At 35.6% G+C, this 144,179-nt stretch overlaps 3 protein-coding genes across 4 annotated transcripts in view; 2 read left to right on the top strand and 1 right to left on the bottom strand.

The window, feature by feature from the left end:
- The window catches only part of LOC115216284 (SHC-transforming protein 1), a 73,774-nt gene extending 70,774 nt beyond the window's left edge, over positions 1-3,000 (top strand). Inside the window, exon 9 of the mRNA XM_036506978.1 lies at positions 1,241-3,000. Within this exon, the coding sequence (XP_036362871.1) occupies positions 1,241-1,369 (129 nt within the window). The 3' untranslated portion in view covers positions 1,370-3,000. The remainder of the gene's footprint in view (positions 1-1,240) is intronic.
- A 4,816-nt stretch (positions 3,001-7,816) lies between these two features.
- Positions 7,817-25,283, bottom strand: LOC115216785 (aurora kinase A-interacting protein). 2 transcript variants are annotated; one of them, XM_029786356.2, is made up of 3 exons: positions 24,838-25,283; positions 8,657-8,737; positions 7,817-8,494 (listed from the first exon to the last, which is right to left on the bottom strand). In XM_029786356.2, exons 1-3 carry the CDS (start codon positions 24,866-24,868, stop codon positions 7,875-7,877), a joined length of 732 nt encoding a protein of 243 aa, XP_029642216.1. In that variant the 5' UTR covers positions 24,869-25,283; the 3' UTR covers positions 7,817-7,874. The 2 variants fall into 2 exon arrangements, with proteins under 2 accessions (XP_029642216.1, XP_029642217.1); XM_029786357.2 differs by lacking the exon at positions 24,838-25,283 and adding an exon at positions 17,195-17,348.
- A 26,063-nt stretch (positions 25,284-51,346) lies between these two features.
- LOC115216321 (F-actin-capping protein subunit beta) lies at positions 51,347-135,724 on the top strand. The gene is made up of 8 exons (XM_029785532.2): positions 51,347-51,557; positions 111,841-111,930; positions 115,521-115,642; positions 117,201-117,314; positions 123,152-123,293; positions 127,777-127,893; positions 130,860-130,925; positions 134,519-135,724. The coding sequence occupies exons 1-8, from the start codon at positions 51,555-51,557 to the stop codon at positions 134,684-134,686; spliced, it is 822 nt and encodes a 273-aa protein (XP_029641392.1). The 5' UTR covers positions 51,347-51,554; the 3' UTR covers positions 134,687-135,724.
- Positions 135,725-144,179: the final 8,455 nt, after the last annotated feature.

Genomic DNA, 144,179 nt, shown 5'->3' with positions numbered 1-144,179 from the left:
GTTGAACCGTCCAACCCATGCTAGCATGGAAAGCGGATGCTAAACGATGATGATGATGATACAATTGTTTTTCGATTCTTACCCATAATTAAATTATAAAAATCCGTTGTTTGTAGGTAAGAATCTCTTCAGTGTAATTTTTGATATTTGAGGATTCACAGATCATAAAAAAGACTGAATTTAAATATATTTACATTTTCAAGCATGAGTGTTAATAATCAAAAATCAAAAATAAAATATGTATATATCGGGTCATCCCATGAATAATGCAGTTTTTTCAACTGCATTAACTAAGAGTCGAAGGGGGACAGGATATATACCTGCATCAACTTGATAAAGAAGCAGGTAGTAATTTTACCTTGTATTTATTCTCAGTGTAAGTTCTGAAGATTTTAAGTTATTTTTTCAAAGCTACAATGGAAGTGACAAAGGAGCATATTCAGCATATTTTGCTTTATGAGTTCAATAAAGGCAACAAGCATAAGCCAGTGTCAACGGTGGTTCCAGAAATTCAGAGCTAGAAACTACAGCCTGGAAGATGAGCCTCATCCAGGAAGATCTATAGAGCTCGATGAAATGTCCTGCAAACCCTGGTTTGGCATTAAACAAAACACAATCAGTTCCTATGGCTTACAGATTCAATTTTTTTTTGGGGGGGGGGGTTTATCCCCAACTTCTATAAATTAGATAAGGAATTTTTCTCAATTAATTTAAAACTTTCCTTGTGAATTTCAAAAGAATTTTGTATTTTATAATTTTCACATAATATAAATTAAATGTATTGTTAAATTTGGGGATGGTCATTTCTTTTTTCTTTTGCCAATTAACCACATGCACTATATTGTTCTTCACTTCAGTGACTCTCCATTCCACCTGTCCCCTTCTGTTTAGTCCATTCTGTCTCTCAGTCAGAAAGGACTAAATAGCCACCAAAGAAGTCACAGAATGTGATGAAGGATTTGAGATAATGGACACTAAAATAAGAATAATAATAATAATAATGCTGAAGTGAAGAACAAATATATAGTGTGTGATTAATTGGTAAAAAAGAAAAAAATTACCATCCCCAAATATATCTGTTTCAACTCATGGTCTCACATCAAGAATCTTCTAAAACAAATACATAAATTTAATAAATTAAATATCTCTATTAATTCTTTTTATTTTTATTCAAATGTTGTCATATTTGGTGATGAAATTTATCCCAGTTTTACCTGAACTCTTCTTTATTCTCTTCCAGGTCCGAACAAAGGATTGTAAATTTGACAGTATTAGCCATCTTGTAAATTATCACAAGGATAATCATTTTCCAATTTTAACACAAGGCACGGAACTTCATCTTTTAGAACCAGTTGTTTGTAATAAATGACAAAAACAGTTTGAAAATAGTTACAGAACGATGTCAGGATTTCATCCACTCAGATCTGTGCAAGTTTCCTGAACTCTGCACCCAGAGGATAAATATTGTTTGCTCTCTGAAGTGCAGGCATAATGTGATAAAACAAGGGATAGACAAATAGTTGTTCACACCTTTCAGCACAACCTACAAACAATCTGTGGTCAATATTACCAACTAATTAGGCCACTCTCCAATCAAACTCCATACCAAAGGGCTATGAAAAATTTGGGAAAGATATATAATTTTGTTTTATTTTATTTTCCTTCATATAAATTTGGCCAAGTAATTAGTTTGATAAAATTCACACTTTGTTACAGGTATTTTGGCCTGAGATGTGCTTAAATATTTCCTTGATGACAGGGACTTCAATCTTTAAAATACTCATAAAATGGGTGAGTGGGTTTTGTGTGTGTACAAATATGTGTGACTCTATGTGCATGAATGGCAAGTAAAATTTAACAAGTATGGTTGGATTTGTAAATTTTGTATAGAGTGTTTATTTTGCAAGCCATATATGTATATATTATTATATATACATAAATATTTCTTATAAATCAAAAGTATTTGTGTAGTTTGTTTTTGCTATACAAATAGGTTACTGTAAGCATATTATTGTTATAATGTTTTTTCAAATCATTCTAATTTCAAACATTCATATATCTTGGTTATATTAATCAAGTCATTTTTGTTTGTTTTGTTTTGGGTTGTTTTTTTTTGCATTGAGTGGCACTGCTTCAGTCCATTCCTCTCCACAGAACTATTACCATTAACATCATCATTCTTATTTTTTTAAATGTTCCATGTGTTTAAACAGAGCTTTTTAAAGTAATGCTTTTACTAGTGATTGAATACCCTTTCTAAAGCTAATTATTTTTGCAGAAAGCACTCGTTTAATTTTTAACTGAAAGATAACCATCTCCTCCCAAGGAACAGAGGTCAGTTGTGTATCATTTTACATGGCTCATTCACTTCACCATTCACAGACAGAGACATTAATTTTGGTGACATCAATATTTCCTATTTGGACAGAAATACTCAGCTTCAGTAGAAGTAATGTGCAGTTTATTGATTATTGATATTGTTTTCTTAGTAATTTTCCTTTATGAAGCTGGAAATTCACAAAGGAGTACAATCACACTACTCAGAGATGAGTACATGAGAAAATATCCTAGCTTCAGTCTGTCTGAGCAATTTTCATTCCCTTCTCCCCCATAAGCTGTATAGTAATACAGATATTAAAGACTGTGACGCTGTCAGATGTATAGTAATAGATATTAAAGACTGTGGCCTTGTAACTGTATAGTAATACAGATATTAAACACTGTGACCCTGTCAACTGTATAGTAATACAAAATATTAAATTCTGTGGCTACTTGTGATAGACTTTGCTCGAAATAAAATGTGTTATTAATTTTTTTAATATTTAAATATTTTTTTAAACCTATGAATCCTGCATCAGATTTTTAAACCTGAATTTAGCATATACACACGATGTCCGTACATACCTCCATAATGAAATTATAAATTATGGCAGCATACACCCCTTCAATGAAATTAGTCCATTAATTAATGGTCAATAAAATATCACAATGTTCATTTTACAAATTATTTTTATCTTCTTTTTACAAGACCATATCATGAATGCTCTATTTGCTACCTCACATGCACACACAACAGTTTTACTCTGTCAGTTATTAACCCTTCACCTCTATCATCATCATTTAATATCTGTTTTCTATCCTAGCATTAGTTGGATAGTTTGACAGGAAGACTGTATCAAGCAATTTGGGATTTTGCAGAGGGTCAAAATTGGTAACACAAACAGGACAGTGAAAACAAATAGGAAGGACTGCAAAGCCTAAATGAGGTTGTGGTGGCGAACGCGTAAATCAAGCTTGGACAGGAGACAGACAAGAACACGTCTTCCTTGATCTGCAAGACTGCATCAAGCTCCATCAGCTTTGGCATGGTTTCTATAGCTGGATGCTCTTCCTAATACTACTTTACAGTGTGTTATGGGTGATTTTTTTTGTTTGTTGTTGTTGGTTTTTTTTTGTGACACCAGCACTAATGAGGTCACCTTGCAAGACAAGAATAGAAACAGCCTCCTTAACTGACTCAAAATGTATTTGAGAAAGAAAGAGGTGATTTTATACTAGATGTTGAGAGGCTAAAGTATCACAGATGTCTTGCCATAGAGGAGATATATGGCTACCCTGCATTATCTGAGGGTTGACGTGAGTAGCTAGAAAAAGGATAAAGATGGTGGTGATGAGTTGACAAAGCATACTCTCAAGATATAAGAGAGAATAAGGACAAGGGATTGGAGGGGGAAAGAGGGTGGGTAATTCCATTAGAGTATGAGGGAAAGTGACAGAGATGGGGGTAAGGTTAAATATTGTGAGTGATGAACAAGGGGTGGCAGTATGGCTGATGATAAACATCAATATATAGAGAAGGGAAAGGTGAAAGAGATAGAAGTGATGCAGGAAATGGGAGCTGAGAAGTTATAGCACAGGACGGGAGGAGAGAAACTGTCATAAACTTGTAGATGCATCAGAAAGTAGGGTCATGATGTGCAGAGCATAAGTGTGGTGGGGAGGAAGATGTACAGTGACAGAGATGGACAACAGAGGTACATTGGGGTGACAACAGTGAAGAGAAGAGACATCAATGGCAATGAAGTTTGCATCTATTCGAGGATACAATTATGGATCCTAAGTTAGATGTTTTGAAAACACCTGTCCATTCCATGTAGATCTCTCAAGCATTTTTGGTAGGATTTTGAAGAGCTTCAAATCCAAGCTGTTGCAGTATCTGGTCCTGTATCATGATGGCAATGTTGAGATTTTTGGCACTATGCTGTGGTGCCCCATTCTGATATTCGTGTAACTTTCAATGCCAAAGTTTAGTACAAGTTCTAGGATTCTCCAAATGTCTTTCACTGTATATCTTTCCCATCTTTGTTCTAGGGAGTAGTTTTAATTTTTTCAGTCTCTCCCAGTAGCTGACATGTCATACTGAGATGAGCTTCACTGGATTGCTTCGAGCTCCATTGTTAATTTTACACTGTGTAGTGACCACAGTTGGGAGCAATAGTCTAAACAGCTGAGGACAAATATCCCCCAGAGGACTATCATGGTTTCCTGTTCTCTCATTCTGAAAGTATGCGTCCAACCATCGGCATTATTGCCAACTTAGTAATATGCATCATTATTCATATCAATTTCCAGGCAACACACCAATTTTCATTCAAGGATTGCAGTCCCTCCTAGGCCAGTGTATCCTGTCTACTTTTCATTCAGCTTCATGTGTTAGTAACACAGGGCTTGGAATTTTCCAGCATGTTACTATTCTCAGCTCCTCTGTGTATTGCATCCAATACCTATTGCATTTGTGCAATATATAGTTCTATATCCTCTGAAAGACTTGTGTATCATCTACACAGCTAACAAGTATGGCTCTCTAAGAAGCTGAGGGCATGTCTGAGAGGGCTACACAAGACAGCACCCTATGGAACACCAGTCATTATTTGCATTTCTTTGGAGGTAGCCCAGTTGACCACCACTACATGACTCTTTTAGAGTCATGTAGCCACTCTCCAAGTTTTCTGACTCTGCTGAGATTACATAGCATGTGACATATCATACCATGGTCAACTTTATCAAAAGGGTTTAAATTGTTACTTAGACTTATGACAGCTTTAACTGACCAGACGTATCATAGAATGGCAATCCAACCAGGATCATCCCTTTGTTTTACAGACATAATATATCTAAGACAACACTGTGCTGTGTTGTTCGTTTTGAAGGATGTAATTTTAAGTGATGTTTGGTCATCTAAAGTTTACTCCATTGGTCTAAAAATGGAGTGATTTTAAAGTTAACTCCATTACCATGATAACAAAGTGATTTAAAAATTTTATTCTATTAGTATTCTTTTTTGTTCAAGTATTTAACTGCGGTCATGCTGGAGCACTGCCTTGAAAGGTTTTGGTTGAACAAAACACCCCAGGAGTTTTTTTTTTAAGCCTAGTACATATACTATCAGTCTCTTTTGCTGAAACACTAAGTTATGGGGATGTAAACACACCAACAGAGACACAAAGGCACACACACAAATATATACAACAGGTTTCTTCAGTTTCTGCCTAATAAATCCACTCACAAAGTTTCAGTCAGCCTGAGGTTACAGTAGAAGACACTTGCCCAAGGTGCCATGCAGTGGGACTGAACCTGGAACCATGTGTTTGGGAAGCAAGCTTCTTACCACATGGAGTAATTTTTAATTTTATTCCATTAGTGTGTTAATGGAGTAATTTTAAATTTTACTTTCTTAGTTTGATACCAAACCACCTAAGACCGCACCTCGCTTCTATGATGCAAACCTCTTGTTTTACAGTGCTTTCCACCAAAATTTCATGTTAATTGGTTTCAAACATCAGCTTAATATTATGAAAATTATTTTACTAAATTCGTTATTTTCAAAATTAATTAAAAATAAAGTTGGTGTATTTCAGCAGAAATATGGCAACATAAGGGCTGATGCAGCAATTTTAATTTATTTCTTTCATGTGTTAATGGAGTAAGTTCAAAGTTTAAGTTTACTCCATTAGTTAATAAATGGAGTAACATTATGTGAACAGGATAGATTTCTGTAGAGTAAGGTTGAAGTTTGGCAAAAAAAAAAAAAAAAAAAAGGCGACAAGCTGGCAAAAACGTTAGCACGCCAGGCGAAATGCTTAGCGGTGTTTCGTCTGTCTTATGTTCTGAGTTCAAATTCCGCCGAGGTCGACTTTGCCTTTCATCCTTTCAGGGTCAATAAATTAAGAACCAGTTACACACTGGGGGTCGATGTAATTGACTTAATCCCTTTGTCTGTCCTTGTTTGTCCCCTCTATGTTTAGCCCCTTGTGGGCAATAAAGAAATAAGATAGGGACTTGCTTAGTGCATTGAAGGAAGGATATTGTCAGGACCAATGGTCTTGTTGATTAGAAGCAACTGGAGGTTGCTTTGCACTGTGTGTGTGTAAGAGAGAAGTTAAGATTGGTGGAATTTTTGCCAAGTGAGGGCAACATAGAACTGAATGAAAATGAAGAAACTTTCTACCTGGAAATACAGCTTAGAGCCATCGTGGTTAAAAAGTAGTGGATGTGAGATTTCTACGAAGTCAGTAGAGAACTTTTCAGTAAGGGATCAAACTTGTAAGACTGCAATTCAGGGTGGGGCAGGAGAGTTTGCAGGCTGTGAAAATACATAAAGACACTTAGACATTTCAGATGGTAGTATTGCAGGAAATGAAGCGGTGGGTAAAAGCCACCTAGTTGGTGAGGATGGGTAACTTTGTTTCCAGGTTTTGTGAACAGTTTTCTTTATACCGCAGCAGTAGAGCTGTGTTTGAACCATTTGGGAGTTATGGTTTTGAGGAGATTCAGGTTGATGTTTATGAATGTCCCATAAAAAAAAGATGGAGATTTGTTCAGTGAATTTCACATTATTTTGCATTTTTGTCAGTGGCTGTGTATAGGCATAGGAGTGGCTGTGTGGTAAGTGGCTTGCTTACGAACCACATGGTTCTGGGTTCAGTCCCACTGCGTAGCACCTTGGGCAAGTGTCTTCTACTATAGCCTTGGGCCGACCAAAGCCTTGTGGGTGGATTTGATAGACAGAAACTGAAAGCCCGTCGTATATATGTATGACAACTGATGCTGGTGTGTTTACGTCCCTGTAACTTAGCAGTTTGGCAAAAGAGCCCGATAGAATAAGTACTAGGCCTACAAAGAATAAGTCCTGGGGTCAATTTGCTTGACTAAAGGTGGTGCTCCAGCATGGCCACAGTCAAAATGACTGAAACAAGTAAAAAAGAGAATAGGTTTTGTTGTAAGGAACGAAATAATTCACAAGTTGTCACTAACCACTACTTCAATCCTTGTATGTAGGCCGGCTGGATGTCAAATACTACACGTGAACTTCTTGAAATTCTGTCCTTGCAGGAATACCAATCATATACTAGAGAAAAGCAAGCTACAGAAGTGTGCACTTGGATAGCTTCCCTTAAGGTTATTCACAGAGCAAAGATCCTACCTTATTGGACAGCAGGTTATATTGTGAGACAACTGCCATCTGTCCCCTCTAACAGACACTGGCAAAATACATAGTGGTGCAAGACATGATTTCATTGGATTAGCAAAACTGTTAGTATGTTTAGACAAAATGACTTGCAGTATTTATCATATTTTATTGAATTCTGATCCTGCCAAAGTACAGGGGTTGATGTAATCAACTAACCCCACTCCTTTAAAAATTGCTGACCTTATCCCTAAATCAAAAACCAATATTTAAATTAATTAAGACACAAGATATAAAATAAAGATGTTTATCTCTCTGAAAAGACAATCAAAAAGTAAAACTTTTGAATAAGTTTTCATGACACGCTTTATTAAACATACGAGCAAACTAATTTCAGAAATAAGTTTCACCGACCAAATATATCAATTTTATAACCCCCCTTCCGAGCAAGGGCCAATTTATCTTGTACAAATTCTTCAGCATCAAAGTCTATTCCAGTTTGTATTTTAGCTTGAAGTTTCGCTTGAAAAAGCTTTTCTTTTTTCTTTCGACGTTTATGCAACTCCTTGCGCCGTACAAATCGCATTCTTTTACGCAGCTTTTTCAGTCGATGTCTGTTCATTTTTCTACGTCTAATTTTCAATATATTTTTGGCTTGTATTGCCAAAGGGGACTCAATAATCCACTCATTAAGAAAAGATAAAGGGTCTTCCTTGCTGATAATAGTCGGGGAATGAAATGGAAGTTGGAACACGTCTTTATTGGATTTCACAGGACATTCATAAAAAGGAAGTGGTGAAATAAGAGGGTCAATCACTGAACCTGTAGGCAAGGCAGGGCGAAGGTTGTGTCTCGTGAAATTTAAAGAAATTCCTGAGTGAGGTAAAGTAGACAACACTGCATAGCCATTTAATAGGTTGTCTGTTGAATGCTTTGGCATGCTGCTATATGTATGACTGGTGTGTGATACATCATACAATTTCATATGACCAGGTAAACACTTCTTCCATTCACTTTTACTAATGCCTATTAAAATAAAAAAATAAATATGTATGATAAATTAAGACAAAAACAACCTAGTTCTAATAACATGTTGGAGAATTATCTACTGTATGCATTTCAATCAAAATTTTACTAGTTAGAAAAGAATCTGAATTGCAAGATGCCAATTAAAATCATAAAACCTACCTGAAACCATAAGGTTTCTAAAGGCATGGCATATTCTTGTTAAAGCAGGTGTCATGTTAGAAACTCTGTTAGTTTCTGAACCTAAAAAAGATAGAAATATTATAGTAATATACACAAAAGATGTTTATAATATACACATAGTATTGTTGAGTCATTAACACAATAATAATCCTTTCTACTAAAGGCACAAAGACTGAAAACTAGAGGGGGGGTACTTAATTTATCAACCCTGAAAGGATGAAGGGCAAAGTCAACCTTAGCAAAATTTGAACTCAGAACATAAAGACAGACAAAATGCCGCTATTCATTTTACCCAGTGTGCTAACAATTCTTCTAATTCACCACCTTAATAATAATAATGGTACAGATATGGTGGTGTGGTTAAGCACACTTTGGAAAGTGACTGCTACAACAACCATGGGCCAACCAAAGCCACGTGAATAGATTTGATATACTGAAACTGAAAGAAGCTCATCATATATGTGTGTGTGTAAGTATGCATGCTTGTGTCTTCTTGTCTTGACATTGTATGATAATTGCAAATGGATGTTACTATAATAAAAACCGTGTCAGTAATTTTCAACATTCTGCAAGAATGTGTGTGGCCACGGGGAAATATTACCTTGCTTTGAAACCAGCAAGGGTTGGTGACAGGAAAAGCACCCAGCCAAAGAATTTCTGCCTCAAATTCCAGCCAACCCACACAAGCATGGAAAACTGGACATTAAGAGACTGATGATGACTGTTGTCATATAATACCATCTAATATAATAAATGCGAAAACTAATATCTGTGTGTCAGTGTGTCACACTTCGACCCCCTCTCACACTATTCATTGACACTCCTACTATTGCTCATATTGAGGTGAGAGTAATAGTAAGCATAGAGACGGTGAGGGTGGTGGTGAAGACAGAGAGAGATAAAAAGAGAGGAAGAGAAAGAGAGACAAAGAAATTTAGGGAGAGTTGATAATGTTTTTATTAAAAGTGGTAGTGTTGATGGTGGCAGTGGGAGTAATAATAAGAGAGGGAAAGAGTGGGTATGTGGGCAAAAGAGGGACTGACCACTGAACTAATATGTTCAAGTAACATACTGAACATTTAGCCTTTTTGTGATGGTAATGGAGTGATAGTAAAAGTATGAGCTGTAATTGTGATAGAGGCAGTGAGTGTAAGGGATATGAAAGACAGTGGTGATGGAGGGGAAGGCAGCGAAGTCAAAGGTATTGGTGGTGGTATCTGAATGGTGTGTATATGGCAGATGTGGTGGCACTGGTGGTGGTAATACTGTTATCATGCAATTTGCAATAAGTTCCATGTTGACAAAGTATATCATTGCTTTGATGAAAATTGTTCATTGCTTGAAAAATATAGTTGAAGTTTAATAAAATTTAATATGTACTCAATGCATGAAGTGTCATTGTTGGGCCCAAGGCCTAATGAAGAGCCCTCCACAAGAGCTAGCTTAAAAGCTGCCCTATCAAGTGGCTTTTAAGCCAGTATAACCATAAAAATACTTTCTTTTATCTATTGAGATACGGATTTTTTTTTATAGAATTCTAAACGATCCCCTTCTTCTCCAAAGAACCAAAATATGAGAGTCACTGAAAAGCATGCAATGAAAACTGAGCTCTATTTTCAAATAGTACTACAACAAATGATCTCCATCTAAATCTGTGGTTCTCAACCGGGGTCCATATGGCCCTTGGAGGTACACATAAGATTTTGATGTTACAATTTATATGCAATAAATTGGTTATACTTCCAGAGTAGGTGCTGGTGCCACATAAAAAGCACTTGTGCCAGTGCTACATAAAAGCACCCAGTACACTCTGTAAACTGGTTGGCATTAGGAAGGGCATCCAGCAGTAGAAACCATGCCAAAACAGACTGGGAGCCCAAACAGTCCTTCAGCTGTTCAGCTCCTATCAAACCATCCAACCCATGCCAGCATGGAAAAATGGACGTTAAATGATGATGACAAATACACCAACTGTTTTTCATGCAATTCCTAATATTTAATTCTAAAAATATAATAGGATATTTGAAACTTCAAATGGCTATTGTGGTCCATTTGAGTAAAAGAGGAATCAAAGTCACCCAGAAGTGTAACATATAAAAAAAAAAATCAAAATCCTCAATTCTCTATATCTCTCACAAAACTCATTAAGTCATGATCACAAAAGATATAATGATAAATCTGTGAAATGAATATTTGAATTTCAAAAGTTTTTTTTTTAAGACTGCTTGAGATTTTGCTGAGGAAGGATTATATCTAGTGTCCCTCTGAGAACAGAGGAGGAAGTTGAGATAAGCAACATGGAAACCTGTCTTTATAACAAGAGATTTACAGAATGTAATTCTGATGAAGAATGAAAACTTGGGCAATGTAATTCTGAGAACATAATTATTTCCAAGTGTTTGTATCAACAGCCAGGACCAATTAAACAAGTTTATTTTAATGACTTAATTGGAAGGATGTCTGAAACTAGTAAGAGTTACCAAGTTATTCAAAAACCTGATCTGAATGTGTGGCACTAACTCCTCCAAGTCACATCAAACTCCTAGACACACAAACCCTGAAGATCTCATATGTTTTTTTTTTATCTGTAACATGTTTCAGTCACTGGAATGTGGTCATGCTGGGGCACTGCCTTGAAGGGTTTAGCTGAACAAATTGACCCCAGTATTTATTTTTTAATTCTGGTATTCCTTCAACTGTTTTCTTTTGGCAAACTACTGGGCATAAACAAACCAAAACCAGTTGTCAAGAGATGTGAAGGGTCAAACACACACATAAAGAGCTTCAACACAGTGTTCATCTACTAAATTCACTCAAAGGATTGGTTGACCCAGGGCTATAGAAGACACTTCTCCAAGGTGCCATATAGGGGGACTGACCCTAAAATCATATAGTTTCAAAGCAAGCTTCTTAACCACACAGTCATGCCTGCACTTATTTGCAGCTCAAAGACTAGGTTTCTGCAACTCTGATCACTTGCATGTGTCTGCAGCAGTCCTCTTGTTTTCAATAAGACTGTTTTTCTTAATGGGTATATCAATTTTGGCAAACACTAGAATCTTGTGATTATCTCCCTTCCTCACTTGGAGAGGGTTTCATCTGCCACCAATTTTTACTGCGTTACTTTCTCTAGAAGAGAGTTGTTGTTCAAAAAATTATTTATCTTAGCTCATTTTTGTTTTAAAGCAGATTTTGTATAGCCAGATGTCCTTCCTGTTGCCAAATAATGTAATATTTTCCCATGACCAGACAAGTTTTTCCACAGAATATTGGAAATGAATGACATTGCTTATATGACAGACACTTATTTACAACTGTCATGTGACTGATATGACAAGGAGACACAAATGTGCACACATACTCATGAACACACACAAATATATATATATAACACAATTGGCATTTAAAATTTACAACAGCTGTTTTGGTAGAATTTTAGTTATTTAATGCAGTCATAGGTTACACTATAATATATAATCTACCACCATGAGGTAAAATTTTAAACACTGACCCAGACATAGCTAACATTAGCTGGACTAGTGACTTGTGTTGGTTATATCCAGGACAATGTTAAAATCTTACCTGCTTAAAATTTTACCTGATGAGGGTGGATTGTATATTATGACGTAATCTTCTATGATTGCATAAAATAAATGAAATTCTAACAAAACAGCTGTCAGCATTTACTTTTCATACGTACATCACACCAAGAACCTACCAACTGAGTTGGATCTATGGTTAAAATTGGATTTGGTACTACGGTATCCTACTAACACTCCATGTAGCTAAAGTTGTTTATTTCACTCTAAGCTCTGTTATCATACCAAGCCATTTCATAAGAACGCATATCAACTCATAGGATGCCAGAAATGGCTCAGTACAATAACACAGAGCTCACAGTGAAATAATCAACTTTGGATACTAATGTTAGTAGGATATCGCAGATAGACAAGTACCAAATCCAATTTGAACCAAATCTGACTCAGGAGTAGGTCCTTGATGTGGCATAGGCATAAAAAGTAAACACAGACAGTTGTTTCAGTATATATATATATATATATATATATATATATATATATATATATATGTATATATATATATATGTATATATAGATGTATGTATATATAGATGTGTGTATTTTTCCCTTCTTATATATATATATATATATATATATATATATATATATATATATATACATACACACAAACACACATACATATTGTCTAATAGACACAATACATGTTTTTATGTGCTACTAATAGTTATGTAAATTGAGAAATATGTCAAATATATTCATCAGGCACAATGAACAATTTAATTTAGAATGGTTGATTCTCTCAATCTCGATACCTTATGACAAAGGCAAGGAATTCTGTCTTCTCTGTAATTCTGAACTATTTTTCATTATTTTTTCTAAAAATCCTAGTAAACATGGTTATAGAGATTGCATACCGATGTAAACATTGGCAAAAACACACCTTTAGTTCATATAAGTAATCTCTATCATTATAATTTAAACATAAATTTTCTTTTTATATTTAACATTCACTAAAAAAATATATATTTTCCTAGTTTATCAGGTTTTATTTAATATACATATAGTCATATATTTCTTATTTATTTAACTTTTCCTTAATTTATCCCTCCTCTTTCTATAGGCTACTTCTGACGTTATATCATAAAACGTTTTTTCAAACAATATTAATAGCAGTCAGTAAATCACTATACATATCCATCATTTTCTGTTAAAATATCTTATTGACGAGTTTCATTTCTTCACTTCCCTGAAGAGAAGATTACATTGTTTTACACCATTTTATTCCTTTCAAATAATATTAGTGATATCTTCAAAACATGTGTCGGAAGTAACAGTATTTGAATTACACCTGCATTAAACTCCATTTATTTATTTATTTATATATATATATATATATATATATATATATATATATATACACACATATTATCTAATAGACACAATACATGTTTTTATGTGCTACTAATAGTTACATAAATTGAGAAATATGTCAAACATATTCATCAGGCACAAATCACATATCATAATAAACTAGGTTTCAGTAATCTACATGTGACTACAGCAGGCCTCTTGTCTTCAATCAGACTGTGTTTTTCTTTATGGTATATCAAACTTTTGAGTCATGTGATTATCTCCCTTTCTCATTTGGTTTCAGCTGCCACCAATTGACTGCCTTTCATTATATATGGTTTGTGCCTGATGATTATATGTTTGAGGTATTTCTCAACATATGAAACTATTAGTAGCACATAAAAACATGTATTGTGTCTATTAAATAATATTTATCTCCCACCAGATGGAGTATTATTTTTTTGTTGATCTTACCATCACAGAACAGATTATATATACATGGTGTGATGAGTAAATTATATTTTTAATTTCGCACATGCACATTGTTTTGATTTTGTCAACTACACAGTATAGTAGGGTCAGCTGGGCACTGTCTGTGAGAAAAACAGCACCATGATGCAATGATATGCTGTACTACTTCGCATTCACACCAGAAGCTCCAATATGAACATTTCAGAGTGTTTGAGTGTCAATCTGAGAACAATGCAGAGGATTTGAATGAGTCTAATAGTGATTACGAAGGTACAGTAGCTTGGAAAACTCACTTTGATCAGTCAGTCTGATAAGAAAAGAACTCCTTAATTTGTTGGTGAGATCCAGGTCATGATTGACAATGATCCCTCCAAGTCAATCAGATCCATCACTAGGGGCATGGGAGTGTCTGAGTTTCTTATAAGGCAGGTCGGGCATAAAGACATTTGGTATTCCTCATACAAGATGAGAAAGGGCCAATTTTTATCCCAAGCCATCAAGGACAAGAGGAAAGAGTGCACTACGAAGCTTTGGAAATAACTCAAGCATCCCTTCCAAGTGAACATTCTTAGGTTTTTCTTCGATGAGAAAAATTTCTGCCAGGATCAGATGGAGAACACAGAACAACCATTGGCTTGCCATGTCCCCAAAACATGTACCAAGAGTGATAAAAATCAAACGTCCAGTCAACATCATTGTGTTTGAAGCGATCACTCATGATGGTGACATTATGCATTCATTCATCTTCCACATGGCCTCACATTCAACACAGAAGCCTACATCAAGTGTCTGGAGGAGGTAGTGTTGTCCTGGGTCAAGAGGGTGGCTACTGGAAGACCTTATGTCTGGCAACAGGACTCTGCATCATGCTACATAAGCCACAGTTATGGCTGTCAGACAATTTCTGTGACCACATCACCTCTAACTCCCCAGACTGCAACTCCCTTGATTATTGTGTGGGGTGCAGTTGGGCGAGAGACCAACAAAATTCTTTGTAACACCAAAGATGAACTGAAGGCAAGAATTATGGCAGCATTCACCAACTTAAACAAGGAGACTGCCCAGAAGAGTTGAAAGAGATTCTGAAGTCGTCTGGAGGCCATGGTTGAAACCAATGGTGATTTTATTGAATAAATTTACTCTTTAGTATTTCAAGATATTTTTATGTAATTTTGGTAAATATGTTAAAATGAGATGTCAGTGTTTTCATTTTTGCATAATTTAGATGACAATTTATTCACCGCACCCTGTATATATCATTGTTTAACCTCCGCCTTCCATGCTGGCATGGATGGGATATATACTGACACACATACAATAGCTTTTGTCAGTTTCCATCTGCAAATCCACTCACAGGGCTTTGGTTCACCAAAGGAAATACCAGAAAACACTTGCTCAAGGTACAAATGTCTTAATCAAATATCTAAGCCTAAGCAAACTTTTCACAATTTTATCACAGAAAAAAAGAAAAACAAAAAGTTCATTAGTACTGAACCATGTAGCCCATTAAGAGTTATTAGTCCATGTTAATTAATTTCATTTGACACCAAAATCCAGTAAATATACAAAGCAGGGGTGGGGAACCATTTTCAGTACAAGGGACAAATTAAAAGCATCTAAGAATCTGTGGTCAAACCCAGGTTTGGGAATTCCAGGATTTTGAGGAGTGTGGAGCAACCGCTTAGTCACTATTGTTCCCAGGTATACTCTGACCTGGAGTAACAGCACCTGTCAGGGACCCAGCCTTGGGTTAAAGAGCATGCAACTATCCAAGCCAGGGTTATATTGAAACCATGGGATGCAGCATGATGGATATGAACTATTTCAGCAAATGAACTTATTGAATCTATGACAAATATCACAAGCTGCTAAGGGAGGAGTGGCTGTATGGTAAGTAGCTTGCTTACGAACCACACAGGTCCGGGTTCAGTCCCACTGCGTGGCACCTTGGGCAAGTGTCTTTTACTATAGTCCTGGGCCGACCAAAGCTTTGTGAGTGGATTTGGTAGACGGAAACTGAAATAAGCCCGTCGTATATATGTATGTGTGTATATATATATGTGTGTGTGTGTGTGTGTGTCTGTCAACGTCGCTGGACAATTGATGCTGGTGTGTTTACGTCCCTGTAACTTAGCAGTTCGGCAAAAGTGACCGATAGAATAAGTACTAGGCTTACAAAGAATAAGTCTTGGGGTCGATTTGCTCGACTAAAGGCGCTGCTCCTGCATGGCCACAGTCAAATGACTGAAATAAGTAAAAGAGACAACAAATTGTCAATGGTCGGGATCAAACAATTCTGTTAGCAAAACTACTACAACCATCTGTAGTCCCAGGATGCACAGATGTGATAATTCACCAAGTAAAAGAAGACCGATGAGACTAAAAACCAAGCCAGATGTTCATGCAGCATCACTCAATCAGGACATCTGGTATGTAAGAGTTGCACTCTCTGGACAAGTTACCCAACAGAATGATGAACTATCTGTATAGAGAGTCACAGATGTAGAGAAAAATAACGAAATGAATTTCTTCCACATTAAATTCCGATTATTGTCTGAGGTAAACTTTGCTTAAGCAAACAATGATGAAGGGAGTTTGCAACCATTCGTCTTTTTATTATCCAATGTGACTTTGCATTTTTTTTTCAAGAGGGTATGTGATTTGGCTACTTTTTCTAGCAGGACCCTCTCGATGACATGAGAGATGAAGGTCACTATAAGGTACTTTATTAATGTGTGTTTGGTTTAGTGAACTGTCCAAACTATCAGTCAAGAAATTGGTGTTTAAAATTCGGAATCCACAGAAGAGTATGACCAAGTAATGAGTTAGTGATATAAATTAGAGGAATACCCGTGTGAACATAAGTATCTCGTAGTTGTGAACATCCAATACGAAAAATATTCTAAACAAACTACATTTTTAAAAAAAACTATATAAAATTATAAAACCTGACATTAAACATTGAAAATCTTTTGGATTTCAATGAATAAAAATTTATATTTCACAACATACTTGGTAAACTGTTATGAAGTTAAAATGTCACAGCGATAAAAACGAGTTGTTAAGATAAATAAAAGAGTGTTTATGATGAAGATGTGACTAGCATTAATGGTCATGCCGCCCACAAACAGTTGTTGCACAACAACGTGCGACTTACCTCGCTAGGGTTTCACCTTCACAACGCCATCACGGTGTCACTTTCAATGGGTTTATGTAAAACTAAACTCGGAACACCAATGAAACGCGGAACAGTAAAACAAGGAATAGAAAAAGAAGACAATTTTCTAAGGCGAAACGAAATGTAACTGTGAGATTTCTGTTATTTATAAGAAACTTTAAGTTGGCAAGCAGGCAGAATCGTTAGCATTTCGTCTGTCTTTACGTTTCGAGTTCAAAATCTGCCGAGGTTGACTTTGCCTTTCATCCTCCCGGGATCGAAAAAAAATAAATACCAGTTTAAATACTGGCTTGATGTAATCAATGATCCTTCCTCCAAATTTCAGGCCTTAAGCCTATTATAGAAAGGATTATTTATAAGAAACTTTTCTGGCACGGTAGCGATTCTGCCAGCTTGCCTTATAATAACTAATAATAACATATCCGGGTGCATAGGATAAAATGATTCTTTGGATATTAAATATATAAGATTATGTATAAAAATCAGAAAAAAGAAGTTTTAATTGTTATCTGTAATTATAACCATGAGTATAGACCTTTGTATTAAATAGATCATTACGTGAAACTTAGAAAAACTTATGCGGATTTTCGGAAATAGCTGTCACGAATAAAATGGAATTTCCTTGGTGGGGGTTTGGGATTTTTCGACAATTAACAATGTCCCACAATTCATAAACACTTGTAAATCGCTTAACTTTTTTTTTTTTTTGTTCAAAATCCATTAGTTTCAAATGTCACCACACCTCGTCGTCGTATCTTCAGAATAGCTATCACTATTAACATTATTTTTGTCTTTTTTTTTTTCGTGATTTTATAAAAATTTGGCATTCTGAAACACTTGTAATTCGCATTTTTATTTTTTTTAATTTAACCCCCACCCAGCTATTTGTCATACATTTCATAACTAAAATGTTTTTGTTTTGTTTTTTTAGATTAATTGAAAAAAAAAACCTTGGCGATCTTTCGTCTCTAGTAGACCTTTCCGTCGATTTCCATACATAGATATATACACACACACATACATGCATACATACATATACACATACACCGAGTAAAAAATTTCAGTTATCTCTCTTTCACACATTACTCTGTCTCTTCACACACACACACGTACATCAATGCTCCCATGCACGGTAACTTCAAAAGAATCGCTTCATACAATCGCTTTCTCTTAGTGTCTTTCGCTCTCATTACTTCAAAAGTTCCCGCAAGCCCATATGTAAAAAAAAAAATTTTTTTACGGAAATCGACGGAAAGGTCTACTAGAGACGAAAGATCGCCAAAACCTTAATTAAATAGTCTTATTTATTTATTATTCCAGAGTAGAATTTCGGACAAAATTACTTTTTTCCGGCTCTTCTTACGCTTATATTAGAAGCATTGCGAGGTGGCAAAATCGTTAGAACACCAGATATACTCAACGATATTTGTTTCGTCTTTTCCACATTCAGAATTCAAATCATACAAAAGTCAACTTTGCTTTTCATCCCACAGGAAAAAATAAGTACGAGTTAAGTACTGAGGATCAATATTATCGACTAAACACCTCTACTCGAAACTGCTGGTCTGGTGACTAAATTAGAAAGCATTTATTTTAATGAATTTTCCAAAACAGGAAGTGGTTTTGAAGGAATGCAAGCACCACTTAATACAATTTACAATAAATAGGACAAAGGAGACGAGGAGTAGGTTGGAGCAAAATTCAATTGTTTTCTTGTTATAAAACACGATAAAATTATAACAATGGAACTAAATTAATTTCTTTTTAATGATTACTTTCGCTTCTCAGTTTGAGAAGAGCATCCTGATTTAAAAATAAGATAACTTCTAAAACAAGCCAACGAACAAGTTCCGCTAGGAATAGCAGCCAAATTTTCCCTCGTCATAACTGAGCATTTAAAATACAAGAAGTAACATTAACTAATGTAGTCCTAGATATACTAGTACAGTACAGCAATCACTGGCAAGCGCATGGGGTTTGATGACTTGTATGATGCTTTCGATAATTGCTTTAATAAGTAGGAGTAAACATCGTCTTGGTCCTCTCTCTCTGGACCAAACGGAGCATCCAGAATGTGACAGACAGATACTTACTCCTCTTCTTGAGCTGAGTAAAGTGGAGCACTATGAAATTAAGTGTGCTGCTTTGTCCAGGAATTGAACCAACCTTTATGATCATGACCCAACATTCTAACCTCTGGGCTATATACTTTCACTACGCTAAATATAAAAAAAAGAAACCGAATGGTCACAAATGGATGTTCTTTAATAACAGATCTACTCGACAAGGATTGACCTACAATAACCAATATATACAGCAAACCAATGTAATAGAAGACGTGCAAAGCTAGAGTAAAGATAGTGCAGTATTTAGTTACGTCCCCTTGGTTCTCAATACAAAAGTACTGGATCTAAAAAATGAGACTTGAAATTTCGGAAAAAATTGTGATGTGTGTCAGTATGTTGTGTGTATGCTCACTATTTTACTTTTCAATCAAATTCCGATACAATCGTAGTTTACACACTCGGAAAAGTATTTGTACAAAATTTCATTAAAAATTACTCATTTTTCTGAAAGTTATGAGTAAAGGAAACCGTTTTGTGTGAATTTTCCGAAACTCCTCACCAGAGCCTCAGAAAAAGTTTTTCAGCATATATTTCGATATAATGACAATCTACATCATCAGAAATATATTTGTAGAAAATTTCATCAAAAAAATATCCATTTTCTGAAAGTTATGAGGAAACAAAGTCATGGGGTACACATCTGTAGGGATGCCCAAAAATATATACATATATCAACATCATTTTACCATTCACTTTTCTATATTTGCATGAGTTAAACGGAATTTTGAAGCAGATTTGCTATGGCTAGATATCCTTCCTGTCACTGACTCTCACCTGCTTCCAAGTAAGGTGATAATTTTGCCATAAGCAGACATGTTTTTCACAGACTACAAACGAATGACATTGACACTTATAATTATCATGTAATGTTAGGACAAGGATACGCACACGTTTTATATATATAGGCACAGGAGTGGCTGTGTGGTAAGTAGCTTGCTTACCAACCACATGGCTCCGGGTTCAGTCCCACTGCGTGGCATCTTGGGCAAGTGTCTTCCACTATAGCCTTGGGCCAACCAAAGCCTTGTGAGCGGATTTGGTAGACGGAAATTCAAAGAAGCCCGTCATATATATGTATATATATATGTATGTGTGTGTGTCTGTCCCCCTAGCATTGCTTGACAAACGATGCTGGTGTGTTTATGTCCCCGTAACTTAGCGGTTCAGCTAAGAGACCGATAGAATAAGTACTGAGCTTACAAAGAATAAGTCCCTAAAGGCGGTGCTCCAGCATGGCTGCAGTCAAATGACTGAAACAAATAAAAGAGAAAAAGATATATACAGGGAGACCAAAAAGTAGGTTTACTGTTATCACGTAGGCACTTTAAATTTCTTTCTATCTTACAAACTGAAAAGGAAGCTTGACAAAATTAACTTAATTAGCATAGAATAATGGTTTCATATTTTTTTATAATTAAGATCTAAACTGTTAATGTGAAAGAGATAGTTGAATATATATATTATTCAAAACAGCTTGATTTGGATTCCATGCTACTTCGAGTTTTGAAAGCTCTTGGCTGTAATGGAGCCTTTCTCATCAGGCTGGTAATAATCCGTCAGAGATTATTACCAGCCTGATGAGAAAGGCTCCGTTTGGGCCCTCACAACTTGAAGTAGCATGGAATCTGATAATGAACTTCTTTCACTTTCCAACTACCAAAACCACTCAAAGGCATTGGTCAGCCTGGGCTATAGTAAAAGATACTTACCTAGGGTGCCATACTGTGGGACTGAACCTACATCAATGTTGTTGAGAAGCAATCTACTTAACCACACAGCCATACCATGACAATGTAACTCACATAAAACACATAATTAACCTTTGCACCACCTCTGTTTGCTAAATCTAATCTCCACACAAGGCAATAATCAACTCGAGACTATGGAAACCATAGGTCAAAGGTGCCATGCATTGGGAATGTGACTGGAACCACACAGTTGAAAAATTAAACTTTTTAACCACATATTCATACCTCCAACTCAAATAACAACAGCAACTTGATAGTGAAGATGTGATGGGGTGGGGTACACTCAGATTATAGTAAGAATTATATAAGTAATACCAAGGATGGGTAAGTTCATAAGAGTGTGAAGGGAAAACGGAAGGGAAGGAAAGTGTGAGTGGACAGAAATAGAGGGAGAGAATATTAGTGGGGTATATGAGAAAAAGATTTGACTGGAACACATTGTGTGCTGATTGGTTTGCGAGGGTGCAAAGGGAGACTGATGGGAGGAGATTACAGCAAGTGGTGAACCTAGGTGAAGGGATAGGGTAGGTGTCAGGCAGATGGGTTGTTGGAGGAGAGGTTTGATAAGGACAGACTGTGTGCAGGGAATGGACATAAATGAAATGCCTTTACAGTTTTGATTTTACCTAGTTAGACAGGTTCATTCAAGCACAGTAAATTGCCAATCATCTCAAGCAAGAAAGTAGACAAATTACTTATTCTTTTAGGGAAATGGCCCTGCATGCTATGTAGAAAAGGTGAAGGTAGAAATTCCATATGGTGTACCCAGTACAAGCTATGGACACTTAAAAGGAGCAGTGGAATCACCGGAACGTTAGCAGAGAAAGCAGTCTTTGTGGGTGACAGATGCACAGGAACAATTAACACTAACACAAGAAACTAATATTTTCAAATGCCCAGGGGTTTCTTAGAGATAGTAGATAGTTTCTGTTACCAAGGTGATGAAATCAGCAGTGGCGGAGGATGCTCTGAAAGCATAGTTACTAGAATTAGAACCAGCTGGGCAAAGTTCCGAGAGCCTTTACATTTGTTGGTAACAAATGGTCTCTGCATTAGACAGAAAGACAGATTGTAGGATGCTTGTGTACTAACAGCTATGTTACATAGTGAAATGTCGACTGTGAATGTAGATAACACATGGAGGTGTGAAAGAAATGAACCCAACAATATGCATTGGATGTGCAATGTATGACAATATGTTGAGAGAAAAATTGTGTATAAGAGGCATCAGATGTAGTGTGCAAGAGAAAAGACTGTGCTAGTATAGCCATTTGATGCATATGTAAAGAGACAGGTGCATAAAAAAATTCCAATTTTCCTGTGGAAGAGGAAAACCCAGATGTGGGATGAAGTGGTGAAAAATTATCTTCAGATGTTGAGCCTCGCAGAAGAGATGACTAAGGACCAAAATAGACATATATGCATGCATATACATACATACAATTCTTTTATTTGTTTCAATCATGATTGTGGTCATGCTGGAGCACCACCTTGAAGGGTTTTAGTCAAACAAATCAACCCCAGGACTTATTTGTTAAGCCTAGTACTTATTCTATCGATATCTTTTGCCAAACTGCTAAGTCACAGGGGTGTAAACATACCAACACCAGTTGTCAAGCAGTGATGGTGGGGGGCACAAACACATATATATATATTTGACAGGCCTCTTTCAGTTTCCATCTATCAAATCCACTCACAAGGCTTTGGTTGGCCCATGACTATAGCAGAAGACACTTGGCCAAGGAGCCATGCAGTGGGATTGAACCCAGAACCTTCTGGTTGGGAAGCAAGCTTCTTACCACACAATCACATGCCTATTACAATATGTAATATAATGATACAAACAACAAAATCTCTTAACTAACATCTTTTCAGCAATTTGTTTACAACTAATTCATCTAAAAATAATGGTCATAGTATCTCTAGATAGATGTTGCTGAGTGAGGCTGATTAATACGAAGTTCATCTCAAACATCTGTGAGCCAGCCGATAAGGATTATAGTGGATTCAAGAATAACAAGCATTTAATATGAGGATAAGAAGAATCAAATGGATTTGACACGAATAGTACAACTGGTTCAGAAGACGAGAAATTATTGTAATATCAGCCATAGAGAGAGAATTCCAGGGGTGAAATAATGGTTGTAGTATGTTTATGAATAAAGCCTTTGTTATTTAGACATTGGGTGGGGGACAGCTTTATCATCCTGGATAATGTAGATTAACACTCAGGCCAAAAGGATCTAGCTGTGAATCACAACATGTCATCACAGCACCTCTTCAAACATACTTATGATTGAAGGCATTCTAGCTGTGACCACTTTACTCTTTGTAGCAGAACCTAGGATTACCATATCCAGTGTACTCTTTATTTAAGAGTGCAGAATGTAACTGGAATGAGCTTTGGCTGCTGTAACAGGCAAACCAATCATGGTTCTATCATTGTCTCACAAATCAGTAATTGTTCTGTATGTTGGCAAAATATGGAAGTTGTGAGTTGTTTTACAGTTTGCCTATTGTTTCACTTCTTTTATTTATTTATTTTTATATGAAGGTGCAATCACAGGTGTGTAGTTAAGAACTTGTTTCCCAAACACATGGTTTTAGGTTCAGCTACACTGCATGACATCTTGGACAAGTGTCTTTTACCACAGATCTGAGCCTGTAGTTGATATGTGTGTTTAAGTTTGTTTCTCCATGTCTTGGTATTGCACGATAGTTGTAAACAAGGGTCACTGTTATAAAAGTGGTGTACTCCATTTCCTGTCTTTGGTGGGAACATGTCTGGCCATGGGAAAATATTACCTTTCTAGGAAACAAGTGAGGGTTGTAGAAAATTTGCTTCGGTGAACTCTATTCAACCCATGCAAGCATTGAAAAGTGGACATCAAATTGATGATGATAAGGAGATGACAAAGGGCTAAGATACTGTGTTAGATAAAACTACTCCAACCTTCTTCACCACATTTCACTTTTCGTGAGGAAACGAAGACCCGAAGATGGATACATCCAGAGATGTAGTATGCCTTTGTAAAGAAACACATTTTTCCTAGGCAAGATTTTACTTTGGAGAAAAGTATTTGTTCTCGATGGTAATGTCTTTCAATAAACTGCTTGTGAAAAATCATCGATCTCTTTACATTCTATAGATTAGTACCGTTTTAAGGCATGAGCACAACTGGATAGTTGCTGGGCAGGGACATGGATCTAAGAACCCATTGCTAATCTACGTATGCTGCAACATTCATGTAGGTTGTACATGCAGGGATCCAATATATTGCTTTGCATGGGATTTACAATACTGTTAACAAGGCCCGGCTTAGTGTAGGTGGGAGAGGCAAAACGGAAAAGCGCTGGAATTATTTGTAGAAGAAGGGTCAAATGAGATGAAACAAATAAAATGAGATTAGTTCTCAGAATGAGAATGGACATAACAAAATACTGCAATATAATTAATCTGGTGTCTCATCGATTCAATCGTAATTTCTTGACAAAATGAACATGCAATTCATACGACCAAATAACATAAGACATAAATGTTGTCCAAATCGAATCAAAATCATTTTGAATGTACTGATCGCCTATTGTCTTAAATTCATTACATTCTCGCATTATCTTTGCAATTAACAAGAAAAATGCACACGAACTTTAGCATGTGGGATCACACACACATAAACAAGATGACTCAACATTTATGAAAACGGTAAAACTATCCAAACATTTCATATCAAATAAAATGCATACGTACCAGAGATTTCATTTACTTTATGAGCAACCATAATGAACGATTTTTTCTCACATTTTCATCCCGATTTTTTTTTGTTCCTTTATTCAGATATAGTATTATTTCAATTAATTTTAAATGAAATATCCTTCTGGCACAGGATTATTCTAAATTGTAAACGAACACTAACAATATAAGGAACTAAATATTTTATTAATGTCTACATAGTTTATTTAAAAACCTATAGTTCTTCTGTTGCTCATTCTTGGACAATATCCTAAAGATATAAAGTGTTTTATATGTGTTCTTTAATTTGTTATTTGAAATAAAAACGGAACATAGAGAAATATTGAATTGAAACCAGTAAATCTGTAGCTTCTGGTGGTTGCTTCCCTTGAATATTTAATCAACTTTCAATACGAAACTTCTAGGTTATTGGTAGGTTTTTAGGCTGTCGGTTACGAAAAATAAATATTATAGAAGCTCCTGTAAGTTAATCATTTAAAATAAATCAAATGATTTTATTATGCATTTATAAATAATGTTTTGCGAACTACCTCAGAGAGAATGAGAAATATATAAAAATATGAATTACTTGAAATAACGAAACGAAACAAAAAATATTGTTTATTCGGTTTTCATTATTTTTTTCATTTTCCTTAGGATGGGAATACTTTCATTTTAAAAACACTTATGGAAATGGCTAACATAAAACAACAAAATAAACAGAAATAAAAAAAGCTCTAATGCAGAAATTGCGAATTGTCAACCGTTTTGATTGATGCAATAATTTCAGAAGTTAAAAAAGGTGGAAACTTTTCGAAATTTCTGCTGACTCTTATATACGATTACATCTTATAATTAATGAGGTTTTTCAACGTTGCATTTAATAAAAGTGAAAGATTGGCTAAAATACTTATAAATTAACTGAATTTTTTCTTAATTCATAAAACGTGTATTTTTAAAATCAAAAGATTTATCTCCTTAAAGTAAATTGTTTTCTTTAAATAGTGAACAGTTTGTTTTCGTTTCGGTATTTCGATTAAACCATGTTCTTATACAAATCTCATTTTGTCGGAGTTAATTACGGCACAACTCTTTTACTTAATTTTTATAGTCAGCATTAAAAAAACTCATTTTTACAAATACCTATTATTATTTTAGAACTGGAGCAGGTGTTTCATTTTTATCTTTCCAGTTTTTAACTATTATCCCGAAGACTAGCTGTACGATTAATAGCCAGCAATAACAGTTAATTTTTTATTTAACCTAACACAAATGAATTAACAGTTTTGTGACTTGGGTCGCCGATATAATTAGAAATTAGTTTATATCGAAAGCTCAATTTTGATGGTATTAAACAAGGGCATAGGAAATCGGAAGTGTTTCCTTTCACAAGGTTAATGTCGTTAGTAAGTGTTACGAAATGTCAAAAATGGCACCAGTGAATAGTAGGGGTCAGGAAAGACTATATCAGCGATTTCCAAATGCTAATGTACTGGGATTCTTTTTTTAACCCTTTTTACCTTTGTTTCAATTAATTTTGAAAATAGTAAAGAATTTAGTAAAATTTTGATAAAATGTTCTAATTAAGATCACTTTAAAACGGAATTTGTTTTGTAGAAATTGAGCCATAGCAATCTCTACTATGCTTGCATGGATTAGATGGACTTTGTTGAAGTAGAATTTCTATAGTTAGATGCACTTGCTGTCAACAACCTTCACCTGTTTTCAAGCAAAGTTATATTTCCCCACATCCAGATATGGTTTACCATAAAAGATTAGAAACAAACAATGTTGCTCGTATTGTGGTGATGCTTATTTACATCCATCATGTGATGTTAAAACAAGGATATACAGAAAAACACACCCATCCATATACATTTGCAACAGACTTCTTTCAATCTCTGTCTACTAGATCCACTTCCAAAGCTTTGATCAGGCCAGAGAATATTTGCCCAAAGTACCACACATGAGGTTGGACCTGAGACCACATGGTTGGAATGCAAGCTTCTTAATCATACCTGTCAGGTTTTCATAATTTTAAGTTTGCTCACACACACCAATCTTTACATACATGCACCTGTACACCCCAGTTCAGCTGGGTCACTGTTATTTCTCCTTCCAGCGGCCTCTTTCTTCCAGTCATCTCAATATGTGGTACTATTAATCCTGACACAATTTTTTCTCACCCAGTTGATTTTTTTCCTTTCTTCCCCTTCTGTCAAAGAGCATAGGTTCAAAGTGTCAAAGACTTTTCCGTTTTTCCTGAGCATCAAACTAATACACCTTCTTGTTGTTCTCTTACCTGTCTCTTTTTTTGTTTTCTGTAAATTTGAACCATATATATATACCCCACTCTGCAGGGTGGCTGGTGTTAGGAAGGGCATTCAGCCATAAAGACCATGCCAAAACAGGCACAGAAACCTGTTGTAGTCTTCTGCCTGGTCGGCTCCTGTCAAATCATCCAACCCATGCCAGCATAGAAGGTGGACATTAAATGTTGCTGCTGCTGCTGATGATGATGATGAGAATGATATATGATGGTAATGACACAGGGGTTTGCTGGAAAGTTCCTGGCTTTGGATAAAAGAAAATACTGGAGGATCAGTTAATTATGATTTTGTTCAACATATTTCCCTCTCAGATCCACACTCTTATTACAGCAGTCCTTCAGTTTTTCTAAGATCTGTAAAAGAACTTGGAAGATTTGGCCTCCAACCAGACCTTTTGCAATACTCTTAAAGCCAGGAACTTTTCAAAGTGCCAATGCACAAAACTCTCAGACCTTGAGTCATTTTGTTACTTCTGCTAAATATTAATAAAGATATACAGAGTCATAGTCTGGGTTCTGTTTCTCCTGTTTGCATCAACATACATCTGTGTGGTAAGTAGCTTGTTAACCAACCACATGGTTCCAGGTTCAGTCCCACTGCATGGCATCTTGGGCAAGTGTCTTCTGCTATAGCCCCGGGCCGACCAATGCCTTGTGAGTGGATTTGGTAGACGGAAACTGAAAGAAGCCTGTCGTATATATGTATATATATGTATGTATGTGTTTGTGCCCCCCTAGCATTGCTTGACAACTGATGCTGGTGTGTTTACGTCCCCGTCACTTAGCGGTTTGGCAAAAGAGACTGATAGAATAAGTACTGGGCTTACAAAGAATAAGTCCCGGGGTCGATTTGCTCGACTAAAGTTGGTGCTCCAGCATGGCCACAGTCAAAATGACTGAAACAAGTAAAAGAGTAAAGAGTAATATATATAAATAAAAAGGGCAAGCAACAGGCTGCTTAGCCACATAACGAAAAATTTGAAATAGCAGTCAAAGACTGCTTCTTTCTATTTTCTACAAATATAACTCCACATATAACATATACATGTAACTCACATATGTAAAACAGGATGAAAGATAACGAAAACAAAGTCTTCGGTTTGTTACAGATGCGTTTCTGGGTCAGAATTATAAACAAATCCATTCCCTTCTTCAGCGTAACATTCCTTTAGATAGATTTACAAATCTTAACTTACATACCTCTTGCTTTCTGACCTTGTGCCATCGGAGATAGCATGAGACAATTAACACGGGCTAAATCCATATAGACAAATGAATTCGTATTTTCCCTCCAAAATTTTACTTATATATATATAAAACCTTTTAAAAAGGTTCCTACCGATAATGGTTATATTTCCATACGGAAAAAATTGTTGATTTTGAAATTAATAATTATTTACCCTTATATTATAAATACATACATACATACATATATATATATATATATATATATATATATATATATATATATATATATATTGTTATATTTCGGAATGGTCATTTTGCCAGTTTAGCCAATAAAACACATGCACTATATATTTGGTGTTATTTTGCTTCAGTGATATTTATTTTTTACATTAATCTTAATCTTATTTCGGCCAAAGTTCTTTCATCACACTCCTGTGACCCACACACACACTAAATAAACATAGACGCACATAGAGATATAAGCATGCGCAAATGAAGACATACAATAGAAATTCAAAATGGCTGACGGTTAGTAAGGAGAGACACAAATAAGTGAGAAGAAAACAAAGGACCACTGATGTGGTCACAGGAGTGTGACGAAAGAACTTTGGCCAAAATAAGATTAAGATTAATGTAAAAAATAAATATCACTGAAGCAAAATAACACCAAATATATAGTGCGTGTGTTTTTATTGGCTAAACTGGCAATATGACCATTCCGAAATATAACAATATCTGTTTCAACACACGACTTCACATAAAAAATCTTGCACAACAAATATTTAAACGTATATATATATATATATATATATATTACACACATACACACACACATTTTTACTGTCTCATATTACTTTTTAATCCACATCTGCTTCCTCTGTCTGCTGTTCTAACTGATATTCATGATTGACCATGCCTCAATCCATGCCCACTCCTCACTGCACTCCCCTCAATCTCCTTCTCTATCCATCTGCAACTCTCCCTCCCTGTCCATACATCTCTTACGTTCAACTTTCTGTAACTTGAGGATATGCCCTCACACACCTTCACCACCATCTCCTTTCTTTCCCAAATGAGGTAACCATGAATTTCCCCCACATTGAGACACCTGTTCCTGTCCTTTTATCGTACTTTAACCTTGCACCACTTGGCATAAGACTACCTCCCTCAACACTACTCCCCACTCAGTTGAGGGGGCTTGTCTTGCAAGTTACTTGGTAACCCCACTGGTGCAAGTGTCGCAAAAAGGGCACCCAGAACATGCTGTAAAGTGGTTGATATTATATACCACCAGTCACAATGCTCATCTTTGCATTGTTGTAGCTTTCGAATGATGCAGTCAAAATCCTTTTGATACCAACCTGGCTGAAACCGCCTCTGGCTCTGTAGTACAAATGTCTTGTTTTCAAAAGTTCTAAATTAAAATCTTCCACCAAACCTTAATCACAATTTATGTTCCTAACACTAGCTTAATGATAAACTAAATTATTTTACTAATTTTTCGTTATATCTAAAATTAATTGAAAGAAACAAAGAGCATCTCAACAGAAATATGGTAACAAAAGGGTTAAATGGAACACCAGTCTATCACAAGGTTACCTATTTACAGCTGAGTGGACTGGAGCAACAGGAAATGGAGTGTTTTGTTCAAGAATACAATGCACTGCCAGTCTAGCTATTGAAACCATGATCTTGTGATTATGAGAGCAACACCCTAACCACAATGCCATCTACCTTCACACTTTTATTAATAAATGAAAAAGAAAGGTATCAGAAGGGCAGTGCACACCTTGCACGCAGATAATTTGTTTTTGCAAATTATAGTGTAGCTTACAATGCATTGCTTACCCATGCTTTTTAATTGAACTGAATTAATTTTATTTCTAAATATCAGCATTAGAGGCATTTATACTTTATAAATTAAGAAATCAACTCGTAAATAAATTATAAATTAAGAAACCAACTCATAAATAAACAAAACCCTCGAATCCATCACTGTACACGCGCACACACACACACACACATACACACACACACACACACAAAGTTGCATATCTATGTATGTATTTATGTATGTCTGAAAATAATCAGACCAAATTTTCATCATTTTGAGCCACTCTCCCAATGAGTATTTCTGCCAAATTTGGTGAAAATCCATTCAGCTGTTCCCCAGTAATTTTGCAAACACACAGACAAACAAACAAATATGAATGATTACAATACCCTGCTTTTGTTTACACGCGCAAGGTAAATATTGAAACCAAGAACAACACTTATATTTTAAGTATACTTTCAAAAATGCTATTTGTCAGGATTAAAACATAAATAGGACATTGTGTTATCAACAAGGAGAAACAAGAGTGATAATGAGCCAATGTCCAATATAATTGCATAATATAAGCCCTCACTTTTTCAGTATTTCCTACTAGAAATTAACATAGATAGACAGTAGTCTATGCAAATATCAAAGAACAGACACTTGCTGGGTGGGATAGTATAAGAAAATATGAATATGAAATCACTGTGTAAAATTAGCTTGTATGATTAAAATAATTTTCTTTTCTTTATTGCTTTTTATGAAAACATACATTAGAGGTGCTTGCTAAATGGTATTCTATAAAAGGGGGAACCAAGCAACAAAAGGTTGAGAATTTCTGATCTAGAAGTTAATTAAAAATAATTTATATAGTTAGGAAAAGACAACAACAACTCAGTGGCTAATATTTTAATAATTTTTGACAAGTAGAGGCACAAGCATAGCTGTGTGGTAAGAAGTTTGCTTCTCAGCAACATGGCTCTGGGTTCAGTCCCACAGCATGGTACCTTGGAAAAGCATCTTTTATTATAGATCTAGGTTGACCAGAGATTTGTGAATGGATTTGGTAGATGGAAACTAAAAAGCCCATTATATATACATGTGTGTCTGTCTGTTTGTCTCCTTGCCTTGGCATTGCACGATAATTGTAAAATGATTGTCACTATTAAGCAAACAGTGTCATTCATTTCTGATATTCTATAAGAACATGTCTGGGATTAAGAATATATTATCTTGCTTGTAAACAGGTGAAGTTTGGTGACAGGAAGGCCATATGGCCATAGAAAAGTTTCCTCAATAAACTCTGTCCAACCCATGCAAGAATGGAAAAGTGGATGTTAAAAGATAGGGGCACTTGACATCCTCAACAAAATATCATCACACTTGCTGAAGCATCATCATCATAATCATCGTTTAATGTCTGCTTTCCATGCTAACATGGGTTGGACGATTTGACTGAGGACTGGCGAGCCAGATGGCTGCACCAGACTTCAATCTGAATGACCTCGCTCAAATGTTTTTTCACATGCCACCAGCACAAGTGCCAGTAAGGCGAGGCTGGTAACGATCACGCTCGAATGGTGCTTTTTACATGCCACCAGCACGGAAGCCAGTTTGCTCAGATGGTGCTCTTAGCGCTCCACTAGCATGGATGTCAGTCATCGAATTTGATTTCGATTTCAATTTCACTTGCCTCAACAGATCTTCGCAAGCAGAGTTTAGTGTCCCATGCAGGAAAGGTACACATAAGTGGGTTGGTAACACCCCTGGCATAGGCCACGAGGTTATGGTCTCACTTGGCTTGCCAGGTCTTCTCAAGCACAGCATATTTCTAAAGGCTCCGGTCACTAGTCATTGCCTCGGTGAAGCCTAATGTTCGAAGGTCATGCTTCACCACCTCATCCCAGGTTTTCCTGGGTCTACTCTTCGACAGTTTCCCTCAACCGCTAGGGTGTGGCACTTTTTCAGACAGCTATCCTCATCCATTCTCACCACATGACCATATGAGCATAGGCATCTCTCTTGCACACCACATCTGATGCTTCTTAGGTTCAACTTTTCTCTCAACACTAACACTCTGTCGAGTATGCACACTGACATTACACTTCCATCGGAGCATGCTGGCTTCATTCCTTGCGGGCTTATGCATGTCCTCAGCAATCATGGCCCATGTTTCACTGCCATGTAGCATGGCTGTTCATACACATGCGTCATAGTCTGCCTTTTACTCTGAGTGAGAGGCCCTTTGTCACTAGCAGAGGTAAGAGCTCTCTGAACTTTGCCCAGGCTATTCTTATTCTAGCAGCTACACTTTCAGCGCCCCCCCCCCCCGCTACTGACTTGGTCACCTAGGTAACGGAAGCTATCAACTACTTCTAGTTTTTCTCCCTGGAACGTGTCGGAAATTGTTCTCTGCACATTTTCAGTGTTTATTGCTCCTGAGCATCTACCACATGCAAAAACTATCTTCCCTGTTAACCTTCCTTTGATATTGCTGCACCTCTTATGTGTCCATAGCTTACACTGGGTACATTTTATAGAGTTTCTACCTACACCTTTTCTACAGATCGAGCAGGCCCAACTACCTGAAGGGATTTGTGGTTTGCCTGCCTTCCTGCTTATTAGGACTTTGGTTTTAGCTAGGTTGACTCTAAGGCCCTTCAATTCTAATCCTTGTTTCCACACCTGAAACTTCTCCTCTAGTTCTGTAGAGCAAGGTCGTCAGCATAGAGGTGCTCCCAGGGGCATCCTGTCTTGAATTCCTCTGTTATTGTCTGGAGGACTATAATAAATAGAAGGGGGCTGAGGACTGAACCTTAGTGGACCCCTACCTCTACCCAGAATTCTTCACTGTACTCGCTGCCAACCCTCACCTTACTGTTAGTGTCCCTGTACATGGCTTGCATAACTCTCACTAATCATTCATCTATCTCTAGTTTCCTCATTGATTACCAGATAAGGGATTGGGGGACTCTGTCAAAGGCTTTCTCCATGTCAACAAAAGTCAGGTACAGAGGTTTATCTTTGGCTAGGTATTTCTCCTGCAGTTGTCTTACCAGAAATGTAGCATCAGTGGTGCTTTTCCCTGGCATGAACCCAAACTGCATCTCATCTAAACTGACTCTCTCCTTAATTAGTTGGGCTATAACCCTCTCTGTGACCTTCATTACCTGATCCAACAACTTGATACCTCTGTAATTATTTGTATCTAAAGCATTACCTTTACCTTTGTAGCAGCTGACTATAGTCATTGGGTATGACTCCTTCATGTATCACCTGGTTAGCTATACAGGTGACTAGGCTATAGCCGACACCACCAGATATTTTGAGCATCTCTGCAGTGATTTCTGATGGGCCAGGGGCTTTCCCTGTCTTCATACTCTTAATTGCTTTATCTAATAAGGTACTGTCAACTACGATAAGTGGTTCCTCTGTTGGGTTGACATTCGGCAGACTCTCTTTCTCCCATTCATTTTCTTTATTGAGCAACCTTTCATAGTGGCATCCCAAACCTCTCTCTTTGCAGCCTCGTTTAGTGCTAGTGAACCATCATCCATGCGGACACATTTCTCTCCTACAGCATCATGATTCTCTCTCACACACTGTCTTGCAACACGAAATACCTCAAGTCTTTGGTCTTCATGGTGCAGGACATCGGCAAATTTTTTCTTATCTGCTTCCCCTCTGACTAAATAAACCTGTCTCCTAGCTTCCCTTCTGGCAGTCTGATACAATTCCCTGCTACCACCATTCTTCCAGTCCTTCCAAACCTGTTTCTTTTCTCTAATAGCCCTGTCAACAACATTGTTCCACCACCACATTATTTTGGTTCGAGAGGGGACTTTGCACCATCCACAGATCTGGTCAGTGGCCCTCAGCAGGTTGTCTCGTAGAAACCTCCAGTTGTCTTCTACATCGTGTGAAGCTATATCCCCTTCTATTTTGTCAAAGGCTTCGAGTAATATGTCTCTAAACCTCTGTCCGTTCACGGATCTTTTAAGCTTCCATGCTGGTCATCTTCTGGGCAACCATTTAGCCCTGATCCTGAAGTCACTAACTACTAGTCTCTGTTGTGGAGTACATTCTCCACCTGGGAAGGTTTTGGCATTTATAAGCAGCCATCTTTCCCTTTTTCTGGCGAGGAAGTAGTCAATTTGGCTAGTGTGTTTGCCAGAACGGTAGGTGACTAGGTGACTGGCAGGTTTCCTGAAGTTAGTATTGCAAACCATAATATCATTTGCATGAGAAAATCACTGCATGACTGTACACACGTGACACTTAACAATTAGCATATTTAAAGAAATCAATCACTGAAGGGAGTTTCTCTGAGACACCCATATCCATGAAAAATAACAGTAAAGTCTTAATGTTAACATTTAATATAGTGAGCATCAAAAAGTTACTTAAAAAATAATTATTTGGGAAGGAAATACACACACACATCCGAAAAGACGCGCACTCTGACACATTAGAGCAGTAATCTTAGAATGTTGTTTCAGAGTCAATAAAATAAGCACCAGTTAAGTAGTGGGGTTGATATAATCAACGAAGCCCTCCCCAAATGTGAAGTCTTGTGCCTACATTAAAAATCAATATTTCAATTATGTGATTAAGTAATTATGAATATAACCACTTTTATATCTACTGAAATTGATTATATAAAGGAAATTAGTTATTATGTAAAAATATAAATCACCTATTGACTTTATTCATGTAACAGTGGATTGCGCAATCTTATTGATCCTATATTTTGTAGTGTACTTCATAAATTTGTAAAAGAAGTCAGTTATGGACCGATACTTTGAGATTTAATCTGTCAAACTTACAATTCATTGTCAGGGAATCTTGGCTCATTTTCAGATTGTTCTCTTTATCAACTTTCTATTTATATTGGAGACAGGAAACTTAGTTTAGCTTGACCTTTGGTGACATCTGTCTATGTAATTCATTTCCTAGCTTCAAATATCAGACATATGTAGAAACAGAATTCATTCAGACAGTTGGCAACCCACTTTGCACTTACCCTTTTGTGCTGAGTAACTCACTGCCTCCACCACCACTATAACAGCATGATGGATATGGCTTTCTTCACCTTTACTATCACCACTTTGACATCACAATTACTATTTAATTCAGCCACCTGCTTGTCACAAACACAGCACACATATTCATCCAAATACAAGAATTTTCACAATGATACATATTTGTACATATTGGCTAACCACATACTTGGATTGGTAGTGATTCAATGTAAATAACTGTAGAGTGCTGTGTGTATATAATACTACACATCTGTATATTTTTATACATAGCTACAAATATCTAGGTGCTGCCATGGCTGTGTGGTTAAAAAGTTCAGTTTGCAACCATACAGTTTTGAGTTCATTTCTACTGTATGGCACCTCACCCAAGGTCCTCAACTATAGCTTCAGGCCAATCAAAGAATTTGGCTAAATGTTCAACAATCAGATACCAGTAAATGTAAGTAGAATACATATCCCAGGTAAATTCAGCTATCCTTTTGCAGAATTTAAGCAAATTCCTTTAATACTGGGTGCTTTACTGATATCTGCCAGGATTTTTAAATCTAATTTTTTCTTCTAATTACATACTCTATCATTCTCTTTGTTTGGAGTGCTTATGGTGGATTATCCTTGATATGGAGAAAATTTTTGTCAACACATTTATAAAGGATATACCTTTACCGCCTACAAAAGAATATATGAAGAATTGAATTAGTAAGACTAATTCACTTATTTATCATAAGAGGTGGCATGCATACTACTTCAATAATAATAGTAATAGTGATGATCTTTTTGATACAGATCTTAATGATATCAAACAAATTTTTACACCCCAAAAGATTCCACCTTATAATCCATTATTGGCTGAACAATTGTTGGATTTATACGATGAGATCTAAAATAAAGATATGATTTTCTTTATATGTATTTTTTGTTATATGTATATATAATATATATAAAACAAAGTAAGATAGGGGTTATGGGTGTAACCCAGTATGGGATAGCATTTATCCAATATACTGTTGGTAAAGTACCCAGATTCTTAATACATAAATGTTTTTAATTGCAATGCAATTAACTCATTTATTGTATTAAATGGGTGAAGGTAAAGAAATATTTTTACCGTAAATTTATAATACAAATAAGAAAATGGAGAAACAAATTTAGTTTGTTCATCAACTTTCGGATATTATAATGTTGGATTATTTATTCATTTAACGATGTTCTCATTTTGTTGATGAACAAACTAAATTTGTTTCTAAATTATATATATATAACAAAAGATAAAAAATAAAAAATTCCAAATCTGAAACCATATAACTTATCGTTTATAAAATTATTTGTGAAAAAAGTACTTATTATTATTATTATTATTATCATTATTAAATTTAATAGTACTAATATTTTACAATTTACGTTCAGATATAATAATTATAAAATAATGATAATTAAATAAATGTACGTATCTAAATTATCATTAACAAATAAAAAAATTAGAAATTCATATTTATTAATCAATATTTATATAGAGTACATTATTATTTCTTAAATAAAAAAGTATACTTATCTCTCCAAAGGTGTATTATGAACTAAAAAATTTCAAAACGAAAAACATATTACTTAGCGTTTATAAATTTACTCGTGAAGATGTGGCTTAAAGAAATAGAACAAACAGATGGAAATATACATTTTATCAATGAAAATTACAAATACATTTTAGCTTTAACAAAAAGAGAATAAAATCTCTAAGAGAGAATAAAATCACTAAACAGTAGGATATTATTCACTAGAAACCTAAAAATTCTAAATTAACTATGATAAAATTCAAATATACTCAAATTACCACATAGTTAAATTAATTTATATAACAACAATTTACTGTATATTCTCTAATACTCTTATACAAATTTATTTGTTTCATTCATATAAATATGGTTATGCTGGAGCCCCGCCTTTATGCGAACAAATCAACCCCTGGACCCATTCTATATAAACTCAGTACTAATTTAAACAGTATCAATTTTATAACCACTAATTTAATATACTTAAGTTAATCTAAAAACTATAATGTAATTAATATTCATTAATAAATTATATACATACATGTATTTATGCCACCACTTGCTCCAATCTCTCTAAAATACATACCATTGACCGCCTTCTCCCTCCTGCTTTTTCCATCTTTTTCTCCTCTCTGTCACCCTCCCATGCTCACATGTTGCATTACATAATTCATTTAAATCATCTCTTTCATCAATTTCTTGCTAACACCAAACTTCGTAAACTCCACTCACTCCTCCATTCCATCACACCCCGATGCCACTACCCCAACTCCTCCACTACACTTCTCCCTCCCTGATACGCTCCCTCCACCCACGCCCAACCCCTGTCCCTCCAACTCCCCTCACGCATCTCCATCCCCTCCCTCCCAGCCTTCCACCAGCCCTACAACCCCTCCTATCTCTACCCCATCCACCTCTCCTACTTCTATTCCATCCATCCCTTCTCCACTTCAGTCTGTTGTTACCATTCCCCCAGATCTTCTTCTCTCTGCGGCAGAGCACTCCAATCTCAGTAGGGGGTCTGCGTTTCATCCCCCTCACTCCATCCTGCAACGAATTTCGGACTCATACTGATATCCACAGCTTTGTGTGCCGCGTTAGGTTGTGTGCGCTTTTCCGCGACACTCCACCCGCATCTAACGAGGGGGACTGCTTCACTGCCCTGGGCTGCCGACCATCCCAGTGGACGCCTGCTCCTGGCCAGTTCCAAGCAGTTGATCTTTTTGCAGGCACCTGCCAGCACGCTGTGGACCAGTTTAACTTTTCCAGGCGCCCCTGTTGTCTCAGCATTTTCCCAGCTGAACTCTCAGCCCTTCGATCCCTCCAACACTGCACTGACATCGTTATAAAACCAGCTAACAAGGGTGGAGCCATGGTGGTATGGCACATGAACCTCTATAAGGTCGAAGCTCTCCGCCAACTTCAAGACACTTCCTTCTACTGCCCTCTGACCCCACGCCCAGTTACCAACAGACTGTGTCCTCCACTATCCATGACCTCATCTCTTTCTCCCGTCTCCCTCACACTGCCTCCAACTTCATTGTCCACATTCCCGCACCCCCATCATTTACTTCCTCCCCAAAATCCACAAACCTAACAACCCTGGCTGCCCCATCGTCTCCACCTGTAACTGCTCCACTGAGCTTATCTCCAAATATCTTGACCGTGTTCTTGCCCCACCCCTAGTGGCTTCTCTCCCTTCTCACATCCATGACACCAACCACACGCTTCATTTATTCAACTCTTTCTCCTTCCTTCCTGGCCCCTCTAAACTTCTCCTCACTCTCGATTTCCAGAGCCTTTACACAGTGATCCCTCACCACGAGGGGCTGGGTGCACTCAAACATTTCCTTGACCTCCGACCCAACCCCCAACCCGACACCTCAACACTTATTTGTCTGGCTGAACTTGTCTTCTTACTCAACTGCTTCTTGTTCATGGACAATTTCTACCAGCAGATCTCGAGAGTGGCCATGGGAACGAGACTATGTGAACCTGTTTGTTGGCTATGTTGAGGACCAAATATTCTCAAGTTTCACTGGTCCCACTCCTGAACTATATGGCCGTTATATTGATGATTGTATTGGTGCAACCTCACTCTCCTGCGAACATCTAGACTCCTTCCTCTCTTTTGCTCAATCTTTCCATCCTTCCCTCCACTTCTCCTGCACTATCTCTGACACCTCTGTCTCCTTTCTTGACATTTCGGTCAGCATTCATCACTCCACTCTTACCACCTCCATCCACTACAAACACACAGACTCACACTTATACCTCAACTTCTCCTCCTCCCACCCTAAATACACCAAGCTTTCCATCCCCTATTCCCAATTCCTCCATCTACGCAGGCTCTGTAGTGATGACCATGATTTGAGACTTGCCACTTCATCCTATGAGGATATCCCCTTACCACTATCCACACCACCCTTGCCAGAGTACATCCCATGGACCGTGCATCTGCTCTCTCCCCCCAAACTCACCCTGCAGTCTCCTGCTTCTCGTTTCCCTTCACCTACCACCCCACCACTTTACCTCTCCAATGCACCATTCTCCGAGCTTTCCAGCATCTCCAGTTCGACCCCTCCACTTCACACATCTTCCCTAACTGACCGCTCCCCTCCTTCAAATGAGCCCACAACCTACGAGACCTCTTGGTTCACAGCTTCCTCCCCAACCCAACCTCCCAACCTGGCTTGTTCCCCTGCTCCCACCCATGCTGCCGCACTTGCCCTTACCTCTCCAACACCACCCTCCTCACTGGCACCCATCATCGACCCTATAACATCACCGACTCCTTCACCTGCCCTTCTACCAATATCATCTATTTCATCTCCTGCTCTCTCTGCCATTCTCTGTACATCGGACAAACGGGATGCCGCTTGGCTGACCGGTTTGCAGAAGACCTCCGAGACATCTGCCTCAGCAATGACACCCCGGTCTCATGCCATTTCCATACTACCAGTCACTCTTTGCAACACCTATCCATGTTCGGATTGTCCCTGCACAGAGGCAATCCGGACTCCTGTTTGTGCAGTGAACAGGGATTAATCTTCTCTCTTTGCTCTTTTGCACCACATGGGCTCAACTCTCCTTCCCTCTTCATCTAACCTCCTCCTCTTGCATCTCCCCCTACTTCCTCCCACCCACCTCTCCTCTCTTGCTCCAACTCCTTCTTCTCTTCACCCCTACTCTCTTCTCTCTTCTTTCTTACTCTCTTTCTCTCTTACTCTCTTCCTCTCTTCTCTCATGCCCACCTTCCCAGTCAAACTGGTCCACAGCACACTGGCAGACACCTAAAAAAAGATAGACTGCTTGGAACTGGCCAGGAGTTGGCATACACTGGGATAGTAGGCAGCCCAGGTTGGTGAAGCAGTCAGCCTCATTAGGTGCAGGTGGAGTGTCACGGAAAAGCTCACTCAACCTAACGCGGCGCACAAAGCTGTGGATATTGGCAGTCCGAAATTTGTTATATATGTATGTATCTACATGTGTGTGTGTGTCTGTGTTTGTGTGTGTGTGTTTGAGTCTATCCTTGTTTTGACATATGATGGTCATAAATGAATTTCACCATCATATAATAAATATCATTTATTTCTAGATTTCCAAGACAAACATGTCTGGCCAAGGAGAAATATTAGCTTGCTTGGAAACAGGTGAGGGTTGGCAACAGGAAGAGAATCCAGCCATAGAAAATCTACCTCAACAAATTCTGTCTGACTCATGCAAGCATGGCAAAGTGGGCATTAAAACAGTGATGATGATGGTGATGATGATGATGATAATAATAACCTGAAATACTGATTTTTTTTTAAAGGGAGATATTTTGTATCCAAGCTAATTTAAGTGTGGAATGGTAAATTATAAAATCAAGCAGGGGAAATTTTGAATATTTTAATATTTTTGTCAGGTTGTATATCTTTATATTTTTTATCTTTTACTTGTTTCAGTTATTAGACTGTGGCCATACTGGGACACTATCATGAAGAATCTAAGTCTGATGAATCAACCCCAGTACCGATGTTCTTTTTTTTAAAGCCTGGTTCTTATTGTATTGGTCTCTTTTGCCGAACCCTTCATCAGGCATTTGCCATATTCTGAATGCCTTACTTCCCTGGGCATGGATACATTGAAACTCCGACGACTGACAGCTGACTTGGCAGACACCCATAAAATTATTAACCATCTTACAAACAATAACTCTGAGCACCTTTTCAAACTCCACCTGTCTAACACCCGTGAACATGTTTACAAAGTCAGAAAACAGCACTTTCGGAAACATTTTTTCACGCTAAGAGTTGCTGAAGCATGGAACAAACTGCCGGCATCAGTTGTTAGTTGTCGGAGCACTGCATCCTTCAAAACTTCCATGCTTCCTGAGATTCGTCAACACTACACCTGATTTTCTCCCCTCCGTACACACACAAGCATGTATCTGACTCATACACTGTTCGCTTTCCAGACATATGTACATTACTGCATTTGCTTTATATGAACTTTTGACAAGCTGTGGTGCACCTGAGCACTGTACACAATAATTTCATTATTATTATTTTATTTTAAACACACCAACACCAGTTGTTAATTGATGGTGTGGGGCAAACACAAAGGTCCATATATATCTCCATACACACACACGTGCACAGGGGTGCGCACACACACACACACACACGCTTGGGGGAATGTACGCACACACACACACACAATGGGCTTCTTACATCAACCATATCTACTCACAAGGCTTTGGTTGACATGAGGCTATAGCAGAAAACACTTGCCCACAGTTCCAAGCAGTGGGACTCAATCCCAGAACCATGTGGCTGGGAAGCAAGTTTGTTACCACACAGCCACACCTGTGCCTTGTGGACTACATTATCCAATGTGTTCTTTCTGTTTTAATACAGGGTGTACTCTGAGGGAGATTTAATGGTGATTTCTAACAAGTTGAGTAGCCCAAGAAAATTCAGGTATATATACATGAAGAGGCAAGACAATGAGGAATGGATTGTCTGTATATACAGTGCCTAGAGTAACCATGGTATCAGCAGAAGAACACTTGCTCAAAGAAATATTGTTTAGCTTGATTTGTAAGAAAGTTGGTCATTTATGGAGGAAATGAGCAAAAATAGAAACACTTGTAATTAGACACAGTGATTAATGAAGAAAAAGAGGAGGGAGAAGAGAATGATGATGATGATGATGAAGAGGAGGACGATAGTGGTAGTTAGAATCATAATGGCAATGTCAATAATAGTGATGATGACGATGAGAAGGAGGAGAGGATGCTGATGACAATTGTGGTCATTGATGATGGTGATAGTGAAGATGATGGGGATAAGGAGATATTGATGACAAGGCAGTCATCATCATGATAATAATAATGATGATGAAGATGAGGAGACAAGAAGAAAGACTGGTGACAAGGGTGAGGTTGATTGTGATGATAGTGATGATGATGATGCTGATGATGATGATGAGGATGATGAGGATGATGATGATGAGGAGGAGGAGGAGGCGATACTGATGACAATGAGGATGAAGTTGATTGTGATGATGAAAATGATGACAGTGATGATGACAATGATGACGACGAATACGACAAGGATGAAGATGATGATGATAGGGCAGTGATGATGAAAATAATGAAAAAGTGGAGAATGCTCATGGCAATAACGATGATGATGATCATCATAATCATGTTCATTAATAGGCTAATGGTATTTCACCTTTCCCTCACTGCCTATGTAATCAGATACCAACCATGTAGGCTATTGGCGTTGATTACAGCAATAATTAATTTGGTAATTACGACATCACCATTATTATCTGGAACACTACCATCATCATCACCATTATCAACAACTTGCTTTTCCTCTTTGGTCATTGCCATCATCATTATTGTTATATGACTATCATCAGTATTCAATTCTTTCTCTTCTTTCTCATCACCATCATCATCACTGTCATCTTCACTCTCACCATCATCACCATCACCATTATCATCAGTATCTCTACTTCTTTATCATCATCATCATCATCATTATATTCCTCCTCCACCTCTTAGTCATCACCACCACCACCCTCGTCATCATCATCATCATCAGCAGCAGCAGTAGCCGCAGTAGCAGCAGCAACATCATTGTCAGCATTACCATTCTCCTCACCAACACTATCATCCTTATGTCCTTATTGTCCTCCTCTTCTTTCTCTCCTCTCTTCCTCATTCGTTCTTTCATTCAGTGTTTTTTGAATGAATGAATTCAGTCATGATACTCCCTAATTCCTCCTCATTCATACTCACCCTCTTACCTAATCTGCTATAATATACCTAGCAATCTATAAGCGGTAAGCAGTTTGCTTCTCAATGACATGGTTCTTGGTTCAACCCCACTATGTGTCATCATGGACAAGTGTCTTCTACATTAGCCCCGGGCCAACCAAAGCCTTGTGAGTGGATTTGGTGGGTGGAAACTGAGAGAAGCCTGTTATGTATATGGTTATTAAATGTGGAGAATAAACAGGAGAAAGAGAGCCTCCTCTATGTGAACCCATCAGAGAGACCAGCTACTCATGTTGACAGCAGCATAACAGATAAGGCAATGAAGGATATGAAAACAGGAAAAACCCTGGCCCATCAGGAGTCACTGCTGAGATGCATAAACTAAGTGGCAGAGTTGGATGCAACCTAGTCATCTGAATAGTTAATCAGGTTATTCAGGAAAGTGTCATCCCCAATGACTGGTGTAGCAGAATTACAAGAGTAAAGATGTCTTGGATAGAAGTAATTGCAGAGACATCAAGTTGCTGGACTAGGTCACGAAAATGACAGAAAGAGTTATAACCCAGTTAATTAGGAGCAGAATTAGCTTAGGTGAAATCAGTTTGGCTTTGTGCCAGGAAGAAGCACTACTGATGCTATCTTCATAGTCAGACAACTACAGGAGAGGTATTTGGCTAAGAACGAACCATTGTACTTGGCATTTGTTGATTTTGAGAAAGCTTTTGACAGAATACCCTGCTGTGTGATATGGTGGGCTCTGAGAAAGTTAGGGGTAGATGAGTAGCTTGTGAAAGCCATATAAGTCATGTATAGAGAAACTGTCAGTAAGGTGAGAATTAACTATGAGTACAGTGATGAATTTAGGGTAGAGGTAGGTGTTCATCAGGGTTTAGTTCTCAGCCCTCTCCTATTTAACATCATCCTCCTGGCCATAACAGAGGAATTTAAGACTGGCTGCCTCTGGGAACTGTTATATACTGATGCTCTTGTAGCAGATTCTGTGACAGAACTAGAAAAGAAATTCCAAGTGTGGCAGCAAAATCTGGAATCAAAGGGCCTTAAAATTAACTTAACAATGACTAATAAAACAGAACCCTTCCCCTATCAGGTAAATGGCTCTACTTGATATGTAGAAAAGGTGTGGACAGTAATTCCATACACTGTACCCAGTGCAGGCTATGGACACACAAGTGGTGCAGTGGAATAATGGGAGGGCTACCACAGAAGGTAATGTTTGTATGTGGAAGATGCATAGAAGCCATAAGTACTATTGATACTTGGGAAATCAATTTTCTCAAATGCCCTGGAGACTCTTTGGAGGTCATAGATAATTTCTGCTATCTAGGGGACCTAATTAGATGTGGGGAGGAGGCACAGAAAGTATAATTGCTAGAATAAAAATAGGATGGAGAAAATTCAGAGAGCTTTCATCCCTGTTGGCAAACAAAGCTCTCTTTCTCTCCCTGTGAAAGGAAGATTGTATGATGCATTTATATGAACAGCAATGCTACATGGCAGGGAGATGTGGGCACTGAATGCAGAAGACATGTAAAGGCAAAAGGGAAATGAAGTTAGTATGCTCTGCTGGATGTGCAATGTCAGCATACATGTGTGACAGTGCAATAGTGTTTTGAGGTAAAAGTGAGCATATGAGAAATTAGATGCAGTATGCAAGAGAGAGAAGACTGTGTTGGTTTGGTCATCTGATGCATATTGATGTTGACAGTTGCACACAGAAGTGCTGATCATTTAAAGTGGATGAAACTTGTGGAAAAGGGAGACCCAAGAAGACATGGGGTGAAATACTGGAGGCTGATCTCAAGACCCTAAAGCTCAAGAAGAAGATGACTAAGGATTGAGATTTCTGGCACCTTGCTGTACTCAAGAAGACCTGTCCACCACAGCAGAATTGATACCAGTGCTGGTGTCACATAAAAAGCATTCATGCTGGTTCTCCATTAAAAATACCCAGTACATTCTATGGTGTGGTGGGCATTAGGAAGGGCATCCAGAACAGAAAATGGAACCTGGTGTGGCTCCTGGCTGTACTAGCTCCAGTCAAACTGTCCAACTTATGCTAGCATGGAAAATAGACAGTAAATGATGATGATGGTGATGATGATGATGATGATGATGATGATAATATACATACATACAAGTAGCTTGCTAACCAACCACATGGTTCCGGGTTCAGTCCCACTGCGTGGCATCTTGGGCAAGTGTCTTCTGCTATAGCCCCGGGCCGACCAATGCCTTGTGAGTGGATTTGGTAGACGGAAACTGAAAGAAGCCTGTCGTATATATATATATATATATATATATATATATATAATATATATATATATATGTATGTGTGTGTATGTTTGTGTGTCTGTGTTTGTCCCCCTAGCATTGCTTGACAACCGATGCTGGTGTGTTTACGTCCCCGTCACTTAGCAGTTCGGCAAAAGAGACCGATAGAATAAGTACTGGGCTTACAAAGAATAAGTTCCGGGGTCGATTTGCTCGACTAAAGGCGGTGCTCCAGCATGGCCGCAGTCAAATGATTGAAACAAGTAAAAGAGTAAAAGAGAATACATACATACACACACATATATATATATATATATATATATATATATATATATATATATATATATACAAAATAAGAAAATTTTGCTCAAAATGAGACACCCATATCTGCATGGCCGAAACAGCTGTAAGATGTAGTTTATATTTATATTTATATTTTTATATTCTCTTATACATACTGTATTTATTGTACCATATTACTCCTTCATGTACACTGTTTTGTTCTATATTAATATGTTTGACCTTAATGTTCATATGTAGTGGTTTAATAAATTATGTGATTGGGTATTATCTGGTAGTTGATAATTGATTTAGATGTATTTCTCCATTTTCTTATTTTGTATTATTAATTTGTGGTAAAACATTTTACCTTTGCCCATATAATACAGTAAATGAATTAATTGCATCACAATTCTTAACATTTATATATTAACTTTGTTGGGTACTTCATTAGCAGTATATTGGATATATGTTATCCCATGGAGGGTTGCATTTACAACCCCTATCTTAATTTGTGTATATATATATATATATATATATACATATACACACATACACACACCCACATATATATGCTAATTGAGAAGCAAGCCAAAGAAAGCTGAGATCAAGCGGACTTAACTGATGAGGCAATGGAAATTGCAAAAACTGACGTCAATATTAAGAATTCACGATCAGCATTTTTCAGATGATTCAGGTCCTTGTTAGTGCATATATATTTTCATTCATGTATGTTAACTACAGCATTAGAGCATTTTAGCTTGTATTTCTAGCAATGTAGACGTTTCTTAACACTCTAGTCACATTTAGTGACAATTATAAGTCTCTTTTTTGGCGAAACATGGTAACCTGCTGTTTATATTAATTTTATGTATGCACATTGGCGAATCACTAAATCATCCATTAATTTGGATGATGAAAACATATATACTAGTATTCCACAGTGGTGCTCCAACATGACTGCAGCCACATGAAATGAGTAAAAGAGTGAAAGAGTAGTAGAGAAGCAAGCTGAAGAAAGCCAGGATCGAGTGGACTTAACTAATGCAGCAATGGACATTGCCAAAACTGATGTCAATATTAAGAATTCTCAATTGGCATTTTTCAGATGATTCAGGTCCTTATTAGTGTATATGTTTACATTTATGCACCTTGACTACAGCATTAGAGTATTTTAGCTTGCATTTCTAGCAATGTAGGTGTTTTTTAACACCCTGATAGAGTAAGTACTAGGCTTACAAAGAATAGGTCCTGGGGTTCATTTGCTCAACTAAAAACACCTTTAAGGCAATGATCCGGCATGGTTGCTGTCAAATGACTAAAACAAGTAAAAGAATAAGAGAATAAAAACTTATATATATAGATATAATATATATATATATAAATAATTGAGATTCAGTTGAATTAAGTACTTAAGTCAAAGCACCAAGTCAGTCTGGTATTATCTGCACAGCTCGAAGTAAAGTGAATAAAACCAAAATAAGCAGCAAGATATCAAGTAGTGATGCAATATGACTGTTTCAAGTGGCTCCATTTAAATGAACAATGCAATCATTACATCAATTTAAATGTAGTGCCATCTTTGCAGCCGAAGATGGCACTACATTTAAATTGATGTAATGACTGCATTGTTCAAGTAAATGGAACTGCTTGAAATGGTCATACTGCATCACTACTTGATATCCTGTTGCTTATTTTGATTATATATATATACTAGCAGTATTGCCCGGCTTTGTGTGACTATTAATCGCACTGAGGAAAATCGATTAATCTGCGAGTGCAAAATCAATACTTTCTTACACAATGTATGCACGTGCACTTGTGCATTCTATGCACGCGCGAATTAAGCTAAACTCGGATGAAGTTCAATCAAAATTCAATTATTTTGGTTTTAAAATCAAGCATTTAATGCCCTCTATTTTTGCGCTTATGTGTTCCATTTCCTCAATAGGAAGTACGTAGAAGCGATTCATAAATTTTTGTTGATCAAATAATTGCATTGTTGAATTATTCTTTTAGATCAGTATTTCTCAACGGGGATTTCAGGGGAGAGTTTCAGGGAGTCGCTGGCGATGTATCGTGATGATCAAAAATCCAGCCTGCTAAAATTTGGTTAAAGTGATTCAAACTGCAGACTCAGCGCAAAATGGTCACATTTAATTCAAAGCGTTAAAAATGTTACGAAAAAACCCTCCAGGCTACATCCTGAAAATTCATTTCTTTGCCGAATTTCTACAATGTTTACAGTGATTCGTTTTTATATCTTGATTTTCTATTTTTCATGCAATTTACGCATGCTTGCACGCGTGGTGAACACAGTTCACGTCAAACAGCTGATTGAGTAAAGTTCACTATTCAATGCATGGGATAAGGCCTAAACAAACACATTATCGATTTTTGCACTTGCGAGATGAATTTCAGAACAGAAATAGCGCAGTTCAATTTTCATTCACCTAAACTTTAAGTGACCCATTTTTTGGGGTTCTACGATTTGTTGGCTAGGAGGAGATGTGCCGGGAAGTTAAACACACAGACACACACACAGATACACACACAGACACACAAGTTGAGTTTTATATATATAGATATATATGTGTATGTGTGTGTGTTGGTTGACCATTGGGTTCCTAGATCACAGCTAAGGCTGGATCTATGGATCTGTGTTAGGGTTCCATCTGCCTTGGTTTTGATTTTTCCTCTAATATATATACTAGCAACTAAGTCTAGTTTCACCCGGTCTGTTTGGATGATGTGGCTGTGATCATTTTCGGTTAGGCATATGTGAATGAAAATTAAGTTCAGACCTGTACATGGTAGTTAAACCTGGTAGAAATAGCAGGCAAATTTCCCTCAAAATACCCTACTGTCATAATCCGACAATTCTGCCTATCATGTAGTTTGAATGAGAAACTGTAACTAAAGATTAAGATTATTAACTCCACAAAGAGGTGAAAGAAGAGAGTGAAAGTTTTGGCTGACTGTCATCCTGTACTTCCCTTGTGGCTAGCGAAATGGTATATGCCAACTGTGTGAGCAACTGGTTGTTTTAATAGCAGAACAAACGGGAATTCCATTAGAAAAGTTTTAATCTATTTTCTCGGTAAGTATGGGTGCTAGGAAAAAATACAAACCACATTCCAATCTATGCACCTGTCTCCATATGTGTGTCATTTTTCACACAAATCCACCCAGCCGTTTGGCTGTGAACCTCAAGACAAGAAAGAATACAACGATTGCCCATGTCCAATTTATATTGTAGATATATATATCCTAATATAATAAATGGTTAAGGGAGAGGAGAGAAAATAGTAGTTCAGTGAAGGAGAAGTAGTGAGAGTTATAGCCATGACAGAGAAGGAGTGAGAGAAATTAATAGTAATGTGAGAGCAGAAGTGGCAAAGAGAGCATCATGTATCTTATACTATAATAATACTCTTGTGTATTTCTCCGATACAACATATGAATGAGAAAAGAAGGGGTGATCCAACGATGGAAGTGGGATGGTGAAAAGTCAACAGTAAGACAAAAATCAAACAGCACTTCTTTGAACAGGGCCATAGGCTCAATTCAGATAGCTATCTGAAACTGCTGGAGACTGTGGTCAAACCCTGGCTGAGAGGTTGCCCCTGGAAAGCCATGCATTGCAGCAGGATTTTGCTCCTTGCTATACATCTGGAAAAAGCTAGAAGTGGTTGTTGGACATCACCAAATTCAATTTCTGGCCTCTGATCGGATTATCCCATGGATTACTATATGTGGGGCACAGTTGAGAAAGACACCTGCAACACTAATGCTGAGCTGGTGGCCAAAGTCAACGAGGAGACAGAGTGAAGAATGCATGTACCATGTTCCAGAGCCATTTTGAGGCTGTGGTGGAAACTGAAGGCAGCTACTGAGTGAGCTATTAATTCCCAGCTAGTTGATAATTTTTGTTTTTTAAAAAATACTTTTATTTTTGAATGGGATTTTGTATTTTCTTTTCATTTTATGCAAAGTGTCAAATGTAGCCCAAGCACCCTGTAGAACAGAAATGACAGAATTCTGACTGTTCAACTGACTTGAAGTGTCATAGAGTATGAAAGATGTGTAGTGCATATTGCCTATTATGTAAATGTTCGGTGGATAATTGAGAGGAGATAGTGACAAGATAATTTGATAGGAGCAGAGACAGCGAAGAGATTGTGTTGGGATGTGAGAAATAGACCCAAGGTGAGTGGAGTAGCTGTGTGTTGTGCAAAATAGGCGAGGAATGAAATTCGTTTTTCATTTATTTTTTATCAGCAGTTTCAGAGAGAGAGAGAGAGAGAGAGAGAGAGAGAGAGAGAGAGAGAGAGAGAGAGAGAGAGAGAGAAGAGAGAGAGAGAGAGAGAAGAAGAAGAAGAAGAAGAATAAGAATATTTGTGAATATGTAAATATTGAACTGACTGAGGTCGATGACTTCTGAGAGGTGGGAAGTGATGCGTGTGTCTGTCTGTGATGCAGAAAAAGTTATTGGAAGTTCGGAGAGCAGTAGAAGCTGCAGATGTATTTAGAGAATGTGAGAGGGAGACTTTAAAACAGAGAAACTGGAAAATCTAGACAAGAGAAGTGACTGGCGACGAGAGGAGGAGAATCCTACATAAGCGCAAAGTGAAGTTTTGAGTATATAGTGTAGTTTGGACAGCAGAGATGAAGAAGTGAGAGACTTGTGTGGTGCACTTGTTTAGAAGATATGTAGGGGGCCTAATTTGGATCGGAAAGAAGTGTGTGAAACACAGAAGAGGACAGTCGCACAGGTTTAGGTGTTATTTTTTGGCGAAGACATTGAAGGTGCAGGGGATCTTGGCGCACCGTCGGGTCAGGATAACCTCCAGTTGGGCGCTTTAACTGATGCTTTGTCATTGTCTCTTTTACGATTTGTAAATATACATGAGTATACGTCAACGTGTGTATGTTTATATGGAGTGCTACCTCTTGTTATAATTTACATTTATTTCACTCTCTTCTTTTCTCTACCTGCAGCTCTTCCTCTTCGTTCACCAATTCTTTCTTCTCCTGTCTCATTAGTACAAAACTTAAGATTCCTATATTCTTTCTCTTAATCTTTCTTAAATAAATATACCGCCTTCTTCTCCTCTGCCCAAAGTCACTTGATCTGTTAAAAATAGCAGTCAAATACCCTCAAATATTCTCCTAACCCTTCCTCTACCATCATCTGCTTCTTTATTGCGCTTTCAAGTCATCGTCACCATCCCTATTTTTAAAGACACGCTTTCATAAAACACCACCTTCCTCCCTGTTTTATCTTAGACTTTCTCTTTAATCACCACCACCTTCCTCCTTGTGTTTTAATTCTCCCTCCTATCATTGACACCACCTTCCTCCGTGTGTAAAATTACTCTCTCTCTCTCTCTTCTGCCGCCATCATCACCACCTACAGCATTAAGCCACCTTTCTCCGTCTATAACGTTACTCTCTCTCTCTCTCGCTGTTTTTAGCTACCACCATCGACATTGACACCACATTTCTCCCTGTATAAAATTACTCTTTCTTTCCCTCTCCAACCACCGCTATCAGTAACACCACCCTCCTTCCTGTAATAAATTTACTCTCCCTCCAACCACAATTATTTACTTTTTCCTTTCTTTTTAACAATTTAAAAAAAACACACACATCTGTGAGAGGGAGGGAGGAAGGGGAGGCCGGTTTGTTGCTAGCCGTCGTTCCATATATGGAAGTAAATAGTAACACAATTTTGGATTGGTTTAAACGAGACTGGGAATTCCTCAGGTCCCGGATGAAGAAGCCATCTTTAGTGGCAACAACGAGGAGGAGGACATCGTCGTATTTTACCTCTTCTTCGGCTTTCTCTGTTTCTTCTTTATTTTCTCTGGACATTAGTGTCGACTGTTAAAACAAATAGCACAACAGTCTTCGTCTCTATTAGATTTTTTTTTTTAAAAAAAAAGCTAATTCAGCTCCAGTCACAATGGTAAGTTGGCAATGTAGCATCTTTAATGGACTTTTTGGTTTTAATTTGATTTATTTATTCATTTATTTCCGTGAAAAATTTTCTCTTCTATTTATTTGATGATTTTTCTTGTGATTCAATTCCAGCATCTGTTTCTGTTCTCTTTGCTCTCATAAGATACGTGTCTATTAATAATCCTACGTATATACATGTCTATATGGGTGTGAGTGTGTATAATGTTCTATAACATGTTGTATAAAAAAATATATATGTAACATCTACGTGTGTATAGTGGGTTGCATATATATGTATGTACCTACATGTAATGCGTTGTATAATATATGTATGGGTGTTTGATGTGGGTTCTATTGTATATAAAATATGTCGATTACAACTTTTCAGATGTTTTCATTGCTTCCTTATTCTTCGCGGTCGGGTTTAGCTACTTCGCGATTTGCACACACGGACATAAATATATGTCTATAGGTATGGGTCTGTGTGTATATATGTAAATATACTTTTATGTTTGTGTTGCGAGTTTCTCTCGTGGCCAAGGATCGCTGCTTCTGCCAGACTTTTTTTTAATATTATTCTCATAATGGAGCAATATTTATTTTTAATAGATACACACCCTTCTGTACCAGTTCTATAAGCCTTGCAAACTACTCTGATCTTTCCCCTCTGCTACGTTTCTTTCGTGATGTGAACCAAAAGCAAGAATCTTAAATGTCCATCACAATAGTATTATCATTGTTATTGGCACAGCCCCTCCATATCTATGTTTTGTCTTGTTGATACATCGTAATTGACATGTCTTGCTTCTTTAATGGACAGAACTAGTCTGCCGTTGCTTTCTTGTAGTGTTCTACAATTGCAGAGATAAATAAGGAATCTTTGTCCTGTCTTTTACCACCAGTAGAAGATATATGCAACTATAAGGTTTTTTTTTATCATCTCCATATTTCTACAACTCATTGAACACTTACTCACTTGGAAATCAATAGTTATGTACCAGTCAAATATTGAGGCTCTCTAAAATCGATTAGGTCCACACACATACACAGAGGAAGGTGTCTCTATACACAACTATCTTGTGTCTTTAGAAACCATTGCTATTGCTACAACATGATGGATAGCGGAATCGGTAGAGCATCGGGCAAAAAAGTTATGCAGCATGTAGTCTTGTTTCTTTTTATTCTGAGTTTCGAATCCTACCGAGGTCAACTTTTATTTTCTTTGGCTTGTTAAAATAAAGTACCAATCAAATAAGGGAGTCGTGTACTCGTCTGTATCCCTTCACTAAAATATGTTTAATTTCTAGAACTAAAATCAGTTTCCTATATAAGTCGTGTTTGAAATGTCATAGTGTAATTTTATCATACTTGTGAGTCGAAGATATTTTTGCGAGGTCAGTTCACTCAAATTTATCTCTTAAAAACTACTTTTTTTAATATGGGGAAAATTATATATATGATGAACGTATATATGTCAACATATTAAAACTTATTAGACAAATTGATATATATATGTGCACACACACACAAACTCTCTCTCTCTCTTAACGACTTGCCTGTCACAACGCCCCTTTCAATTTCTTATCACTTATTAAAGCCTCTTGTTATTTTAGTGGGTGTATCAACTAGTAGTGAAAAACAGCTACTACTATTCTTTCTCTATATTTTTCTTCTTGATTAAGATAATGAAAAGTAGTCAAACTAATTTACACGAAACCACAACAAAATAGAACGGCGTCGCTGTTTGATATATTTATTTTGTTCTGCAAAAAGCGGAAAGAGCCAAGAATCTATTTTACCGGCTTTAAAGAGCTGGTTGTGATCACGTGTTTCCTCTTCTACACTCACACACCTTGCAGTCAAGGACAAATCTGTCGAAATTTTGATTTGGTGCAATATATAAATATATATATATATATATATAATGACTAGCCAATGAGGCAATATCCAAGTGGTCGCTCGACCGGCTAGAAATAGTAGCCATATCTCATTACATCTTACCATCTTAAAAAAGGTAGATAATGAGTGTAGTGCTTCATACTCTTCAAAAGATGGGATGGTCGCAACTGGAATGCATTTGAACTTATTAACATAACATTTTTCTTCCCCCCCCCGTTTAATTTTTTTTTTGCTCTGATATGTGTATTTTTATTTATTTCCGTCGGCTTAATTATATAAATAAACCTTAGATTTTTATTTCAATTCTTGCAAACGAATAAGGCAACCAGCCACTACGTGGTAATTAGATATTTTAGAAATAGCAGCCATATATCTCTTCAAGTTTAAAATAAAGAAAGGAGACAGTGTCTAATGCCTCATATTTTTTTATTTAAAGCATTTGGGATAAACAATAGACAACCGCCCCCCCCCAAGGATAGACATGAATCACAGTTGACCTGGGGTTAAACGAGATAACTTACTACTTTTAAAGTGAAATTATTGATGCTCAAATATTACATATCGATCATATGCAGTTGATTATGTATTTGAACTGTTCCAACTAGTTCAGCCTTTTTTCTTAGTGTAGCCATAGTCATTATGTTGAAAGTATTTCATCTCTTAACAACACAACTATAATTTTACTAATATTTATTAACACCAGAACTATATTTTTGTTACTTCTTTTCATTGGTGTGTATGTGTGTAAATTCAGTTCACAAAATTGACATCATAAACTTCATTGCTCGGAATACCGTGGTTTTAAGTTGCAACAGTCTTGCATTTATAAGACTAAATCACGATACGAACCTAAGAAGCCGCCGCTACATGATCTCTTGACATACTAGAAATAACAATCACATTACATCCTATCGTCTTAAATATGATGCGCGGAACAGTGTATTAGGTCCTGATATACTCGCAAACGAGAAATCTATGATTGGAATGCCTTTCATTATACTTTTGCTTAATCAGGAGCGACTTGCATCTGGACTGAATAACTCTAAATAACGTAATAACGGCTAATTGCATTTTAAAATCAATGATAAACAACCTTATGAAAATTTGGATCTAGATTACTGGCTGTTTTTGTTTTCGTTAGATTGTATATGAATGAACCAAGGGAGGTAACTCAAGTGGACCAATGACATCAATTTTACGTAGTTTAACCGTTAATGTACTGAATGATGTAAGCCAAAAGATTCAGTATTTAAAATTGCCTCTTATAGAAAGAAAATATAAACCTAGGGGTTACTTGTTAGCGAAAGGGGGTGATCATTTCAAAATCAAATCTGACTGGGGGCATTGTATTCCCATGATTACAGGATTTTGTAATCAGATACAAATTGGTGTGTCGTCATTTGAAAACTATAAAGCACTACTCTTGAATATGTCACAAGTTATAATTTGGTGGACAGGATGTACACACTGACATGAACACTTTATTGCAGTGAAATAATAAAATCCCAAGTAACCTGGTATGCTTTTTGTTTGTATGTCTTAATTATGGCTTGCTTATACGTGGAAGAGCAGTTACCCACGACTTTTGTAGGGTCTGAGTAACTTTGGAAGAGAGCACTTGTTAGAAACTCGGTTTGAATACATGCCACGAAAGATGACTATGGTAAAGACCAGTCATGCTATGTTCACATAGTACTTTTTACAAGGAGATGCAAACATACACATATATAAGGCTTTAGTTGGTCCAGTGTGATAGAAGACACCTGCCCATTGTGTGACGACACAAAACTGTGGTTGGGAAGTAAACTTTCACTCCACAAACAAGTCAACTACATCAAAACGGATAGAATCCACTGAATGTTTCTACAATTTGCCTCTATTCATTTTCACTTAGAAGCTTTAGCTCAACTGAAATCTGTGGTAAAAGGAACTTATTCAAAGTTCTGAAACAGTGGGTGAATTTCTTTGCTATATGGTCATGCATGAGCTTATAAATTTCTGGCTCTCTCTACTGAATGCTATGGAGAGTTCAGAGATGTCTTACAGCTTGCTTTTTTCAACCACATTGTTTGTGGGTTCAGTCCCATAGTGTGGTACCTTGGACAAATTTCTTCTACTGCAGCCCTGAGCCAACCAAAACTTTGTGGATTTGGTAGATGGAAATTGAAAGAAGCTTGTTTGTGTGTGTGTGTGCATCTCCCACTTGACAACCGGTGATGGTTTATATCTCAGTAACTTAATGGTTTGGCAGAAAGAGACATATAAAATATGCTCTAGGCCTAAAAAGTAAGTACTGGGGTTGATTTGACTAAACCATTTGAGGCAGTGCATCAGCATAGCCCTAGTCTAATGAATGAAAGAAATTAAAGAAAAAGGATGTAACTTGAAATTGACCAAAGCCACATTCAAATTGTGCCCATTGCTGTCATCCATGAGTGAGTGTGAATTGGTAGTATGTACCAATTTCATTAATTGCCTTAGGTGCCATATAAAGTTTCCCATTCTGGACCCAGGGGAACATTTGAGGATATTGTAGATGGAAGTAGGGTGGGGGTAGTTACACCAGAACTTGGCTATACTCCTTTTCAGCTGTGTAGACTGGAATATGGAATGAAAGCCACCTGGCCCAGAAATTGAACTTACAATCTCATGATAGTAATCACTTGGCCATGTACCTTAAAATACAATATTTTATTTCTTTCATAGGAAGTTATAGTTGTTTTGCTTGCTTATTCTGATGGTTGCAAAGGTTATTTTGAATAGTCTTTGAAGTTTTCTCATTCTTTTGTCAATTTTGGCTTGTTCTCCTCCTCCACTTTTTTACTGTATAACTTGCAGTGTCTGGTCATTATTCCAGTGTCAGGGACATCTTCATTCATATGGAAGGCTTTGTAATAACTTTTTCTCATTGCCTAGAAAACTCAATAGAAATAGTTGATAGCTTCCTAGACCTAGGTGACCTAATTTAGCAGTGGAGGTTTGTGTTGTAAAAACATAGTAGCTGGAGTAACAGTGGGAGTGTAAAAAAGATTTGGAGAGCTATTATTTATGTTTACAATAAAGAGCTTCTACATCTGAAAGGCGTACTAAATGTATGATGCTCATGTCATTTTGAAGCCCATTTTTGAATGAATTTTAAGTCAGATTTTTTATGACCAAATGACCTTCCTGATGCTAAGCCTTTATTTCCAAATAAGATATTTACCCATGTCAGACATGTTTTCAAAGAATATTGGAAATGATTGCCAGTCATTTACAAGTCACTGTCAAGATGAGACATATGCTGCATACACACAACAGACTTCTTTCAGTCTTTGACAACTAAATCCACTCACAAGGTTTTAGTTGGCCTCTTAGAGTAGAAGACACTTGCTCAAGGCACAATAGTGGGACTGAGTTCAAAAGCATGTAGTTGAGAAGTAAACTTATTAACCACACACCTACACTTGTGTCTATGCACAATGTGCAATATTGTCTGCTATCAAGGCATTGATGTTGAATGTGGAAAGTATATGAAGGCTGGAAATAAATTAGCTAAGTGGGCTCCAGTGGATGGGTGATGTCACCCTGCATGACCAATGCAACACATGAGCTAAGGGAAAAATAATTGCGAACTAGGTGCATTACCCTGTGCAGTACAGAATATAGTGTATGTATGGACATATTGAATATGAAAAAAATGATGGTTTGAGAGAAAAAGTGTCAATACAAATGGGAGGAGCTTGAAGATGCAGGTGATCTCAGGATGCTGGACCTTTTACAATGGATTACATGAAAGAGGGAAATGGTATGTTGAAACAAACCTTTCCAACCCATACTAGTTCAGAAAAGTAAATGTAAAAAAAATCATTAAAAAAAAATGTTGAAATGACATCTAGACCTAAGAGCGCTCAGTTACTGAAGGATAATTTAAATAGTAATGTAATTATTTGGGAAGTTAGTAAAAATAGGTTAGAAAGATGTTGACCTGAAGAGGAAATGTCGAAGGATTTTAGACTGAGACAATATTTTGTTGAAGGTTTATTTTTACCAGTGTACTAGTGTGATAAATTGTTGATTACTCAACTCTTCATAAGGATCCATTAGGCTTCATGTCAAGAAATTGGAATTGTGATATGTCTTGCCTAAAAATGTTGGTGGAAAAGTAAAATATCCATACTGGAAATTGAACTTGCGTTGAACATTTAGTTTTTATGCTATACTATAGTCTGTAGTTAAAAATGTATATTGACTTAAGATAGCGTCAATGTTTTAGTTTTAAGTCTGAATTGTTATAGGTCAGTATTTAATGAGAATGTGTGTGTTCCAGAGAGATTTAGTTTTAAAGAATAATATAGAACTGCATTGAAGTAAAATTCTTGATAAGAAGACAATGAGTATATAATATGTGTATTACCAGTTGCTATGTAAAATTACATCCTCATATCCCATTTGTCATTAACTACTTGTTTTCCTATCCTCACTCATTTTATCTTATCACTTATACAATCTTACTCCCTCCTTCCACTGGTCATGTGTTTCTACTTTACAATGAACTTCCTGTCTTTCCAAACCCACACAAACCAGCCTAATCATATAGGAATGCAGGGATAAAATGAAATACTGTACATTGGAAAATGAACTGTCCTTTATTATAATAATAATAATGATCTTGCAGAATAGTTAGCATGCTGGACACAATGCTTCATGACATTTCTGGCTTTATGTTCTGAGTTCAAATCTACCAAGATTGATTTTGTCTTTCATCCTTTTGTAATCAGTACAGTTGAGCACTGGGTTCAATGTAATTGATTAGCCCCTCCTCTGAAATTTCAGACCTTGTACCTATAGTAAAAGGACCATTATTATTAAAATGGCGAGTTGGCAGAATCATTAGCACACTGGACCAAATGCTTATTGGCATTTGGTTTGTATTTACATATGGGGTCCAAATTCTGCTGAAGTTGATTTTTGCCTTTCATTGTTTTGAGGTCAGTGAAATAAGTACCAGTTAAGTACTGAGGTGGATGTAATTAACTAGCCCCTTCTCCCAGATTTCAGCCCTTGTGCCTATTGTAGAAAGGATTATTATAAGGTGGTGGCAAGCTGGCAGAATCAATAGCTTGGACAAAATGCAGTGTTACTTTAGCATGTGGTCTTCCACAGTATCTGTAGTCTATATTGTGAAATGACCTGATCTGGGTTAGGTTAGGGTTTGGAATTTTAGACTTCATACTCAAAATGCTTAGTGGCATTTCTTCTCTTTCAGTTCTGAGGTCATCTTTGATTTCATCCTTTTAGGGTTGATATAATTGACCTATTTCTTCCTAAAATTGCAGTCCTTGTGTCAAAAATTAAAATTATTATTAGGTGGAAGAACAAAATTACAAGGGTAGGTTGAGCAGGTGATGTTTTCACTAATTTGTTACTTAAAAATGTATCAACGTAATTGTTTTCACATCATCATCATCATCATCGTTTAACGTCCGCTTTCCATGCTAGCATGGGTTGGACGAATGACTGAGGGCTGACGAACCAGATGGCTGCACCAGGCTTCAATCTTGATCTGGCAGAGTTTCTACAGCTGGATGCCCTTCCTAACACCAACCACTCCGAGAGTGTAGTGGGTGCTTTTACATGCCAGTCAGGTGGTACTGGCAACGCCCTTGCTCGAATCTTTTACACCTGCCACCGGCAAAGGTGCCAGTAGGTGATGCTGGTAACGATCACGCTTGAATGGTGTCATTTACGTGCCACTGGCATGGAGGCTAGATAGCCGCTCTGGCAACGATCATGCTCGGATGGTGCTCTTAATACTCTACTAGCACGGGACTCGAGGGCCAGTAAGGCGACGCTGGTAACGATCACGCTCGAATGGCACGGAAGCCGGTAAGCCGCTCTGTCAATGATCACACTCGTATGGTGCTCTTTGCACCCCGCTAGCACGGACGCCAGTCATCGAATTTGATTTTGATAAAGAAAATATTTTCTTTGAATTGTGATTAAGTTGATCCTGCCTTTGAAAGGCAATATCTCTTCAGCTATTGAAAGACATTAAAAGAAAATAATTTTATACTCAATTACAATGTAGATATGAGCAAGAATCTTAAGATAAGGGTTTAAAATTCAACCAGAAAGATTTTTAAATTTGTAATTTTAACTTGGATCACTGACATGGACACTGGACTTTTGTATGTTCTGGTGCAAACTCACTACAACAATGTGCAGATGTGCAAAAAGCATTGAAAAGTATTTCTGATATATCTCAGAACAGCCTGAATTACAGGTGCTTGCTTTTTAATTCTGACTGAAAATATATAGCCTGGTGATTAGTGTGTTGATCTTAAGATTGTGGCTATGATTTCTGAACTTGGTGGCATGTGTTTAAGTAACCCTAACTTCACTTTGTTTCAGTTTGCTAAGCTGAAAATACCAAATGACTGCTAGTGTAGCCCTCTCTCCGTCTAGCTGGCACATCCCTAGTGTTCCATTGGGTCAAAGATGAATGGGTTGAGAAACTCTCATCACGATTATATTGGAACATTTAAGCAATTAGCAAAAGCATAGTTACAAGCTACTAGGTCATATTTGTTTGTTAGTGATGCACAAGCTTTTAAGCACTGCCAATAAAGACTAACTAATGAGTTTTAAAAATACATTGCTGATTCTATTTGCTACCAGACACTCTGCTTATGCAACATACAGTTGCTGCGAGGAAAACATGTCTAGCTTTATTATGTGGTGGGTAGCAAGATGATAATATGTAGTTTTTAAATGTTCAGTTAGTACTCACTGACCTTGATATGTGAAAGATAGCAAGGTGCAAATGCAGAAATACAAGCTATAGAAACTTGTATCGATGAATATCTATTCTTGCTCTGCTCTTTATCACAGAGCCAATTTCCTGTCTCTTGAGACAGTACCACTGTGGTTTCTTGACCTGCTACAAATAACATGCTATAAGTCTTCACAGCTTATCTGTCTTTGTGTGTGTGTGTATAGAGCACATTAACTAGTCCTAAACATTCCCAAAAATGTTAGGATGGCCATGGATGGAATACCTTGGATGAGAGGTCTATTTAATATCACAACTTCTCATCATTTTTGGCATTTTCTTTAGTATATGGCACGTCAAAAGGAAGACTGAGTTTGAAGCAGGGGAATTATTGTAAGTTGAAAAAACATAGGGTGAGGTTTAGGGAGGGAGAGAAAAGACACATAGTTAATGAGAGGAGGAGATGATGGTGTCTTTTTATATTTTGTAATTAGTGAATAATAGCATCATTAACTATAGGTTCCCAATGGTTCCATCATTGGTTTGTTTATGATTGAAGAGTTGACAAAGGAATGTCACAGGATTTGGTGATGAATAAATATTCTAAGGGACATCATTGACAAAAAGTAACTTTATGCATTTCTCAGCAAACATCATTTGCTCACACCTATCAGTGAAAATTAAAAGCACACATACATAATTACAAGTGCACATGCATGTATGCATCCACATACACCTTGAGCTTCAGCATAGCTTCTCTGTACCAGATTCCATTTTCAAAGCTATAGTGCTATACAGTAGAATCAAATGCATTTGTAAAGCAAACTTCTCAAGCAAGTACCTTGCTTGTTTTTTTGGCTGGCAGAATTGGTAAAGTGATGGACTAAAATGCATTGCAGTATTTACTTTCATCCTTTTACAAATACAGCCTGTTAAATTGCTTTCATCCTTCCAGGCTTTGATTAATGTAACTGTCTATTCCCTCTTCCAGAATGTGTTCCCTTGTGTCTGAGTTAAAAATCTTTAATATGGCATTCTGGTTCATTGTTATTCTAAGACTAATGAATGCTGACTGGAGTTTGGAGACTAAGATCAATAATTTTAATAATGTATCAATTTAAAGCCATCGTTTTATTGTCGCCATACTCTCAACAATATTCATGTAGCTAGTGTAATGTTAAAATTTGAAGCATATTTAATTGAAAAAAAGCTTTATCTATCTTCCTCACATTAAAATTCTAATGTAGAATAAGAAAGTTCTTTTAAAAAATATCTGTAGGAAAGTGAAGATTGACAAAAGTAGTCAGTTACATTTCGCATCTGTCTCCTGAAGTGGATTTCAGTAGAGATATGACATTTAGGAATGATGCTGCCAATAGCTAAAATGCTGCAAGATTTTCCACTGAAAACCATATATTTAAACTTTTGAAAGAATTTCTGCTACTACATTTTTTTTAAATTTGCATATTATAGGAAATCAATTTTTTGGTGCTTTTATTTAAAGCAGAGGAAAAATTAAGTTGAAAACAAAAGCTTTGGTATCAATTTTAAATGTATAATGAAAATGGATTAAAAATATTAATACAGTTTAACATTTTGTTTAAATTTCATTTTTATATTTTGTAGATTTTTGTATAAATCTGCAAGTTTTGTAAACTATTTAGTTGCCTTCATGTCTGGATGCAAATATTTTCTCTTTCCTTTTACAAAGCCATCAGTTATTTCTTGTATAAATATTGTGATAAATGTGTCTTGGTAGGTTTCACTCATTAATTAACTGAAGATTGCTGTCATTTATTGGAGTTTCTTTTACTATCTTCTGCATAAATGAACTATTTACTGTTATTAAGCAAAAGAGGGAACCATCTACTGGTCACTCATTTACTAGAAATAGCAACCAAATCTTTCAACTTGCATCTTCTTAAAAAAGAATCCACTGTATAATGTAGTTCAAAATGAACTGTCAATATGAAATAGTTGTGAGTTGAATACATTTGACCATATACTATGGGATTAAACAGGTTTGCTATCTTTTCTGCTGCCCCATTTTTCCTCTTTGAAATCAATGATCTACATGCTGTCACTTCACCAATATCCTTGTTCAGGCAGATTATACTACTATCACACCTTCCTAACCTACACCCGAGCACCACCCATATGCAACCTAGATACCTCACACCTAACTTGCAATTGACTTCATGAAGCAACCCCAAAGACAGTCTCTAATTGGGTCATGCCAATCATGTTTCTTTCAACAACTATCATTGCACATAGCAAGGAAACATCTTATTCCTTTCCAGAGCCAGAAAATATTTCAGCAAATGTTTTACATACAAGTACTAACCCATTACAAACTTTAGGGAACTCCAAAATACTTCTCCCACATCTGGGATGCTGCTGCAACACATCCAAGGAAAGGCTTTCTAAATGACTGGCTAAGTTGCTCTCCAACAAGCTCTAATGTACAGACATGCTGTTTCCTCTCTTGTGACTACAGTGGCCTCTGCTCCTAACAGCTAGCTAGTCGCATGTGTCACACCTAACTTGTTTATCCTTCTCTTGTTACCCATAATGTATCCCTCTTCCTCAACCCTTCACCTCTCATCCCCACACACTCATCTGTACTAGAACATTGACTCTGGAATTGTCACCCAGTACAATTTTTTCTTTTCCTGTAGGCATCAGCTTGCAGCTGTTTAAGAAAAATGTGAGTCAATTACACTCATCTCAGAGGGACTGCAAAAGCTATAGACAATCCAGGTTAAATCCAGTAAAATTTTTTAAAATTCTGGATACTTTTCATAATTATTTTATATCTGTAGATAGCAAAGATTGTAGCACTCACAGTTTCCTTTTCATAGCTAGATTCTATTTCATCTTTAAGTAAGTTACACTATGTGAGGCACTACTTATAACTGCTGCATAACATAGCATTGTTTACACAACTGGAACTATGCATATTCTGTGCACATGTACAGTCTAGATGTCTTTAAAAAATGGCCACTTAGCAAACTTTTCTGCTTTCATTCTCGGATACATGTCCACTGCTGAGTTTTCTTTTCCTTTTTTACTTTTATTGTTGTAAGAATTGTCACTCAGATATGTACATACGTTTTTGTGTAGAACCAAGAGGCCTATTCAGTTTCACTGAAAACTCTACACAAGGTTGAGTTTCAGGTGTGGATAAATTGAATAGTGTATCATTAATGTATTAATATCTTTGTTAAAGTGAAACAATAAATAAGGCATTCAGCTGTTAAAAGTATTTTAGAAATATAAAAAGTAATGGAATGAAAATAATCTTTATTAGCCATCAAAAGGACTCTGTATCATGCATTGCTATTTTATGACAGTAACTGAGGGATAATTGATCAGTAATTAGTATATGAAAAGGAAATAATATATATGATATATAGGTGCAGATATGTCTGTGTGGTAAGCAGTTTGCTTCCGAACCACATGGTTCCAGGTTCAGTCCCACTGTGTAGCACCTTGGGCAAGTGTCTTCTACTGTAGCCTTGGGCTAACCATAGCCTTTCGAGTGGATGGATTTAGATGGAAACTGAAAGAAGCCCGTCGTGTGTGTTTGTCCCCCACCACCACTTGACAACTGCTGTTTTGTCTACATCCTCTGTAACTTAGCAGTCTGGCAAAAGATAGTTATAGAATAAGTATCCAGCTTAAAAAGATTAGTACTGGGATTGGTTTGTTCAATTAAAATTCTTCAAGGTAGTGCCCCAGCATGGCTGCAGTCTAATGACTGAAACAGTATTTATACCTACCTACTTATCTGTCTACCTACCAATCTATGTATCCCATGACAATATACAAGAAATTTGAGAGGTTGAATTGCCTGTTAATTAAGAGAGCTAAAAATGAGATCTGATTCTCAGCTGTAGCCGCATTCAAGTTTCCACCTATTAAATTATAAACATTTCAATTAGTGTTGCTTTAATTTTGGACTGATTAGAACATAACTTCTAGGTTTATTTTTATTCTAGATGTGTAGGTAAATTAATGAATTAATTTCTACAACATTGATGTTGATTAGTAAATATATAAACTAGCTTTTGTTATATGTATTATTTGATTGACTTCAATTTGTGTCATTAACTTTATTGTTTCAATGGGTAGTTAAAATGGATTACTATTGAAATGTAATTTAAAGTGATGCCTTGTAATAATTGTCTTGAAATCTTTCTAAGTAGCACTGAATAGGAATTGACCTACTTATTTTATTAAAGAGGTTTTGTTGATTTCTGAGTGAATTCTGAAGATATTGCTATATCTAATATCTTTCAAATTTTAGTTCTCTCTTCACTCATGTTTGTAACCACTAAAAACAACTTCCAGCAAAGGAGACAAACTGGATTGAATATATATTTCTAGTTGGTGTAAGACGTGTCAGAAGTCAAGCTGTGTTGTTTTAATCCTTAATGACATGAAAAGGAAATGATGTTCATTAATTTTAATCATAATCGTTTGTTCTCATCTTAGATATTATACATTTATACAAAAAACAATTTAGATGTTTTTGGTATTTAATGTTATACATTTTATATCTCCTACTTTATCAATCACTGAAACAATCTTATAATGCAGTCAAACTTCTCTTGTAAAACTTGTAACCTTTTTGATTCCAATCCACCTAAAACCACTCCTGGTTCTGTGATACAAACTTTTAAGTGATCTAAATTATAAAACCTAATAAAATTTTATGTTAATTTATGTTTCAAGTATCAGCATGATAAGGTCTGTTATTTTACAAAAGTCTTCATGATTTTCAAACTTAAATAAAGGCAGTGTATTTCAACAGAAATTTGGTAACAAAAGGGTTAAAACATTTTCTGTATTATCTACTGATATAGTTGCATTTTCTTATGTGTCGGAGATTTTAATTCTGGTTTTGCAAGAAGAGTACATATCATCAACTGATGTTGAAATCAGAAAATGTAAATTGTTTTTGGATGAAATAATTAATGAATTTCTATAAGTCTAATTTATATACTGTCACAACATAAGAGTGACATTTTTATTGAAGATAACTTATATCAGCTGACCAGCTTTATAATCGGAAATTTCTATGCTTTAAGTACATTCCAACTTCAACTGATTATATAAAGAAGGAAAGCCTATCCTTTATTTGACACAAACAATCCCAAAAACATATCTAGCTTGTTAAATGCAAGTTTATGTCTGAAGTTAGCAACATACATATTCTATTTCTCTGCTTTTATTAATTGTTTCAGGCATTTCACTAGCGATGTTTTAATTATTCTATTAATATGCTTGAATAATGATAGTGTTATCTTTTGCTTGTAGTTTTGTTATTGTGAGTAAACTCGATAAGTGTATACATGTCAAGCTGGCTTTTTCAGTCATTAAAACTATAGAAGAAAAATTCATTAGGAACCTTCCTAATTTTTTTTCTCTAAGGAGTGAAAACTACTAGATGAAATCTTGCCATCATCCCTGTAGTTAATGACATTATAACATTCTCTGCTACTATATGTGTGAGTCTCACTGTTGAAGTGTTTCTTTTGTCTAAAACAACTTTACTGTTTAGATTTTCATATATTACAACCATATCTCATTTGACATGGTTCTGCTTGAAAAATTCCAGATGATGATATTTAGAACCAGCTGTCAGACATTTCAGTAAGGCAGCTTCATAATCTATTTTCAAATTTAATTTCCAACTGCTTTCTCAATTATTGATTTGATTTTAAATCTTATTATTATTATACAACTTAGATTAGTTCTTGGAATTCACATAGCAATCAGAAATATATTTAAGGCTATACTGTAGTGTTTGTTATTATTGTATTTTAAGGCATGATTGATGCTGTATCATGGAAGATGCACCCTGATTTTGGAAATGTAATTGTAGGAAAAAATTTTTTTTTATAGTCACCAAAGCCCCATCATAAGATTGGACAATTCTTGGTGGGCACAGGCTATAAGTGCCTATCAGATAAAACTGGCAGGCAAACTAGCTGAGTGTTCATGCCAATTGTTGAGCAAAATCGCCAAGCAATGGTCACCTATGTTTTTTTTTTTTATACAAAAAGTTTCCATGCTGAAGAGCATGGTAGATTAAAATGTTTTTCTGTTATGTGCATAAAAACCTTAAGGCCTAGCTTATATACGAAAGAGTAAAGTTTGATCCCAACTTTGAAGTGAATGATATTTGTGTGCTGCTACCATCTGGCAAACCAAAATAAAAGCTATCGTGTTATTGCAAACTGAAATACAGACTTTTGAGGCAGATGTGCCAATTTCTGTTGAGAAACATTTATGAAAACTGGTGGTATTGATAGCAACTAATAGTTCTCTATACTATTGTTTACTATCATCAGATAAAAGTTTTTACTGAACACACAAGCTGTAAGAAGGGAAAGCAGCTATATTCTTATAGATATTTTGGTGTCTAACTTCATTTTTTAAAAAAATTACTTTTAGTACTTTTTATATATTTTTTTCACTTCAGACTTAAAATCAATGTAGAATATTTTTGTAATCTGAATCTTGCCAATAGGAATATTTCTATACCTTAGTTGGAATTCCTATATGGAATTCCAATAATATTTCTGATATGTTGATAGCTAGGTGCAAAAGAAATATAAAATCACCACTGTTGGTGTTCACAAAAGTGAACCATCAATTATCACTGTGAACAGTTATATTATAATTAAGTAGTGTGCAAGGTTAGACTTACTGCTTTTATGATAAATAGTAATTTTTGTACCAAAAGTACCTGCAGTCTTTGAAGTACTAACTATCTTGAACTATATGCAAGTTCTTAATGTGAAACAAAATATTTTTAGTGTGTGTGGTGTGGTTGGCTTGCTGCCTAGCAACTAGCTCTATTGATATATTGTCTCCAAATATATCGCTTTGCCTGCATAATAGTAATTGAAATAAACATGACTTGATACAGGAAGCTGTTGTCTGATCACATAACACTTGTTTTATACATGAAAGTATTAATAGTTAGTTTGGCAGTTATTACTGTTTATTAAACCATGTAAACATTCAAGAATGTTAATTTCTATTATGATTTCTTTATATCAAATAACACTCAGCATATGTCTGGAAGTGTTACTTAATGATAAAAAATCATATCAGTTACTCTTTTTTCTAATCCTGTTAAGTACTCATATACAAACCGAATAATGGATGTTTTTTTTTTTTTAAGAAAATTAAGCGTGCTCAATGAGCTTGAAATCTGATCAACAATGAACAGATTAAGTGACTGGGAGTTTCTTCAGATGAAATTTGATCAACAAACTATGAACAGATTACACATGCATACAAGTGCTAAGAAAGCATATATGAATAGTACACTATAAAGCCCATGTATGCATTTCACGTCACTTGGGAATTTTCATATTTTATATAGAAAATAACACTTCTCATTTTTTGCTATAAACAACTGAGAACTGAGACAGAGAAATGGTAGAACTGAGACAGAGAAATGCACACATACACATATTTATACAAATGCATATTTGTTATTGATAGATGGACAAATAAAACTATTTCATGTCCTTAGAGTTCAGGTGTAACTTGGAATGGATTACTCTTATATATATATATTTCAACTGAACACGCAATGAAGGATTTAGTTAACAAATAGGGCTCTGGAACAGATTATATACAGACCCCACTGTATAAATTATCTTAATTTCAGCATTACTTCAATTGTATTCCTGTGACATAAGTCTGTTCCACTTTCTCCTTTTATCACAAACCCCTGCCAGTTTTGCACCCCTGATGTATCATCTCTACACACCCACTATAACACTGTTATACATCAGCCATTTTTGAAAACTCATTGGTGCTTGGCATTTCTTTGCCAAGCCATTGAAAACTTCTCAAATATTTTTCATATTTTCATTTCTTAATCACCCATTTTAAATTATCAATCTAAAGGTTGCATTCTTCTCTTAAATTATCCTACATTGCAGAGAAAGTATTTATTAGGATTAATGCCTAGTAAAAAAAAATATTGGCTCCAACAATTTATGCAAATATCCAAATTTACATAATTTATCTGATTCATGCTACAAATTGAATATTGATATGCAAGATGTTAAATATTTGATATTGTTTTAGTACTAGGAAATTGTGGCTTGGATGTTGTTTAAATTTGAAGTTATTTCTGTGTTATTCACAGCGTTGACAACTATTAACCTTTTAGCATTCAGATTTCTTTGTCAAATGTATTGTTTATTTATTCACTTTGTTTTGAATCAATTGTGGATTATCTTGTAGCTTCAAGATTTCAAAGGTTTGTTTGTATATTTTTAGAATGATATTGTAGGGTAAGTGTGAGAGGTTGGATTTGGTCGGCTTTAACATAGAACAAGTAGAATATTTGGACTAGATATGGCTGGATTAAATGCTAAAGGATTAAAGATTCCATATCACTTGAAATTAGTGTCAAATGATAGGTAACTTTGGAAGTATATTTTTGTGACTAGGGGTGACATCAGGAAATATGCTTATTTACAATAATTATAACTTTTGTGCTTATACTAAACGATAAAATGAATACTACTTTTCAAAAGAATAAATGAAACAATATTAAAGAAAAATTAGAAGCAGAATTATTTGCCATGTTGATTTTATATTATGGTCACTCACTCTCTCTCTTTCTCTCTCTCTCTCTCTGCATTTCCTCATTTGCCACTAAGTCTAGAATGTGCACTTATCCTGCACCTCCTATGCTAACTATCTCTCTATATGATGTAAAACGTGAGTGAATAAATCATTCAACCAACATTTATAACAGTCATAATATAGAAATTATTTTAAAAGACCTCTTAGTGACATATTTGCATCTGTATATTACCTATACACATGCATTCTCATGTCTATGAATAATTAACTTGTAAATGAAAAGTCTGAAGTACAAAAGTATCTTGCAAATGGGGAAGCTTTTAAGATGTTTTATCATGGTCATTGTTTAAAGTTCAGTCAAACACTGATTTTAAAAAAAGGAAAATAAAAGTAACTGTTTTTAAATATGTCTTCTGTCTGCCTCTATTGAGCTAGTGTCTTCGATGAAAGTATTTTTTCATAAACTATTTAAACGGATGCTTGTTATTCGCCTACATTAAATGTTAACACCAACTACAACTAATCATCAAACTGTCCCAATAGAAATAATATAAAATATACAACAGAAATAATGTATATTTATACTGTATTGATCTGAATCATTATTTGGATGATATTTGTTATCTTGAGAGATGCTTTAATGTTTGACAGAGGAAAATGGTAAGGAATTGCCTTTAGTTTCACAACTTTTCATTTTGTATTATGAATGTTACTGAATAATGTATATCTTTTAAAACTGCACACAAGTAATTTATACCGTTGTAGTTTCATTGCTCAGCAAATGATAATGTTTGAACATATTGTGTAGTAAGATTGAAATTGTCATACATACATACATAGAGAGTGGGGAGAAATATATTTAGTGAGGTAATTGGTTATGGAGAACACTATTCGAGTGAATTGTCTCATTGACACTGATATTATAATCTTCGACTCTGTTATTTCATAGAGTATTTTAATTTTGTAGATGCTTCATTAAAACAAGTGGGACCTAAATTGAGAGGTCAGGGTGGTGGGAATCAGTCAGATGCTCCTGCAACATTTCTAAATGTAACTTTAGTAACTGCATGATATACAATTACTGATATAATTTCATGGGCCTTGATTATATAACTATGTGGTTTCACTTGATACTAAGACACTCCACCTAAACATCTCATTAATATGCATCAATAGGTACTGGTGGGGCCTGTGTGATTGAGAAATTTGCTTTTCAACCAACCACATAGTTTCGGGTTTGGCACTTTCGGCAACTTTCTTCTATGGCCCTGGGGTGAACTAAGCCTTGTGGATTTGGTAGATGGAAACTGAAAAAAAGCCTGTCGTGTGAATGTGTGTGTATGTATGTCTTCTTGACATTGTACAATAGTTGGAAACGAATGCCACTTGCATACAAAGCAATGTACTTAGAATATTCTGTGTTAATGTTCGACCATGAGAGAATATTACCTTGCTCAGAAACAGGTGTCAGTTGGTGACAGGAGGGAGATTTGTTTATAGAAAATCAGCATCAGTCTCATGAAAGTGGATGTTAAAATGATGACAAGCCAGGCCTACAAAAGAACAGGAAACAAGCTAAATATAGAGAAATCTATGATGACCTGTTTAATCTTACATTGCCTAGTGGAAAAGATGAAAAAAATATTTTTGTTCATAGCCTTTATATTGTTTCCTTTCATATACATTTTGTCTGTCAATTGTTCAAAAGCGAATTTACTTCTGTCAAACTATTCATTATATAATATTGTGATTGGTGAACAGTAGTCTTGTTTGTACAGACTACCAACAGGCCAATCACTTGTTCACTACATTTATGGTGAGAGTAACAAAGGATTGTTTAACTCAACAGAACAAATGTTACACACAGCATTATGCATACATAAAGGTGTGTATGTGTGTGTGCATAACTTTTTTATTTTTGAAAGTATTTAATTTTCAGCTGGTGTGGACATATATGTGTGGGTGTGAATGTGTGTGCGCGTTTGGATGCATGCACACGTTTGCATGTGAATGCACACGTGTGTGGATGTGCACATGTGCTGGGATGTGCATATGGATGTGTGTGCATACGTGGATATGCATGCTTTTGTGGGTGTGTGCACGTGTGTGGTTGTGTGCGCATGTGAATGCACATGCATGTGGATGTGCATGTGCTGGGATGTGTGCGTGGATGCGTGTGTGTATACGTGTGTGTGTGGGTGTTTATATGCGCACACCATATACATTCTGCATAGTTTCAATTTAGAAAGTAATGGTCAACTCAGGGTTGTAGTTGAAGACACCATGTGGTTGCAAAGCAATCATCTTAACCCACTCAGTTATCCCTGTATGTAGCATATTTTTGTTAGCTAAACCACATTTCTATTTTGTATTTTAAAAGCAAAGGAATTTTACTAAAGAATAAGTTAACTTTAAGACTTATCAGTTGTGTGTATGTGTGTATATATTGTGCATGTTTTTCTTTTCCATAATTTCATAAGTCATCCATTTTGCCATTCATTAATCAGAAGTTAAAGTGCAGGACTTATGAACCTGTAGTTAAATATATAAACTGTGTTTTGGAGGAAGGCTTTAACTGTTTTCTCTATTCTCCTGCTTAAATGAAAAAAAAAAAAGTTCCATTCCTTTTAGACAAAAGTTATTAAAAGGAAAAGCATCTATCTGACTGTAACAGTTGCTCCAACAAAAATAGTCATGCTATCATGACTATTTTTCAATGAGTCTAGAATTACTCTTTTACTAGTTTCAATTAGTAGCTCTGCTGGAATCCTCATCATCAAGATCCCTTAATCAATGTAGACAGTCACTGTGGTCAAGGGCGCAGGAACAGGGGATGCAGGTGGTGCACTTGCAACACCTAAAAGGTTTAGTGGGTGTAAAATCTAAATTTCCACCCCCTACATACTTAGCCAGGTTTAGAAACGTGTCTAAAAATTGATCTGTAAAATGTTGCTTGACTTTAGGTTTCTTCACAAAACAAGAACAAAGGACATAATAAATAAATTAAAAAAAAGTTCAAAATGTTAACAGATGAAGCTGATCATAAAATTGCCAAAGGAATTCTCTAGAAAGATATACAAGCATCGTCAACATCAAAATTAAAAGTATATAGCAGCAGCAGCAACAACTGCATGACCAGCAGTACGACCACTCTTCAAAACTAGCACAAAGAAAAGGCCTTCACTGTCCATTCTTCATTTTCTCTGAATACTGCAACTGACCCATCATAATTGCCATAATATTCTACTGCTACAACCATAACCACTACTACCATCACGCCTTTCTTCCCACCTCAGTCCACCTGAATTTCAATGTATACTTCACAACTCCTTGATAAATCAGCTAACTGTAAATTAAGTAAAATCTATAAATGCATGCTACCCCAAAATATACCAGTTTTCTCAATGCAAGAGACTATGCATATGCAGTAACTGCAATTTCACTTATTTACCTGAGACAAAACACAGTTCATACAACATGAGCCAATGCCTAAACACACATCTTATATTACTGCCACTGTAGCCACTGCCACCCTACCCCACCAATTTTTTTAGTCAGTTTGTCTGTTTCACTGTGTATGTGTACACAACACACACACACACACACACACATATATATATTAAAATTATAAATTAGGGTATCTACGTGATACCACCATGCTGAAGATAGCAGCTATGAACTGACTCTAAAACCCACCTTAATTGTCCATATATCAACACGGAGAGAAAACAAAGAGACAAGATGAAACTAGTAAAAAATTACTGGATAATTCTAGGTCCCGGATTTCTGACTTTGCATTTAGTAATGCTTTGCCTCGTCAGTAGAATACACACAGAAGAGAAACATAAAAACATATGCACGTATGCATCATGGCCAGTTCATGAAATATATAAATTTAAATATATATATGAAGCGTTCAAAATGCGACATATAGAATCACTTGTTGATGTGAGGTTCTTGCAACGGAGATACCAGTGAAGAACTTCAAAGAAGGACATTGAAAAGGAAGGAATATTATTCACATCTTTTATTTGCTTGGCAAGTGGTTAGTAGTTAGTAACAGTAGTAATTGTAGTTGATGATGACAAAAGTTCACTTGCTAGTTGGTAGTCGATGGCGTGGAAGCTGCATTCTGCAGGTAGAGATTGCACTGTGCTGACAATAGAGGAAGAAAAGATAAAGGTGGCATCGTCCATTCTTGATTTTGGCCGAAAGCTTCTCTTTGTATGGTGACTGAAGGATGAAGAGAAGTGGTGCTCCTGGTCATGGCTGACACAAAAGAGGACAAGAAGGGAAATAGTCTCTGGTATATATCTGTGGCCAGGAAAGCAGGTCAAATCCTAAACAAAGTACTGACCTTTCCATGACCAGTAAAGGTCCTTGGGGGTCAAGTGTTTCCAATTAATCATTTGGTGTGTAGATGCAAACACAAAGGATTTCTTGCTTGCTTGAAGCCAGTGAATGTGGTTTCAGATCTCAGGTAGGGCCAAACGAGGTCCTGCATACATATATGTGTGTGTGTGTGGTAAGTAGCTTTTTTCCCAACCACATGGTTACGGTCTTAGTCCGACTGCGTGGCACCTTCAGCAAGTGTCTTCTGCTATAGCCTTGTGGTGACCAATGTCTAGTGAGTGGATTTAATGGATGGAAACTGAAAGAAGCTGGTCTTATATACATATGTATATATTTGTGTGTGTCTGTCTTCATCTCCCCATCATCGCTTGACTGATGCTGCTGTATTTAGGTACCCTTAACCTAGCAGTTTGGCAAGAGACCAATAGGATAAATAAGTTTACAAAGAATAAGTCCTGGGATCGATTTCTTCGACTAAAACCCCTCAAGGCGGTGCTCCAGCATGGCCACAACCAGTTGGCTGAAGCAAATAAAAGAGTAAGAGTGAAAGAATATAATTAAATCAGGCAGCAATTTAGCAATGTATTACCAAAAAGGAAAACTATAATTGTCATTAAATATGATAGTGTGTTTTAGAACACCTACAATGCTAGGTGTTCTGTGTGTTTGTCAACTTTCTGTACAACATTTTATGGTTATTAATGAATGTAATGTCACACATCCCACTTATGCTCTCACTCACTGGTGGTACTCCACACAGTGTTCAATATTTGGTGCGACATTTTTCTCTTTTCTATCCATTTAAAAAAATTCTCGTGCACAAAACCTTACTCATCTATTTCTATCTGCCTTCCTACTTATCTGCTGCCTTTCTCTTTTTACTACATTCTATTTCTTCTATCTCTGTCAACTACCTACTGTCTATCTTTATTCCCTTTTTTTCTCTGCACTCGTTCTTTCTTTGTACTTGCTCTTCCCTTACTTTTTGGTACCAAAAGACCATCCAATTTTTTTATCACTCACCTTTTTTCTACTTGACCTGTGTATATGTAAGACATTTTGTTTTATCTCCTGCCTAGCATTCACTTCAGACCCTCAGTTTATTTTTTCACTTTTCTTTTCTTTCCTGCTATCTTTCCTTCAATCCCATCCTTCTATCCTTCCCCTGATCCTTCTCATCGTACCTTTGGACACAAGCACCACTATTTTCTTTTTTTGTTAGTTTTCATCATGTAGTGTCCCACATTTTGACATACTTGCAATTTGTATTTTTACTGCTTATCTTTACTTCGCTTGATATATTTCTAAAATTAAACATTTTAAAATACAAAATATACTTCACATTATTATATATACTATATGCTAGTCAATAAACAATATTTTTTGCATTATTTTCAAAATGAACACACTATCATTGGAAAATTCAATGCCATCTTGATAAGGCAGTTACGAAAGGCTATCAAGACCAAGTGCTCAGAAAAACTGATGAATGGGGTCTTGTTTCATTAGCATGGTTTCAATGGTTGTTGTGCATGACTGGCTTTGAACTGGTTGATCACCCTCCCTATGTTACTGATTTGGTTCCATCTGATTAACATCTGTTTCCCAATATGAAAAGACACTTGGCTCAGCAGAAATATTTTATTATTATGATGACATCTTATCTGCTGTTAATGACTATTTTGACCAATGGGATAGCTTCTTCACCTTTGCGATCCAAGCACTGCAACTACTGATAATAGTGTGTGGACATTAAGAGGAACCATGTTAAAAAATGAGCTTCATTTGGTCACATTCCATGTGAGTATCTTGCTCAGGTTATGAACATTTCAGCCAACCCTCATAAAAATTATTATACCTACATTTGTTTTTATGTTAACATTGAAAAAAATTCATTTTTTTGTAAAAAGAAAAAAAAAAATTTAGACCTGGGTTTTCACCCCCTAAGCAAATTTTGTCCCCAGGCCACTGGTTGGGTTGCCATTCTTGATGCTTTCATAATCATTACCTCTGTTCTGTCATGTGTAGCATGTTCACTGTGTTGTTACTGTCCAGTCCTTGATAGTACCAAGCCAGGCTTTTCTTTGTCTGTCTCTCTTTTGCTCTCACTCAATTGTCCTGAAGAATGGTTTTGGGCAGGGAGTTGTGACGGTGTATGTAACCATCCCAGGCAAACTTTTTACCTGTGCAAGATTCTTGCCTACCATCGTATTTGTTGACATACTGCCTGACAAAGCTGTTCATTTTGTGCTCTGTGTATGGGATGTGTAATCGCCTTCTGAAGCACTCATTTCAAATACCTGGATTCTTTGCTCAATGTCTGCTGTAAGAGTCCAGTTCTTGCACCCATACAGAAAGATTGAAGTCACCAGGGTCTTGTATACTCTGAGTCTTTGAAAGCTAACATAATGGCTTTTTCACATGTTGTTCAGCTTCATAATATTGACCTACTAGAAAGCAGTGAAGCAGAACTACACGAGCTCCTCCCCAAACTGGAAAAAGTATCAGGAGCATATGGAATGGCAATCAGCCTAGAAAAAGAGCATGATCCTGGTTAATAGTAACAACCAACATCATGCTAAATGGAGAGAGACCTGAGGAAGTGGACATCAAGTACCTAGGATCCATTTTGACCAAGGACAGTAGATCTCAAAAGGTGATAACAACTCTGCTGGAGTGCTTCCTGTATATTTTCTCATTTTATCAAGTTAGGCCAGATGTGTTGTTTTATGGACATAAATTGGTCAAGGTATTTATACCAATTGGCACTGGTAAATCCATACGTACACACATATATGCAAACAGGCTCCCATACAGTTTCTATCTATTAAATTATAGTCACATGTATGTATGTTTGTGTGTACCCTTGTCTTGACTTTACATGATAATTGTAAACGAACATCGTCATCATACAAATGATGTTCGTTTCCAACCTTCCATGTAAAATGTATTTGGCAATGGAGAAATATTATCTTACTTGGAAACATATGTAGTTGTAGATAATCTGCATCTGTAAATTGTTTGACTTGTGCAAGGATGGAAGAGAGGACAAAGATGATGATGAATTCAGCCAGTTAGTGGCTCTGGAGCTATAAAGAATATCAAAGTAAGATGCTTGCTGTGGTTTTTCTTTTATAATTATTGCTGGTGATAGTGCAGTATTAGAACATGATTAATTTTTGTGTAATGAGTGACTTTGCACTTGACCTTATAGTGTTTGAAGATAAAGCTTAACTAATTAGCTATAATCTCAACAGAGGTATTAACCTGGATTATGTAATAAGATTCTTATATATCAAGCAGCACTGATTGATATCTTGTGTAAATCTTAATATTTGTGTAAATGAGAAAGCTTTTCTTGGTTTTACTTTTATGAAATCTGAAGCATCACTTTCAAATTCAAATATAATTAATTAATGATGATTCATCTTCTTGAAATATTGTATTGGAAGTTGTCAATGAAATATATAAATTTCTTTTGAATAGGCCAGCCTTTAACCTAGTTAACCCTTTCGTTACTATATTTCTGACCAAAATACACCCCTTATGTGTTTCAATCAATTTCTAACATAATCATAAATTTAGTCTGGTTTCATTAAACAACTATAACTTTTTTATTTATCAATATATTAACGTGAATTTTGGAAGATAATTTAATGAAATGTTCTCAACCAATTCTATACTATAATTTTTGTCACAAAGTGACTCTAATAGCAGGTAGATACAGGTAAATTCAACAAAATATAAAATTATTAAAATTTTGTTCAAACATCGCTATAGAAAATGGGTTATTAGCTAATATTCAATTGGGTATACAACAAAATTTTACTATAGAATTTGTTATTCTGGGTAACTTTCTGATACCCATAATAATATTTATGGCAAAATAAGCCTTAATTTCATTTAAGGTTGTGGGAAACCACAAAGTATCCTTTCTTTCGTTTTGTTTACATTTAGCGTAACGGTTCGTTTCCGCCGTAATGATTTCAAATAGGCTCATTCGAAAAAGTAAAAAGAAATAGTCTAAGGCTTTACTCTTCTGGGAAAGTCTGTGGCTTGGTCCAGTTCCTTCAGAAAAATCACCGAAAGAAACAGTTTTTAAATTTTCACTCCATTCAGGTGCCAATTCATTTTCTTTATCACTGTCGGAGCTCTCGGATTCACTGTTTTCACTTTTGGAAAATGAAACATCAGATTCATTATCAAATACCACGTGCTTTTTTTTTTTCAGTCATAGAGTTAGATTTATGAAGGTCTTCACTAGAAAATCCTTCGAATTCTGACTCGCTGCTTGATATAATGAAATTCGTATCCATTTTTTGTCAGAATTACAAATTTTGAAAACACAATAGGAACAAATTTCAGAAAAAAATCTCCCAAAATTCACGGAATTAAAATTACACTTCGATTTTTGTACAAAACTGTAGTTGAACTGTTTATGAAGTATAATACATGTTTTCACGAATGTACTAAAGAGATTTGCTCTGATATTCTCATTTAAATATGAATAGGTAAATTCGGGCGGCTTTGGGCGGTTTGGTGACATTAACCAAAATTTTTTTCGGGCGGTTTGGTATCGAAAGGGTTAAGAGATAAATAGAATTCATCATTACTCTTGTTTTGTGTGTTGAAACATTTGATTTTCATTACAGGTGATTGTCATAATTTAGTTTTCAAACATACATACATACATACATACACACACACATATATATATATATATATATGGACGGATTTTTGGAGTCCAATAATACCCTGTACACCTATTTGATTATGAAGATTTACAAACATATTTTCTCAGTGATACTCAGTTTTCCTACCATTATAAATAATACCAAATGTTCTTTCTCAAACCTCTCATAATGTGATGCAAGTCTTTGGTGTAGCAATTGCATGTGGCTGAAGAGGGCTTTAAACTGTCTGTTATGTTGATTATACATTGATGTAAGAATAAGTTGTTTTATAAAACTCGAAACATGTGTACCGCAACATCCTTTGTGTTCTGTTTTTTATTTCATTTGATACATATATATAGATATAATATAGGTCTGGTGAGATTGTTGAGATGCTTGAATGGAAACGTAGATTTATGCTGAATCAAGAAGTAAGGCAGATAGGAAATTCTGCTAGGTTCCTCACAGGCAAAGAACATAGGTATAAGATTTTCTGGGCAGGGAACACTGATGGGGCGTGGGTATACCTCTTGTGGAGAAATGGGTTAAGGTAATTGAGGTAGTCAGTCTGTGATAAAATACTTAAGATTAGTGCTGCAACATGGGTTAGCAACCATTATCTCAGCCTATGTTCCTCAACCGGGGCTACTTGATGAACAGAAAGACTGATTTTATGACACCCTCTTGCAGACTACCTCATCGACAAATGACAGGGACTCTCTTTGTGGCTGGCAACTTCAATGAGCATGTTGATAGCTTCTGTTACCTAGGTGACCAAGTCAGTTGCGGGGGTGGATGATCTGAGAGTGTAGCTGCTAGAATAAGAATATCCTGGGCAGAGAGCTCATACCTCTGCTGGTAACAAAGGGCTTCTCGCTCAGAGTAAAAGGCAGACTGTATGATGCATGTGTGCGAACAGCCATGCTACATGACAGTGAAACATAGGCCATGACTGCTGAAAACATGCATAAACTTGCAAGAAATGAAGCTAGTATGCTCTGCTGGATGTGTAATGTTAGTGTGCATACACGACAGTGTAAGCACCCCGAGAGAAAAGTTGGACACAAGAAGTATCAGATGTGGTGTGCAAGAAAGATGACTGCGCTGGTATGGTCATATGCTGCATACAGATGAGGAGAGCTGTGTGAAAGTATCACTCCTGAAATCATTCAGGTGCAAAGCAAGTTTCTTAACCACACAACATGCCTGCACCTGTATGCAGAAGCTTTTTCTTTTTGCTTCAGTTATTGGACTGTGGTTCTTCTGGAGCACTGCCTCGAGGGGTTTCTTCAGTGGAAGGTTTCTTCCAGGAAGACTTGGGAATATATCAACCAGCTCCTAACTAATGGATTGAATAGTCATGTAGAAATTTTGTTATTTTGGCACCTTGCTGAGATACTAACTTTTGCTGGAAGTTAGTGCTACTTTCAAAACACTGGAAAAGACAGGAAATCTCAAGAGTTCTGGAAAAGAGGGTGGTTATCTTTGTACAGGAATGCTTCATTGCTATATTATAAAAGCAGAGAGCCAAGAGTGCATAACACATCATTGGAAGTATATTAAGTGTTGCTTTCAGCAAATTTGCTGCAAAGAGAGAGGTCTTATCTATCGCTGGAAAAGCCACACTTGAAAGACTGGTCCAATAAGTATAAGAAAGCCAAACATCACAGACTGTGGCACATTTCACATGGTCTGTTGACATTTTTTTTCAATACTAGAAGGCTGTTATTGATGTGCTTTAATAACTGACCCGCTTCAGTCTTTATAGGTCATTTTATCCAGCTATTTACAACTTGTGAGAAAATGGGCTTGGTTCTTGTTATCTAGAAAACTGAGGTTATCTTTCAGTAGTACATAGCATGACTCTCCTTAATTTACATATTTCGAGTTGTGTGCAACTGTGTGCGTGTATGTAATGAGCTTTTGCATACAGGTGCAGGCATGTTGTGTGGTTAAGAAGCTTGCTTTGCACCTGAATGATTTTGGATTCAGTCCTAGTGTGTAGCACCTTGGGCAAGTGTCTTCTACAGCCTAGGGCTGACTAATACTTCATGAGTATATTTGGTAGATAGAAACTGTGTGAAATCCTGTTATATGTATGTGTTCATGTATGTGCTTCCCACCACTGCTCGACAGCTAGTGTTCGTTTGTTTATATCCATGTAATTTAGTTGTTTTGGTTCTTAAGAGTTGTATAGAATAAGTACCAGACTTAAAATATATGCTTTGTCAATTTGACTAAACCCCTTCAGGCAGTTCCCCAGCATGTCCACAGTGTGTTACTCTGTGTGTGTGTGTGTGTGTCTCTGTGTAAGCGTGTTTCTATGTGAGCACGTGTGTTTCTCTGCGTGTGTGTTTCTCTGTGAGTGTGTGTATGAGTGTTTGTTTCTGTGTGTGTGCTTCTTTGCGAGTGCGTGCGTGTGTTTCTGTGAGTGTGAGTGTTTGTGTGTGTGTTTCTGTGTGTGCGTGTGTTTCTGTGTGTGTGTTTGTGTGTGTGTGTGTGTGTGTGTGTTTTTCTCTCTGTGTGTGTGTGTGTGTGTGTGTATATGCTTCTCTGTGAGTGTGAGTGTGTGTTTCTCTGAGTGTGTGTGTCTACACACGCACATATGCTTCTGTTATGTGTGTTTATATTTGTTTAATGTGTATATGTACAATATTTTTGTCTGTCTGTAGGTGTAACATGCACTCATTAACTGGCCTTCCCTGATACGCTAGTTATCTCTGTGACTAGAGCTTTATATTACAGTTATTTTGGTTTATGTTGCTATCTAATGTAGAGTGCTTCCATTTTTGTCCATGAGTCATTCCTAGCAGCTGAAGCAATTTTGTGACAGGCTAACATTTATCAGGACGTAGTCTTAGTTGTCCTCTCTTTGCACTTCTGCAAATGTTCTCATTGCTTTACAATTTTTGTTTCTCTCATACAAACATTATTTTTCTCAATTTCCTATGTCTTCCTGATTCTCATCAGTGTTGAATGCAAATTATTGAGGTGGATTTTTTAAAAGATATATTAAATTCTCTTCTGTTCAAATTAAAATCTCAAGGATGGTTTGTGCAACTGCTTATTTATTTCTTTTTTATATTTCATATAATTTTGATGATAATGAAATTTAGAAAAGGCATCTGCACACTGTGTGCGTGTGTATGTGGCTTAACCCAGTATGAACAAGTTCAATGTATTTTAACAAATTCAGCTGTACTTTTGACAATTTCTAATATCTAAAATAGGTTCTCTCAGCAAATTCATTTGAATATTACTTGGACAGAGGCATAGTCATGTAGTTAAGAAGTTTAGTTTGTACTGAAATTAGCCATTTGACAAAGATTGCTAAAATACATACCCAGCAAAATACTGGGGGTCCTTAAAAATGACGAAAAAATTCCTTGAAGGCAGTGTGTCCAAGCATGGCTGCAGTCCAGTAACTGAAATCAACAAAAGAATAAACGAACTGTACTTATGTTCTGTTTTCTCTCCTCTCCCTCTCTCTCTCTCTCTCTCTTATTTTCCTTTGCGTTCTTGTGGTGTGCAGTCTTGCCATAACCTTTCTATGATAATAATTTCTATCAGCTGTGTTTCCAAACTGTTTGAGGGAGGGTACATTTTCTTAGTACCAGTCAAACTTAGTAGTTTGACCTAATGCAACAACATTGATTTATTTCTTACTTTGTGGCTGCTACTAACAGCAGTGCACTGTACTATTTAATAGTAGTTATTTAGAATCGTTTCTCTCTCACACTCTCTCAATGTTTTAGCCACCAATAACAGAATACAAACTACAATATAGTCCTCCTCATTATATGTGTGAATTTACAAAACTGTTCTACTTCTATAATGAAAAATGACTGAAATGTTATATATATATATATATATATATATATATATATATATATATATATAGTTTTACTTCAATGTTATACTGCACTACAGAATGTGTATAGAGATCTTCTCAATCTGTCACATCACTTGTAGCCATTAACCTACTCCAGGCTGTGTAAGGTGACATTGCGCATGTCAACTCTGAGGCAGTGCATACCCTTGAGCCTCACATAAGTTTATGTACATATGTCATGCAGACCTAATCATCAGGTTTGTACATCCCCCACAGGATTATAGATAAAAAGCTCAGTGACTTGTTTGATATATGGTTAGCATAAGAGATGTTAAAGGCCTTGCACAGAAATTGAGTGTATGTTTTGTCTAGTGATTGCTATTGGGCCACTGTAAGAGACCAGCATTCAGAGCCATAGAGCAGAACAAATTCTACTGTAGCACAACGGGTGTAGCATTAGGCCATGTGACAGTTGCGCTTTCCAAAGTTTCCATACATTGTTGGGTGCTGACCATGTTATCACTTTACAAATGTTAATATATGTTGGTAGAGTGAATACAAGATCCCGGGTAGCAGAAATTGGCAGCTGACTTAATGGGTCCTTATTAAAGTGTAAGATCACCTACACCAGAATTTTCACCAACCATAGTCTTTTGAGAGATTAACTTCAATGGCTGACTCCAGATTTGTGAAGAGAGTTTGAGCATTTGTGAGATGAGTGCAATGTTATCTGCTGGATTATGTGAACCTTGGCAGGAATGGAGAGTTGTGCCTAGTTCAGATGCTATAGCATGATATAGTATATTGTTCAAGATTGTATAATGAAAAGGGAAGGCACTAAGGTACCTTTGGAGAATCCCTGTGTTGACTGTGAATGTATTATTTCTGTCAGGGTGCATACATAACTTCTGAAGTCTGCATAGAGCAAATAGTGTTTGCAACCTCATTTGGTTTAACATTGATTCCTGTGAAGTCAGCTTTCAGGAAATACACAAAGATGTATCTTTCTTTGCTGAGATGGTTTCAATGATTCAGCAAATATTTAAAATATGTACAAGGGTGAAATGGCCTTTGTGAAAGCTGTTTTGATTTGATCTGAGTATTTCAGTTATGTCTTGGATGTAATTCAGGATTCTGCAGAACATCTGCACCACACAATTTGCTGGGTTTGAACTGTTTAGTAGTAGTTGACACTTCAAAGGTAATTTTACCAGCTGGAATATTGGTGAGCAGTAGTGAGATTGGTATCACAATGAAATTGTCTGTGGGAATTGTTTCTGTTGAGCAGCTTTTCAATGGGATTCCAAACCAGCTGGTTGATCTTGTGGCTTATTTACTTTCACTTTTGAGGCTGGTTTAGATTTGTAACCAGTTTATGGCTTTCTCTTCTGTGGTAATTTGTCTGCTGTCATTTGCTTCATTTATACTGTTGATCTGCTCTTTGGTTTGCAGTGTACTGCTGAGCTAAGGTTAAGGATGTGGCTGCTACAGCATTGTGTTGCAACAGTCTTGTTCCACCAGTTTGCTTGTTACATAGCTGCCAGACTGTTTCAGGCTTCCTGAACTTTGGCATCTCTCCAAGGAGAAAGTTGCACAGTGGGGACATATTGCTCAGTAGCATATGCAACAGACTTTGAGAATATGGTGCATTCCTCTAACTGGTCAAACAGTTCCACATGGAGTTTAGCAAATCTATTCATGCATATTATAACAACTGATATGGCAGTATCTGGGTTTGATAGGGTTGACCAGATATATTGAGATAGGTTTTTTTCTCTTTGGAATTCAAGCAGATTGAGCTGTATCATGGTAGTCAGGATCTTATATACATTATTTTCATGGAGACATAAGTGGGATCAATCTGGTTAGCTTCAGTTCTGTGTTGGGATTTCAACAGTGACTCTGTACCCTTATTAAATATCCATTGTGATGCTGCTTATAAACCTCCTTTTATGAAGGGTATAAGAAAATCCAACTTATTCTAACACATTTTTGGCTATTAGCTAAACTAAGTTACTGATACAGTTTGTTTCAATATTGCAGAATGTCTTGTGAATTTCTGTAGAATGTAATTGTATTTTTATTTTCATAGAACTTTTAAAAAAAACTCTGAACAGAAAAATAGGAAGCTATTGGCATATATGCTATAAGAAAATAATTGAGTGTTTATTTGTAATTCTGATTTTAATGAGCCACTTGAAATGATATTGAGTTGAAAGTTATATTGTTTCTGTATAAAAAGTGAAATTAAAGAGCAGCAGCACAAGACCTTTGCTATTTGTGCAATGTTATTTAGTTCAGTTTATTCTAGTTTTGGCCTTTTATGCTTTTTCTTCATTCAAGGACTGTATAATTAGTGTCACTGGAAGTAAACTAGTTAAATGCCATATTAGTTTGATGTTTGTTCAAGAACTACCTTGTATGTGTTATCTGATATTTGTTCAAACAAATTTGAATTTTTAATTTTTCTTTAAACAATATATGCCTTAAATAAAAATTTAGGTAAACTAGATTTGCTTGCAACTTGTAATTTATGTTAATTATCACTTTGCCAAATGGTTATTTTGCTGCAAAATTAATTGAATTAACTTCCAGTCTTTTATTATTATAAAATAATGTAGGTTTGTTTTGAAACAAGCTTTTAAAATGTTCTTCCTTTTGAAAGTAGTATTTTTACTCATTGGTTGTATGGTAATGACAGATTCTATTGTCATATGAATTATCTTTCAAAATAAGATAGAAATATTTAGTTTTCCAACCAGTGAATGTTTTATTTTTGAAACTTCCTTATTGATTTAAGTAGGGTTTTGTTTGCTTACCATGGAGCTCTTAATTGGAAAATTCATATTCTTTTGATACCTACACACTGAGATTACCCTGGTCCCAAAATTGAAATCTCCAATAAAAACTCCAAACACCTGATTAACAAGGAGTTATTTTACTATTAGTTCATTATTTTCATAATTAACTAAAACAAAGCAGTGCATTTCAAAAGAAATATGGAAGCAAAAGGGTTAATTATTTAATGGACAGGTTGCTTTTGTTTTTGAATCTCTTGAAGTGTTCTGTTTCTGGAATGTCAGGATTTTCATATTAAAAGTAAAGAACATTACAAGATAATTATCTATTTTGTATTGATCTTGATAGATTTAAATGATAAAAGAAAAAAAAAAAAGACGGATAGGTGCTGGTATTGCTGTGTGGTTAAGGCATTTCCTACTTATATGGTTGCAGGTTCTGTGCTACTTTAGGCCAACTAAAGCCTTGGGATGGCATTTGATAGAAATTGAACCCCCCCCCCCGTGTGTGTGTGTGTAGGTAGGTAATGTGGGTATGTATGAACCATTTTCTTAACATTATGTGATGATTGTAAATGAGCCTCACCACCATAAAAGTGATGTTTGTTTCCAGTCTTCCATGAAATGCATAACTGGTCATGAGAAACATTACCTCTTTTGGACACACTTAAGGATTTGCAACAGGAAGAGCATCTGGCCATAGAAAATTTGCCACAATAAATTCAATCTGACCCTTGCAAGCGTGGAGAAGAGGATGTTAAATAATGGTTATGACAAATTGAAAATGTTTTTTCTATTGCTTTAATTTTTTAAAAAGTATTTACAAATAGTATGGTGACTAAAAGGAATCAATAATTTTACAGCTTTTGTTTGTCCTAGTATATGTCATAAGGAGTGGCTGCTCTTTGTTTTAAAATTGACCTACAAATTTAACATCATTTTTGTGTTAAATCTTATCCTGTACTTTGGCTTTTGATTATTATTTTTTTCAATATTAAACACAAAACAAGTAGCAAGGTTTTTGCTGTTTTAGAGTTGGTAATATAAAAAATGTGAGGGGTTCTCCCCCTCCCAAAAGAAATATTTAAAAAATAATTGCATATACTGTATTTAGAGGAATATTAAGACCACTTGTAAGTCTTAGACAAAAACAAAATGAAAATGTGCTTCAGGACATCTATACAAATATTAACCCTTTTGATACCAATTTGCGTGAAACTGTCCCTAGTTCTATGTTACACGCTCCCCGTTTTAAAGTGATATAAATTAAAACCTTTCAGTAGATTTTCATTTTATGTTCCCGAACACTAGCTTAATAATGACAGTTGTTCTATATTTTGTTTTCAAAATTGAAACAAAAGTAATATATTTCAAGCAAAGATAAGGACATTGTTAAGAGAATTTTTTATGCAGAGATGGGTATGTGGGATGGTTTGTAAAATGCAATACATTAATAATGCTGAATTTGTGTAACATAGATCGATTTGTTCTTGAAAGATTATTTCACCTCAATCTATTTGTGGTTTATAGTTATTTTAAAACATTACAAAATATTGATCAGTCTATGAAATTAGTAAAAGGTAGCTAGGTGAAGGCAGCTGTGTGGTTAAGAAGTTTGCTTCCCAACCGAATGGTTTTGAGTTCAGTCCAACTGCACAGAATCTTGGGTGTTTGTCTTCTACTTTAACTCTGAATTGACCAGAGCCTTGTGAATGGATTTGATAGACAGAAACTGAAAGAAGCCTGTTGTGTGTTTGTGTCACTTTGTTTTGATATTGTGTGATAAATATAAATGGGTGTCATTGTTCATTTCCAATATTCTGCAAAACTTGTCAGTCCATCAGGGAATATTTCCTTACTTGGAAATGGGTAAGGCTTGGCAACAGGAAGGGCATCCAGCTGTAGAAACTCTTTTAACTGTCTTACCCATGGAAGCATAGGAAAGTGAACGTTAGAATAATAGTGATGATATCTTTTTTCTTTAAATTGAACTCATTCATGTAATAGGAAAGGTTCCATAAATGTATATTATGTGTCCAAAAAGTTTTTCTTCTGACAGTACTGATGTAATGGTTTCTTAATCATAAATTTAGTTTTTCTGTGGAAATATTTTTACTTGAAGATAGCCTTTGATTTTTTTAAACATATTTTTGTCTATACTGATAGTTTTTAACAATGCAATCATGTTAGACAATTTTCTGATATGTTTTACATCAGAACCAAGCTGGGTCAGGCAAGATTATCCACAGATAAAAACTGTATAAAAATAAGTATGCAACCTAACAAACTATGTCACTCTGGCTGTATACCTTGGCATATAATTTGATTTTTAAAAGCTTTGTTGTAGCTCATTTTTATTAACTTCCATTTTATCAGAAATTCATGTTCTGACCTATGCGCCTTTTCATGACTTTGGTATTATCTTTCATTCCTTCTCGTCTCGCCCACACTGTTTTTCACCCATATCATTTGCTCTCCATTTAGTACACAATATTGTATTGTAGATTTTATTTTATGTTTTTGTAGATCCCATTGTTGCTCTAATTTAGATTGGTATAGGATAGGTTTTTTTTTTCTTTTTTTTTTTTTTACTGTTAATAATCAGTCATAAAAAAAAAATGAAATCACCTCTCCTATCCATGGATTGTTTGCTTGGCCTATCTTTCAAGTTCGGAATGTTTTATCTCTATAAAAATTATAATTAATTGTTCTGTATTTTTAATTTGGTGAAATAGGTTTCTATGGCATTATTTAGTTCCAAGAAATTAGAGAACATATTAGAAGCGTCACATTACTTTCTGCTTCACTTGCACTACACATCTCAGTAGTGCATTTGTCTGGCTTTGGTGAGCAAAGAAGTGACTCTGTATGATCTTCTAAAATTGTTTATTCTGGCCAAATGTAATATATTTACATATATTACAGGCATGGCTGTGTGGTAAGAAGTGTGTTTCTCAATCATATTGTCATGAGTTTAGTCTCAGTGTGCTGCACCTTGGGCAAGTGTCTTTCACTATTGCTCCAGTCTGACCAAATCCTTGAGTAGATTTTTTAGATGGAATATTGAAAGCTTATGTGTATATATATATATATATATATATATATATGTGTGTGTTTGTCCCCCTACCCTACTGCTTCGTAACTGGTGCTGGTTTGTTTACACCCTCATAACATAGCAGTTCCATAAAAAGAGACCAGTAAATACTAGGCTTAAAAATAAGTATTAGAGTCAATTTGTTTGACTAATTTCTTCAAGGCAATGCTCCAATATAATTGTAGTCGAATGATTGAAACAAGAAATAAAAGGTGTGTGTGTGTAATCATTAAAACAATAATGTATTGGAATATTTGGAATTCTGTTAGTTTTTCATTCTCAGATTTTTTCCTCTTTTCTATAATCTTTAAAACACTAGAATAGGCACCAACCTATTCTAGAATAGGCTGGTGCCTTTGATTCAGCAGATGTATAAAGGCAAGAATAATTCAGATCAATGTATAAGAAAATTGCTATAGGGAATTGCCAGAAACATTGGTATTGAACCAGTATTTCAATTAAGCTACGTACAAAATAGAGTATTAATGACCTATTTTTGAAGCTTAAACAACATCTCTAAAGTTTTCCTTGAAGTAATCAATGAATTAAAGAACTGTTTATGCTAGAGTGGATCTGAGATTTCAAAAATAATAATTGGAAGAAATTTAAAGAATATATTGAAAATATATTAACAAAAATTCTTTTGCTGTTTTGGATTAGATCTTATTCAATTCTGTTTCTGTGTTTAGTTCAGTTTGTTAATTTTAATCATAATGAGTTGTAGTGAGTAGTTGTATTTACAGTATTGCCAGTCAGGGCTGTGGAATTAGTATATAGAACTTCCAACTGTTCAATTTATGGTATTCGTATATTAATTGGAAAGAAAGTAAACCATATACATGGAATATGTGGATCACCTGGTTACATTTTATTACCTTGACCTGTTGAAGCTTCAGTTTAATGGCTATATATAGTTTTGCAGTTATGACTTTTTGTTTTAATATTAAGTATTAAAGAGGCTACAAACAATTAAGTATGAGACAATTTACAAAAAAAGAAGAAAAAAAATCTGCTTGATTTTCTCTTTCTCTCTCCATTTGCAGTCATGGACCTCTATGTCAGTCTGAAGAGTTATGATTTCTTTTAAATTTTTTTCCTTTTTTGAGGAAAATAAAGCAGTGGTTTTCCATTACTTTCTACCAGTTTATTTATAGTTTACTCTGCTAGTTTCCTGCTCTCCTTAATTTACTCATGAGGCACAGGACCTATGAAACCCTTAGACAGGAAGACTGGTTCACACATCATAGTATGTTGCTATACTGGTGAGCCTGTGTGACATGTCTAGGAGCTAGTCCTCTTCTGGGTCTATGTGCCTTAGCCTCAGGACTGTCTATTGCTATGCTACTCAAAACTGGGTCCCTTGACAGGTACTACCACCTGAGCCAGAACATGCCTGGGAGTAGTAGTGACTAAGGGGTAACTCCATATCCACCAAACTTCTGAAATTCTTAACTGGAGCCTCGCCACTGTATGCAGTTATGTCTTGCCCAGAGGCTTTACCAGCAAGTCAAAATTAAAACTAAAGGATTGAATGCCTAAAGCAACTTTGCTCTTCGACCATTCTGGAAAGATAAACTCAATTAGATAACTTTTCTTTTATTCAGATATAAAATTTATATAACATGAAAGATTACATTAAAGGAAATAAACACCATACTATAGAAGATTGAAAAATTTCTCTACAAAATTTATTAATCCTTTTAATTACAACCATGTCCAAGCCTGCCCTGGATCTATGATGCAAATTTCCTATTTTAAAGTGATCTAAGTTTAAACCTTCCATCAAAATTTCATGCTAATTATGTTCCAAACCAGTTTAATAAGTTATTTTACTAGTTACTGGAGATAAAGGTAATATACTTCTACAGGAACTTAGTGACAAAACAGCTAAAGACATTTATGGTTTAGGGCGTTAAATCAAAAATACAAATCCAAAATTTACCAATATTTTATTTTTAAAAACAGAATTACTTCTACCAAGTCCTCCTTTTACAGAAGCTCTTGTATCTGATTTGCTTATTTAACTATAGAAAAACCTTATTGATATCTGGGGAGATTATAAATTTTATTGCATTTTAATTTATATTTAGTATCAAAATCTGTAGACTTTTGCTGATTCCTCTAACTTGGCACTTGCTTCCACAAGTGATTCCACAACCCTGCTGCCAGTACCATCTGAAATTAAATTTTGAAGCCAACAAAGAAACCTATGCTATTGCTTGGCCAGCAAGAAAGAGTGGCAAAATCTCATATCATGAATAGTGTAGTCCAAAATACACTATCCAAATAAAGATGGAATTGTTCTAACTAGAATATCTATGATCATAGGTTTGGTGGCTCATAGTTCACCTAGGGCTAAAAGGCTGAATGTTGAATAGCCACTTGTACCAAAATATGTTTTGAGAGAACTCTATTGATAGTTTCTTTTAGTCTATAGTTTGTACAAAATTGACTGAGAGGTTTTATGAAATGTATGAAGCGTAAGAGTAACTGAAATATTTTATATCTTGATGCTACTCCAGATATTTTATTAACAAAAGCTTTACTGTTGGTCAGTGAAGAGCAATAGAAAATAGGTCAGGCTGTAAACAAGGATGTTGAAAAGATAATGTATGTGCAGGTAATATAAATATCTGCATGACTGACTTGTATGAATATTTTGTTGGGAAATGATTCCACTATTTACATCAACTGCTGTGTGTTGTGTGGCATCAGAATATAGACAAGAAGACCTAGAAAGAAATGTAGACATTGCCGAGTGTGCAGCACTGTGGAGCTGGAGACTGAACTATAGATGTCTATATATTAGTCATGCAACAGACAGTACCGTATTGGTTTCAACAAGTAAAATAGGATGCATAATGTGAATTTAAAGTGCTGGTTTACATGGAAGTAGGTCACACAAGACTAAAGAGAAATATACTTGTCTGATCCAAGAGGTTTTTGCTTATTTTTTACTGGTGAACTAAAAAAAAAAACAGAAACTACTGTGTAAATTTCTCTAACCATACATTAGCTTGCAATATGCTTGTTGATAATTATAATGTGTGTGGGAAGGAGAGGTAGGTAGAGAGAGCTGTGGTGTATAATTTATCACTTTCTACTTCAGATGCTTAAGCTTTGGACAAACTCAAGCTGATTGGTGAATGAAAATTTCACGATATGTAATTTGCAGTTTTATTTCATAAGGTTTATGGTACCTATTTTTGCTCCTCATAATTACCTCTAGAAGTTTATGCTGTTGGTATAAAAAAAAAAAATGAATGTCCTCCTCTACATTTGGTACATTGATGAATGAAAAATATCAGTTATCTGTGGAAGACAGTAATTTCTGAAAGAGCTACTAAATATGATGCAGGTCTCTCTCTCTTTCCTTCTCTCTCTGTCTATCTATCTATCTATCTATCTATCTATATATATACACACACACACACACACACACACACACATACATACATGCACGCACACACACACACAGTGCAGTGAATGAATTGTTGTCTAAAATTACTCAAAAACGAAAATAGCACTGCAATAAAATCGCCAATGCCTTCAACCACTGCCCCCAGACGACTTCAGAATCTCCTGCAACTCTTCTGGATGGTCTCTTTGTTGCTGAATGTTGTTATAATTCTTGCCTTTAGTTCATCTTTAGTGTTACAATGAGTTTTGTTGGTCTCTTGCTCAACTGTGCTTCACATATAATAATAAAAGGGGTTGCAGTCTGGGGAGTTAGGTGGCGAGATGTTGGGGGGTAATACGATCGCAGAAATTGTCTGACAGCCATGACTAGGTTCTCCTACTTGTGTGGCATGGTGCATAGACTTGTTACCAAACATAGGATCTTTCAGCAGCCACCCTCTTAACCCAGGACAGCACTACTTCCTCCAGGCACTTGATGTAGGTTTCTGTGTTGAGCCTGAAACTGTGTGGAAAGATGAATGGAGGCATAACATCACCATCACTAGTGAGATCAATCCAAACACCATGATGTTAACTGGATGTTTGATTTTATCACTCTCGGTACATGTTTTGGGGACACAGCAAGCCAATGATTGTTCTGTGTATTCATCATCTGATCCTGGCAGAAATTTTCTCATCTGAGAAAGACCATAGCATGTTTGCCTGGAGGAGATGCTTGAGTTTGTTTAAAAGCTTCGTAGTGCACTCTTTCCTCTTGTCCTTGATGGCTTGGGATAAAAATTGGCCCTTTCTCATCTTGTATGACGAATACTGAATGTCTTTATACACTATCTGCCTGATAAGAAACTCAGACACTCCCATGTCCCTGGTGATGTATCTAATTAACTTGGAGGGATCATTGTCAATCATATGCTGGATCTCGCTAACAAATTCAGGAGTTCTTTTCTTATCAGAACCATCAGTGTGTTTTTCAGAGCTGCTGTACCTTCGCAATCACCTTTAAACTCATCCAACTCTTTCCGAATCCTCTGCATTGTCCTCAGATTGACACCCAAACACACTGAAATGTTCATATTGTAGCTTCCAGTGTGAATACCAAGCAGTACAGCAGGTTGTTTCCAAATTTCTAGTCCCCAGCTGACCCTCCTACACTGTGTAGTCAACAAAATCAAAACAAACAATGCACATGCACAAAATTAAAAATAAAAACTGGCAACAATTTATCCTTCACACTCCCCATGTGACTGGTGTTTGGCCAAGCTTGACCTTTCTTGTTTTGACTACCATCTGTGCAACATCTATATTCCTCCCCATGCCTGTCATCTCTTATATCCCTGTCGTAAGGCTTCACTTCCACACACGTCAGCTTAATTTAATTCATCCTTAGTCAAAAGACACCTGTTGTTAATGTTCTGTTATTTGTATTTGTGTACCATTTCTCCGTTTTTTTTTTCCGTGCTTGTTTTCGTATACATTTGCTGCTTTATTCCAAGGAATCTAGTGCTCTTAGCTTAGTTTTTCCTTGGGGCTGGCCAAATTGGAGCAATCTCAAGTATAACCAGCTGAAATTGTAAAGATAATCTGGAACTCAACCGAGGAAAGAAAACTCCAAATGACTTGTCCTTGTTTTTTCTTGTCCCTTTTTTGTATCATCTGTCTGGATGTTTTGTGTCTTGTCCCATTTTTTGTTAGTTGATCTGCGCATTGTGCTGCAGTCTCTGAAGCTTGTGTAGCAGCAGTAGAGAAAGCATTTCTTGTTCGGCATGCTGAACGTTGCTCGTTGCGGCTTGTTGCACATCAATATGTGATAACCGATCACAACGCTGCTCTTCACTTTCCCTTCTTCGCGCTGAAGCCATTCCAAATGCATTGAGAGATTTCCTCCTGGCAGTGTCCATGGCAGATTCATTTGCCCACATACATTTACTTTGCAGCATTTGTTTGCCAACCTATATTGGATCTTTTGCATTGAGATATGGTGGAAAATTATTAGTTTACGCAATAGAAAAAGTCCTAAGGAAAAAGCAGTGAATGTGTAGCACTCATAAAATAGTAAAATGTAGATGGCAAAAATCTTAATCAAACTGACCGAATTAAGTAACTCGCAAAGGAATACTGCTGGCAGTACTGTGCAAGCAGTCGATAAGAGCTCACCACAGCTGACAAAGTATTAATTTTTATCCAGCTGGGTGTGTGTCATGTTTTTTCGCTGGTTCAAGCCAAATCCTAGGCGAATTGAGAGTAGTCTATTTATGTTGGAGGCGTGGAATTTTGAGGAAAAAATTATAAGAAAAAGCGTCCTAAGTCAAAGAGAGCACATGTCAAATTTGGTGAAATTCGATTGGAAATTGTTGGAGTAGAAGTGGTTCACACAACACACAGACAACTTGCCTTTTAATATATAAGATATAGCTCAGATATTTATGTACTCACCTACATATGTGTTTATACACACACATGGAGAGATGTGTGTGTATGCATGTTTACATATGCATTTATGTGTATTCATATATACACAAGTAAATGCATACACAAACGCCTGTATGTCTACATACCACATGTAGACACAAATGTGTGTGTGTGTATATGCATTAACATGTGCATGCTTGCTTGCACATGTAACAATAATCTGATAGTTGTCTGAACCTTCAAAGAGCAAGGATAGAATCTAATATGTGAATAAGGGCTTGTGCTTGAAGCAAGCATTTTTGTTTGGTGTTGCCCAAATAACTGCACCTTATTTCTTTGTCAATTTTGTAGAGATGTACAGTTACACTTAGTGAAAGTTTTGGAGTTTAAAAGTACACTCCACACACACATAATTTAAGATTCTGTTTACGATTCAACTGCCCCCCCCCTGCAGGCTTTAGTTGGCTTGAGATTATAGTAGAAGACACTTACCCAAGGAGCCAAAGATATTTTTTATGGTGCTTGTTGAATATATGATTAATTTAGTGAAGAACATATAGTAAAGTAAGGATAGTCACAGGCATAACTGTGTGTTCACAGCCATGTGGTTTCAGGTTTTATCTTACCATGCTCTGGGTTCACCAAAGCCATGTGAAGGAATATGGTATACTGAAACTGTCATGTATGTGTGTGTGTGTATACGTGTATGTTTATGTATTGTATATATGGATGTGCAGGTATGTTTATATTCCATGCTGTCACAACTTGAACAAAGCAGCATTGATGTTGATATACCTTGTTGACGTCATGACTGGTTGCTCTGCACGATGGAAGACCTTTGGAACAATCTAACCATGAAGCTTGAATTTCCACAAAATCATTTCAAATTCAGTCATGATCAGTGATGGGAAACAAAGCCTTAATTCCTGTTTTAGAGTTGTTAAATGCTCAGCTAAGTTGGGAGTCAGTTCTTTGATATATATGTTTTACTTTACTAAATGAAAGCATTCCAGAATTACCAATTAACTGTTTTTATCTAAAATTATCTTTTGAAATGTTAATCAGTTGGGTTTGAGCATATTTTCATATTTACCTTGCATACTTTTGATCGGGTTCTTTAGGTGCTGGAATATGCCAGTCAAGTATTCTAAGCTAAAAATCCTAAATTCACATAGATAATGATGATCATCATTTTAACATCTATTTTTCCATACTTGCATGGGTCTGATGAAATACATTGAGGTAGTTTTTTTTATGGTTAGATGCCATTCTTGTTTCCAAGTGAGGTACTATTTCCCTATAGTCAGGTATCTTTTTATGGAAGCTTGAAAACAGACACTGATTGTGACACTGACACTCCTTTACAACCATCACATGATATTAAAACAAGGAGACACTAACACACACACACACGTTTCGTCTTGACATTGCATGATAGCTGACAATGAGTGTCAGTCATATGAGCACTGTCATTTCCATTATTGTGAGAACATATCTGGGCGTAGGGAAATATTTATCTTGCTTGGAAACAAGTATGGGTTGGCAACAGGAAGGGGATTGATTGTAAAAATCTGATCATGCTCTGTCCTACCCATGTGAGCATAGAAAAGTGGATGTTAAAATGATGCTTATATATATATATATATATATATATATATATATATATATATATATATATATATATAGGTCTCACTGAGGAAATGACTAGAGACCGAGACCTCTGGAAGTATGCTGTGCGTGAGAAGACCCGGCAGGACAAGTGAGACCATAACCCGTGGCCTTCTACACGGGATGTAGCCAGTCCATTTATGCATACCTTCCCTTCTTGGGACACAAATCCCTACTTGTGAAGACCTGTTGAGGCAAGTGAGAATCAGAATCGAAATCAATCAATGGAAATTGCAGCTGAGATACCAGTGTCGGTGGCACGTAAGAGAACCATCCGAACGTGGCCGTTGCCAGCGCCGCCCCGACTGGCCTCGTGGCACGTAAAAAGCACCATCCGTTCGTGGCCGTTGTCAGCCTCGTCTGGCCCCTGTGCCGGTGGCACATAAAAAGCACCATCCAATCGTGGCCGTTTGCCAGACTCGTCTGGCACCTGTGCTGGTGGCATGGAAAAAGCACCCACTACACTCATGGAGTGATTGGCGTTAGGAAGGGCATCCAGCCATAGAAACATTGCCAGATTAGACTGGGCCTGGTGCAGCCTTCTGGCTTCCCAGACCCCAGTTGAACCGTCCAACCCATGCTAGCATGGAAAGTGGACGCTAAACGATGATGATGATGATGATATATATATATATATATATATATATATATATATATATATATATATATATATATATATATATATATATATAAAATGTGTGTGAGAGGTGGACAAAGAGGCACTTAACACATTTAGTAGAAGTTATATATATAGGCCCCATGCAACTTAGTTTCATAGACTCATTACAGGAGTCTTGCTCACCATGCTCAGGCACACTTCTTTCAGTTTCTGTCTACTAAATCAACTCACAATGGTTGCTCAATGGAACTGGGCCTAAAATCACTTCGTTGGGAAACAAGCTTCTTATCCACACAGCCATGCCTGTACTTAAGATGCTCACAATGGTTGCCTCAGTACATCAAATATATAAGATGTCAAACTACTTGTCAGAAGATGGTATCATGAAGTTAGTGTACATGTTTCATGTGAAGACACCTAAATGAATATGCAGTAGTTATGAATACTACATTTTTCAAGACACTCAAGCATTAATATAAATTTTCTAAGGCCTTTAATTATATTTCTAAAAGTCTTTTTACATCTCACTTAGGTACCTCCTGTGACACCATTTATGAAGTACTGACTTAAGTGTACAAAATCTCCAGCTCATTTCTTACTGTGATAATTAATAAAAAGTTTGGGAACAGTTGTTCCCAAACTTTTTTGAAAATAAGAACAAGCCCTTATAGTCATGTGACTTAGTCTAACCCGGTATGCATGAGTACTTCTATCCTGTATGCATTTTTCTGTTAACTTATGTAATGGTTGTTGCAAATCTGTACAGTTGTGCAATATTAGTGTTTTCACAACTGGATGCATTCTTTCAAAATACCAACAGCTCAGTTATGCAGACAAACAGTAATATAGCTTGCTCAAAACATTTGACAGAAAATTTTGAACTTTAGTGCTCAGAATCTTGTTTTTAAATTTTGTTTTCACTCTCTTCTGTTAAAGTGATGGATTATAAGTTAGGAACAGCTTGTCAGTTCTGCAGCTTACCATTAAGTAATCATGTTTTTTTTATATTCTTTATTGATTATATTTCTATTAAGATTTATTGAGTTGGTTGCTTCAGTAGGGTCAATCAATTAGTTCAGTGCATTAGGTATACACAGTTTGGAATCTCTCTGTTAGATAAGTGTTCTGTCTGTTGGATATATGATCCTCATTTGCGAGGGGTCACTTGGTTGCTACACTGAAAAGTTTTAGTATAGAAGTAGCAACTTAGCTTTTTTGGTCCGCTTAGGAACTGTGTTTAATCTGAGTTGAAGAGCTGTTTTGGCTCTGCTAGGAACTGTTTTCATTTTTGAAATGTTAACTTTTAAAAATGTTCTTGATAAGAATTGACATTTGAAATGTAGCAATAAGTTATTTTTGTTTTAAAACCAGTTTAATGAAAAGTACTATTAAATTACTTTATTGTGGATTAGTTTGGTTTTAACCCTTTCGTTACCAAACCGCCTGAAAAAAATTTTGGTTAATGTCACCAAACCGCCCAAAGCCGCCCGAATTTACCTATTCATATTTAAATGAGAATATCAGAGCAAATCTCTTTAGTACATTCGTGAAAATACGTATTATACTTCGTAAAGAGTTCAACTACAGTTTTGTACAAAAATCGAAGTTTAATTTTAATTCCGTGAATTTTGGGAGATTTTTTCCCGAAATTTGTTCCTATTGTGTTTTCAAAATTTGTAATTCTGACAAAAAATGGATACGAATTTCATTATATCAAGCAGCGTGTCAGAATTCAAAGGATTTTCTACTGCAGACCTTGATAAATCTAACTCTATGAGTGAAAAAAAAAAAAGCATGTGGTATTTGATAATGAATCTGATGTTTCATTTTCCGAAAGTGAAAACAGTGAATCCGAGAGCTCCAACAGCGATAAAGAAAATGAATTGGCACCTGAATGGAGTGAAAATTTAAAAACTGTTTCTTTCGGTGATTTTTCTGAAGAAACTGGACCAAGCCACAGACTTTCCCAGAAGAGTAAAGCCTTAGACTATTTCTTTTTACTTTTTCGAATGAGCCTATTTGAAATCATTACGGCGGAAACGAACTGTTACGCTAAATGTAAACAAAACGAAAGAAAGGATACTTTGTGGTTTCCCATAACCTTAAATGAAATTAAGACTATTTTGCCATAAATATTATTATGGGTATCAGAAAGTTACCTAGAACAAAAAATTCTATCGTAAAATTTTGTTGTATACCCAATTGAATATTAGCTAATAACCCATTTTCTATAGCGATGTTTGAACAAAATTTTAATAATTTTATATTTTGTTAAATTTACCTGTATCTACCTGCAATTAGAGTCACTTAGTGACAAAAATTATAGTATAGAATTGGTTGAGAACATTTCATTAAATTATCTTCCAAAATTCACGTTAATATATTGATAAATAAAAAAGTTATAGATGTTTAATGAAACCAGACGAAATTTATGATTATGTTAGAAATTAATTGAAACACATAAGGGGTGTATTTTGGTCAGAAATATAGTAACGAAAGGGTTAATGTTGGTTCTCTCTGTTGTGTATAGGAAACCAACAAGAGTATGGTTTGATTGGTTTGAAATAAAGGTTTGACTTTTGGTTTTATGAAATATGTCATTTTTTACTTTTTGGGTGCAATCATAAAATTTTCTGATAGCTTGTTAATCTACAGATCAGCACTTGTAACATAAAACATTGTTCTGTACCTACTATATTTTCTGGCATACAACTCTGCATAATGTATAGTGTAAACATTAAAACATTATCACTATCTTTTCAAATCCTACTGTATTCGACATGGAATTTTTGGTCCTCCAATGTCAAATTTTTTTTTTTTTGGGGTTGTAAATTTTGTCTAAAAAATTCAACATGCATGCCAGAAAATAACAGTATCCATTTTCCCCTACAAATTTAGACTGCTCTGCATGACAGCATCTTTCCGGAATATTTTAATGTTGTCATCAGTGTATGTATTATGTCAGGCTTAACTATTGTAGATCAAGTTAAAGTTATGCTTGAATTACTTATCTCAAATATATTATCCATTTGATTGAATGCCAATGACATTATAGTAGACTCTCTCACATCACTGAAATTACTTTCATACCTCGTTACTTCTCATTTCACTGGTGAGGTAACTGGTGTGCATTTCATAGACATTATTTAATTTCTCTTTTTAAATCTCCATCATACCTTCAAACTATCTTTATCCTCTGAGCATCTGCTCTTGCTTTTTTTGTTCCTTTCTAATATTTTTCTCTTTGTTAGCATTTTGTAACTTCCATGATTGTTGTCTCTGGCTGGTAATTCATTATTCCTTATCAGATATCAACACCATTTTCTAGAAAACATTTTTCTTCTATAGTAAATATATATGTCTGAAATATTAGTGCTATAGCACACCAGCATATCTTTTTGTTCTTAGTCCTTTTTGATTTATGCTAATACAAACCACCACCAGCACACTAATTCAAGTAACTCTATTTTTTGCAGATCATTTAACCATATTTTTACATACACCACATATTGTATCAAGTTGAAAGTGGTAGTACTTACATTTTCCATCTTCAACCCTATCACTAGCTACACACACCTTGTACTTGTTTCAGTAACATAAATTATGTACTACTTCTATTTCAACATCTGAGCAGTCTATAGTGTTCAGTTCATTGCTGTTAAATGATACTTCCCCACATCAACCTGCTAGCTATGCTGTTTTACATCTTGCTGTAAGCAGTGTTAAGCTTGTTTATGTATGTAGAGCAAAGCAACTTCTGATATTGATAAGCTTATATAAAACATAAATTTGACCATAGGACAAAATGTACACTAGAGTAGATTGTTTTATTCTATTGTAATAGTAGGATATGAAAACATTATTTACTATAAATTATGTTGTGACAAGCAGAAATTGTCCCTTATAAAAGGCATCAGTTTTGATATCAAGAAAATTATCCCAAAAATGTGAAATGAACAATGGTATACAGTTTTGTAATTGTGTGTGTGTGGTTCTCTTGCAAAATCTTGCAAGAGAGAACACAAAAGGATTTCAAGTTCAGTGTCATTTGAATAAAGTATGTGTGTGTAAAGCCAGACATGGCTGTGTAGTCAAGAAGTTTAATTCCTGACCATGTGGTTTAGAGTTCACTTGTAACTGGTTCTTTATTTGGTCTCATTGCATAGTGGGCATAGTCTTCTACTGTATTTGTGTTCATAAGTGAGTGTTTGAGTTGCTTTAGGCCAGTGTTGTTCAACAAATACATATTGATAAAATAAGTATTAAACTTAAAAAATAGATTACATGCCATTTAAGGTGGTGTCCCAGCATGACTGCAATGCAATTACTGGTAAAAGAAATGAATGAATAAAAGTATATACCATACTCAATTTTATTTATGGATTATAATCGCAACAATTATATTTCCAAATGTGTGTGTATACACATACGCACACATAACATGCATACATATCATACAGAAAATCTTATTTTTTCTGTTCTTGTGCAATAATACACCAATACAATTCAGAGTACTTCATACAAATGTTGAGAGGAGGAAATGAAATAACTAAAGATGCAGTGATGTCACAAACTTTGTTGTGTCCGGATACTCTTCCTTTCCCCACTTCCCTCTTTGTATTTAAATGTTCATATCACTTTCACCCTCTTTCTATTGTTCAACTTCCATTTTTACTCAACCTTTACCTTTTTTTAATTTTTTTTATTATGAATTCTGTCATACTTTCTGTATCTCAGTTACTCCCATTTTTTAATGGTCTGCAAAAGATGTATAAGAAAGTACTGTTGTCATATTTTATGGATAATTGTTAAATTCAGTTATTTTAAAGATAATTTAAGGTTAACAACAGAACATTTACTGATGAGGTACCTTGGTACTGAGAGTAGTCAAATTTATAGTAAAATTTGTGTTGATTGGAACTTCAGTTTTCACCTAATGGCCTATTCAGTCAGTTGAATAAGTTATTATGTGAAGCTTGACACCTCAGTCAAACTAACACAGAAATAGAATAGGACTTGGAAGTTCCCTTGCATTTTCCTTTGCTAGTTGTGTTAGCACAAATGACACATACATAGACTTGTGGGTGTTTTTATATATATATATATGTATATATATATATACACACACACATGTGCGTACACGCGTACAGTAACCCCTCGACTATTGCAGGTGTTAGATTCGACTCCCCCCACCTGGCGATAGGTGAAAATCTGTGAAGTATAAACAGTACTGTATTTCTTTTTTATTTTTATAATTTGTATATATTTTTGTTATAAATGCAAAACAACACCATGGAAGAATCAATGTAAGTTTAAATAATAAACCATGATAGGTGAACTGCAATATGGCGGGGGATTACTGTGTATATGAATTGTTCTTATTACTAAGCTGCTAAGTAAGTTAATATAGTTTGTTGAAGAAAATTCTGACTGAAAACTGCTGGCTGTTGGAAACTGTTGTCTGCTCTAGGGTTGTTCTTTTGTTAAGATGTAATTAAGGATATGTCAGCACTGAACTGCTCTGCTTTCATTCCGTTTGGCTGTGACTGTTCTGCATAGTGATAACTGATGCTGTATTACCACTTTGTAGCATTGACTCTTGGAGGTGCTGCTGTAATTACTGTTTAGCTGTCATGTTTGTATGTTTGATTAACTGAACATTTTTAGTTGATTGCATTTTCTACCACTATTTAACAATGAACCTATTCTCAATTAGCTGAAGGAAAATGAACAAAAGGGAGCTCAGTGACCCCTACTTGAATGCCAAATTCATTGCTGCATTCCTTGCATTTAAAGTTACCATCCCATAGAAAGTCCTTGCCCAAGGTGTCACAGTGAGATAGAACTTGAAACTGTGGTTATGTAGTGAACTCTCTTCATACAACTCACGTGTGTGTGTATAGAACAATTGTTGTAAAAAGGCTCAGGCACCCGGTGTTGTTTGTTTCCAGTTCTCTGCATTAAACATACCTGAGCTGTTTGCTGTTTGATAAACTGGGAGATTATTACCTCTCTTAAAACAAGTAGAGTGGCAATAAGAAAGGTATCTGACTAAAACACAAAATTCTGAAAAGTAAATGCTAACACAATGATGTTCATGATGATATATATCAGTTACATTTCAGTGTGATATGTCATTGTCGTTTAACGTCCGCTTTCCATGCTGACTAAGGACTAACAAGCCTGGAGTCTGCACCAGGCTCCAATCTGATTTGGCAAGGTTTCTACAGCTGAATGCGCTTCCTAATGCCAACCACTTCAAGAGTGTAGGGCATGATTTTTACATGCTACTGGCATGGGAGCCAGTCAGGTGACACTGGCATTGGCCATGACTATGATTTCACTCAGTTCAATAGATCTTCACAAGTACGGCATATTGAAGGGTGATTGAAGAGTGCTTTTAAATGGGCCAGTTATGTGACACTGGCATTGGACACGACTACAATCTCACTTGGCTTGCCGGGTCTTCTCCAGTGCAGCATATCTTCAAAGGTCTTGGTCAGTTGTCAGTGACACTGAGGCCCTACGTTCGTAGGTCATACTTCACCATCTCATCTCATGTCTTCCTGGGTTTACCTCTTCCACAGATTCCCTCCACTGTTAGGGTGTGACTCTTCTTCACACAGCTGTCCCCCATCCATATGCAACACATGACCATACCAGTGCAGTCATCTCTCTTGCATATCACATCTGAAACAAGCTATGAATATTTTAAATGAGGAAAATTTACAGTTTACAAGGAATAAAATTCACAATTTATAAGGAATAATATAGAAGAATAAAGAGTAAAAGTAAGAATAATGGTGGGAGAATGTTCACAACTCATGTTTTTCGAGAGGATGTTGGTTGGTTTTTCCATGAAGGTACTGGTTTTTAGTTAGAATTCCAGGTAAATCCATGCAGTATTTTGGCAGTATCCTGAATGATGTCTTCATATTCTAAACATAATATGAATACATCATTCAGAATACTGCCAAAATACTGCCTGGATTACTTGAGATTTTAACTAAAAACCAGTACCTTCATGGAAGTACCAACCAATATCTTCTGGAAAAAAATGAGTTGTGAATAGTATTCTCCTGCCAATATTCTTACTTTTACTTTTTATTTTTGAATTTTATTTCTTACAAATTGTGAATTTTATTCCTTGTAAACTGTAAGTTTTCCCCATTTAAAATATTCATACCTTGTCTCTGAAGATGGAATACTCAGTGCACAGACATACTAACCAACCAGAAACAGCTGTAAGATTTGAAATTCACCTTACCTTAATTAAATTATTCTAAATGACTTGAGATACTCGTTTGCCTTGATTTTGAGTTTTCCTCTAATATATACCTGCTATAACAGAACCCTAAAATGGATCTCTAGATCCAGCCTTTAACTGTGATCTTGGACCCTACAAGTCAGCCAACTATAGCACTTATCTAGCATACCTATTTGTTTAGATCACAAACTAAACCCCTCATATTCTATATATATATATATATATATATATATGTAAAATCAGTTTATTGTTAGTCATCATTTACTGCATGTTGTTTTCCAAAATTAATCTTATCAGTTTCATTTCGATATTTATTCCATGCTGTCATGGAAGAGCTGTAGTCCATGTTGTACTACCTTCTATAAGTATAATCAAACTTGTGTATTTTAACATTTAAGAATAAACGTATCTTTAGAAAGATATGTGGTGACTGAAAATAGAAATATTTTGTCAGAAAGCTTTGTAACAAAATCTAACCATTACGGATCTGTCACTATTAGTTGATAGGAGAGGGCTTGTTTTTGCTTTTATTTTTAATAGTAGATAACTTCAAGTAGCTATGGGTGTGACTAATATTAATGTTATATATATATATATATTTATAAAAGTAACATTGTAAGTCGTGACACTTTAAACAAACTGTGTGAGTGAGACAGACATTTGATAATTTTCCTTGAATTTCCAGCAATGCTGAAAGATTATCAGTAGCGTTAAAATTTCTTGCAGTACTGAATGTTTAGCTGAATTTTTGAGAACTGCCTTATACACTCACGTAATTTTTCCTAAATAGAACAAAGCTACACAAGAATATATCTTCTTCTCTATGATCTATCTCTCCGTCTATCTCGCTCTCTCTGTCTATCTCCGTCTCTCCCTCTCTCCCTGTCTATATCCTTCTCTCCCAGGTGTTTTAACACCCAGCATTATTGGGAAATCTCCCAAAATGCTATTCCGCCAATCTCGCTCTATCTCCGCCTATCTCACTCTATTCCTCTCCCAGGTGTTTTAACACCCAGCATTATTGGGAAATCTCCCAAAATGCTATTCCGCCAATCCCCGCCTATCTCACTCTATTTCACTCTCTCCCAGGTGTTTTAACACCCATCGTTATTGGGAAATCTCCCAAAATTCTATTCCGTCAATCTTCCTCTATCTCCGCCTATCTCACTCTATCTCCCTCTCTCCCAGGTGTTTTAACACCCAGCATTATTGGGAAATCTCCCAAAATGCTATTCCACATGAAATTCAGTGAATACATAAAACACATTGTATATGTACAATGGGTAATGTTTGCATTAGTTTTTATTCGTGATTCAATTTACTTGCACATGTACATGTACCTCATTAGTTTATTTTCACACTGTGTCTAGTCATAGACTGGGGATTCAGTTCAGTCCAAGTGTATGCTTGATCCAAGGCTAGTTGTCTCGCCTGGTCTATGATTTTCAGGTGTTTTAACACCTAGTATTATTAGGGAGTATCCCTAAATGCTATCCCTCAGGAAATTCAGTGAGTAAACGAAACACATTGTGTATATGCTATCAATAATGTTTACATTTTGTAGAGCTGCTTTTAATTTGTAATTTACGTGCACACACACAAACACTTAATGTTGTCATTTTATATGGGAGTAGGTCAGTGCCTGGTGAAAGTTTTTGTTAAATCATGCCTATACCTTCATAAATTGTTCAGTGTGAAAGTCTTTGTAGCTTGTCTATATGTTGAACGACACAGAAAAACAAACAACAACAACAAAAAAGGCTATATATATATATATATATATATATAAGAGAGATGCGGCATGGAATTTTGTCAGCAAACAGGTCACAGTCTCAATTTAAATGTTGAAGTGAATTTAATGTTTTTTGTGTTTTTATATGGCTTAGAAATGCCTTCCACATTGCAATTGTGTGTATGTATATATAAAACCTTTTCTTGAAGTCTGTGTTATTGTGTTGACAGATGTGCACTTAAAATTCCCTGGTGTTTTTTTTTAATCAAAACTTGTTAGTTGCTATGGTGGCAACACTACCTACCTACATACATACCTATCAACCCTCTGTCTTTCTCACTGTATTTCTCTCTCAACTTCTCCCCTTCTGAAAATACGTCGTTGTGATATATATTTTGATTCCTCCTTTTCTTTCCCTCCCTCTTATGTTGTGACAAATAGACAGATGGAGATCTGCTTCTCTTTTATAATATAAAACTGATAGAGCCAATTCAAGAGTTGCAGTACTTTATTTACTGAGATGGCTTGAATATGGACGAAGATTCTTTTAACAACCAAACTTCTCTCTTTTCTTTCAGTTATTGCTTCGAGTTGGATCAGTTTTCTATAATTTCTTCCTAATACTTTTTGTTTGTGTTAAGCATTTCATGCTCCATTTTTACAACATGCTTCATGTTGTACCTGTCTGTCTTGCCAGAGAAAAGTGCTCTTGCTGGGGAGGTTAGCTTCTGAAAAAAGCACTGTGTTGTGGATTCTGTTGAACTAAGTTTGAAGGTCTAATTGTAAATAGTACAAATTGATTCCTTGTGTTACCTTAGATACATAGTCTTAATCCCACATGAGAGGGTGAACAACAAGCCAAAAATTTTTTTACTAAGTACACCTTCATAATGCAATGACAATGTGGAAGACCCATATTAGCCATTCAAAAGCACACAGACTTAATCATTTATTGATGTCAAATTTTGTGTTGCAGTAGAACTGTCAGTGACCAGGTTGTAGTTAATGCAATGAAAATTTTGACACCAAATAATGATTATGTGAAGTTAAATTTTTGTTTTCTATGCTGTAATTCCTTTAGTTTCAACATGCACTCCGATCAAAAAACTGCTAGGCAAGTGTTTCTTTGACTTTCATAATGAAAGTGTTTTTTGTAATTCTTGCTTCAATAATTCCCAGAATGATTATATAAAATCCATTTTCATAAGAGTGTATAAAAATGTGTAAAACTATACATATCTTGATGTGTATTTTGCCATGATTGTTTGCTCTATTTAAAATTATTTTGTTACTAGTTTTCAATATTGGGCTGTAACCATGTTGGGTATTGCTTTCAAAGATTTTAGTTAATTATATTGACCTAGTACTTAGAGCAATTTAGCCACTGAATAAACAGGTCAATAAAATAACTGAGTAATACCCCTTTAAAGACTATCTTTTGTTGGCATAAATACAAAGTAGTGTATCTTCAGAGAGTGAGACCATGACTTGATATGTTAAGGATTAAATTTGACATAAATTATTGAAAGAAACGTATTTAACATTTACTTGCTGTCTAGGTTGAAAGAATTTTGATTTCTAGGTTCTTGGGCTTATTAGGTGCTTTAGTGATGCTTAGTATCTGTAATGTTGGTACTTTTCCCTACATTTGTCATGTAACTGTAGCATACCTTTAGGTTTTGCTGGTTAAGTCCTGTACTGCAGATATTTTGACCACATGAAACTGCAGTTCATTTGTTCTTGAGGTTCAAAAACTGGGACTAGGCACACTTGTGTGTGAGGAACAGTTTACCTCATCTAAAACTGTCTGCATTGTGTGTGTTTGTTTACTGTTCTATCAGATAAATTTCTCCTCTTTTTGTCTCTCTCCTTTTGGTTTGCAAACTAAATGGCAGTGAGTTAGAATTTTGTGATATTATTTATTAAGGATTCATTTATCATTTAATAATGATTTAATTAGGAAGCTGTTGGCCAGGAATTGGTATCTTGTAAATATGTGGAAACAATTGTGTGTAATCAACTAAAGGGCATGACTAGTAAAATTCAATAGATAAAAACCTTATAATGCACACCAACAATCATTATATTGTCTCTGCAAATTTTATCCAAATTCATGCAATAGTTATGCTTTATTTTTATTTATTTTTTTTATTACACTGGGCTGAATGCATTTTGTCAAATTCTCTAGCTTCTTACAGTATTGAGAGGTTTCAATAGAAAAAGCAGTCTAGGATTTTGTGTTAAACATAGTTTGGAATGTTTCTGACCTGTGGGTTGAATAAGTTCTTTACACTATTAGAGTTCACAATTAAGCTATATGGATGGTTGAGATGTGATTTACAGATTTTGGTTTCATTCATTGGCAGTGGCTTGAGTTTTGGGGTACACTTCATATTTTCTAAATTCAAGTGTTTAAAAATATATTTGAAGGAAATTCAACCTAATTGTTCCTATGTTGCACTATTTTCAATCTAGAATGACTTATAGAACTGACGCATTCTAAAATAGATTAAAATTCTTCAAATAATTTATGTTGGTAATCTTACTCAAATGATTTGTTTTTTGGTGTCAAAATGCCATACTATAAACAAAATATAACTGCCATTAAGTATAACTGCATTTAATAGCCACAATGGCCTGTAGGTTAATAGACTTGCCATAAATCAACTTGACATATTGGTATTTTCCCTCTGCAATCATCTGATATTCTTATGATCTAGTCCAACAGATATTGAAATAGATGTTTAACCCTTTTGTTACTAAATCTTTATTGAAATACACTGCCTTTATTTCTATTAATTTTGAAAATAATGAATTTAGCAGAACCCTTTTCTTACCAAATTTCTGTTGGAATACACTGCCTTTGTTTCAGTTAATTACTTTTTCTCTTTACTCTTTTACTTGTTTCAGTCATTTGACTGTGGCCATGCTGGAGCACCGCCTTTAGTTGAGCAAATCGACCCCACAACTTATTCTTTGTAAGCCTAGTACTTATTCTATCGGTCTCTTTTGCCGAACTGCTAAGTTACGGGGACGTAAACACCAGCATCGGTTGTCAAGTGATGTTGCGGGCGCAAACATAGACACACAAATGTATACACACACACACACACATATATATATATATATGACGGGCCTCTTTCAGTTTCTGTCTACCAAATCCACTCACAATTCTGAAAATAATGAAGTATTTAGTAAAAATATTGTCATTAAGTTGGTGTTTGGGATATAAAGATATTTTAATAGAAGGTAAAATTTAGATTATCTTAAAAAAGGTGATTTGAATCATAGAGGGCAAGGATGGTCCTATGTGGGTTGGTATAAAAAGGGTTGAAGTCGGTTGTTAGTCACAGTTGACTTGTTCAGAAAGTGTTACCAAGTTATAAAGCAATATACCTTATTTTAACTGGAAATGAACTGCATAAATAGCTAACATATTTGTAACTTTCAATCCTTTCTTATGAATGCTAACTATTTTGACAGTGGTACCCCAGTCATTCAATTACTATGATACCTTTCTACTCATGACACTTGATTGAAGTAGGTCTCCCTCACTTCTGATTCTGTCAGCTGAGTCATTGACTTGGAGTTTGTAAGTTGTGTTCTAGCTGTCTTTTCATATGAGTCAGTTGAATAACTGGTTGGCTGCTGTCATTGAATCTGCTTTCCCCTATAAAGCCAACCTTTTGGTGGTCAGTAACAATATTAACCTTTCATATCAATACTATTTGCTGTGGACAGTCTATTAAAGAAAAGATTTGATATACATCTTGTCACAGATTATTACTCTTATAAAATCTGGCTTTGAGCTAAAGAGGAATTAATGATTGTTAGATTGGTGGGGTAATTCTGGTGCAAATGGTAGAAAATATCTGTTCCCCAGTTAAATTTTTTTTTCAATTTTGTAATGAATACCAGTCAGATATTGAAGTTTATTCAGATAATATCAAAATTGGCTTTCTATTTTGTGGAGACAAATCATGTGACTTGATTGAATCTCTGTAGTCATAAGATCTTGAACTAAATTTGAACCAGTTAGTAGTCTGTTAGAACCCTTTCACTTTCATGACTAATACCTTAAGTATATGTAAAAACATTAGAACATATCAGCTGCTATTGCTTAATTTTTTTTTTCTCTAAAAGTCCAGAAATTATACTTTGTGTTGATATGTTTTCTATTTATATTTCAGTTGGTTGATCTGAAACTAAGACTGAGAAATTTTAATTTTTGTTTTCAAAATCATTGTGTATTGGTATGATACATAAGCACATGGTGATCTAGCAGCAGTTGGAACTAGATTTTCTGGAAAGGATGTGCTGGAGAAGATTTCTCCTTTTTTATTTGTTTTTATTGGTCTTTGAAAAGATTGGAGTTTAGCTGAATGAACTATGAAAAACTCATCAAGCCGATGTGAAGTCTCTGGTTGCTTGATGTGTTAGAAATAACTCAGATATTCCTAAGATCACACTGTTTGTTAGAAAAAAAAAAACCTGATAATGTAGTGGTAAATAAACTGTCTGGGGAAAAATATACGATGGTCATGGCTGAAATGCCTCTGATCATTGTTCTGTTCAGTTGGAGCAGACCTAGGGCTAAACGAAAGAAAAACAAAGAAGTCAGAATAAAATATATTTATTCAAAAACCTTACTGTCTACAGTGGTGAACTGTACCTCCTTATTGTACTTAGTTAAAAATGCATCTGTTTGAGATACTGCACAATGCTGGCATTTCTGCACATCAGTTATATTTCTTTGGAAAAGACTTATGTCATCAATATTTTTATTTATATATTGTTGGAACTAATACTTTTACCATTGCTAACCACTCAACTGTAAAATGAGAAGGTGTCTTTCAGATGAAAGCAAGGAAAATAAATATTTTATTCTGAATACAACAGGTTGCATATATCAATGTTTTATTTTCAGATCTTACCACTTACTGGTAAATTGAATGAAAAATATAGCATGCATTTATGCACATGTGTGTGTGGTTGTTTGGGTGATTTAATATATAACTAGTAGAGCAAGCATTTCATATTTTTACTTGCTAAATTTCTTAATTTCCCAGTAAAGCTTCTTATTTTATATATACTGCTTTTGATGTCTCATAATGTTTGAATATCCAAACTTATCTACATTTTGCTTTCTGTCACATTTTTTTTATCAGATTCTCTACTCTTGAGGATGACAAATAGTAGTTATTGAAAAAGTTTAGTCTGTACTGTATTTGGTTTCCAACTTTATTTTATTTCTTTGCATTTAGTAATATAGAACTGTTATTTGTAACAAAATTTGACTTATTGATTGATGCTTTTAGAAGTATGGGAATTAAGCTGACTTAGTCATTAACTCGGGGAGATTTGTCCATTCCAGGCTGTGGTAAAAATGGAGCAAATCATTTCTATTTGGATTTAAATGTTCCTGTCTTGTATGATAGAGCTGAATGAAACAATGGAATCACTTTTTCTCAAAATCATTGTCATTTAATGTCATTTTCCATACTGACATGGGTTGGATGGTTTGACAGGAGCTGGCCAGCTGAAGAGCTGCCTGGGCACCATGCCTGTTTTGGCATAATATATTTGAAAATGGAGTTGAAATATGTAGAATTTATATGATTAAAGAAAGCACCTGTCTTTTGTTTTGTAGACCTTTGGTATTCAGGTTCTGTCAAATGTAATGTTTATTTATTCACATTGTTTTTAATTATCTCATAGCTTCAATTTCAATGATGTGATTGCTTTTTTTTTTTGAAGGACATTGTAGAATAGGTAGGAGAGGCTTGATCTGGCTAGTTTGAACATAAAACAAGTTAAATATTTAGGCTGGACATGACCAGTTTTGAATGCTAATGAGTTACATTGGTGCTTTCTGTCAGGTTACACAAACATGGCTTGTGCTAATGTTTTCTCTGATCCACTTCATCAATTCTGTTATACCCGAAGGTTCAGTTGTCTCCTACACTCTTCCTTTTTATACATCAACTTCCTACCATCATACCCAGCAGTACCCCAGCTGATAAAATTCACTTTTATTCTTCCCTAACCTTCCATACCTAATATTTATTTCATGTGTAACCTGAAGATCTTGCATTAAATCTGTACTGACAGGTACAATCAGCAGCATGAAAACAGGATTTTTCTCATCCTCTCTCAATATGAACATCCCACAAATAGAACCGTTACAATCACTTCAAATGCTAGGCCTTACCATCAAGCAGAGGTCATTTGGGATGATAATGCATCGCCTCTCTCCTGGCAAACACACTTGCTCAACATAATAAAGACTGAACTTCTCCTTCAGAGCCAGAAGATACTTTTGCCCATAACTACTGAATCTCTTAAAAGTTGAGGTGAAACCCACAAGGTACAACTCCCATATCTAGGATGGTGAAGTCACTCACAAACACTGTCCATCCTCTTGCTTGTAGACTTGTCTCTTATCTACCTTTTCTACAAACTCTACAGTGATCTTTGATTCTCGGAACTTGCTGGTAACATGTCAGTACCCCTCAGGATACTGCTAGTACCTCTTTTTATCATCCACATTGTGTCTACTCTACTCCACCGGGCGCTTGACTAACCAGTATTCCCAGTCCTTCCTCCACTTTTGAACATTGGTCTTCTGGAATTCCCACCATATAAATATAGTGATTAGTGTTGACTGTTCCCGATGCTGATCATGTGAAGTTACATGCCATCTAAGAGTAACTTAGTTAAAGCATCACAAGATACTGACAAATTAGTTGCCTGTTATGGAGAAAAGAATGTGCTTTCTCTTTTATTGTTTATTTGTATAATTTTGGTGCTATTTATATTTTCTTTAAATTCTTTTTATTTTCAATATTAAAAAAAGATCCTCTTGTTATTGTAAAATTTTTCCAGTTTTTTAAATAACTTTGCATATAACTTTACATTTTTTTTTGCTAACACTTTGAAAGAATGCTTTCCATTTTAATTATCATTGTAATTAGCTTATCATTGTAATTAGATTAAAAACAGGTAAACAATCTCAGAAATTTTACTAAGTTTTAATGGGCTAATTACCCAATCTACCAAACTGATTTCTTTTAGATTCTGTGAAAATTTGAAAAACAGTATCTTAAATGTTGATTTTGACAGTTTTTTTCCTATTTTTTTGTTACAGACGGAACAACAGTTGGACTGCGCATTAGATTTGATGCGTAGACTGCCGCCACAACAAATAGAGGAAAATTTAAGTGCACTTATAGATATTGTAAGTAATGGATTTAATACTTTTATTACTTGTGTTGAGAATAAAGTGGTTTGATAACAGCTTCATGATACCTACTTTAGAATTTTGCTATTCTAAGATTTTTGTCTCAGAGTTGTTTAAAGTTGGTTATACACTAAACATTTTATATAATTAGCTTTAGGTGATTGGGTTTAAAACCATTACAACTTCCAAAATCCTGTATTGCCTTTGTTGTTTCTCTTAGACAAAGATATTTTAACATAGGAGTTAAGATATTCTTCTTTAAGAAACTTGTTTTTTCTATTAATATGTTTATTTGAAGTGGAACATCAGACTATATAAGGTTTTAGGTGAAAGTAAAGAATATGTACACCCAGTGACTTTTGTTACACCGAAAATGGGATGTGTATGTATTCTTTACCTCCACCAGCTTTTAAAAGTTTTCTTAGTTTGAGGGTTTGGAATAGCTTAATGAAATTAGTACAGATGAGGGAATTAAAAGAATTTTTAATGATAAAAATAATCTATAGTAATTTAAACAATAAACGTTGAATTATTGGTAAACAAATAAAACGTTTTCAAAGATCTTCATAAAAAATTGATATGACCGAAATCTTTGTTAATGAGTGTTAAAAATTGTTAGCATTGCAGTCCATAGACTCTACTGTTTGACATGGCTAGTGTAGATGATGATGATGAATGTGAATTGTTGGAAATTGAGTGAGGTGTGGAGGCTTATGCCTTTAAAATGAGATATGAGACAATTGCTAAAGTGAATAGGTTTAGCTTGGAACGATCAGTGTCAGGGTTGATATTGAGGAAGGGAGTGGTATGACAAGTGAGATAAAGGTTGGCAGTTGTGGACATCTGATACTCAGTTCCATAACTGATTCTCAACCAACTCAACTGTTAAAGTTCTAATTTTCTTTTACATCAGTTTATGTCATAATATTTTTAACTACAGGATTTATATATTTGAGAGGATAGCTTGTTGATCTTCACTTGGAAATAAAGGTTAGGGAGTTTCCTAAATGTTTTAGTAGCTGGGTGTTAATTTCATGAGGGTACATAAAATAGATATTGATTAATGTTATTTATAACCAATAGTACACTAATTAAAAGTTTGTGATGCTTACAAATGAGATGATGCTAGACTGAAATGCATGCAAGAAGGTATAGGCTTCACCAGCCAAACTCTGCTATGGAAAACCAATTCATAGCCTGTAGCTATGCATACTTATGAATGCACTCCACTATAAGGATATGGAGGCCTGAATATGATTCTTTCTTGTAGACTAACTGAACAAAGGTATTTATTAATAGCCTCTACCTGTTGAAAGAGTATGCCTGCTATTAGAAGAGCGCTGGACTATTTTTCACTATTTGTAACAAGGAAATCAAGGTATAAGTTACAGTGTGTGTGTGCATATATATAAAAATAATAATCTCTTCCCACATTTCTTCTTTGTCTGCATATTGATACTTTAACTCCACCATTTTAATAGCTTAATAAACTAAACCATGTTTCATATTTCAAAATAAGAATTAGAATATATTTGGGTGTCTTTATTTATATAAGTTTAATATTTTCAATACCACCCTATCTGGATCTATTCATATTACAGTATTATTTCAGTTAACAAGAATGATATGAAGTTTCATTTCGTCAACACTCACATAATATATAGTCAAAGTTGTTACTAAACCATTTCAAAATTTTGATTATATTAAAAATTTATTGAAGTACAGTGTGGTAATTAAAACTTTGTATGACATATTAAGGAAAACCATTAACAAATTAACAAATTTCTAAGTAGTTTGAAGAATCACCAATTTTAGTTTTACATTTTTATTTCACTTATTTTACCACAATAATGGTCTTGATGGCTTAAATATACAGATACTCTACAAGATGTCATTTTGCCTTGCGTTATTTTCTATCTGTCTGCTTCTGTGTCCATCTCTCAGGCTTACTGTTTCTGTTTTAGTCTGTCAAACTAGTTCGCTTGTCTTCCTTTGCTTCTGCCAATCTCTCTTCTGTGAACTGAGTTTTACTCATTGCATTAGCATTTACTCTGTCCAATTAAATTCCATAAAACTTACCAAATTACAATTTTACTCATTCTGATTTATCTGTTTATTACAAAAATCATTCATGAATTAGTTGTAATGTATCCATTATCATGTAGGATAGCTTAAAATTTACTTTGATATTTTGTAAATATAATTATAAGCCTTCACTATATATTGACTACAGGAAATAGTCTAATATTAGGCACTAGTGTTAGACTATTTTCTGTTGCCAATATACAACAAAAGCTTATAATTCTCTAGAAAATTTCAATCAGCAGCACTGTTTACTAATTCATGCAGGATTCACACATTTACTTTAGCTTTAAATGTGTAATGTTTATAACTGAAAGTTAGAAATATTTATTTACTTTCTAAAATTCTAAATATTTACTTCTTGCAAAGATGTATTACCACTTATTTTAAAACTTCCTTTTGGCTGTGTCTTTGGGTAGAGCATGCAACTTTCTTGCCTTTGGCAAGTACACTAATTATTAAGAAATTATACAATTATATGCTACCAACTTCAATGAAATCTGTCTTAACAATCAGGATATGTTGATTTCATTATTCATGTCCACAGCCACATGACACATGTAATATAAATAGTTATTTCTATGACCACATAACAAATGTGATTTAAAATATTAATTTCCATGGCTGAATAAATATTTCAATTTACATTGGAAAAAGGCCATTTGATAGATTAGCCTGTAGAATATAGAACAAGATAGCATGACAGCATGCTTTCTTGGTCTGTATTCTTCTGTTTCTTGACACAACAAGTGGTGTACCACATGTGTGTCTCCATCTAAGAAACTCTTCCTTTGCTAGAACTGTAACCTTTAAACTCACTCTTCACCAACACTTAATCTGAAGACATATTTTGTAAATACATATTGTAAAGACATATTTTGAATATACTCTCTAAAAATATGGGTAAATGTCTCAGACTGGATTTGAAATAGAAATTCCTCAATTCTAAACAAAATGATGGTTAGCTATGTGTATACAATCGAATCTGTATTAAATTAAAATTGCTATATGTATATCATACTATACAGATTGTTAGAATACTTGATATTGTGAAATTGTCTGAAGTAAAAATATCTTCATAGACTTGTGTTAAAAACTCTATTGGAGTGAGATGAACATTGATAAGTCTACAGTGTATACATTTAGTATGATACACAGAAAGCAGTTTTAAATGATGCTTTTATCTCAAATATTTAGATTTTTTAAAAGTTAATCATCAGTCTCATTGATTTCACCACTCGGGGAAGATTCTGTAAAGTCTGAGCATTTTCCCTATTTCTAAGACTAAGTATTAAAAAAAATATTAGCCTGTACCATTATTCTTTTTTTATTGATTATATTTATATGGCAGTGCCCTTCCATGGCCACAGTCTCTGGCTGAAATGCATAAAAATATATATTTTTGCTTATTTATGATTAAAATCAGATTTTCTTCTTTTATGTATTTTAATCTTTAATTGATGAGGATAGTAAATGTAATACACCTTTTCTTTTGTTTCTACTAGGCACCAGCTCTATGTGAAGATTTACTTTCTTCTGTTGATCAACCATTAAAAGTAGCTAGTGACAAGCTTACAGGACGTGATTATCTTCTATGTGACTACAATAGAGATGGCGATTCTTACAGGTAAATTTCATTTTTATTAGTTTTCTGTATTTATTTAGGGCTGAGTTTAACATTGAAGGGATCCCACTAGATAATCTTTTTGTGCCCCTATCCAATCAAATAAGAAATAAAATATAAAATTACATTCTGGGAGGATGGCCCTGCTCAGTATGTAAGAAGGGAGTTGGTAGAAACTCCATATGTTGTACCCAGTGCAAGCTTTGGATATGTAACAGGTGTAGTGGTATCACAGGAAGGTTAATGGAGAATATAGTCTTTGTGTGTGGCAGATGTGCAGGCACTAAAATATGCAAACAACGGGTTCCCTCTAATGTTCTAGTGAATCAGAAGTAGTTGATAGCTTCTGTTACCTAGGAGACCAAGTTAGCAGTTGTGGGGGAAGTTCTGAAAATGTAGTTGCTAGGAAAAGAACTGGCTGGACGAAGTTCAGAGAGCTTCTACCTTTGTTGGTAACTAAGAGTCTCTCAGAATGAAAGACAGGTTGTATGATGTCTGTGTACATACAGCTATGTTACATGGCAGTGAAACATGGACTTTGATTACAGAGGACTTGCAGAGGCTTGAAAGAAATAAAGCTAGCATGCTCTGCTGGATTTCCTTTTCAAACAACGAAGTAAATTTGACAGTAAGTAGATATAGATCCAAGCATTTGCACAAGTGTAGCTACCTACCTACCTACATATATATTTTTATATATCTTGCCAGGTTAGATTGGAGCCTGGTTTGTCAGTCCTCAGTCAAACTGTCCAACCCATGCCAACATGGAAAGTGACGTTAATTGATGATGATGAAATTTATAAGTTCAAAAATTGCAGAAAATTTGTTAATGGGCAGTTTCGCTTAATGGTAAAGAACTTGACTGGTATTCACAGATGTGTGTTAGTGTTTCATGGCTGACCACCTACAAATTTTTCTGCAATATAAGGATTATTTATCCTCTTCATGCTGTTCAGCATTATTCTGTATTTGAAAATAAAATATTTCCATATCTGTATATTTCAATACATCTCAAAGCTTGTTACAAAGCAAACTTGTTTGTTTACCTATATCGTAATTTGAATTTCACATACAGCATCTATATGAAGCTAAATTTATAAGTTCAAAAATTGCAGAAAAATTTGTCTGTGGGCAGTTTAGCTTAATGGTAAAGCACTTGACAGGTAATCACACATGGGATTTCATGTCTCATGGCTGGTTGCTGACAAATTTTCCTGCAATATAAGGATTATTTATCCTATTCATGCCGTTCAGCATTATTCTGCATTTGAGAATAAATTATTTCCATATCTAGCTGTATATATATATATCTATATATATATTTATGCCTAGTGTTACATACCTGTATAAAAATATAATTTCCATCTCTATTTTGCAACTCTTGTGCACTAGTTGCAAATAAAGTTTATCTTCTCTTTTAGCCTATAATTAATCCTACTATACTTCTATGTCTAGTATATTTGTTTAGAATTCCTGCCTATTATATATGTATTTGTATTATACATTATGTATGTATATGTATTATGTTATGAATGTAGTGATATGCTTGTGTAAATTGCAGGTCACCTTGGAGCAATATGTATGACCCACCATTGGATGATGGTACTTTACCATCAGATCGATTGAGAAAGCTAGAAATAAAAGCTAATGCTGCTTTTGATCAATATAGAGAAATGTAAGTTACTCACTTCCCTTCATTGGTTTCAGTTATGTAATAGATGCACAATAGTATTATAACTTTGTAAGGCTGTGAGCTAACAGAATCATTAGCATGTTGGACAAAATTGCTCAGCTGATTTTTGTTTGTCTTTACATTCTGAGTTCATATTTCACCGAGGTCAGCTTTGCTTTCTATTCTTTCGGGGTCAGTAAAATATGTACCAGTTGAGTACTGGGGTTGATGTAATCCATTAGGCCCCTCTCTGCAGACTTTAGGCCTTGCTCCTATAGTAGAAAGAATTATAACTTGTAACAACTAACAGTGCATGTAATTTATCAATTTTATTTTTTAAATTTCTTTTTGAAGCTTTGAAAATGCAACAACTGACTGGTTTGTTGTTATAGCCCCTATATCTCTTACTGCAGATTACGCTACTATAAGAAATTTTAGGTACATCTCTGCACAGTTAAGAACTACGTGAATTCATTGTTTCCTACACATAAATATAATCTTTTACTCTTTTTTATTGGTTTCAGTCATTGAGCTGCAATCATATTTATGAGCCACCTTAAGGCGTTGATCATATTGACTTCAGGACTTATTTTCAGGTGTAGCACTTATTTATCTGTCCTTTGCTGAACTGCTAAGGTACAGAATACTAGTTTGTAAACAATGTAAACACATACACATGCATACTATGGGATTCTATGCTGTTGCCATCTACCAAACTTTACTCCAAGGCTATAGCAGAAGACACTTTTCTAAGATACCTCTCAATGGGATTGAAACCAAAACCATGCACTTCCAAAGTGAACTTTTTAATCAGATAGCCATGCTCCCTTTTATGACAGTAATTTTGAAAGTTTTACTGCGAGTACATGAGCCAGCTGGGAACTGAAGCAGACTTTCTATGGCTGAATGCCCTTCCTGTTGCCAGCCTTCACCTGCTTCCAAGTGAAGTAGTATTTCCCCATGGTCATATATATTTTCATAGAAGATTGGAAATGGACACTGCTTCTATGATGTTGATGCTCATTTACAACTATTACACGGTGTCAAGATAATGAGACACAAGTGCATGCATACATACAATTAATGTAAATAGCTAGGCACAATGGAAAAGTTAATAAAAAGGAAATATAAACAGGAAAGGAAAAATTAATATAAACAGATAGGTGCAATCTGATACCAGTAATGACTATATATATGAAGGGTAATGACCATGGGATTGCACCTAGAAAATTACCACCTGAGGTACAAGTCAGGGCAAGGTTGTCTATGGAAGACCAGCTGTTGGCCATGCATAGTCAAAAGGTTACATTTTCATATGTGGGTATAAAGAAATTAAGTTTCCATATTTGGAAATAAAGGAATTAAATTTCATCTACAGTCTCCTAAATATTTTGGAACTATAGGATGGCGTTAGGAAGGGCATCAAGCCGTAGAAACACTGCCAGATTTGACTGGGCCTGATGAAGCCTTCTGGCTTCACAGACCCCAGTAGAACCGTCCAACCCATGCTAGCATGGAAAACGGACGCTAAACGACGATGATGATGACGATGAGGATAAATGGTAATTTATACTAAAGTTTAGTTTATTCAATATAGATGTTGCATTACTTTCTTCTATTTGAATCATTCCCATTAAGATCTTCAAGAATGATGTTCTGGTTAAAGTTTTGAATATGTCCTTAAATGTATATGAATATGTCCTTAAAGGCTAGGGCAGAAGTGGTGTGGCTTTATTTCAGGTTGACTAACAATGAACTTATATTGATGCGGCTGTAAGTGGGCCAAGCCTGTTCATTGTTGTTCACTTAGATGGGTAAAACAAGTGATATTAAGGTGAATTGGTTGTTTAAAGTTAGGTTCCCTATATAAGAGTAGACCTACCTGTTTGGAGTGTTTGTAACACTAATGAAATCTCCAAAGAAGTAAGCCACGAAGGGTTGAAATAGGATAGTTCGTTCAGATTATAGCTAATTAGCTCTCCCATACACATGAAACAGCAATGTATAAGAGCAGAGAAAGATGTGTTGTTCTGCAAACATATCCACTCCTTGCTCATATATATTGTAGTTGTTTATCTGGTTCTGATTTTTTCTGTCTTTTTGTTTCTTTCAAAGATTGATTCCGTTTATTTCTGTAAATTTTGTTTTACGGCTAACTTAGAGAAAGGTAGCGCATATAGCCTTTTGCAGGATGTTTAAGACAGGTCCTGATACTTATTCTATCAATTCCTTTTGCCAAACAGCTAAGTTATGGAGTGTAAAACACCAACACCAGTTGTCAAGTGGTGGTGGTGGACTAACAAAGAGACACGCACATTTTTTCAGTTTCTGTCTACCAAATCTACTCATAAGGCTTTGATTGGCCCAAGGCTATAGAAGACACTTGCCCAAGGTGTCACACAGTAGGACTGAACCCAGAACCATCTTGTTGGGAGATAAGCTTCTTCTCACACAGCCACACCTCCTTTACTTTTCCGATATTCCTCTATTGTCAGTTGGTGGAGATTTAGCTGTTTTTTTCTTTATTCTCAAGGAATTTTCTTCTAATCTTATCAGCATTACTTGACTCATTCACCATATTTTCTATCCATTGACATTTTCCTAATTCCCTTTGGAACAAATGATTCAGTCTCAGCTAAATGTAGTTTCAGTCTTCAACAGTATGTAATATGTCATCAGGTATGTTGAACATGTGTTCCTTTTTATCTAGTGCTTGGTCCTCTGGTTTCTGATAACATTATTTACATTTTAAAGATTAAACTCTTAAATATATTTACTGAATAATCTGTTTTTCTCCTCCTCCCTTTTTAAATTTATGAGAGAGCTTGCTAGCCCATTAGTGATTATATACATATACCGTCCTCATCATTTTAAAGTTCACTTATATCCATGTTTGTATGAGTCAGACAGAATTTGTTGAGGCAGATTTTCTCTGGCTGAATGCCTTTCCTGTTATCAACCGTCACTTGTTTCCAAGCAAAGAAATATTTCCCTACTGCCAGACATATTTTTTACAGAAGACTAGAAATGAACAAAGATAAGGGTATGCACAAACACACATATATGGGATAGACTACTTTCAGTTTCTGACTACCAAATCAACTGTGCAAGATCTGGTTGGCCTGAAGCTATACTGGAAGACAATTACCCAAGGTATTATGCTGTGGGACTGAACCTGAGACCACATGACTGGGAAGCAAGCTTCTTAACCAGACAGCCACTTCCATATCTATCCTGTGTATCTATATGTAAGTGCGACTGTGTGGTTGAATAGTTTGCGTTCCAACCACATGGTTTCAGTTTGAGGCCCACTTTGTGGTACCTTGGGCCAACCAAAAGCCTTGTAAATGGACTTGCCAGATGTAAACTGAACGAAGCTGTGTGTGTGTGTGTGTGTGTGTGTGTGTGTGGTGTGTGTGTGTGTGTGTGTGTGTTATTCATTCCCATGAAAGCATCTCTCAAAAACACCTTGGAAACATGAGAGTTGACAGAAATCCCATTTGACCCATGCAAATAGTGAAAACTGGACATTAAAGAGATGTGTACACACACACTTCCCGTTACCAACCCTCACTTGTTTCCAGGAAAGGCCATATGGTAATATTTCCCCATGGCCAGACACTTTTTTCATGGAAGAGTGGAAATGAACAACATTGCTTGTTGGTGATGCTCATATTCAATTTTCATGTGATGTCAAGGCAAAGGTGTGTGTGTACACACACACACACACACACTACTTCTAGTTTCTGTCTACCAAAACTACTCGCAAGGCTTTGGTTGGTCTATGGTTCTAGTTGAAGACACTTGCTCAGTGAGCCTGAACCACATAGTTGAGAAGCAAGCTTCTTAAGCACCTAGCCATGCATGCTTCTATGTGGTATTATAGAGTAAAATTAAGAGTTAATTAATGTCAGCTATATTTGGAAATACAATTGATTTTTCGAAATCCAGTTTTATTAACTTAGTAATTGACTTAATCATCTTTGATTAAAAAACAAATGAAAGTTTTTTTGTGATTTATTTTCAGAAAACCCCAATTTTTTTGATGTTTGTTCATTGGTTTGTAATTTTGTTTAACCCTTCAGCATTTAAACTCTCCAGATTTGTCTTCTCATACATACCCTACAATGTTATTGTAAAAAATAGTCACATCAAGATTTTGAAGCTACAAGATAATGCCTGATTAATTCAAAACAATATGAATAAACAAGCATTACATTTGAGAGAGTATTCTGAATGCTAAATGGTTCATTTTATTTTTTACATGCTGATTTCACAACAGAGTAAGATTTTATTCAATATATATAATTTGTTTGGTATAATTTTGAGAATGGAGAAGAGGAAGCTATTGAAAGATAAAGAAAAACACATTCTACTTCATTCTCGAATGTCTTGGCATTATTGTCTAAGTTTTTGGAAACACTATAAATAAAATTACTTCTTCTGTAGATGTGTACGTGAGAACATTGGATATCCAAGCCTAGAACTCAAATGTTTAACGAAAAGCTTCTTAACGTTTTTATATTTTTACTAAGACTTATTTAGGGACTAGTTGTATCTTGTAATTTACTGCCACATTCTTACTAACAATGAAGTCTATATTCTTGGACATTCTTACATTGGCAACACTGTTTCAGCATAAATCTTTCAACAGAGAAAGGCTTGGTGCATAGTTGACCTTGGCTTAGTTTCTTTTCCTGTTACTTCCTACAACAATTAATGTGGTGTAGAGTTAGTAATTGCATTTCAGTAGTTTCATCTGCCTAAACCAATGTGAAGGCGACTCTGTTGTAAACTCATCTACTAGAAATAACTGCCAATTCTTTAGATTTTGCTCTAACTTATGAAAGAAACGCATTCATTAAGATGGACCTAGTTAGTCTTAAAAATTTGAAATGGTCACAAATAGATTGCTCTTAATCATAAGTCTACTCAATCAGGGTTGACTGAAATAACAACTAGCTGAATCCTGAGAAAATATATTCAGATTGAAAGTGTTTAGAATTGATTTAAACTTATTTGGTTCTCAATCAATTGATAAAACAACAATGAGTCTTCAATATTTCTATATCTATCATGTCTTGTGTTTTCCTTCATATCTCTTGTAAGAATTTCAATTTTTAAAGTTCAAATTCTCTTATTTTGTGTCCTCTTTTCACCAGCCAAGTTATTTTCCTCTGACATGTTTATAAGGCTGCTGATTATTTCACTTATCTTATTGTTTTACTGGTTTAGAGAACAGCAACTGTACTGCAACTACTGTTTAGAAAGGTTTTCAATCAAGTAGTACTTATTTTACTGGCCTTGTAAGTGAGAAAGCAAAGTTGACTCGGATGTAGAGGAACATAACCAGGAAAAGTTATTTTGTTCATATCAACCCTTGCTTATAGGCAGAAATCATAATTGTTTCAACTTTCACTTTGTGTTTGCATGGATGAAGCATGTTTTCTCAGAAAATTGGAAATGAATGACACTGTTTGTGTGATAGTGGCATTCATTTACAGTTATTTTGCGATGACAATATAAGGAGACATGTGTACATACATACATGCGTGCACATGTGTGCACACACACAGTTACACATACATTTATATACACATGATGGGCTTCTTTCAGTTTCTGTTGATCAACTCTAGTCACAAGGTTTTGGTTAGCCTGGGGCTACAGTAGAAGATATCTTTCCAAGGTATAACGCAGTGGTGCTGAACCCAAAACCATAAGAAGCAAATTTTTTAACTACGCAGAAATGACTATACCTGTAATCTGCAAATACATTCAATAAAATTCCATTCACACCTCAGTATATACTTAAACATCTTTTCTTGATTATAATTTTATAGGTATTTTGAGGGTGGTGTTTCTTCCGTCTACCTCTGGGATTTGGATCATGGCTTTGCTGGTGTTGTTTTGATCAAGAAGGCTGGTGATGGCTCAAAGAAGATCAAAGGTTGCTGGGATTCAATACATGTGATGGAAGTTCAGGTATGTTCTAAATATTTACATTTTCTTTATGCCAGATTTTGATATAGACTATTATAAGCTTTAGTTCATTTATTAAATTATTTTTTGGTGTGAGTGTGTATATGTATCCTTGTTTTGTCCACTTTCCATGCTGGCATGGGTTGGATCAGTCATTATAGTCAGGGTCTGTATAAATAGATGGGTACTACTCTCTTTAACCCCTTCTTGATAGGGTTTCATTTCTTGTTTGGTTTCTACACTTTGATGCCCTCACACCAACCAATTCAGAGTGTATACCCCCCCTTTTTTTTTTTCCGTGACACCAGCAATAGCACATGTATATGATATAGCAATAATGGTTTCCTTCCAGCCTTTCCTAAAGGAAGGGTTAGAAAGAAAGGATTTGTAGGAATTTGTCAAGTTTTATGTAGAAGACATTCCAAGTGGTCAGTGTCGATTTTTCTATATTTTATTTGTTCAAATATTTCTTGATTGTGTTCTGAAATTATATCAGGAATTATCATGAAAATTAGTAAACCAGTACTAAAATAAACCAAAATACTATATTCTTAGAATATTTATTTAATACTTATAAAGCTTTTCTTGTTTGAATGTGTTTGAAAATAACTTAATATTCTATTGTGAACTTTTACATGTCATGAAAAAATGAACTGTAATCATGAGAGCTGATTTTGTGCTTTAATATATAAAGATTACAGAAACAATGTTTCTCTCTCTGACTTGTGGTTCTTCATACTTTTTGTTTTCTTTTTTTTTATATTCTTTGTTTTGGGGGCCTATTTGTAGTATAACTTTATATAATCAGTAGAGTTAGTATTGTCTGTATATTGATTGTATTTTTCTACCATCATATACAATCATTCCAGAGCCTCTTTTGTATCAGTGTTCCTTTGTGAAGTAAGAGGTTCAAATTCTTTTTTTAAAAAACCTATTTATTTTTCAGTTACTAGATTGACAGAATAAATTAGTATATTATGGAATTATGAGACTGTTGCAATTTTGTAGGTAATTTTTGAAACAGAAAGGTCATTATATGAGCAAAATAACATGTAAAATGTTTAGAAATTAAAACTTCAGTTATATTTAGCAACTCTGAACAGGCAGGCTGAATATATTCACAGTTGAGTTTTTTTACTGGGGAAATGTCTGTTTCTCAAGATATGCAATAGCATTATTATCATTAAAGTGGTGAGCTGGCAGAATTGTAAGCATGCACAGCAAAATGCTTAGTGACATCTCGTCTGTATGTCCTGAGTTCAAATTCCACTGAGGTCGACATTGTACCAGTTGAGCACTGGGGTTGATGTAATTGACTTACCCACTTCCTTGAATTGTTGGTTTTGTTTCAAAATTTGAAACCAATATGATTATTATTGTCATTATTATTCGGGTAGCAAACTGACAGAATCATTTTTATGTTGTATAAAATGTTAAGCAGCCTTTTTTTTTTGTCTGAAAGTAAAATACCAGTCAAGTACTGGAGTTGATATAATCAATTTCCCCACTTATAAAATTGCTGCTGGCCTTGTGCTAAAATTAGGAAGGCTTATTGGTGATTATGGATACTATTACTACATTACTATAGGTGGAGGCGTGGCTGTGTAGTGCCTTGGGCAAGTGTCTTCTACTATAGCCTCAGGCCAACCAAAGCCTTGTAAGTGGATTTAGTAGACAAAAACTGAAAGAAGTGTGTATGTATGTATGTATATATATATATATATATATATATATATATATATAACAATTGCAGCGTGGAAGGTGTTTATAAGCCATTTAAGAAACACACAAAAGCCGTTCGATTCACTTCAACATTTAAGTTTAATTTGTCAAAATATTTTCGTCGCTAAAATCCGCGACCTGTTCACTGACAAAGTCCGTGCTGCATCTAAGAAAGTAACAGTTAGTTCGTCATATATATGTACGTGTGTATGTGTGTATGTATGCATACATGTGTGTATGTATGTACATATGCATGTACGTACATACGCCTGTGTATGCATGTATGTATTTATGTATGTGTGTGTATATGCACGCACATACACTCTATAAAACATAAAGCTATAAACCTGTAGCGATGGATGGATGTAGAGTGACCACTCATCACAAAGCTATCAAATTTCAACTTCCTACAGCCGAAGCTAGAAAGTGATTTATGACACTTACTCCCAAAACTATACCCTAAAATCTATTATCAGATCTTTATCTCTATATCACAGAACTAATGTTTTACTATTGTGCGTATGTATGTATGTGCGTATGTATGTATGTGTGTGTGTATGTACATACGTACGCATGTGCGTATGTATGTATACGCGCTCGTATGCATGTGCCCATGTATGTGTGTGCGTACATGTACGTAGGTTTGTATTCATGTGCTACGTATGTATGTGAGTGTCTAGGAGAATGGGCAGACGTGTCAGTGTGTACATGTGTATGTGTATGTGAACGTATGTCCGTGTACTGGCATGTGTCCGTCCAAGTTGTGTACATGACTGTTACTTTGCTGAAGGTTGTATACATATTCACATATATGTTTGTATAGACGCACACACATATATATATATATATGTGTGGGTGTGTGTTTGTTCCTCTCATCATCGTCTAACCGTGAATGGATACAACGCCCAAGTGCAGCTGTACGTATCAAACAACGTCCGTTTATACCGTTGTATATAACTGCACATACGCACTGCAACCACAAAAGGGAGAGAGAGAGAGAGAGGGGTGGTTATAGAATAGTCCTTCTGAATGGGATCTGGATGTTACTCCATTCGGACTTTTGGTTGAGAGTAGGTTTGTATTCTTGTATACAAACAGGTCACAGAAGCTGTTTGGACACATGCCAGTACACGGACATACGCCAGTACACGGACATACGTTCACATACACATACACATGTACACACTGACACGTCTGCCCATTCTCCTAGACACTCACATACATACGTAGCACATGAATACAAACATACATACATACGTACATGTACGCACACACATACATGGGCCCATGCATACGAGCGCGTATACATACATACGCACATGCGTACGTATGTACATACACACATACATACATACATACGCACATACATACATACATACGCACAATAGTAAAACATTAGTTCTGTGATATAGAGATAAAGATCTGATAATAGATTTTAGGGTATAGTTTTGGGAGTAAGTGTCATAAATCACTTTCTAGCTTCGGCTGTAGGAAGTTGAAATTTGATAGCTTTGTGATGAGTGGTCACTCTACATCCATCCATCGCTACAGGTTTTAGCTTTATGTTTTATAGAGTGTATGTGCGTGCATATACACACACATACATAAATACATACATACATGCATACACAGGCGTATGTACGTACATGCATATGTACATACATACACACATGTATGCATACATACACACGTACATATATATGACGAACTAACTGTTACTTTCTTAGATGCAGCACGGACTTTGTCAGTGAACAGGTCGCGGATTTTAGCGACGAAAATATTTTGACAAATTAAACTTAAACTTAAATGTTGAAGTGAATCGAACGGCTTTTGTGTGTTTCTTAAATGGCTTATAAACACCTTCCACGCTGCAATTGTTTTCGTTTCAGCACACGATCTCAGATCAAATTACTTGCTATGCGAGTACATCTCCGTAATATATATATATATATATATATATATATATATATATATATATATAATGTGTGTGTGTGTCTGTGTCCTTCACTGCTTGACAACTGGTGCTAGTGTGGTTACATCCCTGTAACTTAGTGGTTCAGCAAAAGAGCCTGATAGAATAAGTACTAGGCTTTAAAAAAAAGTCTTGGGGTCAATTTTTCAAGGCAGTGCTCCAGCATGGCTGCAGTCAAATGACTGAAACAAGTAAAAGAATAAAAGAATTCCAGTAAACTTGCTAGATATTACAGACTGGAAACATTACTTCTCTCACCACTCTTTCACCATAACCATTTCTTTTTTTCACAATTCTACTCTGTGTGTGTGTGTGTGTGTGTGTGAGAGAGAGAGAGAGAGAGCGAATGAGTGAGAAATGACCTGCATACAACAACAGACATAAACCTCTGATCTTTGTACAGTCCTTGTGTTCCTGTGAGAAAGGAATGTAACTGCATCATCCAACATTCCTGATTAAAGAGAAAGCATGTTCTGTTCCTACTTTGATTCAATGGTTAAAACAGAACTAATTATTTCAATACCCTCTGTGTGTGTGTGTGGGGGGGGGGCAGATATTTCAAACTATTTAAATATCAGTTCCATATGCATATATCAATATTCATTGTAAAAGCAATTTTCTCACTTCAAATATTTTAAATAGACAGTGATACAGAATAATTTAGATATAATTGTAAAATATGAGCTAATGTCCGTTTTTGTCTTATTTTGCATTGTTTGTGCAATTTCATATGTTAACTTTGATTTGACAACTTATCTCTATTAATTTTCTTTTATTGCCATGATCTTGTAGGAAAAATCAAGTGGGAAGACAGCACATTATAAGTTAACTTCTACAGTGATGTTGTGGTTGTTGACTACAAAGGAAAGTTCTGGAACAATGAACTTAGGTGGCAGCCTTACAAGACAGGTAATGGTATTTCTTCTAATTAGTCTAAAATTTTTCAAGTTCCTCTGGAATGGAAGGGTGGGAGCAGAGATTAAGGATGAATGAGTGAGGCTAAGCAGTTACTTCTCAATTTGAATTGTTTTCAGTTTAGAAGTTGGATAGGAAACAGGCTGAATGATGTAGTTCCAGTGAAGGAGGAGAGATAGTTTAGTATAGTTATAACAACTGAAATAGTATGGAATCAGAAAAAAATGTTGGGTGGACCTATGATTAAAAGGCTGTTCATTCATGACTAAACCATTTTTTATGCACAGGGAATTCAGGGTCACATTATTCAGTGTGCCCATTTTTTTTTAGACAGCAATTTCATTGATTGGTTATGTCCTCATGACTGAAGATCATGGGCCTCAGACACAACCACCAAACCTTGCCACACACTGCTACCCCTTGTTGCAACTGTATACTTTGCCAGGGTCCTTCCAATCCAGTCCTTGATGTTATCACCCCATCTTTGTCATTTGCAAACTTGTTTTTCAGCCACTCAGCTCCTGAAGATGTGGGCACAGTTGTGCTGATAAAGCAGTGATTTGAGGGCTATTAGGTTGCTATTTTTTGGTGGTTGAGTGACCACATGGAAGTTCTTTGATTGACTTGGAAAAATTAATCCAAGAGGTGAAGGGGTTGTTATGGATGTTTGTTTTTATGTCCATTTTTCAATACAAGAATGGGTTTGACATATCGAGGCGTGATAGTGCAACTGAATGTCCATCCTGTTGCTGTCTTCAAGGGTGCAGTCAATGGATGGTTTGTTGACAGGAAAAATGACAACAATGTTTGTAGCTCTTGACCTTTGTAGAGTGCAAATGTAAACACACTCACTCACTCACACACTTGCTCACATGCACACACACTCACACTAAAACTCGAACACAACTCACACACTAAAACTCGAACACAACTCGCATACTCACTCAGGCACTCACATACCTGCACACACTCTAACACTCAAACATTTGCACACTCATGCACTAACACTTGCACACTAACATTCGCACACTCTTACACTTGTACATTCATGCATACTGACAAACTCTTTAGCACTCGCATGCTCACACATACTCCCGCACTCTCTAACATTCACACATACTCCCGCACTCTCTAACACTCACATATATGCACTCTCTAACACACTAACACTCACACATACTCGTGCACACTAACACTTGCACACTCTCACACATACTCTAGCACACACACACAGAATGAACTTATCAGATTGTGGTAAATATTTGAGTAGGCTTACAAGGCTTCTACACTTCTCTATCCTACTGGCTAACCCCTCACAATCTCAGTATGTGTCTCAGATTTGTTGCAGTCTCACATGAATACTAGGGAGCAGGACATTCCCAAGAACACTTAGAGATGCCTAAAGAAATCTTGCTGCCCTGTTCCATTCAGAGTAAAGACAGCCACTAGTCTGAAGGCCTGCTATTCATGATCAGCTCTTAATTTACCATCTAGGTCCAAGTTCCTCATCCATGCACTGAGATTCAAACTTTTCCAGTGTAATACTGCCACATTGCTGCTCATTCCGAGTCAACCACAAGATGCACATATCTCACAGCTGAAGATGGGGATGTATGCGTGTTTGTGTTTCCTGGAAATGCTAGTCTGGCTACCATATCTGTCTAGTGACCTGAGTTCACTGAACAAGTGTTTCAAAGCCAATCCCATTTTATGTACTTTCATACATCCTACTCTGAGTGTAGCCATGTTAGTTAGAAAATGGAAAGAGTAAGAAGTAATTTTACGGTTGGAGAATAAGAATTTAGTCTTCTTGAAAGGCCTCCTCCAAAAGTATTATTCATTGTCTTCATAAAGTTGAAGTTAATAAATGATGTTTTTTGTTTGGTTGTCATTCTTTTGGTGGTGTGGTTGTGGTTTAGCTGTTGTGGTGGTGTGTATCGTTCATTGAGATGATCTCTGCGGCTCTCTCTATCTGACTGTTAGCTTACAGTTTATGCTGGCCCTTTTGTATGAGGAGGAGTACTATTTTATTTTTCTTCATCTCAAGAAATACTTCTTGGAGCAAGTAATTTACCTTGTTGCATGATGTAGTCTCAGAATCAGAGATGTCTGGTGGGAAAGCATGAGGTATGATTTCTCATATGTGCATTTGAATTTTACTGGAAGACTATAGCTCTGATGGTAGGCTTTGTTGCTTTAAGAACGTCTGCTGCTTCTACTTTTCCTCTACAATCTCTTGCAGCTGTGTAGCCATGTTCAGAGCTGCAATACATGATTTGTTATCATTGGAAAGCTTCCTTGTTGTGAGATTCCTGTATGATCCATGACATGCTGTTGTCTTGTCTTGTGCTATGTTGGTGAAACCTATGTTCTTAGAATTACAGGCAGCTGGCATAGGAGTCACAATCACCATGCTGTTGATGGTAATGATGACAGTTGGTAGTAGTTAATGTGCCTTGGTAAGCAAAATTTTCAAGGCAGACAAAAGCTTTTGCATTACTGCCACCACTGACTACTGTCATGGGCTGTCTCCCACCACTCCTCCCACTTCAAACATTTAAACTTGCTGACCTTTTCAAGGGGAGGCAGTAAGTTGATTATATTGACTACAGTACTTAAATGGTGCTATATTATATCAAGAAAGAATGAAAGACCAAGTTGACCTCAGCAGGATTTGAGCTCAGGATGTAAAGAGCTGGAAGAAATGCTATTTGTCTGATGCATTGATGATTTTACCAGCTTGCTGCTATAATAATAGTAATGATGATAATAATTTCAAAGTTTGGCACAAGGTCAGCAGTTTCGGGGGGAAGGGTAAGCAGTTTACATTGTCACCTGTGCTTGACTGGTATCGACCCCAAAAGGATGAAAGGTAAAGTCGACTTCAGCAGCAGTAGCAATAATAATAATAATAACAACAACAACAACAACCTAAACCACTTTTGTTTCTTTACTTGCAGATAGAGTTGGATACTTCCGTTAGTGAATCTTCCCCACACATTGTCAATATAGGCAAAATGATTGAGGTTAGTATTGAAATGTTTCTTGTAATGTTAATATTTTCCTTAATCTGTGCTGAGGTGTCAATTGCATGACCTCTCTAATGAGAAACAAAGACATGTAATTATCAAATTCTGCATAAATTCCAAAAATACTACTGCAAAGATATTGGGAAAATTGTTAAACCTATTTCCGTGCTAACATGAAAATAATAATAATAATAATAATGAAATTATTGTGTACAGTGCTCAGGTGCACCACAACTTGTCAAAAGTACGTATAAAGCATATGCAGTAATGTACAAATGTCTGGAAAGCGAACAGTGTATGAGTCAGATACATGCTTGCGTGTGTATGGAGGGGAGAAAATCAGGTTTAGTGTTGGCGAATCTCAGGAAGCATGGAAGTTTTGAAGGATGCAGTGCTCCGTCAACTAACAACTGATGTCTGCAGTTTGTTCCATGCTTCAGCAGCTCTTAGCGTGAAAAAATGTTTCCGAAAGTCATGGAAGCTGTGCTGTTTTCTGACTTTGTAAACATGTCCACGGATGTTAGACAGGTGGAGTTTGAAAAGGTGCTCAGAGTTATTGTTTGTAAGATGGTTAATAATTTTATGGGTGTCTGCCAAGTCAGAAGTTAAATATTTTTACAGATCTGCTTCAGTTGTTGGATGTTATTAGTTTCACAGCTGAGTGCATTTGGTAACACAAAGTAGTTCAACTGTGAAGTGGAAAGTACCTTCTGTTTTCAGTCAGGTTGGTACATATCAGAGTTGGTGTATCTTGTTGACATCACTTCTAGAATACTTTATTTTACATCTTTAAGATTTTTTTTTATTTGATTTGTATGAACATAGTTTTAGTGGGTAATTTCAGCTCTGAGTTGTAAAAGTGCACTAGACAAGAGTCAACTTCACTTTTTCTATTTGTTATTAAAATACAACAAAGTACTAACTGTACAAAAAGTTTTAAACTTCAAACTATACTCAAAGAAATATTTTTGGCCTCCACAATAGCCTCTCATCCCTTTTAACACATCTATCACTCCCTTCTTATCACTCATGCTTCTAGCACCCATGCCTCCAGCACTCATGCTCTTATTGCTCATTTCTTTATCACTCTCCTCTTTTCACCCTCTTATACTGTGCTGCTAGTGTAACCAAAGATAGTACTGAATCTCTTTAGCTCGCCATACATTGCCTCCAGTATAACTAAAGATGTCACAGGACCTAACTGCCTCTCTCGTTTTTTGAGTACCGTCTCTCTCCCTCTGTTATTTTTATCGCCTAACTCTTATCACCATCATTGTTTTAATGCTTACTTTTCCATGCAAACATGGGTCAGATGGAATTTGTTGAAGCAGATTCTCTACTTATGCAAGGCAGCGAGCTGGCGAAATGCTTAGCGGTATTTCGTCTGTCTTTATGTTCTAAGTTCAAATTCTGCCGAGGTCGACTTTGTCTTTCATCCTTTCGGGGTCGATTAAATAAGTATCAGTTACGCACTGGTATCGATGTAATCGACTTAATCTGTTTGTCTCCTCTGTGTTTAGCCCCTTGCGGGTAGTAAAGAAATAGGTATTTCATTTATCTTTACGTTCTGAGTTAAAATTCCGCCGAGTTCAACTTTGCCTATCATCCTTTCAGGGTCGATAATTTAAGTACCAGTTGCGTACTGGGCCAATCTAATCAACTGCCCCACCTCCCCCCAAATTTTGGGCCTTGTACCTAGAGTAGAAAAGATTCTCTACGTATGTTCTCCACTGGGCATTTGGTATTATCATTCACCCTATTTATCCACCCCTGGTTATTTGTCTTAGAGCTTGTACCATGATAAAATGCACTCAGTACATTCAGTGGCTGATATTAGGAAGAGCATCTAGCTGTAAAAATCAGGCTAAAAATGAAACTTACCTAAGACATGGTTCCCTGACCTATCTAGAAAAGCAGAAATGATCTCTCCAATCCATGCCAGCATTAAAAGCAGATGTAAAATGATGATGAAGAATTTCAGTTCATCTGAAATGCTATGCTTGGCAAAGGTACAAACATCATAAATTTAATTTCCTTTCTCATTTAAATTTAAGGTCTTGTGTTTGCATTAACTTTGTTTATAAATTGAGCCCAGGACAGCCATCTCTGAGGAGACCTAGGATCAAATTGATTCCAGCTGAAACAGTCTCTTTTCAAACACTGCATATCAAGGAATATATTTTTCAATGTATTCTTTCTTTTTCAAGATAGTAGGGGGTGGTTTGAGTGAAAATTGACTGTTATTTCTAGTTTTTTGAGCAACCATCATGAAGCTTCCATGTTTGGTTCAGTTCTTATTATTAGGTCATAATTGTCAGTAGCTATCATCATTTAACATCCATCTACTATGTTGGTATGAGTTGAACAGTTTGACAGAATCCAATGAGCCTGTTGAGTTCCAATGTCTTGTTTTGGTATTTTTTCTATGGCTGGATACCCTTCTTAATGCCTCCACTTTATAGAGTGTCTGGTACTTCTTTAATTTTTTTTAAATGACAACAATGATGATGTTTCAATTCACAAGGCAAAGAAAAGGATCCCTGACTGAGTTGGGTTGAGAGGGAGATGTGCTTTTATGCTAAAGTATGATAATGGGAAAGGCACAGTCTTGATACAGTCTGAGATACATGGCTACCCTACATTATATGAGGGTGGGTGGGAGTAGCTGGAAAGTAGACTGATGATACAGAGAATGACTAATGATCAGGAAGGATGGGTCAATGAGTCCATTAGTGTAAGTGGGGAATGACAGGTGGATGTGTGTTTGGTGGTAAATATCAGCATGGAAGGGAAGGTGGAAGAAATAGGAGTGGGTCAAAGAAAGAGAAAGTGATAAATGGCAGTACAAGAGGGGAAGAGAGCCGCAATATAATAAATCTGCAGACAAGAAAATAAGGACAAATTGTGTGTTTGTGTACTGCAGTGATTAAGTCATTGGGTGTTTGCATGTACACATACTGAAATGTGCTTAGTTTTATGATACATTGACTTCATTAAATTGCCTGACACCACTCTTACAAAAAATGTTTCAAATATAAATTCAAATCTTAACTGAAATTGTATCACCTGACCTATAACATATTTCAGTGGGTAAATGGTCAAATTGAGTTCCAAATACCAGTTTAATCCTACTGTAGCTATTTTCTTTTGAACTGCACTGCTTTTGTCTCAATTTTGAAAATAGTGAAGAATTTAGTGAAATAACTTTATCATTAATTAGTAAGCTGGTGTTAGGAACAAATTAACAGGAAATTTTGATGGTTTTGATTTGGATAATTTTAAAAATATGAATTTTGCTTCAATGAACCATGGGCTGTTTTGGATCAAAAGGTTTAATATATATAGACAAATAAAGTTTGTTGATTTGTTCATAATTATTATTTAAAAAATTAAAGGATAAAGAACCATGTGTTTGTCTTAGAAATATATTAATAAAAAACTTTAACATTCTTTTTGCTTTTGTTGTTTTGCAAAATTATTAACTTAGTCTTAATGTAGATTAATTTTTATACTTTTCAAAAATTATTTGGTTTATAAATAAATAGTGAATTTCGTTATTAATTTACATTTTGAATTTCAATTATTTCTAGGATATGGAGAATAAAATTAGAAACACTCTTAATGAAATTTATTTTGGGAAAACGAAGGATATTGTGAATGGTCTTCGCTCTATTCAGACCTTGCAAGATCGCAAGCATGCAGAGGCACTACGCAACGACTTAGTGATGGCTCTACAAAAACGTCCACAAGCGCAATGATGTTGCAAGGGAGGCAACTAACATAATTCCGGCTTTCATTCGAACTCTGCAGAAGCTACCATATGGCCGGGTGGGATTATTACATAACACCTATAATGATATAATATTAATGATATTATCATTGTCTTCATTATCTTCTCTTACTGTTCCTCTTTTCCTCCTTTTTTTTAATTATATATATATATATATAAAAAGAAAGTTGATTGATGTAATTATACACACACACACACACACTTTTCTTTTGAATTTTATTTTTAAATTTAAATCCTTATTTCACTTTTTATTAGAATTAATGTTTATCTCTGAACATCAGTGCATCTTTCTCTTCTATAAGCCTCTTCATTCATTCCTTCTATGATTCTCTCTCTCTCTCTTTCTTTCTTCAATAAGAGTGCACTAGGCTTAAAACACTTACAGACAACATGAAACTAATTCCAGTTTCCCCGGCCACTCTGATTTGCCTGTGGCAGAATATGAGTGAAAGGTTGCAATAACTATGTATATTTGGTGACAAAAACTTCCAGCCAGACTCCTCCTAGCTTGATTAAAATGGACAGTGGTGAATGACCCATCTTCAGTATTTTGGTCTCACCATAAGTCTGGGCATGGCACCAGCTCTTGTTAGTTTAATGTGGGCAGTGCTCATTCATGCTGCCAGCAAATTTATTTTAAATTTTTCTTGCTGATATTTTTCTCAAAAAAATTGGATGATGGTAATAATAATAATAATAATTATGATAATTATAATAATAAAAGACACCAGAAAATAAAGAGTGAATAATTGAAAATTTAACGAATTTTGAAAATATATGAAAAGAAAGAGCGAAATGAATAAAAGATTGGATTCCATTAATTAAATGTCTACCACTGACCGATTTCTGATTCTAGAACTGCTTTTTTTAATGTATCAAGTATGGCCTTTTGGCTGTTGTCCCCTTTTTTTTTTTTTTTACTCTTCTAATTGTCACTAGTTTTTCCTGGTGTACAATTGCCAGCTTCATATAATGAATGCTCTCGTAATACAAGCATCATATCTACTTTTTCTGTTATTTTCATTCTTTATCAAACCTAACCAGTTATTTTAATATTTTATATATATGTATATTTCTATATATATATATATTGCTTATCTCATGAATTTTGAATCTTCTTCATTTTTATTTTTTTTCAAGGAAGGATATATGCCTTCATACAAGTAATTTCAATATTATTCAGAAAATGGCTATTTTTGTTTTATTGATTCCTCTTTGAGTTGTTTGCAGCTGAAATTTTATACAAATGATGCTGGTTTTAACATTTAATACATCAGAATAGTCTAAATACCAGGTTAGCAGTTGTTCTAACAACAATCTTGGTGTACATTTCCCATCCTTTATCTAACCATGTTAATATACCATTGAAATAAGTTTGCTAATGTTACTAAATACAATATCTTTTAATAATTTAGCTAAAGTTGGCTACTCAACCACAGCCAACACAGAATAGAATCAATCTTACGCATTAAATTATATTTTTTGTCTACAAGTTTGCCTCTCCAGACTTTACACCCTTGAAGGTTAAACTCAATTATTTTTGTAAAGCTGCATATTACATACTATTTGGAATGACAACACTTTTCTTTGAACAACATATTGTTCTTTAATGAAATACAAATTTACAGGAGCAGTCAAAAGATAGTTGTCTTTCCACTTTGTTAATGAATCTTAGCCTATCCTACTACATATTGGTATGTTAAGTACACTTAGTCTTGGTAGGATTTAAATTAGATACAAATTTGTTGTTTTATCTTTTCTCCATACTCAGTTATTGCCAATGAGAGGAGAGCTGTTGTGACAAATTAAAGTTTGTTTTATATTTATTCCTTATATATATTTAGAGATAAATATATTTGTCAATTCACAAATTAATATATTTGGTTGTCTGCAGTGTTGCCAAATCATCTTTTTATGGGACTTGTTACTTTCTTCTTTTGGACACAGTTGTTGACTACTGTTGAATGTTTTTCTCCATTATCACTGCAGTTAAATGAACATCTTACATTGTTCACCGTTTATATTAGCTAACACTGTCAAACTACACACCTACAATAATTTATAATTTTTTTCTTTTCTTCATCCAAAAATCTTACTGAAAATGAAATCTTTAGTAGTGTGAAGAATTAATTTCTAAAGGATCAGACGAAAGTTTTCTGCTAAAAAAACCCCCAGAAAAACACAAATTTAAAACCTTTGTCTTATAACACCAAGGAAATTTTACTCTAGTTATTTACATTTATCAAATCTTTCTATTGTAAATAAATACTTCAGAAATAGTATTTTGCTTCAGCATTTACTAGCCTTTCATTTGGTCAATGTTATATATAGACTTCAGCTTGTTTCTAATTTCTCTATCATCTTTTACTTTTTTGTCCTTCTCTCATTAGTTTGGTGATATCTTGGAGAATAAGGATCTGTTGCACAGTTCCTACTTGAAATATGCAGCTTGCTATTTTTATGTATAATGAGGGTAATAGTGTCACCAGCACATTTAATAAGTCTTAGAAATATTTGGTAATGGGAACAAACTTACCTGAATTTCAACTGCCTCTTATTCTATCCCTACAAAAAAAAAAAAATAAAACCTAAGCCAGCTGACATTCTTGTCCATAATTCCTTTGACATTTTTTCTGTCCGAGGAAAAAGATACAGCATTTTAGTGAGCTTTCACTGCAAATTTGCCCTCCTATTTACAGCTTGCTTATATCACTGCAAATATATTCTTTCCAATTTGCAGCTTGCTTGCCAATTCAGAAACTTGGACTTGAAAGATGAGCTTCTGGCTATTGTAATTGTTAAAAGTTAAAAAATTTTTCTTAAAATATTTGTATATTTGTAATGATCACATATATCCCATCAGATATGAGGTAGGTATAACCATTTTGGAAAATTGCCACGGGGAACTTACATTGATTTTTTTTTTTCTTTGCCAAGTCCAGTTTTTGAACATAGCTTATTGGTTGAAGTGAACCAGTATATTACAGGTATCAATCAGAAAGATAAAAAGCAAAAGTTAACCATATCAGGATTTGAGCTCTTCAGTGTAGAAGGATGAAAGATTGTTTTATCATTTCTGTCACTCCGCTGTCAATGATTTTGAATGTTTTTACCAAAGCCACAAGTTTTGTTTCAGTGTGCAGTTAGTCTATAGGTATGATCTGTAGGCAACCCCATGGTGTTAAGTATGCTTTGGCCAAAGTCCTATGTATGTTTGTGCACCTTTCTTTTTCTTCAGTCTTCTGGTAAAATATTATGAATATTATGGAGGATTTGTGAGTATGATTTGTTTCTGTTGAGTGTGAGAGTTGATTGTATTTGATATTGACTATTAGACGTGTTCCTTGTTCAGTCACGATTTTGGAGTACATGGCCTTGCCGCATGTTGAAACACCTAGCTTCATATGTAGATCACATCATACAACTTGCTTACCCCTTTTTCATACAAGAGTGTGCAACTAATCCAACCTACACCAGTCATCTTGAAATATGGCTCCAAAGTAACATCTACCAATTCCACTACTGTTAACTAATAAAAAAAAAATGCATGTAGGTAGGAATTTCTCAGCTCCAGTGGACTTTTCCCTCAACATCTTATAGTTTTGAAAAGAAGCACATTGATTAATGTCCTGGAGACACTGTCTGAAAGAAAGGTGGAAGGGAAGGTTAAAGCTTGAATGACTTTGATCATAAATTTGCTAAATCGTGACTGAACAAGGAACACGTCTAATAGTCAATATCAAATACAATCAACTCTCACACTCAACAGAAACAAATCATACTCACAAATCCTCCATAATATTCATAATATTTTACCAGAAGACTGAAGAAAAAGAAAGGTGCACAAACATACATAGGACTTTGGCCAAAGCATACTTAACACCATGGGGTTGCCTACAGATCATACCTATAGACTAACTGCACACTGAAACAAAACTTGTGGCTTTGGTAAAAACATTCAAAACACCATGTAGTGGTGGTATTGAACTCTGGACATTATGGTTGTGGAGCGAGCTGCTCATCTGCATCTGTCCTTTGTATTATTGAAATGAATTGTGCATTGCAATACTTCCATTGGCTTTTCAACTCTTGATCGAATCATAGGGACTCTGATGTGATTATATATATATATATATATATATATATATATATAGGGGGGGAGAGAGAAATTTTAAAACCTGGCCAAGACCATCTATGCTCAGATAGGTAAATCACAACCTAGAAGTGATCCAACTTAGGAACCTCTATAGGGCCTTGCTGGAAATAGAAGCAAAATATCTTTCAAATTACAGCCAGTTGTTTTAAGGAAAAGGAATGATGCATTGGACAATGTACAATGTTTAATAGTTAAAGTTCCATGTAAGTGTGTGTGTATATGGGCTGTATATTTGATGATAGATTTTGCTCAGCTGGGTGTTAATCCAAAAGTTGAACAGCTTGATTGTTGTAAGTGACATACCTTGGTATTTTGTCATTGGTATACAACTAGCAGAAACACTGCTCTCTCAGCAGTTTTCTGCTGGAATGTCATGTGGATTTAATCAATTTATATAACATTTTATAAACTTTGGAAGTGTCATATGTGGTTGGTATTTTATGGACAAGAAAGTAAATCTTGAACGTAGTAAAGCTGTAAGAAGAGTAGAGAAAGATTGAGTAAGACTTACAAGACTGATATAAGTTGCCAGATGTGGCTATGGGAGTTGAAACTGTACCCTTCAGATACTGGCTGATTGCTTTAACCATTAAGTTAATAATAGGTTAAATCCCCTCAAAATAAAAATGAAGTGAATTATCAGCTATTGACGTGTATATATATTTTGGGACATTTTATATATACACACACGTTTATTTGTGTTTACATTGCAGGCGGCAGTATGTAATAGCAATTTAACAGAGCCAATCGTTATTGCGGTTTTTACACACATGATAAAAGAATTGTGATTGGGGGAGAGAGAGGAGTATTGTAGAGCTTTCATAGGGAACTTTTGGGCAAAGAAATGAAAAGTGATAAATAGATGTAACTTCAAGAAAGTATTTTGTTAGAAAATTGTCGGGACAGATTTCAGGGGCGACAACTTTGCTTTGGCTAAAGTCCAAATCAGATGCGTATGGATGGCTTTGAAGAAAGAGGAATCCAAAATAGTTAAGAAAACGGTCGCTTATGATAATTCTTTTCATTTTCGAGATGAAAATGCAAGCAATTGCTTCGTTGTTCAGCAAGGTTTGAGATGTTCTTTTGTATTTGTTATGATCTGTCTGTTTCTCTTTATGCACACATAGACGTACACAAACCAATACCAGTCGTTAAGCAGTGGCGAGGTCTAAATACAGAGACGAACGCATGTATGTATGAGCGAGAGTAATGGCTTACTTAACTATCGGCTTTACGTGATTCTGTCAAGTCAATGAGTGGCCTACTTCACTTTGATATGCGCTGGTCCTTTATGGATCATTTATAATCGAAACTGCAGTTAGAAAGATTGGGTACTTGTCTATTGTCGTGGTCCCGGTTTCGCACACGCGAATTCGCGCGCGCGCCAGACGTAGGTACTCGATACTCGAGATCCTACAGGGAGACTTGCGCATGCGCAGTACAGAATTCGCGCATGCGCGTTACCCACCACCACCACCACCGCCGCCACGTAATTCAAAGTTATTCATTTTGATATGGCTCAAGAGGCATTATGGAATTTTAAATGGAGATTGAGAAAAATTGTTTCAATTAGAAAAGCAACATTTCTAGAAAATAGTAAATTGAAGTGTGAACACAGCACCTTACAGAGTATAAGTATATGACATTTATTTTTAAAATTTAACTTCATTTGTTTTATATTCTAAATAATTTGCAATTTCAAAAAATATATTAATTTTGCGTTTTTTAATTTGATAAATTCTACGGAATAATTTTGCGCGTTTTTTGATAAATTCTACGGAAAGAATTTAGTGCGAAAAATTTATACATTTATACACAAAGACCTGTTGAGGCAAGCGAAGTTGATATCGAACCTCATCCCACGACAGGCACCCACGCCAACCCCCTTTGCTTGCGAAGACATGTTGGGGCAAGTGTGGCACCCGGCAAATGCCAGGACCCCTGGACTGGTGGTACGTAAAAAGCACTATCCGAATCGTGGCCGATGCCAGAGCCGCCTCGACTGGCACCAATCCGACCGTGGCCGTTGCCAGCCTCTCCTGGCACCTGTGCGGGTGGCATGTAAAAAGCACCCACTACACTCTCGGAGTGGTTGGCGTTAGGAAGGGCATCCAGCTGTAGAAACATTGCCAGATAAGACTGGAGTCTGGTGCAGCCTTCTGGCTTCCCAGATCCCCGGTCGAACCGTCCAACCCATGCTGGCATGGAGAACGGACGTTAAACGATGATGATGATGAGAAGAAATTAATTCATTAAGTTTACCAAATTATATACGTCTGTAAAAAAAAAAAAAGTTTCACAAATTATATACGTTCGCGTTTGTGTAAAAAAAATTATTAACCAAGTTTTATAAATTATTTACTTTGTTCAAAAAATATTAATATTAATTAATTTTCAAGAATTATTTAATTTATATAATTAATTCATTAATTTTATTCTGTAAAATAGTAATTAATTCATTTATCTGTAAATCCGCGAGGAAAGCGACTATGTAATTTTTTTGTGTAAAATTGAAAATGTTATATATACACACACACACACACACATATATATTTTTAGTGAAATCCAACACCTTTTTTTTTTAGGGGGGGGGGGTAACGCGCATGCGCGAATTCTGCACTGCGCATGCGCAAGTCACCTCGTAGGATCTCGAGTATCGAGTACCTACGTTTGGCGCGCGCGCGAATTCGCGTGTGAGAAACCGGGACCACGACAATAGACAAGTACCTCAACCTGGAATCTAAAATGTGTAACAGTTGTAAGGCATCGTATATTGACGGAATAAGACGTAAAAAAAGGGCGCTGACGAACGGGGGTGGGGTGGGGGGGGTCGGAAAATTCCCAGGATCAACCGTAGAGGATCCACGCCCAGGTGGCAAAAATGGAAAAAAATATGTGTAAGAGGTGTAAGGCATCGTATATTGAAGGAATATGACGAAAAAAAAGCGCGCTGACAAACGGGGGGGGGGGGCTCGGAAAATTCCCAGGATTAACCGTAGAGGATCCACGCCCAGGTGGCAAAAATGGAAAAAAATATGTGCAAGAGGTGTAAGGCATCGTATATTGAAGGAATATGACGAAAAAAAAGCGCGCTGAGTATCGCCCGGCGTTGCTCGGGTTTGTAAGGGAAATAAAGCATTTTTAGCAAAAATATTGAAAATAACAAAAAAATTGAAATTCTCGACCCCATGTCGAATTTATCGATTTTTTTCAGAACTGGGGGAACTTTTCAAAATTTTCGCTGCGTTAGTTTTGAATTATGACATTGGGCTATGTGTGTGTCAAGTTTCATCAGAATCGGTTGAAAGCCGTGGTCAGGGTGAGGGTACAACCTGACAGACACACAGAAAAACTGCCGTTTATATATAGAGATTTTTAGAGAGTTACTTCCCTTATGCCAACAATGCGTTTAAATGGTGAAAATTGATGGTAAATTTTTCTTTAAATCGTAGGCAATTTTCCGAGCGCCCCCCCCCCCCCCGTTTGTCAGCGCGCTTTTTTTTCGTCATATTCCTTCAATATACGATGCCTTACACCTCTTACACATATTTTTTTCCATTTTTGCCACCTGGGCGTGGATCCTCTACGGTTGATCCTGGGAATTTTCCGACCCCCCCACCCCACCCCCGTTCGTCAGCGCCCTTTTTTTACGTCTTATTCCGTCAATATACGATGCCTTACAACTGTTACACATTTTAGATTCCAGGTTGATCCTGAGAATTTTCCGACCCCCCCTCCCCCACCCCTTCCGACCCCCCCTCCCCCACCCCCGTTCGTTAGCACCCTTTTTTTCCGTCTTATTACGTCAATATACGATGCCTTACAACTGTTACACATTTGCGTTTCCATTTTTTCCACCGGGTGCGGATCTAGATATTAACCAAATATTTTTCTACCCATAAAATCTCTCCGTTGAAAATAATATTTTTACATTCTAAATAATTTGCGTTTATTAATTTGATATATTTACACGCGTTTTTGATTTTTACATTCTAAATAATTTGCGTTTATTAATTTGATATATTTACACGCGTTTTTGATTTTGCGTTTTTTAATTTGATAAATTATACGGAAAGAAACGAAGATGGACGAGAAAAAGTGTGACGTCAAAATGACGTCAGATTTTTCTTCTTTCACTTCTGACATCCAAAGGCATTAATATAAGGCATAAGATATTAACCAAATATTTTTCTACCCATAAAATCTCTCCGTTGAAAATAATATTTTTACATTCTAAATAATTTGCGTTTATTAATTTGATATATTTACACGCGTTTTTGATTTTTACATTCTAAATAATTTGCGTTTATTAATTTGATATATTTACACGCGTTTTTGATTTTGCGTTTTTTAATTTGATAAATTATACGGAAAGAAACGAAGATGGACGAGAAAAAGTGTGACGTCAAAATGACGTCAGATTTTTCTTCTTTCACTTCTGACATCCAAAGGCATGACAGTGCCGTTAGGGATTTAAAAAATCAAGAAAATTTTTTTCCCTATAATTGTTTGAAATTCGCAAGAATTTTCCCAAAATTCAAATAATAATAATAAATCATAAAATAAAAAAAAGTTATAAGAGGTTAAAACTGAATTTCGTTAAAAATCCGTTTGTATTGTAAAAGTGCCAGTAACAGTGATCATAACTTCTTTTACTGAATAATCTTTAACCCTTTTACTGCGGAAAAACTTCCATGCTTTCTGAGATTCGCCAAGACTACACCTGATTTTCTCCCCTCCATACACACACAAGCATGTATCTGACTCATGCATTGTTCGCTTTCCAGACATTTGTACATTACTGCATGTGCTTTATATGCACTGTCTGACAAGTTGTGGTGCACCTGAGCACTGTATACAATAATTTCATTATTACATATTACATCCCTCTCAAAATTTCGTAACTCTTAACTGCTGAAAGCAGTTTTATACACCAATCTGTTTTTTTTTGTTGAGAAATAAGACATGTCAAGTTTCTTGAAGCAGAAAGCACCAATTGTGTTTTATTTGGTAGTTATTTAACATTATTACTGGAATAACCATCAAATTCAATTCCTCCGTTAAAGTGTTAAAGTCCTTTGCTTTTTGTGTGTAATGCCATCAACGAACACCTGTCGGGCATTAGGTATGTTGTAGGGTCCTCTTTACCTTCTGAGTGAAACACCTCAAAAAAAGAAGACAACAAGCAAGCCTATAAAGTAATAATTAAATGCAGGATTCAAGTTATCGTTTTCTCACAAATCGAAGACGGGGTTTAGAAAAATATATCGAGGAAAAAAAAAAAATCAAATCGGGCAAGAATTAT

Source organism: Octopus sinensis, linkage group LG10 (genome assembly GCF_006345805.1).
Source record: "Octopus sinensis linkage group LG10, ASM634580v1, whole genome shotgun sequence".
Lineage (NCBI taxonomy): Eukaryota > Metazoa > Mollusca > Cephalopoda > Octopoda > Octopodidae > Octopus > Octopus sinensis.
Note: the sequence above shows the minus strand (reverse complement) of the source record. Positions and strands in the feature narration are given on the sequence as shown.

Excerpts from the sequence above, each read along its gene's own strand:
- LOC115216321 (XM_029785532.2), top strand. Across the intron at positions 115,643-117,200 it reads AGAGATGGCGATTCTTACAG|GTCACCTTGGAGCAATATGT; the intron begins GTAAATTTCATT and ends TGTAAATTGCAG. Across the intron at positions 123,294-127,776 it reads TACATGTGATGGAAGTTCAG|GAAAAATCAAGTGGGAAGAC; the intron begins GTATGTTCTAAA and ends ATGATCTTGTAG.
- LOC115216785 (XM_029786356.2), bottom strand. The coding sequence starts at position 24,868 with ATGGTTGCTCATAAAGTAAATGAAATCTCTG. Across the intron at positions 8,738-24,837 it reads TAAAGTAAATGAAATCTCTG|GTTCAGAAACTAACAGAGTT; the intron begins GTACGTATGCAT and ends TATCTTTTTTAG. Across the intron at positions 8,495-8,656 it reads TAGAAACCTTATGGTTTCAG|GCATTAGTAAAAGTGAATGG; the intron begins GTAGGTTTTATG and ends TTATTTTAATAG.